Source organism: Thamnophis elegans, chromosome 10, assembly GCF_009769535.1.
Source record: "Thamnophis elegans isolate rThaEle1 chromosome 10, rThaEle1.pri, whole genome shotgun sequence".
NCBI lineage: Eukaryota > Metazoa > Chordata > Lepidosauria > Squamata > Colubridae > Thamnophis > Thamnophis elegans.
In genome coordinates this window covers 1888984-2033162 of record NC_045550.1, presented here as the reverse complement: position 1 = coordinate 2033162, position 144179 = coordinate 1888984, and the positions used below count along the sequence as shown (strand labels likewise).

Genomic DNA, 144179 nt, shown 5'->3' with positions numbered 1-144179 from the left:
TATCCAAGGACCAGTGGTGGGTTTCAAAAAATTTTGGAACCTCTTCTGTAGGTGTGGCCTGCTTTCCGGGTCCACTGGTGGAACCTCTTCTAACCGGTTTGGTAGATTTGACGAACTGGTTCTACCGAATAGGTACGAACTGGTAGGAACCCACCTCTGGTGCAGATATAAAGGGGTTTATATATATCAGGAGCCATATTGGTGCTGTGGTCAGAGTGCACCAGGCTAATACTGCTGCCTGCCTACAGTTTGGCAGTTGAAATCTCATCAGGCTCAAGGTTGACTTGGCCTTCCATCCAAGTGGATAAAATGAGAGCCTAAAGTGTTGGGAGCAATATGCAATAATATGCTGACTGCAAACAGCTTAGAGAAGTCTGGAAAGCAATGTAAAGTGGTATATAAGTGTAAGTGCTATCGCTATTATTTGAGGAAAAATCAATAAGTATTCTGAAGTTTCGGAATATATGTAGAATTCATTCGAGAAAAGATGATGTAAGATAAAACATTTCTCTTCTGATCAAACGTTGTTAGGCTAAGAACAAAATCTAAAACGTTGGCATCTGATCCACTAAGCCAGTCTCTTAGTAAAGATTCATTCTCTAATATCCTCAAATTTTGAAATAAATGATATACAAGCTATCAAAATAATTATGCTTTTAAAGTATTAAAAAACTGATCCCTTGCAGCTTCATCAACTTTTTGCAGTAATGTTTAACTATTGGGTGTGTACTGGTGAACAGGTGAGATTTGATCTTTTCAGATTTTCTCGTATGCTAATTTAATAAATATTTCATAGGGCACCATTGAGTTACATTAAAATAGAAGCATGTTTCACAGAGAGCATGTTCACAGACACGTCATAAATTAATGTGAGCTAGACTACTGCAAAAAAAGTAACCAATTGTGCTGCAAAACTGTTGTCATATAACTCCTTGTGTAGGTGTGGCGGTCACCCATGGCCCAGTGCATAACAGGGCATGCGCAGCCACACAGAAACACACAGGAAAAAACAAACTCCTAAAAGACATAACATCCTGATAGTTCACTCTAGATGTGCCTTATCCAACGACGCCCAGGATTTGATCATATATAGACAGAACTTCCCTGAGCAGTAGATTAGCAATTGTAGTTTGACAGGCTGTCTTAAATCACATGCTGATTGCTCCTCCTGCCTTTGTCCTATCTCAATAAAAGGGGCTCCCAGGCCCCAATCTGGGTCGCCTCATCCCGAGAAAGCTCGTGTCCGTGTCTTTTCTCAACATTGGCCTCATGGGCGAACCATGGGTACATTACACAAAACAATAATAGCAGAGCAATCTGATTAATACATAAGAAGCCTGTTAAAATATTAAAAATGTTTTTACTTTATGTCTGAAGTTGAAGCTGTACTGACTTCTCAAGATCTTGGGATTAAAACTGACTACAGATCTAAACCAGGAGAGGATTTTTAATAGATTTCGAAGAAGTATAGACTATATACAAGATGAGGTGCTTGGACTGTAATTTGAAATGGAAAACCAGCATGGACAAGATAATTCATATTGCTCCCAAATGGTGACAGATGGAATGGATTTTATTCTTTTTTCCATTGGGAAACTGGCATAAGCAGAAAGGATTTAAAGGATCATCTCTCCCTTTGAATGTCTTTAGCTTCATCCACCTAAGTGGCTATTCTGTATTTTTAAAAGTCCTCTCAAAGAATTATAGATATGCAGTTTGGCTTCACACCTCTTACAGACTTATAGGTCACATGAAATACCATGGATCATGTTTAGAAGTAAACTGGCAGGCGATGCAACTGAACAAGAATAGGTGCAATACGATTCCTTTGCCTTGATCTATCCAGGAGGTGGATAGGCACATTTTTTTTTAAGCTATATTGTACTGGAAAACTTTGAAGACTTGGCCTTTTTACAGTGCTGTCAACATACAAGTGTTTCTTGTCAATATTACACAATGCGAACAGTGCTTTGAAAATGCTTCTTAGAAAAGGCTGAAGTTTATAATGGAGATTCCACGTTGCCTACAAAATACTTAGATTACTAAGAAATACTCTGGCATTCTGAAAAGCTGTTCTGTTTAGTATTAAAAAATGATGTGAAAAACCCTCCAACTGATAATATAGAACATGTTTATGACTGTTGTGCTATCCTGTTTCACATGATCATCATTTGAAGCCTTCCCAGCTGGCAAGTAAAGTCAGTGGGGGAAGCCAGATTCGCCTAATGACCATATGATTCACTTAATAACTTAGTGATTCACTGGACAACTGTGGCAAAACTAATTTAACAGCTGCCTTGCTTAGCAATGGTAATTTTGGGCTCAGTTGTAGAAGACTCCCCATAAAGAAGGCATGGTGAGTTTGTTGTTTTAGTACGAAAAGTTCGGAATCAACAAAGTCACTCTTTCCCTTCCAGTTGTCTGTAGACAAACATTGTTTTACTGTTTCCACTATTGTTTCCTCTGTTCCAGTCAAAGCTGAAATGAACAAATTTTATTCTGTGGAAGCTGTTTAAGGATTTGGGGGTCATAAAATGTTATCAGTCTGCAATCAACAAGTTTTCTGGAGTTTGCCCTTTGCAAAAGCATTCCAACTAATGGCATTGTGCTAATAGTGATTCTTTGTATCCCAAACCACAGACTGATAGGCAGCTTCGATAGCTGAAATTCCTCAAAACTATAACGAGGTTGCAAAATTTCATGGCCATGAATCCATAAGCGATGACATATGATCTTTATGCAAGGAGGAAAATTCCAAAATGTTTTTATGATGTTACAGTAAGAATCCACTATGACAGACCCTCAAGTTTCTTCCACAATTGGCCTGAGGTGCCTTTTTATATTGTCAGCAATAGCAATAGCAATAGCAGTAGACTTATATACCGCTTCATAGGGCTTTCAGCCCTCTCTAAGCGGTTTACAGAGAGTCAGCATATTGCCCCCAACAATCTGGGTCCTCATTTTACCCACCTCGGAAGGATGGAAGGCTGAGTCAACCCTGAACCGGTGAGATTTGAACCGCTGAACTGCTGATCTAGCAGTAGCCTGCAGTGCTGCATTTAACCACTGCGCCACCTTGGCTCTTGGCCAGTGACCCAAGGGTTAAGTTGACCTCAGCCCTCTGCTCACACAAAAGAATTGAAGTTTAGTTACTGAAGCACTTAGACTTCTCTTCAGGGCTACTTCAGCCACTTATAGTATCTTAGTAGTTATACTGCTCCAGCTGTGATCTTCCAAGATCTTGGATGGCAAAATGTACCAGTCACATTCTCTTATAAATAAGACTTTCCTGTCTTCCTGGCAATTTGTCAACTACAAAATGTTATCAATGCCACCAAAAAATGAAGATTGCATTTTTCCCCACTTTTCTCTGATGTAGAATGGTAAGAGGTTAGCTTTTGTGAGGAGTGATGGCAACAGGAACTATAAACTGAATTTCAGATGCCACAGCATATGCCATACATGGCATCAGTACTCTTCATTACTTTTCTCATGAGGGAATCATTATTATCCACCCTGGTGGCATCTTAGTCTGGGCAAATCAAGATTTTCTGTTTTTCATCTGAATTCATAGCTGAGCAGAAATGGAAATTCTAATCCTCCTTCCAATTGTTAGACTCTACAGGACTCTCAGGCTCGGTTACAGTGTGGAAAGCGAGCCAGTTTTAAACTATTTCAAAATTTGAGTTTTATAGAAAAAGTTGGAGAGGCATGTAAGACTTTACTGTTGTATATACATCTTTTTCCTCTAAGATTATTTCTTTCTTTCTTTATAAAAATTATTGGCCATCCGTCTTAAATATGGTAACTCTGTTAGTCCAACAATAAATAGATAGATAGATAGATAGATAGATAGATAGATAGATAGATAGATAGATAGATAGATAGAAAGATAGATATGTATGTATATCTCTATATAGATGGATGGATAGATAGATGTGTGTGTATTCGTTTATATGTGTGTGTGTGTGTGTGTATGTATGTATGTATGTACATACATACGTACATATGTATGTATGCATGTCTTTGGTTATTCGGGTTACATACATACTAACACCCACGAAAACCTCAGAAAACAAACAAATATATATAATGGCTGATAAGGAGTCGAGCTCTGTATCTCAATGGTTAACACATCTGCCTAAGAGGCAATAGAGCACAGGTTTGATTCCCAGTAAGGGTATGGCTAGCTGATGAGAGCTAAATAGCTTGAAATAGATCTATACTAGTCTCCCTTTATTTATTTATCAGCACAAATACAACATATATATATATGTTATATTTGTTTATATATATATATATATATATATATATATATATATATATATATATATATATATATATATATATATATATATATATCCATAACATCTATGAACAGTTTGCACGCTAATCCTAGAAATTCTTTGAATGAATGCTGAATGATGAATTAGAATTTGTACCATATTTTTTTTCTAACGTTTTACAGCATTCTACACAGTTGAGTGGATTGTAATTTAAATTTGGGGTTTCTAATTCTGTATTTTCAGAAAGTCTGGAAAACTAAACTAGCAGAAACGTATTTGTTACACAATGCATTGCTGCTCCTATTTTTTAAATACTCCTACCTAATAAAACACAATCCCAATGTCCAATGGAGCAGGCAGTGGAAGAAACCTGCTCCAGATTCCACCAACCAAACTGAAAAGGGTAATTCATAAACCACATAGATTTATGAATAACAGTTTCTTGACTGTCTCAATAGATTTTTAGAGCTCAGATTGTAAAGTCTTCTAAAACTCCAGAATTTGCCTTTGTTGTCCCTAAGGAGATACGCTTCAGATGGTGTCCCTGTGGCAGGTAGGTAAGACTCTGGCATTTGACAGCTGGGAGCAAATTCACCAGAGACCTGCATTTTCTTGTGCCTTACAGAGATACAGCAAGTTGTGTATTAGGGCCCAAGCAGTCCACAGATTTCTTTGGCTTTAATGGAAGCCAAGCATCAATGTTGTTCATTAAAGCAGCCTAACGTTTCTCAAGCTTCCCTGGAAGTCTGGAAATAAAGTCCTCCTTCTTTAACAATTGGATTAGCTTTAGTAGCTAGATTCCTTAAGGCAGCAACATCTTTTTTTTTCAGATTCAAGCAAGCCTGGGAAAAACCTCAGACTACTTAATGAACAACATTGGACAGTGGAGAAGAGCTACATGTATACTTGTGTGTCTTTAAAAGCTGTTTCCTTTGTTTTCTAAAAACAAACATACTATTTTTGGATTTCAGCAATGCCACCAAAATCTGCAATGGTTTATTTCATATAACACCCAACAAACTATCTGAACTATAATATTTGGGATAAAGAAATACCCTAAATAGAAGTAGAGAGTTTGGGCACAATGTAATGTACGAATTTTCAGGAAAAAGAATATATGAAAAATTCCCCGCGATCTGATCCTAAGAGCAATTGTTCCCAAAGGTGCTGCCATGCTATTTTTGTTAAGAACTCAACACTACTAAACCTCTGATTAATAACAGTGGAGGAATCATATCGTTGTTTGTTCCTACCCATCCCTAGCCACTTTTGAGATGATGGAGGAGTTTTTCTGAGAAAGTTTCCACCTCTGTAAACGTTCTTCCTGAACTGATGGTTTATGCCAGGGGTGTCAAACTCGCATTGTCACAGCAGCATCACATGACGCATCTTTACTTTTTCTCCTTCGCTAAACCGGGTGTGGGCAGGGTCAGTGTGTCACGCATCTGGCCTGCAGGCTGCGAGTTTGACACCCCTCATTTATTCAGATATGAAATATGTATATACACACACACATACATACATACATACGATAGACATTCATGTGATATATATGTGTTTATGTATATTTATACCAAAAATATAAATTAATACCAGCAAATGCTACGATCCAATTACCAATGGGAAAGACCAGAACAAGGACAGAGAGGGGTGGTGGTGAAATCTTTTGTTAATTGTTCAACCATCTCCGCTGTGATGCTCCCCGCTGGGGCCCCAAACTAACTGGCAGAGCCAGGTCTTTAAGCTCTTAAAAAACCCCAGGAGGATTAAGGCCAACCTCACACCGGAGGGGCAAGATGTAAAGGTACTCTACTTGCAAATATATGTCCTTACCAAAAGTTTGTTACGTTAGATTAATTATTTATTGTCTTGATTGCATACTGCCCTTTATATATAGGAGCTCAAAGCCATGTGCCTAGCACAGTGTTTCTCAACCTTGGCAACTTGAAGATGTCCGGACTTCAACTCCCAGAATTCCCCAGCCAGCATTCGCTGGCTGGGGAATTCTGGGAGTTAAAGTCCGGACATCTTCAAGTTGCCAAGGTTGAGAAACACTGGCCTAGCACTTCCTCTTCCAATTTATCTCACAACAACAACCTGTGAGCTCCATCTCCCGTCCCATTCATACTGGCTTACCAGCCCTTTAATGAATTTCTGAAACATAAGAATGTTGGCTTTGCTTTCTGTAGAAACTAATATTTAAAATAATGAAAGTGATTATTAGATGTGAAAGGGTTCTATTTATGTAGAATGAATTCTTCATATGTGTGAAATCGTAAGCATTGCAGCATACGTAGATCTATTACACATGTTTCAATATAGTTGTAAAGCTGGGGGTATTTTTCACATAGTATATATAGGCCCTGGAGGAATAATCAAAAACTGGTATAGACGGCATCTAATTTGCTGGTACAAGCTTTTTCTTTTTGTTTCTTTTATGTCTTATAAAGAGTACATAGATTATAATGAAGATGACATATATGAGTTGCATAAATTGAATATTATTAGACAAGTAGATTATTATTATAAAGTAAAAGATTCATACTTTGTCATGTCTTTATCACAAAAGAAAATATTTTAGTAAGAATGTAATGCTCAGGCTACATAAAAGATAAATAGCAGATAGCTAGCTAGCTAGGTAGATAGATAGGTAGGTAGGTAGGTAGGTAGGTAGGTAGGTAGGTAGGTAGATAGATAGATAGATAGATAGATAGATGATAGATAGATAGATAGATAGATAGATAGATAGATAGATAGATGATAGATAGATAGATGATAGATAGATAGATAGATAGATAGATAGATAGATAGATAGATTGATAGATTGATTCCATAGCATTTCTGATGCAGTGATTAAACACCTAATTTTATTAAATTTTAAATGAGAAAATGCTGAATAAGAATAATTATTCTTTATCTTCAGAAAATAGTTTTAGATTATTATAGTAGAATTTAAGCATGGAAGCACCAATCCTTAGTCAATCTTTTTTGTCAAGCCTGAATATGATCGGGTTGTGGGGTTGGTTGATCTCAAAATCTTGATAGGAAAAGCACCTGGTAATACCATAGCTGTAGATTAGGCTATGAAATTGAAAAATTAGACTAGGAAGTTGAAAAAAAATCCCAGATGAAGAGAATTTCAGACCACTTCTGTAACACTGCCACGAAAATTGTATGAATACAGTCAATGGGGTTCAGGTATAAATACAGACAACTAGGATATCTTTATCTGTTTTTAACAAGCTTTGTAAAACTGCTATCTACTGGTTAGACGTTTAAGCCGGGTTAGAGAAAACTTCTTAAAATATCCGCGTAACTTTTAAATAGTCACTTTTAAAGTCTTATAAGGCTTTATAAACTTATATATAAACTTATATATAAACTTATATATATATAAACTTATTAGTAAAATAAGATGCTGTCGTGAAACACCCAAGCGAGCTAGAAATAAATAAGAACCAAATGTGCAATTGGCAACCAACGTCATAGCTTTCGTTTGTTTAATGATGTCTGATAATATCATGTTTGTTTTTTCATTCCCTTTCTTTGCGGACTAGAATCATGTGGGGCTATTTTTAAACTAAAATCTGAGACTTAAGGAATGCTACATCTTCAATTCTAAAATCCCAGCAGTTGTTATTCACTTATAGATGACCTGCAGCGATGACAGAGTGTACCATAAATATTAAGGGTAGGAAATAAAATAGCTGCTAGGTTTCTGGAGATTTTAAGGACATGGGTATCCCAATATTCTCTAGTTGTCAGGTATGCTTCTGTTCATCCGTGAGTACTCATCTAATTATAAAGGCAGCGGTGATCTAACCACAAAACAATTTAAGCTAGAGCAGAGCTGTAATTTTTATTTGGTTCCCTTTCAGTTTCTGCAGAGATCTTGATTATAAATACAAGACATTTTACTGACCATAAGAATGTAGGATAGCAGAAATAATCTTTACACACACACATACACACAAACTGGATTTTTTTTTAAAAAAAGGACAGATCAACACAAGTACACATTTATTGAAAGATTTTTCAGTGGCACAGTGTTTGTTCAACTTAATATATATTCTAAAATCGAAATACCCTGCGTCAGATTTCACAAATGTGGGGAAAAAGTTGCCTGTTCTTGGGATAATAAACCCATTCTACCTTGTAGGATGAAGGCTCTCCGTCCTGTAGTTGAAGCCCACTGATTATCCTTGGGGGTGGGGGGGAATGCATGGGGATTTTCTATTATAAATAAAACCTGTGACTTATTTTAAGAAGATAGTTCAAACTTCTGGCAGATACCCAGCTCTCATTTGAATGCATAAAGGAAGAGGATTTATAACTGAGTGAAGGATTGTGTTTGTGTGGTGCGTATGGAAAGTATAGCCAAGGGAAAGTTTCCTTAATGCTGAGGCCCTAAAGTTCCTTCCTTGATATATTTTAAATAATTTGAACATGATAACAAGGCATCCCCCCCTTTATCCCTATTTCTTGGTTCCAAATTTATGATGCTACTAGTTGTGTAATTCAGGGACAAGTTGTAATTCTGGTATAAAACATTATGTAATGTGCAGCCTATAAAATTTGTTAAGATACTTTAGGCTTCATACAAATAAACTGAAATATAATATATATCTTGAAAATGTAAAAGAAGGAAAAAAGAAAAAGAACACAAACACCACTCTATCTGCACAACAACCAGGCCTATCACATGAAGCAGAGAAAGGGCAGCCTTATCTGCAATAGGCTTATGTTTACGAGTCCTCTCTACTCCTGGAAGCTTCTCTGGGGAAATAGCTGAAGTCTCCCCAGAACATAAGCTTAGATCCTGCAATTATCTTGTTTGTGCTGAAAGCACTGTCTTGTTCATGCAGGATTTTGATAAATATTATTAGCACAGACTTCTAACTACCCTACTGTTGCTTCGGATTTTAATAAGAAGAAAAGGATTGAGAAATGGCTACTATATATAATTGCTTTTTTTTAACTTTCATTTTTAATCCATTTTTAATTTATGTACAGACAGCTTTGCTTTGATGCTTGAAAACGGGGAACACTGCTACTTGCCTCAACATTCTCTCGTTGACTATTAGAAGGCTCACTATTTTGCATTTAAGGTTGGGATTCAAGATCAGATCTGGCTAGATTGGACTTTTCCTGTCTAAGTAGAGACTGAGACAGTGGTGGGTTTCAAAAATTGTTGGAACCTACTCTGTGGGTGTGGCCGCCTTTGTGGGAGTGGCTTGCCACCCATGTGACCGGATGGGAGTGGCTTGCCGCCCATGTGACCGGATATGAAATTATGAATTAGTACTTAGGTCGGTCCAAGTAGCTATTCAGAAACTCTGGCATTGAAGCATGCAAGTCTTAAAGCTGTCAGGTTACAAGATCCTTGCCAGTGGTGGGTTTCAAAAATTTCTTCTGTAGGTGTGGCCTGCTTTCCGGGTCCACTGGTGGGATCTCTTCTAACCGGTTCGGTAGATTTGACCAACCGGTTCTACCGAATAGGTGCGAACTGGTAGGAACCCACCTCTGGACTGAGACTATTACTCCTGGTCATATTGACTTGAAATCCCAACAGATATGGACTACTGCAATGCGCTTTACAACGGACTGCACTCAGGAGGCACAGAATGCAGTGGCATTGGCAATTACACGTGCTCCCTGATCAGGGCATTTTCTGCTCCATGACTTCCATTGGTTTCCAGTGTCCTATGCTTAATTCAAGTTACTGGTAGTGACCTGTAAAACCTTTCCATGGCATGGACCTCTGTTATTTCAGGGATCGCCATTCCCTCAGTCTACCCATCCCATTAGGTCTGAGAGGAGAGGCATGATCTAGATCAGTGTTTCTCAACCTTGGCGACTTTAAGTCCTATGGAATTCTGGGAGTTGAAGTCCACAGGACTTAAAGTCGCCAAGGTTGAGAAACACTGATCTAGATTCTATGCATTAGGGAAGGCCTATTTCATGGGGCACAGAAAGAGAATCATTCCTGTTGTGATTCCTACCTTTTGAAACATCATATCCCAAGGGATATGATGTTGGCTTGATCTTGCTGACCTTTCATAATGCCTTAAAGACATGCATTTGTCAATAAGCTAGGGAAGCCATAAGCTAAGGAGCCGAGGTGGCATAGTGGTTAGGGTGCAGTACTGCAGGCCACTTTAGCTGACTGTTATCTGCAGTTCAGCAGTTCTAATCTCACCGGCTCAAGGTTGACTCAGCCTTCCATCCTTCCGAGGTGGGTGAAATGAGGACCCGGATTGTTGGGGGCGATATGCTGACTCTGTAAACTGCTTAGAGAGGGCTGAAAGCCCTATGAAGCGGTATATAAGTCTAACTGCTATTGCTATTGCTAAGCCAGATATGCAATGTGGCCAGATATGCCAGCTCATGCAAGCGCGATGTTGTTGGGTTCTTGGCTGATCTGTTTAACTTTGGTTGATGACATTTGTTTTTATTGTTATACGTTTCATGGTGTTTTTACCTGCCTAGAGATAGGAAATTGAGATAGGGGGCGTATCAATTGAAATAATGAATGCATAAATAAATAGATAAATAAATGGGAGGATAAAATGAGTTAAAATCTAACATGAAGGTTGTTTTTATACTGGGCAACTTGGATGCTGGTCTAATTATGCAGTAGATCGCATTTAGATCCTATACAATCAATAAAGTGGGACCATTCATATTTTGTACCCCACATTTTGGAAGTGCTGAGACAATATATTTTCAGTTCCAAGACTGGATTTTGTTAGATATTTTTTTAAAGTGACATTCAATGGTTTTACCTACATAGTTCTTTCTCTTAATCAAATCTGAAATGTGCCATAGTGAGTTTGTGTCTAAGATTCCTAATCTTGCATATTTCAAAAGTTGCAAGGTATAAACCGTACATGGAATGGTCAGATTTCTCTATGTTCTCCTTTTAAAAGAGGCTTTACTTCCAGAATGATATGTAATCTTGGGAAACTTTGAGAGGAATAAGAGGGATTGTAAACAAACTTATTCACCCATTATTTTGTTCTATGACTGCTCTTGTTTTAATTCAGGGTTAGAGACTAATGCAGCAGGTCTGAATGCTGAGATGAAGGCAAGAGAAAGTAGAATTGCCCAAGATTAATAGGCATTACTGATCATGTTGTTTATAGCCCTATTGTTCTCAGGGCTCAATGGTTATAGTTGGGTCAAAACATGTTTAAATTGTTTAAAGTTAGCTCAGCAAGAAGAAGCTAAGTTCAATGTAGAGATGTTATTAATTTCTTTATTTCTTTTTTCTCAATAGATTTTAGACTGTGTTTGTTAAAAATCCATACCGTGTACGGGTTCTGGGAAGTCGGGGGGGAGGGGGGGAGGGAGGGAAGGGCATACATTAGGCTAGACACGATGTGTTAGTTCTCAATGCAATGTGACAAAAAAGTAAATTTAAAAAGCAAAAAAAGCAAAAAATAAAAGAAAAAAAACATGTTTGAGAAGAGATGGGCATAAGTCAGTTCAAGGATTTGGATAAATGAAGATATCCATAAAGGGGCCCAGTTACAAAAAACAGGACAAATTCATACAGCCTCCTTGCCTAGTATGAGGATAACTCACTGTTTCCTGAATGTATGTCTTGTATCTCAGGGTCCCACAGATGAAACAACCCGAGCATAGGCTTAAATTACTATGCTATAAAGTGATATTTCTCCTAATTATCTCCCTTAGAATGCTATATTCTGAGAATTGAGGGCGTGCTGATGTGCATCCGGAAGGTAGCTTCAAAATACACGCTCCATGCTGATAATTCTGTGGCTCCAAATGGTTTTGTGGGAACATACACTTTGAAACCCTGGTGTCTTTCTGCCTTAAATCCTTTTTTCGCTACAAGAGAGATTGGAATCCCAACTTCTGCAGACTCTTCGCCCCTCTTTTTTATGGGTTAGTCAGCCCATTAAAGTAAGAAGCCGTGAAGTTGCCTGGCTTCAATTATGTAATCGAAATTAGAATTGAAAGGACTGGTTCTTCTACTTTGCCTGGCAAGGAATTCCCTTCCAAAAGGCTGCTGCTTCTAGGAGCTCTGGTTCCTCCCTTCTTCTTCTGATGATGAAATGTTTTGGGGTAGTTTATATCTCCTACAATAATCAATCCCAAGAGTGAAATCCATTTCCCAAACTCTACTTTCTTCAGCAGCAGTAATCTGTTAGTGACATGTTAGCTGCTCAAATCCAGATGACCACCAGGGGGTGCCAAGAAAACATAATATCCCGTGATTCTTTGCTGCTCAAGCTCAATTGGTCAACAGTACAATGGGAAAGGGAGGAAGCGCCAACGTCGCGACGATACGGATGTGCGGTCTCAATGCTCCGAGACCGCAGCCGATACTTTTGCCACTGGGTGGTCCAATCGGACCTAAACCATTCTGAAGTGATGGTGAACAGGAAGAATACGTCTTGCTGACCTCAGGGACATCACAAAGTCCCTGATCGATGCAAGAGAAGTTCTTCAAGCTGGTGTCAAAAAATCCAGCCAAGGCTGACAAAGTCGGGGCGGCTCCAAAACAGAAGGATATGGAAAGAGAAAGTGTTTCCAGCTGGTGAGGAACTTTTACTGTTTTAAAAAGAGACTGCCTATAAAAAAACTTAAAATTAATTTAAATCGGAGAACATAAGAATCAAGCGGCAGAATTAAATTTGGAATGGTTTTGGACAGTGGTTATCTTACTTTTTAAATGCTATCTTCATGGATGGAATGTATGCAATCCTTTTAAAACAAATGGATTAAGTTTTCTTCTTCTATTTTTTCTTTTATTATTCTTTGAAACCTATGGTCTAAAATTTTCCTCTTTCACTACTGTGGGTGTTCTTCTAAACCATTTAAAAATCGGGCTCTTTTTTCTAACTTGAAATACAAAAAAAGTACAAAAAGTAATAAGGAAATTTGTAACAATAACACTGCTACTCGGAGACTGGAAGGTTTGTGTATTGGAAATGGAACACTTTTTTTCTTCTTCGCTGATTGTTTTGGCTTGGCACTACAAGGTCTCACTGCTTGGTTACAGAGAGTGATAAGAGGGAAGCATACAGATGTCCTTTTGAAGTATATCTCTAACCAGAGAAAAGTGAAAACAAAACGTTTTTGTGACTCTATGTTTAATTTTATTAACCTTCCAAGCTAAAGCAGCTGGGTTTGTTAACTGGTGATAATGGCACAATTTCAAAAGCAAACAGAAATTTTAAGCTTGCAAAAGATATTTTCAGAAATACAGAAATTATCAAGTACATATGAGAGTATAGAGAAGAATCTGGAAGACTTTGAGCATATAACAGCAAAATATGATGAAGAAGTTGAAGATGTTTATCAAATGGAAAACGTGGTGGTTAAAATCCAAAAAATCGAAGTGGAAAATGAATATAAAGAGATTAAATTTGCTGATATTTATGGTGATTGATTTGTCTCTGAAAATGGAAAGAGTGGAATACTGAAAGAGGAATTAAATGGAGGGGAAATTTATCCCAGAGGGCAAGATACAGAAGAAGGAAAAAACCAAAGAATCTATGGATTTAAATAGAGAAATTTTATTAGCAATAACATTGATAACACAATCAGAGATAAGCTGATTAAGGAAACAGAAGAAGGGCATCAAGATTACATGAGAGATCTTATAAGTAAGGAGTTGCTAAGAGGAGTCCATACAAAGTTGATCAAGGAGATGATTAGAGGACTGGCACCACAAATGGAAGATATGAGACTGTTTGGCTATTGGAAAGATACAGGTTGATAGATGGAAGAATATAATTTAAAACTAGTTAAACTTAGTGAAATTTATTGACAATAGATATAGTTTAAATAATTAATTAATAATGTTACTAATGTATACAATGTGTAGTGTTATGATGAGTATAATTGGATATGAATATTGAATGGTACCCATGTAAGGAAGATTAGAAATCCCTTTGGATTATATATAAAGGTTAATAAAAAAAGAACCAAGTTAGATACAGTTTTGATTATTAGAGGGAAAATGTTATGATACAGGATATAGTCAAATAAAGAAGGGATAAGAATAACTATATATATATATATATATATATATATATATATATATGTATGTATGTATGTATGTATGTATGTATGTATGTATGTATGTATGTATGTTATATTTGTGCTGATAAATAAATAAAGGGAGACTAGTATAGATCTATTTCAAGCTATTTAGCTCTCATCAGCTAGCCATACCCTTGCTGGGAATCGAACCTGTGCTCTATAGCCTCTTAGGCAGATGTGTTAAGTAGCTCAATGGTTAACACATCTGCCTAAGAGGCAATAGAGCACAGGTTTGATTCCCAGCAAGGGTATGGCTAGCTGATGAGAGCTAAATAGCTTGAAATAGATCTATACTAGTCTCCCTTTATTTATTTATCAGCACAAATATAACAATGTAACAAAAAGGCAACAGTAAAAAATTTTGGGTTTCTGTCTGGATGGTCTCTTGTGATGAGCCGAAGAACAGAGAATGGAAGTGTGATCTTCCTCCCATATTTGGGCATACCAGGGGTTGTGACTTTAAATATATATATATATATATATATATATATATATATATTTATGTATGTATGTATGTATGTATGTATGTATGTATGTATGTGTAGAGAGAGAGAGAGAGAGAGAGAGAGAGAGATAGATATAGATATAGATATAACATAAGGAAACTGGATATAAATCTTAAACAGTGATTTGGAAAGGAGGATTAGAAAACTTTGTTATTAAATATTATGGATGTTTAGCTAGAATAGGACATAAGGATTTAGTGTTAGTGGAGGAGTTTAGAAATAGTAATTGAAATGCCAGTATGTGGTTATGTATTAAATTTTGGTATATTTTATGATGAAGGACGCTTAAACAATTATAGTCAAATGAAAATGAAGATATGATGATGGTGACTTGTATAAATATTTGAGTTAAAATGCTTGAGTTAATATGAATTATGTTTGTTGACTGTGGAAGAGATGAACGAAAGTCTTTTTGGTAACCAACTGATACACTTTCTACAGCATGTAAAGAAGGATGTCGTGTTTGTTTTAAATTAAAAATACAATGGGAAAGAAAGAAAGAGAAAGAAAGAAAGAAAGAAAGAAAGAAAGAAAGAAAGAAGTGCATGGAGTAATTAGAGCGTTATTTGGCAGTCTTGTGCTAGATGATGTGGGGTAGGACTGAAATGTCAACTGAAGGAGCCATTCATCAGGTTTTTATAATATTGTGCTTTGAAATTGCAATGAATAGAAACACAGCACAGATTTGTGTCATCTTTGCTCCAGCAGCCTCCATTTTGCCTCTATTCTCTTAGACTCCAAGGAGCCACAGATCCCAACAGTTTATTTCCTGATGTGTTCTATTTGGGGAAACTGATTATCTCAAGCAATTCCCCCACAACTGGATGGGAAGAAAAAGATACCTATCCATTACTGTAGGCAGAGGCCTCAACTGGATTGCCAGTTTCATCTATGAATGAGATTTATTTCCATTCACAAAAAAGACTGGGCTGAATCCAGTTCAATGCCATCACATGTACACACCACTTCTCATGTCTTTAAATTATAGATTCAGAAATTGCAATATATCAGATGTGGGATTTGTAAGAGGGCAGTAGAACGTCTTATTGTCAACATTATTTTTAGCAACTTAAGAGTTTGCATTGAAATAATATGTTGTAGTGTTTAAACAGAATTCAATAGCATTCAAATTTCATCTATCATGAACAATGTAATTCTCAAATTAAACTCTTTTAAAATAACATTCCATATAAATAGGATTTTAAAACATGGAACTTGTGGAAAATTCATTCACTTTCACTTCCGTCTATAAGGTGGTTTATGAATGACATTCCTATTGAAGAAAAAATATTGCTTGTGAGCATCTTAAATGGCTGGGATCTGGGTGTTTAGACTGATTATTTGATTTCCAGGCCGAAAACTTTATTTGTCCTGGTTTTACATCATTACTTTCTTTTGAGTAGTAAATATGAACTGGCATTGCCTAAAATATTAATGAGTTCTGATTGGTTATTTGCATTTGTAGATAAGATTTAAAGTACTCAGTTAAATGCAAAGCACATGATGTATTTAAAATATCTGAAGGAATTAATCTGTTCTAAAGTAGATGACTTGATGGACTATAGCAGTGTTTCTCAACCTTAGCAACTTGAAGATGTCTGGACTTCAACTCCAAGGATTCTGGGAGTTGAAGTCCGGACATCTTCAAGTTGCCAAGGTTGAGAAACACTGGACTATAGTGAGGGAAGCCTCCATTGAAAATACACTATGAGCTAAAATGCAGCCAATCCACTGTATTTTGTGAGCACAAATGAAGAGCTGAGTAACATCTACTCTCTTTTACCAATATTACACATGTATAATGATGAGTCTTTTTATTGATCTTGTTGTCTTGTTATACAAGATGTTTTTGCAGAGATTTACCATAATAATGCTCTCTAATGAAGCTGATTATGTCTCCCATAAGGCACATTAATATATGAATAAATTGTTCTTAAGGTAGGTCTATTTATCACAAGAACAGCAATAAGCATAATACAGTGTTCCATAGAGCATAGTATACCCTCTAATATATGTATGCATCTAATATTTATATATTTTTCTTAGACTCATTTCAAGAACAATGAGCAGCTGAAACTCTCGGTATTAAAAGAAACAGACAGTGAGAAAGGAAAATGTTAAGACATTCCATGTAAAAATGCCCATCACTTAAACGGATTGATAGTGGTCAGATTAAAAGCCTGAACTATTTTTTTTAAACAGAAAAAAACATTAATAGTGGTATGACTGTGCATAATGCAATTGGAGATGGTTGACACTGAGTAAGGTACTGTCAGCATTAAAGAACCATATGTCCCATCAATTTAAAGAAAAATAAGAACGCACCACCACTGTAATCACGCTTAAATACCGGTAGTTCTTCTTCACTACTGCAATGCGCCCTACATGGGGCAGCCCTTGAAGAGTATTCGGAGACTTCAACTCGTCCAGAATGCAGCCGCGCGAGCGATTGTGGGTGCACCTCGGTACACCCACGTTACACCTATCCTCCGCGAGCTGCACTGTTACCGATCGGTCTCCGGATACACTTCAAAGTGCTAGTCGTAACTTATAAAGCCCTTCATGGTATTGGATCTGGGTACTTGAGAGACCGCCTGCTGCCAATTACCTCCCACAGACCCATTAGATCTCACAGGGTCGGCCTCCTCCGGGTTCCATCTACCAGCCAATGCCATCTGGCTATTACCCGGGGGAGGGCCTTCTCTGTGGCAGCTCCAGCCCTCTGGAATGAACTCCCGCAGGAATTTGGACCCTCACCTCTCTCCAGGCCTTCCGAAAAGCCGTCAAAACCTGGCTTTGCCGGCAGGCCTGGGGGTGATGAGTTCCCTCCCCTCTCGACATGTATGGTTGTGCGACTGTTGCCTATTTTTATTATTTGTATTTCGTTTTTATGTTCCCCTTTTCCCCCGTTTGAATTGTTCGCTGCCCTGAGTCCTCCCGGAGAAGGGCGGCATACAAATAATAAAATTCTATTCTATTCTATTCTATTCTATTCTATTCTATTCTGAACAATCTCTAATTCAGTCACAGTAACAGGATGCCTAGCTGTTGAGCTTGAAATGCAAACACTTCCTTGGGTGTCATACCAACATTCAAATCTTGTCCAGGATTCTAATTCTCACTTTGACCAATAAGGTGCATTTGAGAAAGGCTACAATTAGAACATGAGAGCAATTTGAGAATTAGTTCCCAAATTCTGTATTAGCCCTCTCTAGGCAGGCTGGCTATTTAGTCTAAAGATTGAAATAACAAAGTTCCCTTGTCCCAAGTCCTTAAGTGATATAAGATTATTGTTGATTATTTAGATATGATGATTTGGGATATAGGTGGGAAATAGGCTAACACAATCTTGGATTTTGCTCACCCCCCCCCCCCTTAAATACATGTGGAGCTGGCAGGCTGCAAGGCGAACTAGTAAACTCCAACATAATCTATTATTTCTTTTCTTTTTTACAAGATCTTTCTGTTCTCCCCATAGGTGCTACAGGATTCTGAGATATTAATAGTAGATGGCTGTAGCCAAGTGCTTTGTTTCAAAAAGTGACCAGTGATTCAGTAAGAAGACAATTTCAGACAGATTGGTAAAGTACATCCTGTGGAGTTCATGAGAACCACATCTTCAAATTTGTTTTTTGGAAATTAAGTGCTTTGTGAACTTGCTAAACTACTATCACAACAAATTTTCAGAGTGTAGTCAAACCCTCTATAGCAATCATTTTATGAGAATGTCTACAAAATGGTTTCAAAATACCAAGTTTGGCCTTGCCCCCATCTATACATACAATAGGATGTATACCATGCAAAACCAAGGTCCTTCATCTTAAACAAATGTAGGATAATCTACTAGGAAGACAACAGGTGAGAGCATAAATTACATCTCGTGAATCTACTAGTAGTTCATTTCAAATTTTTGTATGGCTTCCAATAGATTTCAGATTCCCAAATGTGTAATAATATAAACAATAAAATATACCTCCCCTGCATTAAATTATAGTGATGAGATAAAAGATATATATAGTCATATGCAAGGAGAGAAGCAACTTAGAACTGAGGAGAAATTTCCTGACAGTTAGAACAATGAACCAGTGGAACAGAAGTTGCCTCCAGAATTTGTGAATGTTCCAACACTGGAAGTTTTAAAGAAGAGATTGGATAACCATTTGTCTGAAATGGTGTAGGGTTTTCTGCCTAAGCAAGGGGTTGGACTAGAAGACCTCCAAGGTCCCTTCCAACTCTGTTATTCTACTCTATATATGGAGATCATTCTTTAAATGATAAAAAGGAGCCCTCCTCAGTTCTGATACTCAAAAGAAAACTTCTTAAGGTGGCTTAATCTTGAAGGCTGAATTCTTCCCCTTCCTAAGTTAGCGACTTGGCATAAAGAAATGCGATCTTGTAAGTTATATTTCATTATTTCTTGCAACTTTAGAACATAGAATAATAGGGTTATAATAATAGTGTTGGAAGGAATTATGGCAAAACAATATCTAAATGAATATCCCACTGAACCTAGTTTGATCTTTTATTGGGAAAAACAAGGCAGAGTATGTCGGTAAGATTGTTGATTTAAAAATGTGCATTTCCCTAACAATAGCAATGCAGTTTTGTTTTTTTGAAAATGCAAAAAGCTAAGCTATAAGAAAATAGAGATTTTCAGTTGGACGGCAGAGTTCGCTTAGTTTTTTGTGATATCTTGCTTGCCCCTAATAAATGTTTACTCTGCTGATTTTCATCCAATTGAATTCATTTACTTTTCATTGTTGATTTGCTTTTGATAAGTTGTTTAGAAATTTTGTTGGCAAAATTTTGTTGGCATAAGACAACTTTCCCAAATCTAGTATCCTAGTTGTGCGGGACTTCATTTCTTAAAAGTGTGTCTTTTTTTTTTTTTTTTTAATATATATTTTATTATGTTTTCATTCTATACAATCACATATTCACTGTGCTTAATCAGGGCATATAACATTGAATAATAAACACGGCCCTCACTTATATAGAAAATGCCCTCTACAATACAAACCCAGTATACCACCTTAGCCTGCCATACACCCTCTTTCAACCCCCTCCAACTTTCATTCTTCCTTCTCACACACCCCTCTACGCCTACTTCCCCTCCCCTTCTTTCTAACCTTAACCCTATCACTCCCTCTCCATTCCCTCCCTCCCTTCTCCTCCTCCTCTCTCTCACCCTCTCCACCCTCCTTCTTCTTTCACTCGACTCTTTCCTTCGGTATCTATTACCTTCCAGTATATTCGGTTTGTTCTATTTTCGCACTAACATTGAAAAGCCACAGTATACAAATACAATCATGGAATTTAACACATATTGTATTTCCCCCCTCCCCCCTCCCCCTAAATCCCCACCTCCCTTCCCTCCCCCCAACTTCCCAAAGACCATACGTGGTATAATTTTTGAACAATCACAGTCTAAAATATCTCTACATTGAACTCAGCTTCTTACTGTTACCCAAATTTTAAACAATTTAAATTATTACTGATACTAAGCATAAGCTATCTGGAGTTTCTTAGTCCCATATTTACTTTTTATGTAATCAATCCACTTTTTCCAGTCTCGTTTATATCTCTCGTTTGAATGTTCTTTGAGATATGCTGAGATTTTGGCCATTTCGGCTAAGTTCATAACTTTCAAAGTCCATTCTTGAATTGTAGGTAAATCTTTCTTCTTCCAATACTGCGCCACCAAGAGTCTTGCTGCCGTTATTAAATACAGAATCAAATTAGTCTCTGCTACTGTAAAATCAATACATATACCCAGTAAAAACAACTGGGGGGTAAATTTTATCCTTCTTTTAAAGATGTTTTGCAGGATCCACCATATTTTTATCCAAAATGCCTTGACATTACGACATGTCCACCATATATGAAAATATGTAGCATCACAGAAACCACATCTCCAACATTTAGGTTGAACATTTGGATACATAGAGGCAAGCTTTTTAGGATCTAGGTGCCATCTATAAAACATCTTATAAAAATTTTCTCTCAAGTTTTGTGCTTGTGTAAATTTCACATTTCTTACCCAGATTCTTTCCCATGTTTCAAGCATTATTGGTTCCTCGATATTCTGAGCCCATTTTATCATACAATCCTTAATCAGTTCCGTTTCAGAATCCATCTGTACTAATACATTATATATCCTCTTTATATGCATTGAGCTTTGATCTCTTATTTGTTTAAACAAATTATCCTCAACTTTTACAAAGCCAATTTTTTGATCTGTTTTCCACCTAGCCTGTAGTTGACCATACTGAAACCACGTTTGAACTACCTTCTCTTCTTTAAGTACCTCTAAAGGTTTTAGTTCAATCACCCCTCTTTCTGAGATAAGAAGTTGTCTATAGGTGGTTCTATCGTGTTTTTGTTCTACATTCATATTTTCAATTGCATGTCTAGGAATTGCCCACATGGGCACTTTATCATTTAGTTTATGTTGATATTTTTTCCAAACCCGCAATAAAGCATTTCTTAAGATGTGATTTTTAAATTTCTTATCCGTTTTTTTGTTAAATAACAGGTAAGCATGCCAACCATATAACAAGTCATATCCCTCGATATTTAAAATTCTGTCATTAGTTAGATGAATCCAATCACTAATTGCAGATAATGCCACTGCATCATAGTATAATTTTAAGTTAGGTAATTTCAATCCTCCTCTTTCACGTGCATCTTGCATTATTTTCATCTTTACCCTCGGCTTCTTTCCTGCCCTTAAAAGTGTGTCTTGAAGCAGCTATGCTGGCTGATAACTTGATTGCTTGGTTTAAGTCTTGAGATGCTAGGTTGCATAAAGCAGCATAATGAAAACTAATAACCAGTGCAGAAAAGATTGACTACTGTCACATTGCCATGATATCATATGGATTTTAACCTCCTTATGTTATAAAGGATTGGAATATTTAATCTTACGTTGATCTCTTTGCTCATTGTGATTTGCTCCTCAGCAGTCTGAATTGTTCATGCCTTTTTACCCATCTGTTATTTGACCTTTCATCTTTGCAGTTTATTTTTCAATATTTTAAAGAGAGAATTAATGTGAAATAATTTTTCTGGGCAGGCACCTGGCATCTCGATCATTCTTGGTAATAAATATTTGATTTAAATGGAACTTACTTAATTTTTTTTTAAAGTTTAGGATGTAGATTGGGTTACTTTATATCATTGCAAACTAGAGACAGTTGTTTTTTTTTCCTTATTATAAATTTTTATTTTAAACACATAAGCACATCAACAGAAACAAACACATGACTTAAAAACAACGTAGGAACAATACGTTCCATCGTATATCATACAGCAGTTCCGAATCGGTTTCTTTGCGGTTAGTGTTTTCCCTTCTATACATTTCTATGTTGCGTTCATAATCTCCTTATTCGTTATCCATTTTTATGTACATTTCTTTATTTATTTATACTTAGCTACTTATGACCAAATATTATTTACCTATATTATGCTTTATGTTTTTACTGTCATTTATTCTCTTACATACGGTTACAGGTATACATTCACATAGTTATTCTTTTTCTTTGCCATTCTTATATTATTATTATTATTCCATTTGAAAGGTTATAAGGTATAATTTGGAATGTATTGTTTACCATCCTTCACACCTGCTATGACACCACCTTATTTCTTCTTTCTTTTCTTTTCTCCCTCCCTTCCTTCTCTACTTCCTTCCTTCCTCTTCTCCTTCACCTTCTTCCTTCCCTTACCTTTCCCCTACTCCTACCCTCTTTCTTCTCCTTCTTACCTCTCTCCTACTCTTTCTCTCTCTTCCACCCACCTCTCCTTACCTCTTTCTTCTTCCCTTACCTCTCCTCCATACTTCTTCTTTCTCTCCTACTATCTCTCCTTCTCTTTCTCTCTCTTCCACCCTCCGCTCCTTTCCATTCCTTCATCCCCCCATTCTCTACTTCCTTCCTCCCCTCCTTTCCTTCCTTCTTCCCTTCCTTTCTTTTTCAATTGTTATAGGTGTCTCTTTCAAATCCCCAAAACTAGAGACAGTTGTATATAATGGGAAGCGTGGAGGACTATATATAATCCAACAACAATAGTCAAATCGTTTTAAAAGCTGAAAAAAAGGCTCTGTTTACTCCTCAGACTTAAATTCGTGTAATTCACAGTGTTTGTTTGTTTTTTTTAACTGCATGAATAATGTGTAATCTGCATGTATGATTGGGAATACCTTTTTCATCTGAGTGCACTCCATTTTGATTTGTTTATCTCTTGGGGTGCTTAACAATGAAGATGCCAGTTGTGTGGAGAGGAAGAGATTTGCTGAATCACAAAGAGCAGACTTTATCAGAAAAATCTAACAATGTGCCCTGCTTTGCTAAAGTGAGCTTAAAGTGTGGCCAGCTGGAACTCTGAAATTTAACTGTAAGCCACTGGGACTGTTAAATCATAACCCAACTTATCTTTAATGAAGTTTTCTGAAATGGCACCCGACTACATAATCATCACAGTATAACTCTTTTTAGCTGTAGTGTAAGGAGAAAGCGCAGTAAAGCTTTTGAAAAAAAAAACTGGGATATACATCTGAATCAGAGGTGGGTTCCTACCAGTTCGCACCTATTCGGTAGAACCCGTTCGTCAAATCTACCGAACTGGTTAGAAGAGGTTCCACCAGTGGACCCGGAAAGCAGGCCACACCTACAGAAGAGGTCCCAAAATTTTTTGAAACCCACCACTGATCTGAATATTTGAAATTCAGAACTGGTGGATACAAATGTCTCTCAAAGACAAATGAAGAAGTGAGATAAGCTGCCTATGACACGGTGCTACCTTCAACCACCCACTCTATCTCCTGTAAGAGCCGAGGTGGCGCAGTGGTTAAATGCAGCACTGCAGGCTACTTCAGCTGTTCGGCTGTTCAAATCTCACCGGCTCAGGGTTGACTCAGCCTTCCATCCTTCCGAGGTAGGTAAAATGAGGACCCGGATTGTTGTTGGGGGCAATATGCTGACTCTCTAAACCGCTTAGAGAGGGCTGAAAGCCCTATGAAGCGGTATATAAGTCTAACTGCTATTGCTAACTGCTATTGCTATCACTGACTGGTGCTAAACTCTTGAAGAGCATTCAGAAGATACAACTGGTGCACGGGCAGTTTTGGGCCTCCCAAGAATGGTCCCTGTGACACTACTGTTTTGTGAACTGCATGTATAACGGTCCGGGTGTAATTCAAGGTATTGTTGATCATCTTTAAAGCCCTTCATGGCATGGCTCCGAGTTACTTGAGGGTCCATCTCATCCCACTGGATCCAGTGGTGGGTTTCAAAAATTGTTCGAACCTACTCTGTGGGTGTGGCCTCCTTTGTGGGAGTGGCTTGCTGCCCATGTGACCGGATGGGAGTGGCTTGCTGCCCATGTGACCGGATGGGAGTGGCTTGCCGCCCATATGACCGGATATGAAGATGACGACAACACTTGTCAGAACCACCTTAAATTACCTCACACACAGCACTGGCATGCACAAGAATATGATGTAAATTTGTTTTTTAAAAGGCATCTTTGGTTTGCGTTAAAACAACTTCAACACACGCAATGTTCTGATTGCACCACAAACGCAGTAGTCATCCTTACCTTTCACAGAGGCACTGAGTTTTATAAATAGGAGCATGATAGTGTAGAATAATCATATCCAAGGACCAGTGGTGGGTTTCAAAAAAATTTGGAAGCTCTTCTGTAGGTGTGGCCTGCTTTCCGGGTCCACTGGTGGAACCTCTTCTAACCGGTTCAGTAGATTTGACGAACCGGTTCTACCGAATAGGTGCGAACTGGTAGGAACCCACCTCTGCTATACATACATACATACATACATACATACATACATACATACATACATACATACATACATACATATTATCTTTTGCAATGTTTCCAAAGGCCTTTCAAGACTTAATTTAGTCTGCATATCATATTATAACATACGTATAACATATTATGTACACAATTTCAATTTCAAAATTTTCATTATGCTTAAATCTAAACAGTCCACCATCTCTCTCCATCTGAAAGGGCTTTAAAAAAAGAGTTACCAAGTTCCTTGTAATCCAATTGGGAAACAGCGTAATAGAATAAAATTGCTAGAGGTAGTCATGCATTTACTTTTACATTCATACTTGAGGGTTAAAGGTTGGGGATTTTTTTTTTTTTTTTTAGCCAACAACAACTACGCACCAATCTAAGTCTGCTTAAAATTTGGAATAGCTCCTCAACTGTTTAGAAAACTTGTCCCTGGAGTGTTCAGCCACCATTAAGGCAGCTTTTACTGATGTTTGCACCTTCATTTCAAGAGAATGAAATGGCAGCCTGTCTATCACATGATGAGTGAAAGCAGCAGTAAACATTGAAACAGAAGTACAATACACCAGGGAAGAACCTTCATGGGTTTAATGTATTCCCACCAGAAATAACAAAATTCTTTCGGAATCTTATGTATTTATTGTTAAAGATCTACACTGTTTATGCGGGCAAAGGCATCTGTGTACTTTATATTTTGTTGTTACAGAGAGAGGCATGTCATAAGCATTTGCATTGCAAGGAAGGGCTCCTAGCAACTTGCAAACATTGACAGAAATGTAAATGCAGTTGGAGAATGACTTTGGCATATTCTTAATTATGTTGGCACACTTTTGTATTGATTTTTGCTCTGTTAATTACTAAAGTATCAATATGTTGTAAAATAACATGCATTCATTATCTTTGCTTGCAGTCCATTTAAATAATTACCAAAAAAAAAAAATCCCCCACCAAAACATCTACTCACACAACACTTGAACATATACACAAACTTACGTTCTCAGTCAGCAATTCCATCAAACCAGAAATTAACTTTCTATTTTTATTGTTACTGTGCAGACTTAATTAAATAAAGCATCGGTCATGTAATGTCCATGCCCTCTCACCAATAATAAGCATGCTGAACGTTCCTCTGTTTGTTGAGCCTTTGTAAATGACACAGACTCAATGGGAACATCTCTGCATTTTTCTTTGAATGCAACTGGAGATGGTTGTGATTTGAAATCTGTTGGGATTTTCTGTGATTTCTGGAAAGGTTTACCTAATTTACATTTTTGGGTTCTTTTTCACAGCTTAACATAGGAGCTAGCAACCTAACAGGGGCATCTTCTGGCTCTGGTCTAATTACCAAAGTTCCTGTACCAAATTGTCAACCTATTCTTTATGTGTCTCTGTTAGTAAGAGTATGAGAGGGAAAGAGACAAAAAAGATCAGGAGGAAAACAGTTCAATGACTATGCTGATTTTTAGCTACAACTCTGGTTCCAATCAACTAGTTGCTTATAATGACTCCCTTGAAAATGTTGTTCTCAAAAGACAACAGTAGAAAATCTTCATGCAATGGCCAAGAATTATAATTTTTAAGAAAATGTCTTGACAGAAAAAAAAAGTGCAAAGTGGACATTTGTATAGAATAATTGAAGCATCTAAAATGTTAAAACGTATATGCAGTGGTGGGTTTCAAAAATTGTTCAAACCTACTCTGTGGGTGTGGCCTCCTTTGTGGCAGTGGCTTGCCGTCCATGTGACCGGATGGGAGTGGCTTGCCGCTCATGTGACCGGATATGAAGATGCCAACGACACTTGTCAGAACCACCTTAAATTATCTCTCACACAGCACTGGCATGCATAAGAATAGGATGTAAACTTGTTTTTTAAAAGGCATCTTTGGTTTGCGTTAAAACAACACACGCAATGTTCTGAACGCACCACAAACGCAGTAGTCATCCTTACCTTTCACAGAGGCACTTATGAGTTTTATAAATAGGAGCATGATAGTGTAGAATAATAACATCCAAGGACCAGGGGTGGGTTTCAAAAAAGTTTGGAACCTCTTCTGTAGGTGTGGCCTCCTTTCCGGGTCCACTGGTGGAAACTCTTCTAACCGGTTCGGTAGATTTGAGGAACCGGTTCTACCGAATAGGTGCGAACTGGTAGGAACCCACCTCTGCATATATGAGAATAAGATAAACAGAAGATGTGAGTTTCTTATAAAGAGTTTTGCAATAGTTTTATCTTCAAGAAAATTAGTCTAAATTGATTTCTCTTCCAAAGACGCTTTTCGTTGTTGTTTTTACAGGAAAAATCAAGGCTCAGTCTGTGGTCAGGCCAAGCTGGGCTATTTCCTTCAGCAAATCTGTGGTCTGCGGTACAGTCTATGTTCCTTTGTGACTGTGAAAAACTGGAGGAAAAAGGGAAGGCAGCTTGTCTGCTATTACTTGTCTTCTTGTCAAAGATAATCTCCTGGATTTACTAAGAACAGAGTTTAAAATCTGGCGAAGCATATCCTTCTCACCAGATGCAATTCGTGCTATGACCTTACATTACTTGGTATAGCAGCTGTGCATGTAGAAACGCGTTCCTGTAAACAGATTGCATTTTAGGGGCAAGGTATTTAGGCACCCAAAGGGCTGAATATAGGAATTTGATAATAGGTAGAGAGAGAGAGAGAGGGAGGGAGGGAGGGAGGGAGGAGGAATGAGAGAGAGAGGGGACCTGGTATCAGCCAAACAAATCAATTTGTGTGTGTGTGTGTGTGTGTATGTGTGTCTGTCTGTCTGTCTTGTCTGTCTGTCTATGAGATGATGATCATTGTTTTTAAACTTAGTAGTGCAATTGGTTCTGCCCATTTAATAGTTATGTAGCATTAATCTTTGCCTACTGAATGTAAAAATAAATACCAGCGTAAACGTACAATATGTATTATATAGATCATTGCTCTTCAACTGCCCATTTATCTGTAAAATTGCCATATGTTAACATCACAGCAGGACAGTTTTACAGAGTCTAGCAAGGGCCTCTTTTTATCAGACGTTGGCCAACACAAATTCTCTGTACTTGGTGCACCTTCATCCCACAATCAAATATAGAAGTAGAAGTATACAACCTTCAATTCCAGAACCAATATACGGCTTTCAAAATTCTAATTCTAAGTTCGTAAGTGAGAAAAGAGGCATCCTATATTTAATTAATCAATTAATTAAACACTGATAAAATCAAATTGAGTTTTAGGCTGGCCTTTCCGATATTTGGTAAGGCTTTCAGATAGATAGATAGATAGATAGATAGATAGATAGATAGATAGATAGATAGATAGATAGATAGATAGATAGATAGATAGATAGACAGACAGACAGACAGACAGACAGACAGACAGATACAGATACAGATACAGATACAGATACATAGATATAGATAGATAGATAGATATAGATAGATAGATAGATAGATAGATAGATATAGATAGATAGAGATAGATAGATAGATAGATATAGATAGATAGATAGATAGATAGATAGATATAGATAGATAGATAGATAGATAGATAGATAGAGATAGATAGATAGATAGATAGATAGATAGATAGATAGATAGATATAGATAGATAGATAGATACAGATACAGATACAGATACATAGATATAGATAGATATAGATAGATATATAGATATAGATAGATATATAGATATAGATAGATATAGATAGATAGATAGATAGATAGATAGATAGATAGAGATAGATAGATAGATAGATAGATAGATAGATAGATAGATAGATAGATATAGATATAGATATAGATATAGATATAGGTATAGTTTGGCTTGGTAGTCAGATGTGTTCATCACCACTGTGCGGAGCTGAAGCTACACTCACCAAAATCAACCCAGATGAAGCCAATAGACTTGCAGTCACTAATGTCCTTTGCTCCAGTAATCCACCCAGAAGCAACTTACAACAACAAGAAGAAAAAGCACTCACCAACCTGAGGAAAGACAACAACATAATCATTCTCCCAGCAGACAAAGGTAACGCCACAGTGGTGATGAACACGTCTGACTACCAAGCCAAACTCTCCAACCTACTCCAAGACCCCGCTTACAAACCTCTAAACACAGACCCCACCACCTACCTGGAAAAAACCACCAAATCCAAAATAAAAGCCTCTCCCATCAGTGAAGAGATCCGGCAAAGAATCATCTCCAGAGAGAAATCATCCAGATGCCCCAAACTCTTATGGCCTCCCCAAGATACACAGAGAAGGAACACCACTCAGGCCCATAGTCAGCTCCATAGGCTCATCTCTACAGAATCTTGCCAAATTCCTCGCCAAACAACTCCAACCCTACGCAGAATCCATCACCTCACACATACAAAACTCACTCCACTTCATAGAAACAATAAAGAAACTAAACCTACAACCCAGCGACCTACTTGTGAGCTTCGATGTCATATCCCTCTTCACCCAAGTGCCTATAAAAGAAGCCTTAGCTATCCAGAACAAACACAACCCCCCTAAACACATCCTGGACCTGACCAACCACTGCCTAACCAACACATACTTCATCCATAATGGACAAAGATACAAACAGATAGAAGGAGCAGCCATGGGATCACCCTTCTCATCCGTCATCGCAAACGTATACATGGAACATTTTGAAACTAACACCTTAGATAAATCTGAACACAAACCCAAACTCTGGCTTATCTCTGGCTTAGATATGTTGATGAGACTTTCGTGATTTGGCCACACAGGAAAGAAAAACTGGACAACTTCCTCACACATCTCAACAGCCTACACCCCAAAATACAATTCACTATGGAAATAGAAGCAAACAACCAACTCCCCTTTCTGGACGTCCTAATCTACAAAAAAACCAATGGCTCCCTAGGACATACCATCTACCAGAAAAACACACACACCAACCTTAAACACACAATCCCATCACCACCCTGCACAGATCAACTCTGTAGCCAAGACCCTCATCTCCAGAACCAACGCCTAGCTGACAAAGACCACCTGAAAACTGAATTACACACTCTCACAAATGTATTAACGGATTCCAAAGAAAAACAATTACCAACCTAATCCAAAGGGAAACTTCCCCCAAATACTGAGACACAGAACAGGACAACAGCATCGCCCTCCTTCTTTACATCAAAGGCACCACAGAAAAAATCAGCAAAATTCTCCACAAACACAATATCAAGACAGCCTTCAACACTGACCAAAAAATAGGCAACATCTTAAGAAACCCCAAAGACAAAATCTAGCTAGAAAACCAAGGAGTCTATGAAATACCATGCAAAATCTGCCCTGCAACATACATAGGACAAACGAACAGGAGAATAAATGCATGCATCGCAGAACACAAGAACGCAGTAAGAAAAAAAGAAAAAAACTTCCTTCCTTTTCCAGCACCTTAAAGTACAGGACATGAAATTAATTTTGAAGGAACCAGGTTAATCTCCAAAACCAAAACCACTTCAACAAGAGAATAATTATGGAAGCCATTGAAATAGAAAAACACCACCACAACATGAATAAACGTGACAATACCTCCCGCCTACCAGACATCTGGAAACCAGTCCTAATCAACAAACGAGCCCCACCCACCACCCAGGTCATTACAACACGAAACAACAATGGACACACAGCCAGAACCAATCAGCACCAATCTACCAATCATGATACAACCACACGATCAATCATTCCACTTACTGAAACAAAGTCAGCACTCCACACACCCCACCAAGATTTATAGAAAGACGGCAGCTCCGACCACACTTTAAGCCCAAAACCCAGCCTGAAGATATATATATGATATATATATATATGTGATAGATTGATTGATAGATAGATAGATAGATAGATAGATAGATAGATAGATAGATAGATAGATAGATAGCAATAGCAATAGCAATAGCAATAGCAATAGCAGTTAGACTTATATACCGCTTCATAGGGCTTTCAGCCCCCTCTAAGCGGTTTACAGAGTCAGCATATCGCCCCCAACAATCCAATAGATAGATAGATAGATAGATAGATAGATAGATAGATAGATAGATAGATAGATAGATAGATAGATAGCAATAGCAATAGCAATAGCAGTAGTGATAGCAGTTAGGCTTATATACCGCTTCATAGGGCTTCCAGCCCTCTCTAAGCGGTTTACAGAGTCAGCATATTGCCCCCAACAACAATCCGGGTCCTCATTTTACCCACCTCGGAAGGATGGAAGGCTGAGTCAACCCTGAGCCGGTGAGATTTGAACAGCCGAACTGCTGAACTGCAGTCAGCTGAAGTAGCCCGCAGTGCTGCATTTAACCACTGTGCCACCTCGGCTCAGATAGATAGATAGATAGATAGATGTAGATGTAGATGTAGATGTAGATGTAGATAGATAAACAAACCATTGAAAATTTGAGAAAAAAGCCCCATAAAAATTTCATTCCATAAGCATAGTGACTATTGTTCTATGAAAAATACCCAGAGTTGTACAAAAGCTGGAGTATGCTGTCAAGTGGTAGCATGTTTCTTTTCTACTTTATACTGTTTGACATTATGTGCTAGATCACATCAGTTCAGGAAACAAACTTGTTGAATGAGATTTCACATTTGGGGGCAGAAAGCAGTCACAGAAGGAGCTACAGCCCCTTAACAAGAAAACCCATGCATAACATTTTTGGGGAAAAGGAACATTTTATTGACATATTGACATAAAGAAAAATACAAGACTGCAGAACCAACCAGTGTGGTAATATGATCTTCTAAGGTTGTGCAACACACACACACACACACACACACACACACACACACACACACACACAGAGAGACAGAGAGAGACAGAGAGAGAGGGAAAGAAAAAGAGAGAGAAAGAGACAGACAGACAGACTGAGTTTTGGATAATATGTAAATCAAAATCTTTGTGGGAAAGACCAGTTTTTGAACCAGTCTGGAAGTATCTCCCATGCTCTCTTTTACTTCTGCTTGACATTGTGCATCTTTTGTCATTTAAGCTGCAGGACCAACTCCTATGAGTGTCAAGTGGAAAGGAAGGGAAGGAGTGGAAGGGAAGGGAAGCCAAGACTGGGCAAGTAGAGAACAGAGGTGGGTTCCTACCAGTTTGCACCTATTCGGTAGAACCGGTTCGTCAAATCTACCGAACCGGTTAGAAGAGGTTCCACCAGTGGACCCGGAAAGCAGGCCACACCTACAGAAGAGGTTCTGAAATTTTTTGAAACCCACCACTGGTCCTTGGATATGATTATTCTATACTATCATGCTCCTATTTATAAAACTCAGTGCCTCTGTGAAAGGTCATCACATCCTTCATGACTTCATGACTGACTCAAAAACTGTTGAAAATTTTATAAAAGGAACCTGCTCCTTTCAGGTATGCCTTAAGCATTTCTAAGGGATTTAAGACTGGACATATTGAAATTGGTCGTTTTCACCAGGAAGGTGAAGGAATTCATTTGGAAGGTTTGCACAATTCATTAAACCATAAGTTACTAAATGTGCAGAATTTGCATAATATGTTAAATGACTACTGCGTTTGTGGTGCAATCAGAACATTGCGTGTGTTGAAGTTGTTTTAACGCAAACCAAAGATGCCTTTTAAAAAACAAGTTGACATCATGTTCTTATGCATGCCAGTGCTGTGTGTGGGGTAATTTAAGGTGGTTCTGACAAGTGTCGTCGGCATCTTCATATCCGGTCACATGGGCGGCAAGCCACTCCCATCTGGTCACATGGGTGGCAAGCCACTCCCACAAAGGAGGCCACACCCACAGAGTAGGTTCGAACAATTTTTGAAACCCACCACTGGTAGAGAAGTAACATTTGGGCAGAAAGAAGTGGTGAACGTTATTAGAAAAATTATGTAGTACTTCTAGAAGCATGGTAATTAGTTGGAGAGTGTACATACCTTATTAATGAAGCTGCATTTTGCCCATTATTGCGATAAGAAAAAAAATGTTTGGGGTAGATAACCCAATAGCTTCTCCGTGCCATTTTTAGCCACAATGATTATAGACATTTGCTTCTTGCAAGTGGAAGATGACTCACATCATGGTGTAGTCATCCTTCATGACTGACTCAAAAACCGTTGAAAATTTTATAAAAGGAACCTGCTCCTTTCAGGTATGCCTTAAGTATTTCTAAGGGATTTAAGACTGGACATATTGAAATTGGTCATTTTCACCAGGAAGGTGAAGGAATTCATTTGGAAGGTTTGCACAATTCATTAAACCATAAGTTACTAAATGTGCTGAATTTGCATAATATGTTAAATCACAGGAAGACTAACTAAGCACTAACTTCATTTAGCAGGTTGTACAAACAAATGTAATTGCTAGAACTGGGCTAAATGTGTTATAAAGGCTCGGGCACATAGTTTTCTTTCTATACGATCGCAAACAGAAGAGATCAGCAGAAGTGTCATTTTTATTCTTCCTTCTCCATAACTAGTAGAACAATTGGGGAAGGTTAATTAAGCAATAAACACTCATTATAATCATTGTATAATCAACACTAATATGCAATACCTCTTTCTCATTTCCTTTCCCATACTAGATCTCAGATCTGCTATCATCTTCTGTCTGCCAGTAGGCAGGCTGTTTTCAGTTTTTATCTTGCCAACTTCACTTTCTAGGGCCCTGAACAGAATCTTGTAGAGAGAGAGAGAGAGAGAGAGAGAGAGAGAGTGTGTGTGTGTGTGTGTGTGTGTGTGTTTTTGTTTAAAAAGCTACTATAGTTTATGGCAGCAATGGGGCATTTGCTGCACTTCAAGCCCCCACTTCAAATGTTGTATGTGAAATTATTGTATGTGTATTGTGAAATTATTAGGGATGTTGGAGGTTGTAGCTGAACAGCTGAAAACCTCCTCTGGATTATACAAGTCTTCACCAGAAAGCCTCAGGGACTTTAAACGATACACTTGACTTTAAACTGGACTGATCATCTTAGCCCAATATCAAGGCCCAATGCCAGGCTGAAAGAGTGCAGATATTTTTTTTCTATGCGCTGTACCACTATTTAAACAACGTTTCCCAAACATAGAAGTTTGGAAACTGGCAGATAGTTTTCTAGGAGTCTAGGTCAAGACATGGCTTCTTCAGAAGGAGATACATCTCTGCCTTCTTCATGGCTGCTGCTCTCAAGTAGGGAGACATGAAAAATCTAGGTAATCGTTACTGCCCACACTCTTTGCAACTGTCAATGTTACAATGGTCCAAACTGCATGTGGCAAAAGACAATCTGGATAGAACCTATCTAGGATTCCCTCACACCAAGTTTTACTTCTCCCTCTCCCTCTCTAGGCTGACCTCCCTCTCCCCTTGGAAGGCTCCAGTTGAGATTTCCTTGCAGCATCCTTGAAATCTAGTGAGAACCTCTTTAGCTCCTTCTGTGATCTCTTTACTGTTCCCCTTATTTACTTATACATTCTCTTTCCTCTGTTCTGCCTTCAGTTAATTACAAACTCTTAATTTATAGCACCGCTTTATTCCTTTGCTTCTTATGGCAAACTCCTACCAGTTTGCACCAGTTTTGCTAATTTCCCCAACTTTACTGCAAACCCCTGGGTTGCAATAACAAAGGAAGTTGTGTTTTAAGAACTTAGTGAAGAATTAATGTATAAAATTACTTCCTATATCTCGACACTGTATTTTAATACCTTGCTCACATATCCTTTTATTCTTTTTTTACCTGCAGCTACATCTTCCTAGTAATTCTGTTCTCGTTGACATTTCATGTTAGGCTTATTTCTGTTTAATCCACTGCCAAACCAGTTCAAAAGTTCTTAACATGCAACATATAGTTATGGCTGCTGGTGCTGGCTAATTAGTACTTTATTTACCTCCTACTGTGTTGTAGCAAGGCCATGCTGTTTAGGAACATCGAGAGTTGAAATCCAACACATCTGGAGGCACCAGATTGAAAAAGGCTGAGTGAATGTTTGAGAAATAATTGGCAATCTTTTTTACGTATTTCAACGAGACAGAAAGAAAACGCAGTGAGTTATCTGAAATCTGGAAGATTCTTGGAGGTCCATGCACTCGGTGTTTTGCAGGTTTCCTAAACTGTTTAATGTACCTAACACATATTTTGAGGGGTTCCTCATGTAGCCAGTATTTTCTTATCCCACAGACACAAGACTTAACTTGCATTCTCCTTGAAAGCCCCCATTCAGTTTAGGATAGTGGAACAATGTGTCTTTGATTATAACGCAAAGTTCATTCAAACCAATCATAAAATTCCTAGGATAATTTTATGATCGTCCGTGGGCTCATTCACATCAGTTTTCATTCCAAATCTTTACTGTAATGTTAATAAGAGAACCTGCTTTTCTCTGAGTTTTCATTATGCGTTAAATACTAGCACATTATGTCTTGGGCATTGCAGATTGGGTTTCTGATAGCTCACGAGTCTACTGAATGATTTCGTGAGAGGGTACGATAGGCAGCACTCTCCAATCTGTGCATCGTTGTAATGACTGCATATATTAATGGCATAATTCAGTGTTCAATATAGTCCAATAATAATTCAGCTTGAATCCAATTCATCCAAAGGCTAACTATGTGCAGGATGTGGCTTTGACTTTAGCTTCTCTAGCAGATGTTCATCCCATATGTAGAGTTGGAAACTAAACAGGTCAGTGCCAAAATGTAAGACCCCTTCCCAGAACACTGCTGTCATCCTGCTTTTTGTGCTTAAAGGGTCCATTCTGCTATTGAGCCAAGGTGGCGCAGTAGTTAAATGCAGCACTGCAGGCTACTTCAGCTGACTGCTAGTTCTGCAGTTCGGCGGTTCAAATCTCACCGGCTCAGGGTTGACTCAGCCTTCCATCCTTCCGAGGTGGGTAAAATGAGGACCCGGATTGTTGTTGGGGGCAATATGCTGACTCTGTAAACCGCTTAGAGAGGGCTGAAAGCCCTATGAAGCAGTATATAAGTCTAACTGCTATTGCTATTGCTATTGAGAAAGTAGCTGATCTTGCTGATAATACTATTTGCTTGGGAGTGAGTCCCTCATTCTTAATTACAGGACAGGGTCAGCTTGACCAAACCAGCTGAGTGGGGAAGTGCCTAGCTGAACTTTTCAGAAGATGCTGTGTTATCAAACTACCTGCTTGGCATCTTGAAGACATTTTACGCAATTTCTGTTATCCCCATTTAGAAAGAAATGAAAATGAATAGGTAGCAATTGATTGAACAACTTTCACCGAGACCGCCTCCTGCCACATACCTCCCAGCGTCCGATAAGATCTCACAGGGTGGGCCTTCTCCGGGTGCCGTCGACTACACAATGTCATCTGGCGGCTCTTCGGGGGAGAGCTTTCTCTGTAGCTGCCCCGGCCCTAAGGAACGATCTACCCCCTGAGATCCGGACCCTCCCCACTCTCTCGGCCTTCCGTAGGTCTGTTAAGACCTGGCTGTTCCGGCAGGCCTGGGGCTGTTGACCTCTTGATTGAGTTCCAGCCCCACTAAGATTGAGTGCATGTTGTGTTCTTTTAACTTGCTTTGTCTTTGTATTTTAAATTTTTTTTAGTATTTTTAAAACCGTTTTTATGTAAGCCGCCTGGAGTCCTTCGGGTTTGGGCGGCATACAAATTCATTAAATCTTGAATCTTGAATCTAGAACCCTAGACTAGGGTCCTCAACCTCTGGGCCACGGCTCACTAGGGGGCCATGACCTATTTGCAACCAGGCCACCTGAACAGTGGGCCAGCACACATGTGCATGCAGCACGGCTAGCGCAACGGTAGAATGGCATGTATGCACATGTGTGCACAGCTCAACACACGCTGTGTGTGCAGGCATGTGAATGCCAGGTCGCCACTCGTGCAAGTTGAACTGCATCTGCACGCGGGCGTGTTGAGACGCCACTCACACAGCCTGGTCCCCCTCCCCTGCTCCATCCCGGCCACCAAGCCACAAGGCATTGTGCAGCAGGCGGGGACTGCTGACTTAGACAGCTACTTATGGATGGAATGCGCACTATTGGGCGATATGGAAATTTGGTTTGCTTTCATTTCAGGCAGTTTCCCGGGCTCCATAGAAGGCTGCTGAATATATTAAAACTATTCAGTGAATAAAATACTATCCACATCATGCGCCTAATGCTTAATACACTGCTTGTCTTGAGATTGCAACTGGGAACCCCAGATTTATTTTATATGTGGGTCATCTTTAAATATTTGCCTTTTTATAAAGGGCATGTCAGCAGAGAGGATAGGATCAAGCTGAAGAAAGCTAGCTCTGTAGGATGATTGTTAAACAGGCTTCATTTGCTCTGACTAAATCAGATGATCTCTTATGCATCTGTTTCCCCTTGTTTCCACCGCCTGAGCGACACTTGCTTTACACTAGCATTAACTGTCAAAATATTATTTAGCTAGTGGATACCTTCCAGAACAACTTTTATTAATAAGAGATCAAAACTTGTTGTGATAATTGAATGTCTCTATAATCCCTCTATCACTGAATGGAAGATGCCGCTGTTTGGGCCACAGTGAAAAACTCACCTGGGTTTCTCCTCTGCCCCTAAGACCCTCTCCTCTCCCCTACATTATAATAAGATTTGATTTTCAGTACCACAGAGGAAGAGAAAATTTGCAATGGGTGCATACATTCACAGTAAGGCAATCGCATCTCTCTCTATTGCTGTCTTCTTTTAACCCCTGCAGGAATCATGTTAAATAAATATGCAGCATGCTGCATTGTCACAATAAGCTGGTGTACAATTATGAGGCCAAACCCCCCAAGGAAATCAACTTGAGACTTATTAATATCCAGACCTTACAGAAGACAACTGTCAGACAATTGGTCAACACAGTAGATAGTCTCTGTTAGATACTGACTAACCCATTACGATCTTTATGGAGTGTCCTTTTGGGGGTCTAGATCTTCAAATATGAATTGGAAGACCCTTTCCTTTTATTAGTTGCTAAGCTCTTTATACTTTTACCATATTGCAGCTACGTTAGAAGTCTGGGCTTTATTGTCTTATGTTATTGAAAATCCAGATTCCCTCAGCCTTCTCCCTCAGGTCAAGATTTGTCTGCGAATACATTCTCATTTCTCCATGTACGAAAGGCTGTCTGGAGAGGGGCTGAAAAAGATTATGACTGTAATATACTTAAATCCAATTTATTTGCCTGACTAGAAACTTCCACACTTCACAATTGCTTCCTACAGAAGATTTTGTACTTAATTCTTTCTTGGCAGTAAAGAGCAAGCTCGATTCAGCTCATCTGACAGGTATATACACAGCACACACATCGGAGCCCCATCGTGGAAGGCGCTGAAAGAGACAGGCTGAAAAGAATGAATTTGCACATTTGCCATTATGTGTTCACACTTTATTTTAATTTAGACATGATTAATTTGCTTCATAGAACCAGCTCTTTAAAGCTCATGTGAAAAGATAGAGAGAGGAATGTGGCTTTAAAAAAAATAAAACAAAAAAACAACAACAATTAGATGACCAGCAAGTAAAGGAATTTTGGAGAGATGTAACAATTGTTTGCATTTCACCTGAATTCAACCTCTTTTTACTCTATTTTATAATGCAATACTCAAGTTATTGCTGAATTTTCACTATGCCTCAAAGGAGTGCATCTATATCATCAGCATTGCAGTTGAGAAATAGGGGGAAAGAATATTTTGAAAAGGATTAACCTGTCAAGAGCACTAGAACTCAAACTGGGCCTGTAGATCTTTCTGGAAGCAGTGGTCGGAACTTTACTTAATCTGGGTCTGCAGAGTTACTTGGATATAAGCCACAAATCCCAGTGAAATCTGTATCCTACTGGATGGAAATTCCTCTTCTGAATATGACAGCTGAGAACCACTCGACGTAATAGTTTTTTTGCTTCTTGTGATGCCTACTAAGCTCTTTGTTTAGTTCCAACCTACATTCTTGTACTATTCTTCTACTTTGCTTTCTTCTGCCAGAGCCTGTGGCCCTGATTTAGATGCATAAGTGTTACAGATCAAGTGTTAGCAGAGGCCTTGTATCAAAGGGAATTTTCTGCAAGCTGTATTCTATTGTATTTGAACTTTGAATTAACTTTAGCTATCCTTATTTTGCAGAAATAAATTTTATGAAAACTATAGTATGGCATAGTGGTTAAGGTGTTTGAGTCAGATCTAAGAGACAAAGATTCAACGTTACCTACAGCTATGAGAAGCTTCATCTGTCACTCAACCCAACCTATAGCTGCCTTATCACTTTGCCTAACCCACACAGGGAATGGCTGGAAAAGACTGTTTATTTAGCACACGGTATATCGTACATGGATTAGCAATATATACTAACAGTTCTTTTTCAGATTAGTAAAACACAATAAAATATAAATGTTAAAAAGATCATTGTTCAAATACCAAAGTCTAAGTCATCTAACCATTGAAGCAGGAAAAGGTAGTATTACATGTTTACTTGAGCTTCTGGGGGGAAAAAAGAGATATAAATCTAATAAATAAATAATAAATAACTTTCCTTACTTAGGAATAATATATCTGGATTGCAAACTCTTTGTTCCTGTCTCATGTATTGTATGCTACCTCTCTACTTCCAGGTTATATTAGTTTCCATACCTTTGTGGTTTGTTAGAAACTAAATTAGTACCAAGAGATGTAGAAAAATTACATGACCATTTAATGGCAGATGACAGGTATCCAGACTTTTGCAACCAGATCTGACAGCTCTGTTTATTTAAAACTACATTGCAGCTAGTATTTCCTACCACAAGAAAAGAATTTAAACTCTCCAATTGTGTTTATTTAAAAAAATATCTTTATACACAAGACTCCGGAATATTAATTGACCTAAATTCTTGAAGTAAAGTTTACTTGGAGGATCTGAGGTCTGAAGAATCGTACACTGATTCATTTCCCATTTGGCATGCTGGTTAAAAATAATATTATACTTACCTGAATTGCTTCAGATAGCTTTCTTTCAAGCTGCTGGTTCCAGAGCTAATAGAGATGACCAGGTGAAATCAGTGTCATCATGTCTTGTCTTAGCCGAGGTGGCGCAGTGGTTAGGGTGCAGTACTGCAGGCCACTTCAGCTGATTGTTATCTGCAGTTCAGCGGTTCTAATCTCACCGGCTCAGGGTTGACTCAGCCTTCCATCCTTCCGAGGTGGGTGAAATGAGGACCCAGATTGTTATTGGGGGCGATATGCTGACTCTGTAAACCGCTTAGAGAGGGCTGAAAGCCCTATGAAGCGGTATATAAGTCTAACTGCTATTGCTATTACTATTTTTGTTATAGTGGTGTAGATCCTTGTTTTGCAATCAATACAGAAGAACCATAATTCAGTGTGGTGTACATCTAATCTGCATGCGAAATGTTCTCGCATCGCCCAGATAGAACTAGGAAAGATTCCAATCTCTGACTCTATGAAGCTCTGTTACTTAATTTGAACAATATGAGCAAGATAGATTACTCAATATAAGTAAGTTTTTTAAATACTTAAAAGAAAAACCCTCACCTCTTCTCGTGCAATTTGCAGCAAAAGGGTTTATGTCTGCTTTTTTTCACTTTCGCAATGTAAGACAGGAAAAAAAAAGCCCTGTTTAATTAAAAAAAAAGATTTTCATTATTTTTTTTTAATACTATTAGCAACCTATGGTATTCATAAAGCCCCCTCTTGTGGTGACTGCATTATGTGACTCATGTAAAAACTAATGTTGGATGCTTAAAAGTTGCACGATTACTTTCCCTCCCCAAAGTCCTTTAACAAATATTTCCAATCTTCTTTGTATAAGTAATCTTATAAATCTTCTCAAGGGATTCTCAAGATCCTCCAAATCTTCTTAACGGGGCTGAAAATATCAGCTGATTTACAATATTCTATTAGGCCAAAAGAAACTTACTCCTGGATATATTCAGTAATAAATACCTAAGCCACAATACCAATTCGAAACGAGGAATGTTTAAATAATGCTGAAATATTCAAAATGACTGAAATCAGCATGGCTTTGAAAAGTGACCTATTTATCTTATCCCAGAAGAGAAAGAGTTGTGGCTCCTCCACCTTTTTGAACTATAAGGATCAGTGCATTTCAAAAGGAGATTATTGCTTCGAGTCCACGCTTGGCGTAAACGGGATCCAGAGAATGATCAAAGTACCGAGATGGGGATTATAGCAACTCCTTGTGTTTAGCCAACGTTTCAGAATGTATGGACATCGGCCACATTTGCTAGGACTGTTGGAAATTGGGCCAAGACATTAGGCAGGAACTAGTTGCTTCCCTTTGGTTTAAAGATACTGGATACATTATTACATGAATGAGATTTCAAGCTTTTACAATGCTATTCCAAACAATCTGGAAAAAATTGCTTGGAGTAAAAAGAGTGGATAAATGGGATTTTAAGCACACAAACACCTCTGATATGAATGCGTGGATTATGTGCACAGCATAAAATGATTCAATTGGACCCAACTCTAAGCTACAAATTAATAAATCATTAAGAAGCCTTAAGCAGCGCCAAACTATACATGTCAGTGATAACTGAATGATTTCAGTGAGTTCTACTCTTACACAAGCAAATCACAAATTCTTCAATGACACATATGCCAATATTGAATCTATTTCGTCAATAGACGGTAATTGAAAATTCTTTTACATATCAAAGGATGAGTCCCTATATGGTAGCATACAATGCAAGAGAGAGGGAAACGGTCTGTTAGGATGGCTGCTTTTAAGCTCAGTAAAAACTTGAAAGCAAATCACACATATTTTAAGAAACATTTCTCAAACAAGTCATTGTTTCATTGCATTTCTATCCCACTGCAGTGAAAACAACTGTTGGTGAATGTGTGCATTTGTGTAGGCATGCAGAGAGAGAAAAAGGATGTGCCATCAATATAGGTCAACTCTTAGTCTTTCAACAAGTGAATAGATAGATAGATAGATAGATAGATAGATAGATAGATAGATAGATAGATAGATAGATACATAGATAGATAGATAGATAGATAGATAGATAGAGATAGATAGATAGATAGATAGATAGATGATAGATAGATAGATAGATAGATAGATAGATAGATAGATAGATAGATAGATAGAGATAGATAGATAGATAATCTAAATGAATATTAATTTACATATTGTTAACTCAAGTCAAAAACTTTTGCCATTTGCCATTTGTCTTCAAAATTAAAATAACAATAGAATAAAACTATTGTTAGAAATTTATTACACTGTTCTTATGTACAGTTCTTACAAAAATAATCTAAAAAGCATAGATTAGAATATCAATCAATACAGTAGACTCCTAGTATGCATTGCTCATCATTTGTAAAAACAAGACGGAATACTGTATAATGTAATGAATAGCCCTGGGCTTAAGAACTGCCAGTACCAACACTTCTCAAATCTGTTACTTCAACTGATGAGCTCTAAGGGGAACATTCCTGGAAGGAGAAGCATTGATTTGGTTATACAATAAATGGAAATGTTGAACTGCTTTCTGTTTTTGCAATGCACAATGGCAATGAAATGGTTAGCATTTAATAGGAACCACAATAATATTGGTTGACTAGATAGGGCAGTGTTTCTCAACCTTGGCTACTTGAAGATGTCTGGACTTCAACTCCCGGAATTCCCCAGCCAGCGAATGCTGGCTGGGGAATTCTGGGAGTTGAAGTCCAGACATCTTCAAGTTGCCAAGGTTGAGAAACACTGAGATAGGGAGATGGCATTCTCTTTTTTATATATACATTGATATAACTGCAACTCATTTACCTGCATGATCATGACTACTGGAATTAATTTTATATAGCACATTTGCATAAGTTTTATTTGGGGGACTGTAATAGTAGGTAGTGATCCTTTCTGAGTGTAAGTTATCAAGTACAGAGATGCCTAATTAACCAAGAGGGTGCAAGCTGTAACATGTTGCGGTATATTATGAGTTGTAGGATCCAAGCAATCTGTATGTACAGCTTGAAGGATAGACCCCTGGGTGGTCTCTCCCTATCTGCTGATCCCATACCACTTCTTGGTTTTCTCAGGGGTTCCATGAAATGAAGCAGTAAAGAGAACCCTGGAATGGAACTGGTGGAAAACATGAAGTGACTGTGACCGGACCAAAATAGGAGCCCATTTTCAAGTCTGCTTTTGGCATATAGGAAGCAAAATGTAATTACCTCTCTACCATTGCATTTGCAGAATGTTGACTAGTTACACTACTTAAAATGTTGCACATTTTGGGGAGAAATAGCAATAGCAATAGCAGTTGGACTTATATACCGCTTCATAGGGCTTTCAGCCCTCTCTAAGCGGTTTACAGAGTCAGCATATCGCCCCCACAGTCTGGGTCCTCATTTCACCCACCTCGGAAGGATGGAAGGCTGAGTCAACCTTGAGCCGGTGAGATTAGAACCGCCGAACTGCAGATAACAGTCAGCTGAAGTGGCCTGCAGTACTGCACCCTAACCCCTTTTAGCTTTATATTGTTAGTCACTGATTTAAGATTTTCTTTTCCAGTTATGCGATCTGCTTTTAATATTTAAACTCTGTAAATTGCCTGGAGTCCTTTCTGGTTTCTGGAAGTCAGATAAACTTCATAAATAAATAAGATGAAGTAGTAACTGTCTATGAAGACTAAGTCTCTCTCTCCCCCCACCCCTCTTTCATATCCAGAAAGGAAGAAAAGAAGGCATTGTCCTTAGGAAAGGGACAGAAAATGCTTTAGTTTGTCCATTTGAACATGTTGCCATGGGTTCATCCAAGCCATCTGGATTTTATTTTTATTTCTGGTTTTGTAAATTGATTTTATTGTACTACTATATTAGCTTAATTTGTTTAGATTTTCCCTCTTTTTCTTCCATCTTTCTTTAAGATTTGCTTTCAGATATTCCATGCATACTGCTTCTTTAACTGGAGACAATAGGGTGGCCTACAGTTCTGACCTTTTCTCAATGAAGTTCTGTCAAGCATACTTATCCACATACTACACAACACTATACAACATAACATAATATAATGTAACATATAGCAATAGCAGTTAGACTTATATACCGCTTCATAGGGCTTTCAGCCCTCTCTAAGCGGTTTACAGTCAGCATATTGCCCCCAACAACAATCTGGGTCCTCATTTTTTACCCACCTCGGAAGGATGGAAGGCTGAGTCAACCCTGAGCCGGTGAGATTTGAACAGCCGAACTGCAGAACTGCAGTCAGCTGAAGTAGCCTGCAGTGCTGCATTTAACCACTGCGCCACCTTGGGAAAAATATATCATATTTTTCGGTGTGTAAGACGTACTTCTCCCCCCCCCAAAAAGTGGGTAGAAATGTCTGTGTGTCTTATACAGCGAATGTTGCCGAAGACCCACCCACCCGCCGGTCCCCACCCTTTGGCCTCTGCCTCCCAGCAATTTGCCTCCTTGCAGCAAACAGCAAACAACCTGGTCAGCTTTAGCACAGCCTGATTTAGCAAAAGCAGCTGATTGGCGATTGGATCTGCTTCCCGCCTATCAGCTGTTCCAGGCTGTGGGGATTGCCACCATATAACACCAGTGCCGCCTATCGCCGCCTCCATGCGCCCAAATTTCAGTCCCCATGCATCCCATTTTTGGCCTGTTGCATGCAGCAGGGATCCCCGCCGCCTATCCCCACCGCCAAAAATGGGACACATGGACCAAAAATGAGGTGTGCGGAAGCAGTGATAGGCGGCAGAAGCAATGACGGTGATGGTGGCAATGAGTGGTGGCGACCCCTGCAGCCTGGAACTGATAGGTGGTATTCTGGGAGGCAGATCCAACCTCCAATCAGCTGCTCATGCTAAATCAGGATGTGCTAAAGTTGGCCAGTCTGTTTGCTGTTTGCTTCTTGTTATCCTCCCCAAAAGCTAGGTGTGTCTTGTAGCCCAAAAAATAAGGTATATAAATTTTATATATAAAATGTTCCCTCACTTTATCCCCTTTATTTCCTTCTCATTTTTTCACGTTCATATACAGTATATATAAACACTAAGATAGGCCTAGAACTGACAGGTTTCTGGTTTCTAGCCTGGGGCCTTAACCATTACCCCAAAATGGCTCCCAAAACTATTCTTACAAACTTATTTTTAAGTGGACTTTATTTTTGAGCTAGCTCTTCCATTAATATTTCATATGAATTCCTATCACCTTCGTCGATGTTGCTGAAGGGTATGGCTAAAAATTGGAGCAACGTTTGAAGTTATAGTGGCATTTCTATTATTTCAACAAAGTCCATGTTTCATATGTGTGGCATTTTATATGTTAAACCTACTAAACTGTTAAGCTTCTGGTTGGGTTAATCAACCCATTTCTTTTGCACTCCTGTAAAAATATTGCAGGGAAAATATATGTAGAGGAAACACGACTACTGTAATTTTTAATATTTTTCATCAATGGGAAATATTACAAAATGGATTGGGCCACATCCAGGCACTAATCATACCTCACACAGAATACCATCAGAAGACATCTACTTTATTAATTATAGCAGGGGAGTTTTGGAAGCAAAATTATGCACATTTCTGTAGCTTCCTGTATCCTGTTTGAACTGTTCTGGTTGGCTGATATGGGACCATACTTGAACTTCATGCTGTTTGCACAATGTGCTAAATTTCCCATGGCATTATGTAGTATTAAGCTTTCTTCCCTCAGAAATACACTCATCTTTCCGTAGATGATGTATAATCTTAACTATTTGTGAAAGTATTAAGGGATCGTGCTTAAACTGGTACACTGGAACTTTTGGTATATTTTCAAACTATTTAGCTTAATTTTATTGATTTTTTTTTAAAACAAATGCTTCACTATAATTCTGTTATTTTAAGTCTGTTTGCTTGATTGGGTAAAACCTCATACAGAGGTTTGTATTTTGATCTGACTTCACAGGAGAAATTCAGTTTGGGAGGACACCACCTTGAGGTAAAACAAAAATCCCCTGTCTGTACCCCCTTCCCTGACTTGAATTGTGAGCCGCCCTGAGTCCCCTTTGGGGAAAAGGGCGGCATATAAATGTAATAAATCCAATCCAATCCAAAAGGATGACACTCTTAAATCACTGTTTACATCCTAATTCCTATCTAAGAAACACATGGGGACAAAAAATGACCTGGGGGGTTTCTGAAGTAGAGTCATTGGCACCCAAGCATCTTCATAAGGTATTTGTATCAGTGGGTGATTAAAGCAGCACGATTCCAAGAGAACGTTGAAAAAAAATCAATTCCGCCATCGTTGCTTTTTCAGATAGGTCAGTGTTGTGACTCAGCAGAAGTTTGCTGTGAGTTGAGTCGGGATGCAGGAATATTGCTCCAGCTGTTGCTCATTAGTGTCGTATTCTGGAGATAAAAGGACTGATGGTGCCACGCCCTGGTGGCAGAAGTCAACGTTCTTTCGTGGTTCGTCGTTCATCGGTCATGGTTTGTTTGTGAGAGGCACTTGGATAAGTGATTTGCTTTCTTTCTGTAAACCTAGTTTTGCTGTAATAGCTCTTTGTTTTTGCATTCTGCTGCGTAACCTTTTTGCCAGAGACTTTATTTATGTTTATTTTGGGCTCTCAGCCAGCATGAGCTAGGACTGATAAAGTTATTTCCTTTCAAGTCTGTCTGACGGTTGTCTGAAAACGAGCGAAGAAGGGGGGGTCAGAACAGGTCAGGAAGATATTTTCCAGCTCTTGGTATGTCAGAACTCCTTGAAAATCCTGACTCTTCATAGTCACATCCAGGGCTACGATATATGCCTGCTTCCGCAGCTCTTATTATTAGAAGGGAGTCAGATTGATTATGTGGCTGCCTCTGCGACCTACCGCTAGCAGGGTGGATCTGAAATTTGCTATTGGATTAACGTTAAGGATAAGCACAATCCAACCAAAGTTAAAGTGCTCTCAACATAGCTCCAGTAATTGTCTTTTATATAGCTTGTTTCGATGGTGGGGGTGGGAAGATGTTGCCCAAACAGCCTACTGCCAATAGCATTTTAAGAATATATTTAACTGAATAATGTAATGCCATGTTTTGTGAGCTGCCCTGACTCTCAGTGGAATTCTGTGTACAATTTAAAGCACTGCTGATTACCAATAAAGACTTGCATTGCACAAGGCTAGTTTATTTGCACACCTCCCCAGCTGGGTAGCCTTAAAAGTCCTGGCTTGTACCCCAGACAGTGAGAGTAGGCTGTTAATGGAACTTAATATGTATATATTAAGAGCCGAGGTGGCGCAGTGGGTAGAGTGCAGTACTGCAGGCTACTTCAGCTGACTGTTATCTGCAGTTCGGCGGTTCAAATCTCACCGGCTCAAGGTTGACTCAGCCTTCCATCCTTCCGAGGTGGGTAAAATGAGGACCCAGACTGTGGGGGACGATATGCTGACTCTGTAAACCGCTTAGAGGGCTGAAAGCCCTATGAAGCGGTATATAAGTCTAACTGCTATTGCTATTGCTATATTTTTGATTGGGAGATGCCTTTTAGGGTCTTGAGTACTTTTTGGTACTTTTATGATGCTCTTTTTATATACCTATACATTTTTGTATTGTGAGTTTCCTAAAGATATAAGGTAAAGACGTGTGGCTATATACCTTCAACAAACAAACAACCAGATAAATCAATAAATGTCCATTATTTTGGATTATCCCCAATGTTTTCCCCATATTCTTTTTATAATTCTCTAGTTTTAAAGATACGGGAGTTCATCTACATTATTTTCAGGAAATTCATTTTTAAAACTATATTAATTTTTCTTTAAAAAGCCTAAATAGAATATATTGGAATGCTAATAGAAGCATAAAATGTTATAACCCACTAATTTGATCATGTGGCCACGGAGATATTGCAAGTGTGAAACATGGTCATAAGTCACTTTTTTCAGTATCGTTGTAATTTTGAATGGATGGTTGTAAATTGAGGACTACTTGTATATTCTGGCAGATTCTAGGCTACTCTTAATCTCTGTACCCTCCCCTTTAGTCTGGCACTGCACAGTTTCTTAATTTGGACTTCTGTCTAAAAGTACTACTTCCTTCCTGGGAAAGCTCCGTGCTGCCAAATCCCCTTGGGCTGCTTCTTCAGGTGTACATTCTATCACACCTGTCCAATACAGTATAAGCGACGGACATCTTGCCATCATAATAGCAATAGCAGTTAGACTTATATACCGCTTCATAGGGATTTCAGCCCTCTCTAAGCGGTTTACAGAGTCGGCATATCACCCCCACAGTCTGGGTCCTCATTTCACCCACCTCGGAAGGATGGAAGGCTGAGTCAACCTTGAGCCGGTGAGATTTGAACCGCTGAACTGCAGATAACAGTCAGCTGAAGTGGCCTGCAGTGCTGCACCCTAACCACTGCGCCACCTCGGCTCTTATAAGATCATCATCCAATGGGTGAGAATTATGTAATTTATGCCAGCTGTTCTGTGTCATCAGAATAGAAACAAAACATAGTGCATTATTTATGGAACAATGTCACAAATGTGTGGCATCATATATGATCTTCAACTCCCTGCTGTAGATGGTCATGGCTCAGGGTAAAGAACCAGAACTTGAGCTACTTACTATGTAGCGCAGAACCATTCTGAGTAGCATTTACCAGTGGATCCCAAACAATATTTGTAGTTGTATTTTCAAGATATTTTAATATCAGTCCTCGCAATATACATGCGGCTGAACAACATGGCTTGGAATATAATGACATTGCTAAAGGAATCAAATCACACTCCCTGCACAAGAAAATCACTTGTGAGATTTTGGTTCTTTGGCTCTGTGAAATGCGGAATGCAAATTCTGTAGTCTCATTCTTAATCCCTACTTTGCTATCTTATCCTTGGAGCCCAATGCGCAGAAGGAGAGTTTGCAAAGCACATTTTCTTAGTAAATCTAATATGACTTTTTAAAAAAAATTTATGGTGACACCGATCATTCCTTCATACTTTTAAAGTTCTTATTCTATTTTAGCTGAAGGAGGCAGAATTGAAACTGCATAGCAAAGGCGGTATAAGCTTAATCAAATTGCATTATTATCTTTCTCCAGGAAATTCTTTTTACTAGACGTGTACATAATGTTTTATGACATACACCTGGTCCTTCCTCTTACGGCACAGGGAAATATCTCACTGATACCTATTCTCATGCTGTTTATCCCTCACAGTTACTTTGTGTTTACATCTGAGTGGAGGTGCCTCCAGCTTCATAAATCTGTATGCAGGAGTAGGGGCTCTCTTGCAGCCATTCATTTTAATTATGTGTGACATAAAAGGACCACCTACTGATGAGACAATACAGCTGTAAGATTTTCAAGGTTGCTACAGGGAATACTTCATAACTGAAGTATGTTCTCCCTAAGGAGTTATACTACCATTTGATTTAATTTTTAATTTTTACATTTTAATCAAAAATAGATCAAATGGTAGTGGTACCCCCTGGGAAGCATACTTCAGATATGAAGCTGTTCATGTTTCCTTTAAATATGTAAAGCTGCCATTTATGTATAACTCATGAATGACATCCTGTGTTGCAAGCAAATATCCATGCAGTAGTAGCTATACTACTCTAGTAACAATGGTAGAAGTGCATACATGTATAGCCAGATTCAGAAAGGGAAGTAACATTACTAAAACATTCCAAGACATAATTCTATTCGGTATGAGGTTAGCCCTAATTAAATACTGTATGCTTAGAGAAATCTTGGAGTCATATTTCTAGTCTTTGTATAAATGTTATACAAAAGTTATACATAACATTTTCCTTTAAACGTGAAAGAATGTTATATTTTTATTAATAAGTACCTAAATGCCTCTACATGCCTATAAGTATTAAGTGCCTATAAATAAGGGGATTATAGGAGACTAGTCCAAATTCTTTTAATATTGCTTTGGATAGAAGGAAGGAATGAGGTAGTAAAGGAAAGAAGAAAGGGAAGGAGGGGAAGGGAAGGAAGAATGTTGGCATCACAAATATGTTATAGAACCAGATAATCCTCTGACCTTTGAAATAAATTGAACCCATGTATGAAAGGGAAGTATAAGTTAATGATAAATGAAAGATATTGTATTTATCATAAACTCATGTTAGAAGGAGTGAATTAGTGTCATCTAGATTGCTATGGGCACTTCACATAATAAACTGATAATAACAACTGGATAATATATAAATATGGTACTCATAATTCATAGGTTGGAATAATATGAAATTATTTTGTTACAAAATGCCACTTATGTTTGTGGAGTCATGCTAAAGTAAAGATGCTTGCTTGGAATGATGAAGTGAAAGGTATTATGGAAGAGAAAATGCATGACAGTCGTGTCACAAACTTAAGTTGAGGAAAATGCATTGTGTGATTGGTATATAGAGAAAATGAACAGTTGTAAAGAATTTGTTCAAGGAGAGCAAGAAATAGTTAAGTTTGAATAGGGCGCAGAAAATTCAGAGTGATCCAATGGAAATAAAAATAGAGTAGATTTGGAGTAGATAAAAAAAGTGAAGAAATCTTAAGACAAAGTTAAGTGGCAGTAAGGATAATAATGGAGAAATGAGAGGTGAAATGTTAATATAAATAAATGCTGCAAATGTTAGTCATCAAAGAAAAATGTGGTGAGGCAGCAACTTCTGATGATATCACTGCAGGGCTATTAACCTCGTTCCAACCCAAGACTTAAGAGATGGAACAGAAATTGTTCTATTATTGAAACCTTTGCCCAGGTTCTTATCAGTCTACAGATGGGATGGAGTAATACTGGTATTTTGATTATATATGATGCCAGCTTCCTCATTTGACTTATTACTTTGGTAACTGAAACTTTCAGACTACTCTACATTTATCTGAAATATCCAACCTTACTTATTGGGACCAAGCAATGTTTCCTAAATCAAAGGTAATGGGCCAAGGAAGGCAGTGTGGTTATCATATTTTTTGGACTTGTAAGATGCACCTTAGGTTTTGGGGACGAAAATAAGAAAAAAATATATTCTGCCTCTGCCTACCAGCATCCATGGTATTCATATGGCTAGCGTCCTGTCAGTGTGTGAGAGAGTTGAGGGCTGTTTGCAAACAAACAGTATTTGCTGAGTGAGCAACAAGGAAGGAGACCTTGGGCATAGTTTGTTCTGTACTAAAGCTGCATGCTGTGCTGATATCTGAAACTAAAACTGAAAGTGAAACTTCTCTCCTCTGCTGAACTACCATGTTGGAAAACCTGCTTTTGGTATTGTATATTTATTTAATGTGTTATATTATATATAAAGAGAAGTTATTGAATCCTGCTGAATCAGTTACTTGTGTATGCGATTGCTGCTGCAAACTCTTAATACATCCTTGCAGCAAATAGCGAACAGCAAGGTCAGCTTCAGCACATTATTGCAGCCTGATTCAGCACGAGCCACTGATTGGCAGTGGATCAGCCTCCCGGAATACCCCCAATCAGCTGCCAGGATTGCCACAGACCATTGCCTCCTCCGTGCCTCGCGGTTTTGGATACATTCAGTGTATAAGACGCACCCAAACTTTCACCCTCTTTTGTGGGGAAAGTGCGTCTTATACTCTGGAAAATACAGTATATATTTCACTCAAAAATAAATCCTGCTCTAGTTCAGTTAAATAGGCTCCCAGGTAGGTACATATAGGATCGGAGCCTTAAATTCTCCATGTTATAGTAGAATAGAATAGTTTGGTATCTGTAATCAATGGAAAAGTTAATTATGGAAAATTATGGTAGGGGGGTGAGTTATTTATATATGGAAAAGTACCAGGTGGAAGCTCTGTACAGAAGTGGGACTGTACAGGGTCCTCCCTGGGCTCTCTAAACTGCTTTTTCTTGATGGTTTTAATCTGCAAGAATTTTTTTGGGGGTGGGAGGGGAATTGCCAGATAAAAATGGAAGGATCTCATTTTGGTTAACCTTTTTTTTTTAGGGCTGGAAGGGAGGACATCAGGCTAAGAAAGTCAAGGCCTTTTCCTTGAATGTGATTCTGGCTCTTCTGCCTGACCTGGAAGAATAAACCAGTGAAATGGCTTCCCTCCAGAAGTTGTGTGCACTTCATCACTGGAGGCTTTTAAAAAGAGATTGGACGACCATTTATCTGAAATGGTAATGGGTCTTCTGCTTGAGCAGGGAGTTGGACTAGAAGATCTCCAATGTCACTTCCAACTCTGTTGTTTTGTTATTTTGTTTTGCTATTATTATATAATCCGCTGTTGTGGCCCGGCAGGAGCCATTGGAGCTGCCACAAGACTCCGACAGTGAGGGGCCCTGGAGGATGTGGAGGACCCTGGACAGGGTTCCGACTCCGAGCAGGGCGCAGAGAGACTGGTTGGCCACCAGGTGGTGCCTGAGCCTTGGATCAGTGGGGGGAGACAAGAGAGAGTGATCCAGAAACCACCTGTGAGTTGTTCCAGGATGCACGCTGTCGAAGGGCTACTCGGCGTCAAGTAATTATGCTCAGCTGATGGTCATTAAGCTCCTCTCCCAGACTATAAGAGAGACTGCTTGTGCCACGCCCTTCTTGCAGAAGTCAACATTTGGGACTAAAGAGAAACGAACTTGGCAGGCTGGATTGCTGCCAGAGTTTGTTTGCATTGCTGCCAAGGTTTCTCGGACTTGCTGGCAAAGTCCTTATCTGTTTGTTTATTTGGCTTTCAGCCACCGAGAGTCTGGACTTGCTAATTAAAGGACATTCCATTTTACGCTTGTCTCGGCTTTTGTTACTGAGCGGAGGAGGGGGTCAGAACAATCCGCTATAGTACAATACTTGAGATATTTGCTACCACATCTCCCACATTCTACTGTGCTTATTTAAGTAATAGAGTCCTTGTTGATGTTTATCTATAAAAAGTAATCAGGCCTCATTTGAAACTAAAGTGAAAGTTACATCTTCCTGATTCATTTTTGTTGGGTATCTAATGTAGAATGTGTGATACTGTATGTTATAAAGTGCAACTATTTAATATTTGGGTATGATAAATAGGAGCTAAGGCACACCTGGTCACAAATGTGAGGTAGGGATACTACTTCAAAAGAGGAAAAAGACCACCAAGTTTGACCAAGCAAATTCAGACTATAGTAATGTAATGAATACTAAAAAGACAAAGTCTTAAATTCTGGGGGAAAAGAGCTTTGAGGTCAAACCACGAACTCCAGGGATTCTTCTATAGGTCAATTGCTAAAGAAATAGGTTGTGGAATGCAGATTGAGAAAGTCTAGCAAGAAATTAAGAAAGGAAAACAAACTTGGAGAAGTCTTGAGAATCAAGCGGCCTGTAATGAAACTTGAGCTTTGAGTTTTGAACAGACCTCTTTGCAAGTAAGTTAGATTCAGAAATCTGCCTTTTTTTAAAACATTTCCCTGAAATGTTTGTTTTCTTTTTGAATAAATGCAAGTTGATGAATATATAATATCTATGTCTCTATTTTTCACATAGATGAATGAGTATATGCCAGGGGAGGAATGTTTACTCATTTTGGGGGGATCTTTCGTCCTATTGAGCCTTCCTGAGTGAATCCTCTCACGGTTTATATTTCACCAGAGTTCAAGAAGAAGCAGTTGGGGAATATGCAGACATCCTTGTTACACTTTAAAAGCTCCCATCCTTAATTTGGCATATGCTTTTGTGGATTACAACCCACAATGGATGCATGAAATGTTATCTCCCTATTAATGTGTGTATAGTCATCTCAAATGGGTGGGGAATGAAGGATGGAACAAGTAACATGACATCATGGTTCACCGACAAATGCGCGCTCGACAAGAGCGTGCCGACGAAACCGCGGGGAGAAAACCGTGAGTTCGAAATCACGCCGACGAATGAGTGCAGAAGCGCGCCGACAACAGCGCGCCGACAGAAACGCGCTCTAAACCTAACCCTAACCCTTACCTTAACCCTAATAGCGCTTCTGTCGGCACTCTTTTGTCGGCGCGCCTTTGTGGGCACGCTGTCGACGTCGCGTTTTTATCACCGCGGTTTTGTCGGCGCGTGACATCACATTGAACATAGTTTCCTTTACTTGTGCCTGACATCATGGCACCAGTACAAAAGGCCAGGGTTTACATCAAGAGGTTTCACCTTACATCACTGCAATCTGTAGCAGATACTCATGCTGTAGGAGAAAGTGTCCGTGACCCGTCAAAAGCGCGGAGGACAAAATCGCGCTCGACGAAAGCGCGCATGTGACATCATCACAGCGCGACGAAAAAAATAAAAAATTGAAATAAAATTAAAATTAAAGCAAGCCCATTCACATAAAGGTTATGGTTAGGGTTAGGGTTAGGTTAAGGTTAGGTTTAGAGCGTTAGGGTTACGTTTAGCATTAGGTTAAGGGTTAGCGTTAGGTTTAGCGTTACGTTAACGGTTAGGTTTAGGGTTACATTTAGGATTAGGTTAAGGGTTAGGTTTAGGGTTAGGTGTAGGGTTAGGTTTGGGGGGGTTAGGGTAAGGTTTTCGCTTTTTAAAAACATTTTTCGATCACAGCGCGATGTTTTCGTCGCGCTGTGATGACGTCAAATGCGCGCTTTCGTCGAGCGCGATTTTGTCCTCCGCGGTATTGTGGTGGAACCAAAGTGTCAAACTGGATTGCAGAATATACTATCTATGAGAATTACATCAGATCATAAATACATGAAAACATTTAAGGAACTGTGGTCTTTGTTCAAAATAAAACTAATGGATAACAGAAACATTTCGATATTAGAAATTTAAGCAACATGTGTAGTAGAACAGGAAGCCATCATCATGGGACAAACGTATGATAGCTTATATTTGAAATTTCATGTAAGAATTTCTCTATTAAGTCACTGTTTAATGATGAGCACTTTTCAAATGTGAAGAACGCCTAGCTCCCAATGACACAGCAAACTGGTCTACTAAATTCTATTTTATTTATTTCTGAGAGAATAAATGGAGGGCATGAAATACAATTTTCATGGGGAGGCTTGCAAGATAAATTTTAGAAAGGTAAAATCAATTTTTATTACGCATTAACAGATCTTTTAAAAACATAATTGTCAGCCTTAACAGCAAATATGCTATTTAATACTCCAGATTAAAAATATATATATAATTTACCAAATACAAAGTTTTAAGGTTATGCAACAAAATGTAAATTGCTCTGTCAATTCCTTTGTTTTACATTCAGGAAAGTAGCATTCTTAGATTTTTGTCTACAAAAATATTACAATGTATCTATTTTTTAAATCTATTATAAAATGAAAAAGTGGTTAACATTTCTCAAAACAATTCCGTGGTTATGATATTTTTGTCCAATTTGATTTGGAGACAAAACGTATACTTAGTTTGAGGGCAAAAAACCCCAAATGTTTATTCAATGTAAGCTTTTAAAAGGTCTGATGTTCAATATAAAATTGTATTTCCCCACTGAATGCTTGCCAATATAAATATTCTAGGATCTCTTATTTTAATAAAGTCTAAGAGTCCTTGAGTTACAAATGTAATGGAACCTGCCAATTAAATTCGTAACCCAAGGATTCGTTGGAGTGAATCACATAAAACTAACTTGATCACTCTCTGCTTTCGCAGGGAGTGCACACGACGTATCTCAGGGCAGGGAAGGCCATGGGGGGCCATGGGGGGTTAGCTGTTTCAGACCACCAAAGGTCTCCCCTGACCCACTGAGATATCTCATCTTCCCTCCCCTGGGCCCCCCCAATTGGTCCCCTTCCATCAGTGGTGGGTTTCAAAAAAATGTTGGAACCTCTTCTGTAGGTGTGGCCTGCTTTCCGGGTCCACTGGTGGAACCTCTTCTAACCGGTTCTGTAGATTTGACGAACCGGTTCTACCGAACTGCTGTGAACTGGTAGGAACCCACCTCTGCCCTCCATCCTACCATGCCAGGTCACTCACCTTGTGAAGATCTAGCAAACTATCTCTTTAGCCTATCTACTGCAGTTTCTTTGCTCTCTTGCAGTCTCAGTGCGAAAATAATTTGCAAGCCAACGGGAAGCTTGAAGCAATGCGATTTTGCTGCCCCAAAGTCTCATCGGCTTGTAAACAGTCTTCGTCTGAATCTGGTGCAGGCCTTGGTTTGCCTAGAACAGAAGACTAAGATACTGTAGCAATAGCAATAGCAGTTAGACTTATATACCGCTTCATAGGGCTTTCAGCCCTCTCTAAGCGGTTTACAGAGTCAGCATATTGCCCCCACAGTCTGGGTCCTCATTTCACCCACCTCGGAAGGATGGAAGGATGAGTCCACCTTGAGCCGGTGAGATTTGAACCGCTGAACTGCAGATAACAGTCAGCTGAAGTGGCCTGCAGTACTGCACCCTAACCACTGCGCCACCTTGGCTCTGTAGCGTGAGATCATACAAGATTCGTAGGGTGAGATCTTATGCTATTGGTCTCACATGACCTCACACTACTTTAGGCCTCCGTGAACGCACCAAAGCAGGCAAAAGAACCAATGGCTCCCTAGATCATCTCAAGGTAAGTCAGTCTCCACAGGCCCAGTGTCTGTGGAGCTCCAGCTGGCGGGGAAGAATAGGCAGAGCGAATGTTGTAATGGGTCTGGTCATTTGTGTGAATGACTGCTGTGGTGCTGCAGCATTTGTAACTTCAGGGCTGTGTCATATGTACTGGGGGGGGGGAGGTTTAATGTTGCAACTTTGAATGTTGCCAAGTGAACTCTTTGGAACGAACTCCCCGCAGAGATTCGGACCCTCACCTCCCTCCAGGCCTTCCGAAAAGCCGTTAAAACCTGGCTGTGTCGGCAGGCCTGGGGTTGATGAGTTCCCTTCCCCTCTCGATTGTGTGTCTGTTGGCTCTTTTAAAGGCTTGTATTTGTAGTTTTTGTGTTTCCCCTCCCTTCTTGGGTTTGTGAGCCGCCCTGAGTCCCGTTGGGAATAGGGCGGCATATAAATAAAACAAAACCTGAAACCTGTACTGTCGTAACTTGAGGATTACCTGTAGTTTATTAGCATTCTTAAGAACAATCTGTTGTTTTCCAGGATGTAATTAAGAGACTTCAAAACTCTATGTATTTTGCTTATGCTCATGCTCATATGCCATGTTGAAATTAAATTTTGAGTGTTTGAATTCTATGTTTTATATTCTATGTAGCCAAATGGACAAGAAGCCCTGGCATTCATTCTCCAAATGAATCAAGGAGACTGTGATGAGGATCCTATGAAGAACGTTGGGAATTCTTAAAATCAGGTAGAGATGTTTTCTGTCGACCTCAAGGATCTTGACTTTGGATAGCAGCTAAAATGCATCTATACCTAATTCGTTATTTCCAAATATGCCATTTTAGCATTAATACTGGTATTTGAATTAGGTAAAATTAAAGCTCAATTCCCCTCCCCCAAATATGGATGTTGGTTTGTTATTGTGTTGATGTAGCAGTAGCAATAGCAGTTAGACTTATATACCGCTTCATAGGGCTTTCAGCCCTCTCTAAGCGGTTTACAGAGTCAGCATATCGCCCCCCACAGTCTGGGTCCTCATTTTACCCACCTCGGAAGGATGGAAGGCTGAGTCAACCTTGAGCCGGTGAGATTTGAACTGCTGAACTGCAGATAACAGTCAGCTGAAGTGGCCTGCAGTGCTGCACCCTAACCACTGTGCCACCTCGGCTCTTATGTTTATGTTTTACAGCTAGTCTGCAACTTAGGTTCACAATTGAGCTGAAAATTTCTATTGCTAAGCAAGAGAGTGGTTAAATTTTGCCCCATTTTATAATCTTTCTTGCCACATTCATTAAGTGAATTACTGCGGCTCTTAAGTTAGCAATACGATTCTTAAGTGATTCTGGCTTCCCCATTGAATTTGCTTGTCAGAAGGTTGCAGCAGATGATCACATGACCACAGAACACTGCAACCACCACAAATAGATACCAGTACCACTTGCCAAGTATTCAAAATTTGATCATGTGACCACGGGAATGCTGCAATGGTCGTAAGAGTGAAAAACAGGCATCAGTGACTTTTTCCAATGCCATTGTAATTTCAGTTACTTTGGTTATAACGAATGGAGGACGACCTGCATGTGTTTAAAACCTGTTTCTACAGAGCAAAATCAACCAAGGGTTATACTAAAAAGTATACGATAAAACATACATAAATTGATAAAAGTCTAGGAAATCTTCCAATATACATACAAACAATAACTTCAGATTTGTGCATTGTACTTCTACATTTATTTTCCAGTAAGCTATGCTGGCTGGGGGATTCTGGGAGTTGAAGTCCACAGGACTTAAAGTCGCCAAAGTTGAGAAACACTGTCCTAATGTTTTCATATAAAGTGCTTCCGTAAACTTTGTTATTAGAAGCAGATCTATGACTTCTCGTTGTAATGCTGAATTACAAATAAATCCATGAAAATGTACTAGATGCATACTTTAAAAAAATTATTTTAAAAATAATTGATTTAATCTTGCATTTTAAAATAATTTGAACAACCTCAAGGGCATTTTATGACATAGTCAGCAAATATGCAGATTAAAATAAGGTTTACTTGCAGCAACCAAAGAACTGTAAGCAATTCATTCGACTCATTTTTTATTTCATGTAAAAAAGAACTGATTCTTATCTTAACCTTTCGGTTTTTTGTCACTCAGATAGGATTCATTCAGCCAAGAAGAATCTCTCCCAATTTATTGCTCTCCAGATGAGTTAATTCTAAAGTTCCCCACTCTCCCTTTCATAGAATTTGTGAGATTGTATTAGAAGGTAGTTTTACTAAATGGTGGAAATGCATGAAATATTGCTAATCAGCAAAATTGAATTCCTTTGATATTATTTTAAGATTGGGAGAACAGATCTTTGTTTGAAACAGATGTTTACTGCTGACCATTTCTGTCAATGTGTGTTTAGAAATAACAGACATTTTGAGTGTTAAATGCAAGATGTACCAGTGAAAATAATGCAATTAAGAACTTTAGTAGTAAACAATAAGTATCAGAGGTGGGTTCCTACTAGTTTGCACCTATTCGGTAGAACCGGTTCGTCAAATCTACCGAACCGGTTAGAAGAGGTTCCACCAGTGGACCCGGAAAGCAGGCCACACCTACAGAAGAGGTTCCAAAATTTTTTGAAACCCATCACTGATATGTATGCATTAGAAGTGGAGAAGGTGTTTTTTCCTAAACAATAGATAATATAGAATATTAAAATACAAAACAAACTGGGATTCTACTGAAAATACTTTTTTAAAACGTTACTTATTTACTTCTTTTTTACACCTATAAGAATTTTTAAGAAAAGTAGAGAGCATATTAATAGCTCAAGCTTATCATACGTAAGTTTGATAAGCTTGAGCTTATCATGTGTACCAATGTCCTTTGATCTTCTATAAGCCCATCATGTGACCCAAGTGTCCCTGTAATGGAAAAATAAATTGTATTAATTGAAAGCAAGGTTTGTTATTCAGATAAAGTTTTCTAGCACAATAAAGATGCAGAAGAAATGTACTGCAGTAAGATTTGAAGTTTTGTCAAAGTTGGAAGGTATAAATACTATGCTAAAAAAAAACATATTACTGACAGCCAGATATTAACTAAAATTCAAATAAAGGCTGAACTTACATCCAGCATGAATTGCTGAATCAACCAACCTGGTTGGATTAATTTATCACATTGATACACAAAGCAAGTTTACAGCCTGCAACGGATGGTTGGTTCCATATAATTCACTATTAAAACCAAAGAGGTCATATTAATAGCAATAGCAATAGCAGTTACACTTATATACCGCTTCATAGGGCTTTCAGCCCTCTCTAAGCGGTTTACAGAGTCAGCATATTGCCCCCAACAACAATCCGGGTCTTCATTTCACCCACCTTGGAAGGATGGAAGGCTGAGTCAACCCTGAGCCGGTGAGATTTGAACAGCCGAACTGCAGAACTGCAGTCAGCTGAAGTAGCCTGCAGTGCTGCATTTAACCACTGCGCCACCTCGGCTCTTTAAATCTTATTAATCTTTATATTTAATTAATTAATTAAATATTAAATCTTAGCACAATGTGGGAACTCCAATGCAATCTCCAAAAATAGTATGTTTTCCAGTGGAAGAGTGGGAGGGGTTACGCATGGGGTATTCTCAAAGCCTGATTGGTCCGAAGACTGAGAGAAACTTCTTAAATACTCCTTCCTTCCCATTATCTCCCAGTTTCCTCTCAGTCTTCTGGCCCAAGCACTGTTGAGTAATTGCTAGGTAGGAATTCCTTTTATTCAATTGGATAGTGTAATTCAATCAATTTGAGACTCTAAATTTCTGCTGCGGCCCAAGGGACAGTCTTTTCTTCCTCGCGCGGTCGGGGAGAGCCCCGTGGGGCATTGCCGTCCCTCTCCGCGGGCCTGGAGCTCTTCTTCATATCCCCGGGCCAGCGGGGGTGACGAGCTTCGAAGCGCAGCTTCGGGAGCTTACAAATTTAAGAACTTTGACTTGCCGGCGCTTGCAGGAAGCGCACGAAGAGTCCGCGGAGCCGCCGCCTTAAAATCGGACAGCTGCCGACCGCTGCGCTACCCCAGACATCAAGGGGATCACGAAGCTAATTGTAAAGCAGGCAGGCCGCGCTGCGGGGTTTCCAGAACCGCAGGAGTTCGTCCCAGACAAGAGGCGACTGGCCGCGGCGTTTGAAAGCCAGTCGCGGCTGCCATTAACCCCTGCCAGACGTTCATAGTTCCATCGGCCATTTTGGAGGCGCCACGTGCAGAAGGCCTTTAACAGCCATGTGATTGCTCGAAAGGCCACAGGCCGGAGAGGTCAATTTGAGACCACAGACTGTCAAAACTCCCAAAGGCACCGGTGGGGCCTACAGAGGCCTTTTCTCTTTGGACATGTGATTGGGGCGAGATCAGAGTATTTACGCAAAGAGATACCACTTCAGCTTCTCAATGTTTCATAAGTTTATGACTAATAAACATTAGAAACACAATGCAGTCAACCCATCCTAAGATAAAAGACGTATAAACTTTTAATTAAAAAGCTGTGCCTTCTTTTTCAAGAAATCACTGTTGATTCTATGAAGGAGAACCTACTTCAAATACTATATAGAAACAAAATAAAACATTTACTAATACTTAATTTTCCCATTTATCAAATTTGTTCATAAATAACTGTTTTCACTGGCTTTCATAGTATTGGAATATGAAAGGAGATTTCAACTCTGCTAGTGTAGCTTCAGGAAAACAAGTTAAAAATCATACCCTTATTTACTTTGTTTTAATTGTTTATTTCCTTGTGTTTGCTGTGACCAATTGTATTCAGTCTTTTTTTTTTAATGCACAACTGGGAATGGGACTAAGCGCCTCACTAAAATATTTGGAAATTTGCACTAAGAATTTTGGCTTGGAGGAATATCATCTTCCTTGGGTTGAGAGCAACTTTGCTTAGAATTCTAGTTGAATTAAGTTATGTCTTAGATTGAATATATCAAAAAATAATATGCAATTCTCCTCTCTCCAGTGTTATAGAAATACTTCTAAAATCTCTTTGTAAATCTCAAATGTTTCTAAACAGGAATAGAGTAATACATGCCTTAACTTGCATTGAGATTAATTTAGGTGACTGAATTCTGCTTTCTAGAGTGTGTTTGAAAAACGAGCCTAATGCAGGAAACATATTAGTTTGCACTCTGCTAGCATACCAAGAAAAAGCTAAATCAATCGGCTGCCTTTATTTACATGCTTTATCCCTGAGAAATGTAATTGCTGTTTTTTTTATTAACCTTGTTTTATGGTTCTAATATTTAAGAACAAGCCAATCTTATGTCACAGGAAGAGGGTTAATATACTTACAGATTCGCCCGCAATACATCTTGGACACGGCTGGGCGGTAGCTTTGGCTTCATTATCCGTAAATATCTGATTAATAAGCACATATATATACAGAATTTTCAAAACAACATAAAATCACTATTTGACCTCTTTGTTATAAAACGGTGTACCTAATAGCATAGATCCCAGCTTATAAAACATACCATATAACTTTGTTTCTCCTTCATAATTTGAGGACTGAACAATTCAGTGAGATCACTCTCCTTCAAATTCCACTTCACAGCCCAGTAATCTGTAAAACAGTTGCTTAATGGATGGCAGGGATTGATTGCCTGTTGAACAGTCTCCAAATTTTTGCAAACTCGTTTCTGTGAAAAGAAAAATAAATTAAGTCTAAGGGCTTTTCCCATATGCTTGTTATACATGCATATTGGCCAAAGAGGCTTGTTCTTGAGAATTCACAATTATATCTCTATTGCAACCACAAGGTATTGAATGACCACGAGCAATCGATGGCCATTGTTCTTACTTGAGAAATGACGCATCTCACCATTACAAGAAGACTGCAAAATATTTCTGTATTACGATACAAAAAATAGACATCATATTGATGACAGATCACATTAATTTTCAATTAAACTGATTTATTGCTCATATCTATGCACAGAAATCTAGTCAACTAGCAGCACTATTTTGAAGCTGGATAAGGGTTAAGAGTATTTAAGAAGGGTTGGACTTGACTGCTTGTGGGAATGTAGAACTTCTAAGCTAATTCCTCTTTTGACTCAGCTCCCTCCCCCAGGCTCTGCCAGTCCTTCTCTTACACATATTACCTAACAAGGAAGCAAGATTTTTCAATTACCTATGATTTTGAAGAAGGGTAAGATTAAGAGTAAGATCATAAGATTAAAAGATGCTGTGAAAGTGAGAGGTATAGATGGCCAAAATTTAGAAGTGTTTGCAGATAAACAGTTGCCAGAATTCCAACCCTTTTGGTAATATCCAACAACTTTCCCCTTTTCTTCTGTGTGAATATCTCCACCCTTCTTAACATTTGTTCTTCTCCTTCTTTCTCTATCCTTCCCTTCTGCATTCTGAGCCTATTAGAAGGGAAAGGAATGTATATATGTAAACTTGTGCAATTTTGAGTTTGGGAGTGATGCTTTGGTAGGGCTAAAAAATAAAACAAAAAAAATATTTCCAGTGGTAAACACATGTCCTTGAACAATGAGATAAACATTATGGCTGAATTGGTGACTAGATATTGGATCTGACCACTGAAATGTCTCCTGAGAAAGGAGAGATTGAGATCACCCATATGTATTTTGCACACTTGCTATTTGTAAATGGATGGCAGGAACTGATATTCCTGTGGTTGATTGTGTGTCAAAAAGCTGGGAGTTGAGCGATTTGATCAAGCTCAGAAGTATAATGTAGCCTCTACGGATTTTACCTTGAATGGATCCTCATTTCTTAATAACCATTGGAAAATATTTTTTATTGTTTTTTTTTAAATATTGAAATATTGGAACATAAGGTTTTACATATTTACTGGGCGAATCTCCTTCAATTCATAGTGAAAGGACTTGTAATTTACGAATTCAAAGGCTTAGGGGAAAATATTTTTGGAATAAACAGAAAAGGAGTGATTAGAATGTTGATCTTGGAAAGTTTTAAATTTCCTAAAGATCCAGACAGATGTGAAATAAGATTTAAAACTAATTATTTTACTACTTCCTTTAGGAATACTGTTTTTAAACTGTAAAAATAAAAACATAAGATGGGTCTTGATGTTTTGGACACTAGAGAGAACCAGAAAGAACTAAGGATTGTGTCTGAAGGAAAAACAGTTTACTTGTCAATAATACAACACAAGATTTTAACATTAGATGTATTTTAGGACATATGAGAATAATAGAAATAATTTTAAAAATATTTATTATAGATAAATGGATTGTAAATGTTGTAGAAGAGAAATCAGGTTTTTTTTCATGACTGAAAGTATTTTAAATGTGGATTTGGAATTGAGAAGTTATAAGAATGATATGATATGTAAGGAGATGATAAACTAAATATAAAATAAACATGGATAAGGCCTCCACAATTAAAATGGACATAATAATAAACCACGAGGGATATCCGATAATGGATGTATAAAAGAGATCTGTTAAAAAGTAAAATTTCTGCAACAAGGACAAAAATGAAAAGAAATTAAATTCTAAGAAAAAGATCAGTTAAAATTTTCAAGGATTTCTTTTTGGAAAAGAAAGACAGAAAGAGGAAAAGAAAAGAAGAAGGAAGGAAAGAAGGTAGTTATTTGTGGGGAATAAAGACTAAAATTTCAGGGAATGACAGGAAGGAATATAAAGTTGGTTTATTTGATCAAGGGTAAAGTAGATGGGTTGCCATCTCTTATAACCACTTTTGGCTGATCAGGATTGAACAAAAAGGTTTTAAGTGTCTGTTCTCAAATAAGAGATATTAAAATATTTTGTATTTTAAATCTATTTGATTAACAATCCAGTTATTTTTTATGATAAACTCTGATGGAGTTTGATTAATTATGATTAAATGATGAGGTTTTGGTGATTTCTTTGCAGGTAAGGGATGAGATATAGAAAAAAAAAGCAAGGATGATAAAGTTGATTTTTTATTAAGTTTAAAGTAATATTTTGTTACTTCTGGTAACCCTTAATGGACTTTTGCTGATTAAAACTGAATGTTGAGTTTCTAAAGTTGTTTATAAATAAGGAGATGAGATATGGAATGAAGAGATACTTTTTTGTTATTAAAGAGAATGTGATAAGTTGTTTTAAAAACACTATATTTGTAACAAGTGGAAAGTTACTTCTTCAGTTCTTCTCTTTTTTCTATTCTCTGTTATACTTTTCTTTTTCTCTTGGCTTTTATCTATATAACTGTAATTGCTAATTAAATTAATATAAAAGAGTGATCAGTGTATGATTTGTTTTATAAACAGGCTTCCTTCATATATGCAGTTAATTTTAGTCAGTAGATATTAATTCAATACATGGACAGATTTCTAATCTTGCTTATTTTTAGACTGTAATTATCTCAGATATATTTGCCCACACATATATGTATATACACATATACAAATAATAAAACATACATCTGTCTGAGTGATATTCAGAAAGATTTCATGTGTGGCTTCCAGTCTAAGGCTGGATGGAGAAATTGGGATTTTCAGAACATTATTGTTTGATTGTTGTCACCTTTCTTTTGTTTATCGAAGGAATTATCTAAGATTCGGAGGTATTTTCCTTTTTGAATAACTATGTTGCAGGTAGCAGGTATTTAGAGAGGAATAGAAAGAGAAACATTACATTGTATAATGGATTTTGGTATCTAAATGATATATTCTAATTTCTGCAGGATTTTTTTTTATAATAGGATGGAGACAGAGGATGCAGTAGGAACACGTTGGCATGAATCACGAAATCCATGAAGTTCCCTCCACAGTAACATCTGAACTGAAGCTATATAATAAATAGTTTTGAGTAGAAAGCAAGAGAAAAAAGTTCTCTCTCTTCCTCTCTACTTTCATCGAGTCTTCCTGTATCTTCTGAAAATGGCTTCAATGTTCCTGTCTCAGGTTGACTGGACAGTGGAACAGAAATACTTTACTTTCCAAAGGATATACCTTTATAGAATCAAGTTAAAAAAAAATCTGAATATAAACAAAAATGAAATGAAATAGAATCCTGTTAGGTTAAAATAAAGTGGATGAGCACAAGAATATCCAAGGGAGAAAGGCTGAAGCATGACTACTGTTGAAAATGAATCAGCATACATCTAGAGGAAGTGAATCAGAAACAAAATATGTATTATAGTAAGAGTGTACAAAATGTAATAATAAAAATCTGAGGAGACCCTCTGAAGACAGGCTGCTTTCCATTGGGAAAACATCCATCTCCTTTGTTCCTGGAGAATTTGTCCTTTATTAAAAGCTATAGCAGGCAAGTACAAGCGGCATAACTAGCAAGATGCATGAAAGGATGGATAAAAGAGAAAACTGATTTACTGCTATGCATTAGAAGAAATTTTCTCTTATCAAAAATAAAACCAGGCTATAGCTTTGGGTCCAAAGCACTTACGATCAGAGACAGGAATTTAGCATACAGAGTAGCTGGTTATGAATGCTACACTAATGCAAGCAGAACCTGTAGAGGTTTCTATAGAGACTCCCAAATTATTCTGATATTTGAAGGCATCAGAAACATCTCGAGGAACTGAAAAAACAGACCTGTGTAGAATTCTGATTGTGGAGACGGCATTAATAACTCATACCTGGCATGTCCGTGGCAAGGCCCAATGGGGTCAGAGAGCTATGGGGACCTTGACATTGAATTTCATAAAAATGATGCATAAATGTGGCAATCTCATTCTTCTGCAGTTGGAAAGCCCAAATATATTAGGAAGGATTATGCTTCCGATCAAAGTTTACGTTAAAGTGATTATAATAGCATCTCATATGATTATTAATAGTATGTGTGTTTCGTGTGTGCGCTCCCAGACACAGACTGTACACATTCTGAACAGGAAATGAATTTTTGCTTTATTTTATGTAATCAGTAGATGAGTAAAACTTTTAAATTACATGAGGATTCTTCATGAAGTTGCATGATATGTATACCATGGCCACAAGGAATAACAACTTATCATTTGGAGGCATATGCTTTAGGTAATATTAACTGCAGCTTTAAACAACAACAGAAAGGCCAATTTAATATTATTATCCCTGTTGCCTGTAATATTCTGCTTACAGCCTCTCATGTTCTGTTCAATATGAACAAAATTTAGGATAATTATTGTAGTTTTGCTGCTGAGCAAGGTCACATTCTTCCCTTTGTGATTGTACTTGAACTTCTATCACCATCAGCTACACGCAGTGGTTCCCAAACTTGGCAACTTTAAGACTTGTGGACTTCAACTCCCAGAATTCTCCAGCTAGCTCTTCTGGCTGGAGAACTCTGGGAGTTGAAGTCCACAAGTCTTAAAGTTGCCAAGTTTGGGAACCACTGAGCTACAGCAAGCAAACTCACTATTTTCAGACAATGAGTTCTATTATCCAACAATGACTCGTCTTTTCACAGTCCTCCTATAGGAGAGTGTGCAATTCTCCTTTTCAATGCAAAACCTGCTTTTTTTCCCATAATCAATGCATGGAAGTATGACATAGCATTCTAGGAGTTGAAGTCCGGACATCTTCAAGTTGCCAAGGTTGAGAAACACTGCACTAAAAGATGATCTGGTATTGATGCTCTTCTTAGTTAAATTTCAGCTCTGCAAGGGTGCCGAGATTCAATAACAGCTATCTTAGAATAATCTCAGTCATGTATCCTTTAAACTCCAGGAAATGTTCTGTGTTGCTGCATGCAATGAAGCATATGCTGAAGTTCAATAGTTATTGATAACTGCTGACATACTCTCTCTGTTCGTATTTGTGGAAGCCTTGAAAAAACCAACCCTATTTTCTTCGACCTTAACGTGATATCTTTGGCAATACGGTTTGAATCAAGAGAAGGCTGGGCTCGGTAACTTATGCTTGTCGATTGGTACGGCTGCATGTTCATTTGGCTGGGAGCACTTCCTTAGCTAAGTATATTAGTGGGATAAGAATTAAAGGAGACGCCAATTACCATCTCTGATCTCAAAAGCTGCAGATAAGACCAATCACCCCTTAAGGGTGATATTAAAACTCACTCTACTGAATATAAAAGCATTAACGTAGATGGCCTTTAGACAGACAAGGGAAATGAGGATGGCATTAGCTTGTATTATTCTGATCAACTGCGCCAACAAATCCAATCCTCCGTAGAAATGCTATTAGTGTTCTCCCCTTCTCCCCCCCCCCCAAAAAAAAGGGACAGGAGGGGAAAGGCTTTGTGTAAAGTCCCCGAAGGAAAAGAAGCAACTAATGTCATTAATGTGTTAACAGCCTCTGGTCACTTAACAGAGTAGTTTTAATAGGCTCTGGAGGGGAAACATGTCCAGCCCTTTTCAGCCAAAGGGTAGGTTAGAGCTGCGTGTGGGTTTTGAAGATAGTGGGTTAAGTTCCTGGGGGATTCGCCTGCCTTGTTATATATTTGCAAATGTACTTTTAATAACGCAAATGATGGCTAACTACAATTAAGTACCAAAGGTGGCTCTTTTAACAAGCACATGCCATTGCACTGATAGCTTTAATTACATTATAAAGCTCGCTGGAAAACACTTCAGGAGAAAGATATAGGGGGCACCACCGTTCTTCGCAACATTAGCATATAACAAGTCACTGGTGATTTCACATTCCTGTCATAACTTTGCATTTGAGTTCTGAATTAAATTTCAAGTCTCTTAAAAATAGATTTTTCCCGGAACCCTCCCCCGCCCCTCCGTTACAAATCTCTTTACAAGAGCTTCCCCCCCCCTTCCTATAATAAATGTACTATGAAATCGCCAAAGATCCGGGCCCAGCACTGTTTAATTATTAACACTAGAGGGCTAAAAGGAAAGGTAATATCAAACAATTGAATTCTTCGAAATAGGAAGTCAAGTTTTATTTTAAAAAAAGAAAATGATGTTTTCTGGTAGATGTTTTGCTTACAAAAAAAATAAAATAACCTCCATGATGGCCAAGTGTGGTTGACTTTTAAGGGGTGGCATTTAGGAGAGTCCTCATTGTACTGTAGGTTTCTCCTTAGCTTAGTGCTGTATTGCAGGCCACTTCAGCTGACTGTTATCTGCAGTTCGGCTGTTCAAATCTCACCGGCTCAGGGTTGACTCAGCCTTCCATCCTTCCGAGGTGGGTAAAATGAGGAACCGGATTGTTGTTGGGGGCAATATGCTGACTCTGTAAACCGCTTAGAGAGGGCTGGAAGCCCTATGAAGCGGTAGATAAGTCTAACTGCTATTGCTAACTGCTATTGCTATTAATGAGGAAAAATTTAACATTATTACAAAATGTGACTATGCTAAAAACAGACATTAACCAAGAATATGTAGAAAGCCAGATGAAACAAAACCACGGGGCCTTCTGACTGATATGACACAAAGAATAGCATCATGAGAACATTTATTTTCAAAGTCATGGCAGACTTCACTGGACCCTTAGGCATGGCACTAATAAAACGTACATAAACTTGCAGTACTTAGTGTGAAAACTCATCCTGGCCTCAAACAGGTGCCTACTTATCTCCTACTATATCTATCTCTTGTCCCTTGTTGTTTGTCATATTAGAACATTTGAATGGAAACAGAAGAGGACATTTTGTATCAATATGAGCCGAGGTGGCGCAGTGGTTCGGCGGTTCTAATCTCACCGGCTTAAGGTTGACTCAGCCTTCCATCCTTCCGAGGTGGGTGAAATGAGGACCCGGATTGTTGTTGGGGGCAATATGCTGACTCTGTAAACCGCTTAGAGAGGGCTGAAAGCCCTATGAAGAGGTATATAAGTCTCATTGCTATTGCTATTAGATAAACACATTGGCATGAGACAGAATGCGATGAATATTATTACCAACGAGTGTATTATTACTCCAGCACCCCAGGGTTCTAAATACTTTTATAGATTGTGCTGCCTGTCTCCTCCTCCTGTAAGAGTGTGTAGGCATGGCCTTGGGAGATAGAAGGAAGATCCACAGACAAGGATACGGCCTGGTGAAAGGCGGTTCAGTCTGCAGGGAGGCAATAAACACGAGGAGCGTTTACGAAGGGTCTTTTGCCTAGTTTCTTGGGAACTAAAAACAGGAGGGGAGAAATACTTTTCAGTCTTGTAGAATTGATGGCAGCTCTGTCAGGTACTCCAGGCAAGAATAACAGAGAGTAACGGGGGGGGGGGGGGGAGAAATACTTTCTCAGCCTTGCCAGACTGAAAGTAATTCTCTCTTTTTAGTATACAGAAATCCAGGAAGGGTCCTTCTGAAATGGACCCTTCCTGGAATGGACTTTGTAGGTCTTCTAGTCCAGTGTTTCTCAACCTTGGCAACTTGAAGATGTCCAGACTTCAACTCCCAGAATTCCCCAGCCAGCGAATGAAGTCCGGACATCTTCAAGTTGCCAAGGTTGAGAAACACTGTTCTAGTCTGCTGAAGCAGAAAACCACCTACCACTTCAGACAAATGGCTGGCCAGTCTCTTTTAAAAGTCTCCATTTGAGACTTTTGGACGGCCATTTGTCCAGTGTTGGAGAGCACCCACAACTTCTGGAAGCAAGCTGTTCCACTGATTAATTATTCCAACTATCAGGGAATTTCTCCATAGTTTTAGGTTGTTCCTCTCCTTGATTAGTTTCCACCCATTGCTTCTTGTTCTGCCCTCAGGTGCTTTGGAGAATAGCTTGACTCCCTCTTCTTTGTGGCAACCCCTGAGATATTGGAAGACTGCTATCATGTCTCCCTTAGTCCTTCTTTCTCTTAAACTAAACATAGCCAGTTCCTGCAACTGTTCTTCATATGTTTTAGTCTCCAGTCCCCTAATCATCTTTGTTGCTCTTCTCTGCACTCTTTCTAGAGTCTCCACATCCTTTTTATATTGTGGCAACTAAAACTGGATGCAGTATTCCAAGTGCGGCCTTACCCAGGCATTCTGAAGTTTTACTAACACTTCATGTGATCTTGATTCTATCCTTCTGTTAATGCAGCCTAGGACTGCATTAGCACCGCTGGCTCATATTTAACTGATTATCCACTAGGACTTCACGATCTTTTCACAGCTACTAGTATAGAGCAGAACCTTGCCAGACTGAAAGTAATTCTCCCTTTCTCTCTTTTTAGTATACAGAAATCCAGGAAGGGTCCTTCTGAAATGCTTCTCATGCGTTTCCCCCTCCCACCATCTGTGTACAGGTACTCCTCAACTTACGACCACTCTGAACCCACCTCGTTTGCTAAGTGAGTCATTTGTTAAGTGAATTTTTGCCCCATTTTCGGACCTTTCTTGCCACACTTATTAAATGAATCGTTGCCATTCTTAAGTTAGTAATACAGTTGTTAAGTGAATCCTCAATGACTTTGCTGGTCAGGAGGTCACAAAAGGGGATCACATGCTCCTGGAACACTGCGAGCATCATAAATACGAGACAGTTGCCAAGCATCAGAATATTGACCACATGATCATGGGGATGCTGCAATAAGTATGAAAAATGGTCATGAGTCGCTTTTTTCAGTGCCATTGTAACTTCGGTCACTAAATGAACTGTTGTAATTGTAATTTAATAAATTTATATGCCGCCCAATCCCGGGCGACTTACAAATACCAGAATAAAATAAAAAACTAAAATATAGGGAAAAGAGAAAAACAGATTTAAAAACAACACACCATGCACTCAAACCTAGATGGGGCTGGACCTCATTCATGGGGTCAACAGCCCCAGGCCTGCCGGAACAGCCAGGTTTTAGTGGCTTTTCGGAAGGCTGAGAGAGTGGGAAGGGTCCGGATCTCTGCGGGTAGCAATAGCAAAAGCAATAGCAGTTAGACTTATATACCACTTCATAGGGCTTTCAGCCCTCTCTAAGCGGTTTACAGAGTCAGCATATCGCCCCCACAGTCTGGGTCTTCATTTCACCCACCTCGGAAGGATGGAAGGCTGAGTCAACCTTGAGCCAGTGAGATTAGAACCGCTGAACTGCAGATAACAGTCAGCTAAAGTGGCCTGCAGTACTGCACCCTAACCACTGCGCCACCTCAGCTCTCAGGGTAGATCGTTCCACAGGGCCGGAGCAGCTACAGAGAAGGCCCTCCCCCGGGGGGTCGCCAGCCGGCATTGCCCGGTCAACGGTACCCGGAGGAGGCCCAGCCTATAAGATCTTATTGGCCGTTGGGAGGTATGTGGCAGGAGGCGGTCTCGCAGATAGCCAGGTCCTAGGCCATGTAGGGCTTTAAAAGTAATAACCAGCACCTTGAAGCGTGTCCGGAGACCAATAGGAAGCCAGTGCAGCTCGCGGAGGATAGGTGTAACATGGGTGTATCTAGGTACACCCGATATCGCTCGCGCGGCTGGACCAACTGTAGTGTCCGAAGACTCTTCAGGGGCAGCCCCATGTAGAGCGCTGTAAGTTGAGAACTACTTGTACTGACCTGCCTCTTATCAGAATATTGGCTAACTTGTGGGTCCTCCTGTTTCCCCAAGGTTATTCCCACACACCATTATATTTCTCCACTATGCTGTTCGCAGGATAAGAGAGGAAGGTGATTTTATAGTTTAATGTTTCAAATTGCAAACAAAAATCTTAAGATGCCAGCTACCTGGATATTTTTTCCAGCCCCAGGCAATATTTTTAAGTGCACACAATGTATCCTTCCTCTCCCCCATCCTTTTAGCTTCCTACCTGATTCTAGTACTTCTGAACCAGCAAAGAGTTATGCCAGTAGCATCTGTGGTGTAAATTTATAACTGAGTGATGGTTTCTGACATTTATGTATATACAAGCTGCTACATCTTTCTCCATTCTCCCTGACAGCTCATGAAATTTCCTTGTCAGAGCCTGCTATTTCCTTGCAAGAGTGGCACAGCCTGATGGATGAGAGGACCCTCCAGGAAAGGAAGGTGATATAGAATCGTTTGAAGATTTTGAAGAAGCACTAAAACTATCTGTCAGAGATACTTTAGATTTACAAATACTGGGACTGGTCCGTGAGGCTGAAGTTTATGGCCCAGACCCTGAGTTTTAAAATAATTGCTTTGGAATTCACAAAGGTCAGAAGAAAAAGCTTGGAGCACGACTTAGAATACACTCTTACCGATCTTTGATTTGCAAACAGCTATTATTAGCTTTCATGATAAAAGTCTAAGAAATGTCTTTTTCAATTTGCAATTTTAGCTCTCTTCACTCCCTCCTCCCCCCTCCCTCTCTCTCTTTAGGAAAAATATGGAATATCGGGAGAATTTTCCCTATGTAGTATAGTCCAGATATCGTGGGCTACAATGCCCAATGTTCTTTATCAGTTGGCTTGGGATTCTAGGAGCTGCACTCCAACGAATCTAGAAAGTATGAAGATCAGGGAGAGAAAGCAGTACTATATTAAGAGTTTTAATTAAAGTCTGCATTTGTCTTACTGGTTGTGAAACCAGTGGGGGGGGGGGTAATTCTGGCTCCCCTGGCTAGCAATCGCCACGATTTTGTCAGCCCGGATCTGGCAGCCTCACTCAAAATGCAAAACAAAATTAGTTTCAGGAACTAGTTTCACTAACTGAAATCTCATGTATCTCTCTTTCTGTGTTGCACACCCTTCAGTACAGAGGTGGGTTCCTACCAGTTCGCACCGGTTCGGTAGAACCGGTTCGTCAAATTTACCGAACCGGTTAGAAGAGGTTCCACCAGTGGACCCGGAAAGCAGGCCACACCTACAGAAGAGGTCCCAAAAGTTTTTGAAACCCACCACTGACACACACACACACAGACTCACACAGAGAGAGAAAGAGAAAGAAGGGAAGAAAGAAAAAAAGAAAAAAGAAAGAAAAAGTGAGAGAGAGATGAACGAAAAAAAGGAAAAAGGGACAGAGAGACAAAAGGAAGGAGAGGGAGAGAGAGGGAGAGAGAGAGAGAGAAAACATATAGCCGGCAAGCCACTCCCACAAAGGAGGCCACACCCACAGAGTAGGTTCAAAAAAATTTTGAATCCCACCACTGAGCACTAGCTACAGCCAGGAAATGTGAGTAGCCCAAAATGATTTGCTTTCTTTTCAATCAACAGGAAACCCAAAGCTGTTCTGACCCCCCTTCCAGCAAAATAATGTATTGTTACTTCCTGGTTTGCATGAGGCTATCAAAGTTCTCCATCTAAGCTCATTCTCTAGTGTCCGAGGCTCAAAATGGGGATCAGAAGACCTCTGAGGAAATTCATTGCCACATTCTGGTACACTTGGGGCAGGGGTGGGCTCCTACCAGTTCACACCAGTTCGGTAGAACCAGTTCGTCAAATCTACCGGAAAGCAGGCCACACCTACAGAAGAGGTTCCCAAATTTTTTTGAAACCCACCACTGACAGACAGAGAGAGAGAGAGAGAGAGAGAGAGAGAGAGAGAGAGACAGGAGAGAGATACAGAATGAGAGAGAGACAGAAAGAGAGAGACTCACACAGAGAGAAAGAGAAACAAAGGAAGAAAGAAATAAAGAAAAAAGAAAAAAAGAAAGAAAAAGTGAGAGAGATGAAAAAAGGAAAAAGGGACAGAGAGACAAAAGGATGGAGAGAGAGAGAGAGAGAGAGAGAGAGACTCACACAGAGAGAAAGAGAAACAAAGGAAGAAAGAAATAAAGAAAAAAGAAAGAAAAAGTGAGAGAGATGAAAAAAGGAAAAAGGGACAGAGAGACAAAAGGATGGAGAGATAGAGAAAGAGAGAGAGAGAGAGACTCACACAGAGAAAGAGAAACAAAGGAAAAAAGAAAAAAGAAAGAAAAAGTGAGAGAGATGAAAAAAAGGAAAAAGGGACAGAGAGACAAAAGGATGGAGAGATAGATAGATAGAGAGAGAACACATGGCCGGCAAGCCACTCCCACAAAGGAGGCCACACCCACAGAGTAGGTTTGAAAAGTTTTTGAATTCCACCACTGATTTGGAACAAGGGAGACAAGAAAGCAACTACAACACTTTTTGGGCACTGTGGCCCCTAAACTCTTCTCAACTTCCCTTCTTCTCCTTAACCTCTTCAGAGGTCTCAATCGAAGGACAAGATCGTGTTTAAAATAGAGGAAAAGAACCATGTTAAAATTACCCCAAGGAACATCGACTCGGCCCACAGGAGCCAGTTATGAAACAACGGAGAAATTGAGGAGGGGGGTGGAGAAAGGGCTGAAATATTCCAGCTGGTCAGATCTGCAAGCCAGAGACGCTGTTTCTTTGGATTAAGACCAACTCAAGATACAACGCGATGGTAAAAGCATTTTGGATAAAATTATGGTGGATTATGCAAAATGTTCTTAAAAAAGGATAAAGTTTACCCCTCAGTTATTTTTGTTAGGTATAACTACTGATTGTACTGTTATAGAGACTGACTTGATTTTGCATTTAATAACGGCAGCAAGACTGTTGGTGGCGCAATACTGGAAGAAGGAAGATTTGCCTACTATTCAAGAATGGACATTGAAAGTCACAAACCTAGCAGAGATGGCTAAAATATCAGCATATCTCAAGGACCACTCAAACGAGAGATATAATCTGGAGTGGAGAAGATGGATTGACTATACTCAAAATAAATACGGGACTAAGAAATTCCAGATAGTTTATGACTGAAGAAACAAGGAATGACATAACAGCAATAGCAATAGCAGTAGACTTGTATACTGCTTCATAGGGCTTTCAGCCCTCTCTAAGTGGTTTACAGAGTCAGCATATTGCCCCCAACGACAATCCGGGTCCTCATTTTACCCACCTCGGAAGGATGGAAGGCTGAGTCAACCCTGAGCCGGTGCGCTGAACTCCAGATATCAGTCAATAGCAATAGCAGTTAGACTTATATACCGCTTCATAGGGCTTTCAGCCCTCTCTAAGTGGTTTACAGAGTCAGCATATCGCCCCCAACAACAATCCGGGTCCTAAACAGACATAATCTGTTTAGAGCTAGCCTAACAAAAGAGGAGTTAAAGCTCAAATGAAAGAGGATACTAACTTTTTTTAAAGTTTATTTTAGAACACCTTTGTTCTAAACCCCTGTATTGGTTCTGGGAAGTGGAGGGGGAAAGGTGGGGGGGAGGGCAGGGGAGGGAGGTAAACATTTGTAAAAGTTTTTTTTCAATTAAAAAAAAAGAGAGGACGCGGTGCATTGCCACTTTAAAAAGACGTGCATGATAAAGAGGAGGAGGAGGAGGAAGAGAAGTTGACGTGCAAAGAACTTCTTGCCCCCCTCCTGAAGTCCCAGCGCAGCTGCGGTGAAGGTCTGGGTTAAGGCGGAAGCGGAGGCCCCCTCCCCCCCCCGTGGGTGTTATTTCCTTCTTCCCATCATCTTCCTCCTCCTCCCCCCCCCCCGGCGGTTCTTTCCTCTCCGTCTCCCGGGGGAAGCGGGGGGCCTTTGGGCAAACTCGGGAGGGCGAAACCCTTCAACGTGCTGGCTTTCAGCACCACCGGCTCTCCAGCGCTTGCCAAAGAGCCGAGGCAGCGGGGCAAAGCGGCTGGAAGGACGGGGCGTAGCTGCAGCAGGCTCAGCGCCGCTGCCCACCCGATCTTTCCCGGCAGGCCGCCGGCCCTCCTGGCAGCCAGGCTGCCCTGCGCGGTCCTACAACGCGGAGCGGCTCGGACTTACGCGCTCGGGCTGAAGGGCGCCGAGGTCCTCCGGCCGGCCTCGCCGCCGCCGCTCCGCCGGCAAGTTCATGGAGGCCCCGGCAGGCGGTCCGGCTCTGTCCGCGCTGGAGCTGGCTGGGCCGCTACTCGCCCTCCCGGCACTCCGCCCTCTCTTCTCCGCAGCCAATCCTCTGGGTTGAGCCGCGGAAGGCGAAGGCTCCGTGGCCCGCGCTGCCTTTGCTCACTCGGCGGGTAGACCGGGAGCTCTCCCGGGCAGAAGGGGATCCCTTGCCTCGGTCAGTTCGCTGCGGCCAACTCGCGATGGCCAATTCATCCCAAGGCCACTCGCCACACGACAAGTCAACCATTCAGTTTCATTCTTTTTTTAATAGAATTTTTTATTTTATTTTCCATTTTCATAGCATATAATCACATGTATACTATTACATGGGACTAAGAAATTCATGTTGTATTATTAAGTACTTACATCAATTCATCTTACCATTAACTACCAAAGAAAGGGGGGAAAAACAGTTATTGGCTCTTCCACTCTCCATACACCATATTTATGCCTTATTACTTATACCACACTTTCTTCCCCTCTCTCCTCCCCCTTTCTACATCCTTTCTTCCCGCCATCATCCTTTTCTACTCTACTTCCCCTTCCTTTCTCCTTCTCCTCTCTTCCCTTACCCTCTCTCCTGTCCCTCTCTTCCTGTCTTTCTTCTCTCCTCTGCTTCCCACTCTTCCTCTCATTCACTTGGTGTGTTTCAGCTTCTGAGCAAACTCCCTTTTGTGTTGATGGTATTTATAATTCCATTTCAATATACATAAAAGAGAAAAAAATAGCCGTATACATGTACACTCGTGATAATCATTCAATTTAATTATTGAAAACAATTAAAACATTTTGTCGTTCAGGTGTCATTTTCTTGAATGACCCCATCCCACCACTTCTCCCATAGAGAGTTGTAACTTTTGTCTCACACCCAGTTGTTCTAGGGTAAGTTGGCTGGTGTGAGTTGACCACTGCAAATTGGCTGCAGTGAATTGACCTAGACTCAACTTGGGGTTTCAAGGACTGAAGAGCCACGTTCTGGGTATCTCTGGAGCTGTCGCCAATTATTAAGGAAAATTCTGGTTCATGCAGCCCGCTAAAGCGTGATTTGTGTAACTGGCTTTTTGAATGGGCTCCCCTCGGCTGGCTTCACATCACAGCAATAGCAATAGCAGTTAGACTTATATACCGCTTCATAGGGCTTTCAGCCCTCTCTAAGCGGTTTACAGAGTCAGCATATCGCCCCCAACAACAATCCGGGTCCTCATTTTACCCACCTTGGAAGGATGGAAGGCTGAGTCAACCCTGAGCCTAGTGGGATTTGAACAGCCGAACTGCAGAACTAGCAGTCAGCTGAAGTGGCCTGCAGTGCTGCATTTAACCACTGCACCACCTCGGCTCTCATGCAAAACGTAGTTTGTATTCTATGTTTTAATGTCTGGTGTCTGGCTGGGGATGAGCGGAAACGTTATTTTCTGCAGCCTGGGACAGACCAGAAGGCTTTGGCCATCCACAGTACAGGTCGTTCTTGACTTACGGCCAGAGTTGAGCCCAAAATTTCTGTTGCTGAGCAAGACAAGTTGTTAAGGGAGTTTTGCCCCATTTTATAAACCTTTCTTGCTAAGTGAATCACTGCAGTTCTTAAGTTAGTAACACAGTTGTTAAATGAATTTGGCTTCTCTTGACTTTGCTTGTCAGAAGGTTGTAAAAGGTGATAACATTGCAACTGTCACATATACCTGCTAAGTGTCTGACTTGATTATATGATTGGGGATGCTACAATAGTCATGTGTGAAAAATGGTCACACGCACACACATACACGCACAGAGAGAGTAACATTTAATACAAACTAAACTTTAAAAAATAGTCAGAAGGAAAAAGTGGAACAAAAAGAGGAAAGAAAAGAAATATATAAAGAAATAATGTCCAAGTATAAACCAGTTTAGTGGCTCTTCGCCTTTTCTAAGTGACTTTTTATCTCTTCATCCCTATCTCATCCTCTTATCAATAAACAAATCCATAAAATATCATCTTTTCAGTCCTGTCAGCAGAAAGTCCATAAATTAGCCTGCAATACTGCATTCTACTTACTGCACCACCATGGCTCCGGAGCACAGAAAAACCATTCATGAATATTAAGAATTGCTAAACAAGAAATTACATCTGGACATCCCTTCACTTTTGTAGATGTTAAATATTATGCTATTACCTGTAATTCCACATCTGTTTGTGCTGCATATACATACCTGCTACTGTCATGCAGCATTCTGCTAAAACAATATTCAGCACTGGCTATAGGCCTCAACTGTAATCAGTAACATTTAAATAACTTCTCTTGTAGTTTTCAGCTTTTCTGCACAAACTGGAATTTAAGATAGGGCTGATATTTCAAGGGTTGTCATTTTAAACTTATTCCCATGCTCCTATCTCTATCCCACCCTTTCTGTCTTCCTTCCTTCCTTCCTTCCTTCCTTCCTTCCTTCCTTCCTTCCTTGCTCTCTCTCTTGCTCTTTCTTCCCTATCACAAAGGAGAAGAAAACTATGATTTTCAGGAATAGTAATTTAGAATTCTGGTTCAGGAGAGGGGAGACTTCATGATATAAAAATGATTTGAGGATGTGTATATAAAACTTAAGGGACTGCACTGGAATAAACATTTTGAGAACTAAAGCAATTGCCACCTGCGTTTTACAAAAATCCATCATTGTTCAAATTATTATACATACGGCTAAATGCATGGAATCCAAAAATATTAGATTCTGACCTTCGCTTCCAGGCAAAAATATTAAGATTAGTTTGTTAGTTAAGAGGACTTAAGAGCCACGTATGGAGAAGGGGACTGCTCTAACTCAGTTAACGTTATATTAACGTATCTATTTTAATATATAGACATTGACTCTTGGCAACATGTAGATTTTCTCCATGCCAATCTATCTCTGTTTTTTAAGTCTTCCAATGGTATACTGATAGCCACCGCAACTAAACCCATCCATTCTCCCGGTGGTCATATTTTTCTTCTCTTTCCTTCCACCTTTCTCAGCATTAAAACCTTCTCTTGAGAATTAGGTCTTTACATATTATACTTGAAGTAAAATGGGCATTTATGTCCTAAGTGTGTATTCTTGGTTGATTTCTTCAATGGTCTATTACAGTGTTGGTGAACCTTTTGAGCATCGAGTGCCGAAACAGGAGCATCGGAAACCGGAAGACCATCTCCCTTGTGCACATGCGCGGGAGCGCCAGAAACTGGAAGAGCAGTTCCCTGGCGCGCATGCACACACTGGGAAGCTGAGCTTCCAGTTTCCGGCATGCGCATGTGCACCGGTCACCTGGTCTTCTGGATTCTGGCACACATGTGCATGCAAAGATTAGCTGGCATGTGTATGCATGTGCACGCCAGAACCCAGAAGATCAATGGGCAATGCCTGGCATGCGTGCCATAGGTTCGCCATCATTAGTTTGTTTTCTTGGCTGATTATGATATTCTCAGAAGTCTTCTCCAACGTCAAAATTCAAAGCCAGCAACATTTTTCCTATCCTACTTCTATTAAGTCCAACTTTCATTTCCATAGCATGTCATAGAGCATATTATGGCCTTGCCCGATTCTGATCTTTGTAGTTATGAACTCATCCCTGATTTGATAGTTTATCCTAACAGGAAGCAATAGCAATAGCAGTTAGACTTATATACCGCTTCATAGGGCTTTCAGCCCTCTCTAAGCGGTTTACAGAGTCAGCATATCGCCCCCAACAATCCGAGTCCTCATTTCACCCACCTGGGAAGGATGGAAGGCTGAGTCAACCTTGAGCCGGTGAGATTAGAACCGCTGAACTGCAGATAGCAGTCAGCTGAAGTGGCCTGCAGTACTGCACCCTAACCACTGCGCCACCTAGGCTCTCTCTCTTCCCATTGTCTTTATCCTGTTGACCCAGTGTCCCCAACCCCTGGGCCGCGGCCTGTTCAGAATTGGGCCACAGAAGCGGTGGGTGAGTGCAGACATGCTTGTGCAGCTCGGCTCCTAATGAAAGCAGCTAACTATCATTTTGATACTTCATTCTCAATTTTCACTAGTTGACTAAAGTAAATGCCTACAGTTAGCAGGAGACTAGGAACATGTGTCTCAAAAACTTACATTGGCTTTGCTTTTCTCAATAAAAGTTTCTTGTCTCTGTGAACGAGTTTGTTTTGTAAAGAAAAGAAAAGCTTTGTGTGGATAGAGGAGACCCAAATGACCTTATATGATTCATGCAAAATGAATTTATTTGATAATAAAACTGCGAGGCTTGGTTCAATTTCTAGATTTTTTCTTTCTTTCTACAATTCTTATCTGCTCTTCTGGATTAGAGGCCTGGCTCATCTAGTCCATTAGTCTCTTCTCACAATGGCCCACCAACAGCGTAAGAAAGTCTATTAGTTATATTTCCTAAAGGAAGGCAAGAATGCACCAAAAGGAAGACTATAGATAAATTATATTAGGAAATTTATTAATGTCTTTCACTTGCTGTTCTCAGGATGTAGTTTTAAGAAATTGTGGCTCCAGGTAAGCCACACTCATCCAGCTATTATCTTTGGCAACTGTTAATGTATACAAGCAAGATGAGAAATAAATTTTAGTTAAGATGCTCTATTATTATTATTTGTAAAACATTATTGTAATAAGGTGCTTTATTTTTTTTATTAATTAGACTTATATACCGCTTCATAGGGCTTTCAGCCCTCTCTAAGCGGTTTACAGAGTCAGCATATCGCCCCCACAGTCTGGGTCCTCATTTCACCCACCTCGGAAGGATGGAAGGCTGAGTCAACCTGGAGCCGGTGAGATTTGAACCGCTGAACTGCAGATAACAGTCAGCTGAAGTGGCCTGCAGTACTGCACCCTAACCACTGCGCCATCTCGGCTCTTACCTAGAAGTGCATTCTAAATTACCCTGTTTCCCCAAAAATAAGACTTTCTCGGATAATTAGCCCAATGGTGCTTTTGAGTGCATGTGCTAAAACAAGCCCTCCTCTGAAAATAAGCCCCCCCAAAATATTGCAACACAGCAGCAGCCATGAGGTGATCATGCTCTCCGCCTCCTGCACCTAAAAAATAATAAGACCACCCCAAAAATAAGACCAAGTGCTTATTTCGGGGGTCAAAATAAAATAAGACCCTGTCTTATTTTGGGGGAAACAGGGTAGTTCTCTCATTCTTCTACAGCATAACCGTATTCTGCATTAAATATTGTATTATCTGCAGAATAGGTTGTCATGGAGATTTTTATGTAGTATATTTAAAAACACACGTTTGATGAATGAACACACTATAAGGTTTAGAGAAACCTGTCTTTTAATAATGTAATGATATTGTTCTTTTATTGTCAATTACCTTTGATTATATGTAGCACCAGTAAATCAAAGTGTATGACATAGTCACTCAATGACAGATATTTTGATTTGATTATTAAGCTCTGGACTCCAGATGCATAGTTTTTCAGACTGGCATTTATTTCAAGACTTAGCCTTAGGGCTTATTCCAATACTGCCTGCTTAATTTTGTTGTGTTACTCCAATAAAATGTTTGGGTTGGGGGGGGCAATATTCTTCTGCACAAAGTGTTTTTGATTTAGCTCAAAATAATAAGTTTTTTCTCTCATTTTGATAATTAAAACTTCAACGTGCTTAATTCTTACACTGCAAAATTGAGATTCACTGATCATAATGTAGCAATTGTGTCAGAAGCAGAAAAACACATTCCACATGTGAAAGTTCTAATTTACTGATTTATTGCTAAATCCTACTCACAAGAATCTTCTCAGACGAACGGTCTGCAATCTGGACAAAATTAGATAAAGCACAACTGGCATTCGAGGGTCCGGGTGGTTTGAAATTCATTATTTTGTGGCTACCTAGTGATTCTAAACTAATGTCTCATTTAACTCCTCCCCCCATTTCTGCCATTTTCTCTCCTATACATTGAGATTGATGTACTGATTTAGATTGATGATGGGGTACTTCCGTATGAAGCCAGTGAGTCGGCCCATATTAATCAAGCTCCGTTCTTTGCCAATATAGAATATTGCATAGCACATCCATAAAAAAAAGTGGGGGAATCTGACTTTTTTAGAATTATAAAATAAATAGAGCTGGAAAGAACATTTGGGCCATGAACTCCAACTACATTATAAAAATAAAACTGAGTCTCCTGGAAAAAAAAAACCTCTGCATTTAACAATGTATTTTCCCATGAATGAAGGCAAATGCACGTGTCCCAGGAAAATCAGAAGACTAAATTTCTGGTGATGTTGACCTACCTAGACTGGATCCTGCAATGTATTTTCCATTTCAAATCTGAACTATGGATTCAGCTAGCACTGAGATTTCTTACTATAGTACAGTCTTCATTGTCCTTGACCAAAATAAATACAACAAAATTGGTTTTAGCCTCCTCACTGGTGCAATCCATGATAACAAATACCAACAACATAAATAGTATAAGGAATAATCCCAATGCAAGTAATTTAGTTGAAAAGTAAAAAGAAAGAAAAAAGAGATGCTGACAATCCAAACAGTTCTACATATTTTCAAAATGCATTTGGTTTTTTTCCCAAATACACTGGGACATTTGGCCATATTTCTAAAAATACTTAGGCCCTATTTCACTAACACCCTCCTCCCCGCTTCAATAGCTTATAATATGTGAAAGCTTTAAAAGAGAATTGCTCATCTTTAGAGACTGTTAATGCCATCTACAGACAAAGAACTATCTTTACAACGCTGATTTGCAGCAAGAGTCGTTTCTATGTTAAGAGCTTAATTATCTCTGTGAGTTTAAAAGCAAAACATGAAATTGTTAGATTGCCTCTTTCTTTAGTAAGATTAAAAAGGATTTAGGAGTAGTAGGTATGAGCATTTGGGCTATTTGCTATCTAAATAAGCTTATTTCTGAAGTTTAATAGAGTTCCGCCTTTTGTTCTTGGTAGCTTCTTGGTATCTAACATATGTATTTGTACGTCCAGAAAAGAATCATGACATGCACAAAATGGAATGGAAAATGGTCCTTCTGGCCTTGTCAACTTTCCGCAATCTTATTTGACTCTTATATGTTAAAATAAAGTATGGAAATCTCTGTTGGGTTATTTTGTACTAGAGAAGCATATGCGTTTACCAAGTAAAATTCATCACATTTGCAGACATAATAGAAATTGCTTATGACAGTTTCAAGCACGTGGATTTATTTCTGAAGAATATAAAACTAAGGAGAAATCAAATATTTCCTTAATGGACCCCAGGGGATATTTTATGGAGTGCCCTCTGTGGAGAAACTCACCTGGCACTTATCGTACAGTTCTCTTGGTCCCTGTGTGATTTCGGAAACATTTAAAAATAATTTCCAAGGGGGTCCCAAAGGTGCTTTTTCAAGAGGCAACTAGACTATCGGTTTTTATTTGAAGACATTTCACTTCTCATCCAAGAAGTTTCTTCAGATCTTCTTGAACAAGAAGCGAAACATCTTCAAAGAAAAGCCAGAAAGTCCAGTTGCCTCTTGATGAAGAATCTTTGGGAGAACTAGGACCTGGATAACGGAGAATATCCATAGACAATTTCCAAGGGTGTTTTTTATGTGCTGTAATGTTATTGACACCTGTGACTACACTAGTTGCTGTTTTACTTTGACTTTTAAATTGAGAGACCGCCTACTGCCAATTACCTCCCACAGACCCATTAGATCACACAGGGTTGGCCTCCTCCGGGTTCCGTCTATTAGCCAATGCCACCTGGCTACTACCCGGGGGAGGACCTTCTCTGTGGCAGCTCCGGCCCTCTGGAACGAACTCCCCGCAGGGATTCGGACCCTCAGCTCTCCCCAGGCCTTCCGGAAAGCCGTCAAAACCTGGCTTTGCCGGCAGGCCTGGGGGTGATGAGTTCCCCTCCCCTCTCGACTTGTATGGTTGTATGATTCTTGTTTATTTTAATTATCTGTATGTCATTTTATGTTCCCCTTTTCCCTTTTTGAATTGTTCGCTGCCCTGAGTCCTCCCGGAGAAGGTTGGCATACAAATAATAAAATTCAATTCAATTCAATTCAATTAAGTTACTTTTCAAGAAAATAGTGCATGGTACTATACTGTATAGAGTAGAAATATAGTGTTCGACCATTCATTTAGCAAACATTTGAAATTACAATGGCATTGAAAAAAGTGATTTATGACCAGTCCTCGCACTTACCCGTGGTCACATGATCAAAGTTTGGATGCTTGGTAACTGGCAGATGTTTACAATGGTTGTAGCGTCTTGACGTGACTTTTTCCAGCCAGGTTATGACAAGCAAAGTCAATCGGGGAAGCAGGAGTCACTTAACAACTCAATTTCAATTTATTTCAATTTATTGAAATTTGTATGCCTGCCCACTCCCTTGGGACTCTGGGAGGCTTACAGGCATAATAAAAGAAACATTTAAAATAAAAATAAAATATTAAAATTCCACAACAATCATTCTGTCAAGAGTGGGGCTGGATATCGATCAACAGCCCCAGGCCTGCCGGAACAGCCAGGTCTTAGTGGCTTTACGGAAGGCCGAGAGAGTGGTAAGGGTCCGGATCTCTACGGGTAGATCGTTCCACAGGGCCGGTGCAGCTACAGAGAAGGCCCTCCCCCGAGGAGCCGCCAGCCGGCATTGTCCGGTCGACGGCACCCGGAGGAGGCCCAACCTGTGCGATCTTGTTGGTCGTTGGGAGGTAAGTGGCAGGAGGCGGTCTCTCAGGTAGCCAGGTCCTAAACCATGTAGGGCTTTAAAAGTAACGACTAGCACCTTGAAGCACGTCCAGAGACCAATGGGGAGCCAGTGCAGCTCGCGGAGGATAGGTGTCACATGGGTGTATCTAGGTACACCCAATATCGCTCGCGCGGCTGCATTCTGGACCAATTGCAGTCTTCGAACACTCTTCAGGGGCAGCCCCATGTAGAGCGTGTTACAGTAATCCAGTGTATATGATTTGATGCAGCACAGTGATTTGCTTGATAACTATGGCAAAAAGATTGTAAAATCAGGTTCAGTGCACTGAACTGTTTGCTTAGCAACAGAAATTCTGCTTCAAATTGTGGTCATAAGTTAGGACTATTTTTATATAACGAACAAATCAAGCAAGCAAGCAAAAGCATAACTCTGCTTGATCTAAACATGAATTTTGTAAGAGGAGGTGTTTGGGCATTCAAAACTCCCGTTTTATCAACAAATGAAAAAGTGGCATTCTGATGTTAAATATAAGTATGCCATTAGCGTCTTTTAAATTTCCACTCAAATAAGGGAAATAATGACTGCAAATATTACGTGGCTTTGCCCAGTGTTATATATTCATCACAATGCAGTTTTCCTTGTAAAAATACGATGCAAACCAAGGAGCGATGAAGTAGGTTAAACTATAACAACTTAGGTAAATAAAACATGATATTTAGAATTCTTTCATACTATTAACAGTTCACTGCCTTTCAAGACACAATCTCAAAAACAGATACAGCATGAGCAAGTTTGGGGTAAAATATGAGATAATTTCTTTCTACCCAATTATCCTCTCTGGTGTTTGGGAAAATCCCACACACATTCCTTCAAAAGGTTTTATGTATGTATGTATGTATGCATACGTACACACACACACACACACACACACAGATATACCTAATGCAATCAATATAAAATGGTATTTATGCTCCCAACAGTACTACAATTTCCCAGATCTAGAAGGGTGATATGTTAATAGAAAAAGGTAGGTGGTGAGCAGAAGATATTTGTTTTTTAAGATATTTGTTATATATATTTGGTTATGTGTTTATGTGTTTTATTATATAGCCATGGAGAAGTAAAATTAATGTAAAGAATTTAATCTCACATCTGCTGTGTTGTTTTAATTTTAATTCTATTAAGTGTTTTGTCTGGACTTCAAACATTTCCTAAGATTTTAAAAAAAGTTGAGTGCTTTGTCCACTGTGATGACTTTCATTTTGTATGAGCGAAGTGGTTTTAAGAGTCCAAAGAGCTTAAAAGAAGTAAATCCTATTTTCCACCTTCAGATAAAAATTGTGGTTTCAGAGGGAATAGTGAATTCTGTTTAGCAGTTAATTTTTAATGGGTGAATTTCTCCTGTGAATACAGCAAAAATAAAAACTGAGGTTGTCAGAGATATCTTTCATCCAGCTTCATTCTCCCCCTTTCTGGGTTTCCATAATATGGAATCTCTATAAATAATTTGCGGTTCTTACACGTCTTGAGCTATTACAGATGAAATAAATTCGGATGATGCACTCGACTGTAAGCCTAAGAACGGTTAAGAGTGACTCATCCTAGGGGCTCCACTTCCTATTCTCTTTTGATTACAGAAGAAGGCTGCGTGTGATCGGGACCATGTGGTCTGCGAGGCATTGCACGCTTCTTAACGTGGATTCTGTTATCAAATTTCTTTAACTTTAAGTGCACCTGCACATCTGGAAGCACTGCTTTGTGTACCGCTGCCCCATCCGTTTCCTTGGGACTTGTATTGGCTGAGTAGTTGGAGGATTATACTGTCTGGGAGACCTGCCAGATTAATTTGGCCAGCTGCCTGTTGTTCAATCTGGAGCCACCGAAGCCCTCGGTTTCTCTGGGACTTTGCTGCCAGATATTCCATATGGGATGCCCAGAAATATAGCCTAACATTAGGGAGATTTAGTTCTTCCATATCTCCATGGGCCCATACATTTTTAATGACAATTCTTGTTTTTTTTTGCCTACCAAATGAACCTTGAAAAGGTCTTGTGGAGCTTATTAAAGTATGAGGTTTTAAATTCTCAAAACAGTTGTAGTTGATACAAGAGACTAAGGGTGGCATTTATTTTAGGAAGCTGTATTCTTTCCATAATTGGTGCAGAGACATTCGTCTACCTATCCAGATGATCAACACTTGATGGCATCAGGTTTGTGTCCTTGATGGTCAAATGGCCTCGTTAGCATCTTAAAAGGACATGTAGCCCAAAAGCTTAAATGGTTTGATCAGGGATGTTGCATACTGAAGCACGAAAGCATGGCTGCAAGGCATCAAAGTTCCATCTTTGTTGCTTTAATATAAATCCTGTTGTTTTTCAGGGCAGCCAGCAGTGTGTTGCAGAATCACCCATACAATCAGTGATCAGTTATAAATTCAGTAGTCAGATCTCATCATTTCCAGAACACAGCAGCTCCCATTCCTCCTCCAGTTAAGACTGGCATCTCATCCCAAGTTGCTTTGCATAAAATGATGGGGTGGGAATGATCAGTTGGAATTTGTGTTGGAATCTCTGGTTTCCTGTTGCTAACAGCTGCTCCCTCTTGTTTTTTAATGCAGCAATTTCATTCCAGTATTTATTTATTTTTTGCATGCAAAGCATGTTTGAATATTAAACATTACTGGCCACAATTTTGGGGTTTTTGTTTGTCTGGCTTGCTGAATGAAGTCAGCTAATGTGATTTTGTAAGCCATGGTTTGTAGCTTAGGATGTGTGAGCCAGTTGTGGCTTATTTAGGAAGCCATAACTTAAGTGCAACGTGAGAATCAAATGCAACGTAAGGTTTTAAAAAGTAGTTTATTTACACAAGAGTAGACCAATTATGCATGCAGCATTTTTTAAAAATACATTTGGTGATTTCGCTTAAATTGGTCTTTTGTTAAGCTTCCATTGATTTAATAAAAAACTAAATCAATGGAAGCTTGCTTGGCAAAAAAGCTAAGCATATTACTTTTTTAGTCATAAAAAGTAACATATAGAAACAACACATTAATTAATTTCATTGCTATGTTGAAATGGTTGATCCCCTGGATTAATTACTAGAGTTAATGGTTCCTAATTTAAATTTTGTGGCCAGCATAAAAGTGAAAGGTGCATATGTAAAATTGTGCATGTATAATTGTAATCTGTTTACCAGATAGTAATGGGCTGGCCCCAGACTTAAGCATAACTTAAACTGGAGTCTTTGAAATTAATAGAGTTTATATTACTCCTGACTTACCTGAGTGCTATGATCTTAAATAATCATTGATATATTTTTGTTATTGCTGTGAACTACACAAAGTTTTGGTGAAAACGGGTGGCCATGTAAGTTTGTTAAATAAATAATTGTAAGTTCCATTGCTTTCAAGAAACCAATCCAAAGTATGCTTAAATATATTCTACATTTATACAGGCAGAATCAGAACATTTTACACAATAACAACAGTCAATAGCCAATGTTTGGCAACTGATAAATTAATTGTATGGTCTTCTTGCAAAGGCTTTAATTGAAGGAAAGGAAATATACTGTATTTCTCTGAACAAATGTGTCCCTTGTAGTTTTCATGGGACTATGCTGCTTTACTATCGCATGGCTACTAGGAAGAAAATTCCTCTGTATTCCATGGGTAGATAATTGCATACGTAGTGGTTTTTACATTATACTTTTTAGTTTAAGTTATTTCTTAATAAACCTAGAATTAAACTATATTTTACAGCAAATATAGTAGAAAAATATAGCGACTTTTAAGTCTTGTGGAGGAAAGTCAAGATTCTTAGGTATAATCCAGAAAATATTAATTCCTTGAGAAAAACATGGAAAGTTGAACTATTTGAAATCTGATTAATAGCAAAATGAAACTTATATGCTGCTTGACTCTCAGGGTCTCTGGGGGCTTTACAATAGCAAAGATTGAATGTTTAATTCCTAACAATGACTAGGACTACAAAAACAGAACAGAATAACAGCGTGTGGAAGGGATCTTGGAGGTCTTCTAGTACCACAAGCAGGCGAATCATCCTATACCAGACAAGTGGATGTCCAGTCTCTTCAAAATCTTGCAGTGATGGAACGTAGGAAATGCTTGTGCATAACAATTATAATTAGTATTCTGGAATATATTTATGTCTGTATTTTCTTAAGGAGCTTAAGATGATATACGAGGGGATGTCGCCACTTAGTTTCTTAACCTGAATACTTGTTCCACGTCATTCAGGGAACAGAGATCACCACACACTCAGGAAAATGACCGACCGACCTACCCAACCTATCTACCTACCCAATCTATCTACCTACCCAACCTACCTACTTAACCTACCTACCCAACCTATCTACCTACCCAACCTATCTACCTACCCAATCTACCTACCTAACCAACCTACCTACCCAACCTATCTACCTACCCAACCTATCTACCTACCCAATCTACCTACCTAACCAACCTACCTACCCAACCTACCTACCTACCTAACCTACCTACCCAACCAACCTACCTACCCAACCTACCTACCTATCCAACCTACCTACCTACCCAACCTACCTAACCAACCAACCTACCCAACCAACCTACCTAACCAACCTACCTACCTAACCAACCTACCTACCCAACCTACCTACCTAACCTACCTACCAACCCAACCTACCTACCCAACCTACCTACCTAACCAACCTACCTACCCAACCAACCTACCTACCCAACCTACCTACCCAACCAACCTACCTACCCAACCTACCTAACTACCCAACCTACCTACCTATCCAACCTACCTACCTACCCAACCTACCTAACCAACCTACCTACCCAACCAACCTACCTAACCAACCTACCTACCCAACCTACCTACCTAACCATCCTACCTACCCAACCTACCTACCTACCCAACCTACCTACCAACCCAACCTACCTACCAACTCAACCTACCTACCCAACCTACCAACCCAACCTACCAACCCAATCTACCTACTTACCCAACCTACCTAACTACCCAACCTACCTACCTACCCAACCTACCTACCTACCCAACCAACCTACCCAACCTACCTACCCAACCTACCAACCCAATCTACCTACTTACCCAACCTACCTAACTACCCAACCTACCTACCAACCCAACCTACCTACCAACTCAACCTACCTACCCAACCTACCAACCCAATCTACCTACTTACCCAACCTACCTAACTACCCAACCTACCTACCAACCCAACCTACCTACCTACCCAACCAACCTACCCAACCTACCTACCCAACCTACCAACCCAATCTACCTACTTACCCAACCTACCTACCCAACTTACATACCTACCCAATCTACCTACCTACCTAGCCTATGTCCCTGTCTATTTGTCTGTCCGTCTATCGTCTATGTCCCTCCCTGTCCACCCATCGCCGAGAGCTGGAAGCGTCCTTTCAAGCGGCTCAAAGCCCTCACCGCTCTTGGCTCCACTCGCCGCGCGGAGTTCGAGTCCGCCCCTGGCAACGCCTCCCTCACGGGAAAACCGCCGCTCGAGCCTCGCGCCGCCGACGAGAGACGGCGAGACTCCCGGCCCGCATGCGCGGGATTTCGGCTGCCATTCGGCTTGCAGGGGGGCGGGGGTGGGGCAGCTTCGGAGGGTCGGCGCATGCGTGACAGAGGAACGTCACGGAGAGGGATAGGCTGGGAGCTAAGACACGCCCCCTCCCTCGCCCCTCCCCTTCTGAGATCGGCACCGGCGATGGCGGCGGCTGAGGGAGCGGCGGAGGCCCTGCTGGAAGCCATCTCCTCGGCCCACTTCCAGGATCTGCTGCAGCGGCCCGACAGGTGGGTTTACCCAGGCGCCGCTTCGCCGTTGGGGGGTTGACGGGAAGGGAAAGGAAGCCGCTGCCGAGTACCGGCTGCCGCTTGGCTGGTTCTCCCTGCGCTCCGCTGGCGATTCAAAGGCGGAATTCTCTCCAATTTCAGCTTTCATTGTGGGGTTCCTTTTTCCTTACCCCCAGCCAGCCTTTGATTAAAGCTTTTCCTGGCTAAGGAGTCGTCATCGTCGTCATCATCATCATCATCTATAGCAATGGTCTCCAACCTTGGCAACTTTAAGACCTGTGGACTTCAACTCCCAGAGTTCCTCAGCCAGCTTTGCTGGCTGAGGAACTCTGGGAGTTGAAGTCCACAAGTCTTAAAGTGGCCATGGTTGGAGACCACAGATCTATAGCACTGTCTATGGCAGAGGACTTCAAAGTTGGCACCTTTAAGACTTGTGGACTTCAACTCCCAGAATGCTCCAGCCAGCTGGAGCTTTGCTGGCTGAGGAACTCTGGGAGTTGAAGTCCACAAGTCTTAAAGTTGTCACGGTTGGAGACCACTAATGTATAGCACTGTCTATGGCAGAGGATTTCAAAGTTGGCACCTTTAAGACTTCTCGGAGTTGAAGTCCACAAGTCTTAAAGTTGCCAAGGTTGGAGACCACTGATCTATAGCACTGTCTATGGCAGAGGAAATCAAAGTTGGCACCTTTAAGACTTGTGGACTTCAACTCCCAGAATTCTCCAGCCAGCTGGAGCTTTGCTGGCTGAGGAACTCTGGGAGTTGAAGTCCACAAGTCTTAAAGTTGCCAAGGTTGGAGACCACGGATCTATAGCACTGTCTATGGCAGAGGACTTCAAAGTTGGCACCTTTAAGACTTGTGGACTTCAACTCCCAGAAGTCTCCAGCCAGCTGGAGCTTTGCTGGCTGAGGAACTCTGGAGTTGAAGTCCACAAGTCTTAAAGTTGCCAAGGTTGGAGACCACGGATCTATAGCACTGTCTATGGCAGAGGACTTCAAAGTTGGCACCTTTAAGACTTGTGGACTTCAACTCCCAGAAGTCTCCAGCCAGCTGGAGCTTTGCTGGCTGAGGAACTCTGGGAGTTGAAGTCCACAAGTCTTAAAGTTGCCAAGGTTGGAGACCACGGATCTATAGCACTGTCTATGGCAGAGGACTTCAAAGTTGGCACCTTTAAGACTTGTGGACTTCAACTCCCAGAAGTCTCCAGCCAGCTGGAGCTTTGCTGGCTGAGGAACTCTGGGAGTGAAGTCCACAAGTCTTAAAGTGGCCAAGGTTGGAGACCACAGATCTATAGCACTGTCTATGGCAGAGGACTTCAAAGTTGGCACCTTTAAGACTTGTGGACTTCAACTCCCAGAATTCTCCAGCCAGCTGGAGCTTTGCTGGCTGAGGAACTCTGGGAGTTGAAGTCCACAAGTCTTAAAGGTGCCACGGTTGAGACCACTAATGCAGTGTTTCTCAACCTTGTCCACTTGAAGATGTCTGGACTTCAACTCCCAGAATTCCTCAGCCAGCATTCGCTGGCTGGGGAATTCTTGGAGTTGAAGTCCAGACATCTTCAAGTGGACAAGGTTGAGAAACACTGCACTAATGTATAGCACTGTCTATGGCAAAGGACTTCAAAGTTGGCACCTTTAAGACTTCTCGGAGTTGAAGTCCACAAGTCTTAAAGTGGCCAAGGTTGGAGACCACTGATCTATAGCACTGTCTATGGCAGAGGAAATCAAAGTTGGCACTTTTAAGACTTGTGGACTTCAACTCCCAGAATTCTCCAGCCAGCTGGCTGAGGAACTCTGGGAGTTGAAGTCCACAAGTCTTAAAGTGGCCAAGGTTGGAGACCACTGATCTATAGCACTGTCTATGGCAGAGGACTTCAAAGTTGGCACCTTTAAGACTTGTGGACTTCAACTCCCAGAATTCTCCAGCCAGCTGGCTGAGGAACTCTGGGAGTTGAAGTCCACAGGTCTTAAAGTTGCCAAGGTTGGAGACCACTGATCTATAGCACTGTCTATGGCAGAGGACTTCAAAGTTGGCACCTTTAAGACTTGTGGACTTCAACTCCCAGAATTCTCCAGCCAGCTGGCTGAGGAACTCTGGGAGTTGAAGTCCACAAGTCTTAAAGTGGCCAAGGTTGGAGACCACTGATCTATAGCACTGTCTATGGCAGAGGAAATCAAAGTTGGCACCTTTAAGACTTGTGGACTTCAACTACCAAAATTCTCCAGCCAGCTGGAGAATTCTGGGAGTTGAAGTCCACAAGTCTTAAAGTTGCTAACTTTGAAGTCCTCTGGTCTATGGAGATTCTTGTGTCTATGCCCCAAAGGTGCTTTTTCAACTAAACTTTCTTCTTTTTCTTTGAAGAGGTTTGGCTGAAGAACCTTCTTGGATGGGAAGCCAAACCTGTTTAAAGAAAAAACAAGGAAGTCTACTTGCCTCTTGAAAAAGCACCTTTGGGACAACTATCACCTGCACGTCTGAGAATCTCTAGACTTCTGTCTATTATAGCACTGTTAGTTAAACTAGTGATTATTAAATTATTAGTGTGATTTAGTTCGTTGATCCACAGTGTGAAAGTCCATGAATAACCTGATGTTGCTAGAGAGTTTGGGGACCCCTGGTCTAGGGCTGTCTGGTTGAATTGGAAAACCTTTCCTAAGAGCAAGACAGTAAGTTTAATTTATTTACAGAAGAAGTCAGCCTCTGTCTTCTGACATAAAGGGTACTGCTGAACTTGTCTTGATGCATGGATGCCAATGGATACACACACCTTTACACCCTTACGCGGTCTTATCCGTTTGACCTCATACCAGAAGATTTCCCATGCTTTTCTCATCTCCCTGCAAATGGTCATGGTTTTGTCAAACTTAATTGCAGTTTGTCTCCTCAGTCTGCAGGTCTCATTTTAATCCCATTCAGCATCTTTTTTTGTAAACACTTGTGACAAAAAGAAAAATGTTTCTGTATAGCGGTCATTTTACTATATGGCCGCCATTTATCTGCCCATCACGTCAATCAGCCATAAGACCTGGCACTCTTTAAATACTATTCATCCCCCACTCTCTCTGTTCATGTTACAATGAATGGGTTCCTTGGAGGGAAGATCGCATCTGATAATGATGAGACAGAAGTAAAAGGATTTATAAGTACTCTGGGTGGGCATGTGAACAATGTAGGTCAATCCATCTGGGAATATTGAATCTGAATGGAAAAGAGATTTGTGACAAATATACTCATACGTCAAATCCTACAGATTTCAGTAAAATCATGTCTGGATTACATCTATTAAAAACACAGTGTGTCAACAGGTTTCCTCCTCTCTGTTCTTTAACTGAAGAACCTTTCTGATAAAACTCTAGTTCTTCAGTTTGCCAGGTAGGTTGAAATTAAAGCTAAAGATGCAGGTGCGCTAAGGAAGTGTACCTGCATCCTCCAAAGGAGAAGATTATTCAGTAATTAAATGTAGCATCTCATCCTTAAATCCTTTTTGATGCTGCTTGCCATTAATAAATAGGTGAATCCTATGTTAGGGATGCAGGTTCACCGACAAATGCGCGCTCGACAAAAGCGCACCGACAAAACCGTGGGGAGAAAAGCGCGAGTTTGAAATCGCGCCGAAGAATGAGCACAGAAGCGCGCCGACAGAAGTGCGCTCTAAACCTAACCCTAAAGGTAACCCTGAACCTAAACCTAACCCTGAACCTAACCCTAACCCTGAACCTAACCCTAAACCTAACCCTGAACCTAACCCTTACCTTCACTGTAATGGCGCATCTGTCGGCGCTCTTTTGTGGGCGCGCATTTGTGGGCGCACTATTGATGTCACGGTTTTATCGCCACTCTGTTGTCGGGCGCGCTTTTGTCGGGTCACGAGGGATGCATACAGGTTGTCCTTGACTTATGAGAGAAATGGGACTGGAATTTCTGTTCTTAAGCAAAACAATGAGTTGTGCCTGATTTTATGACCTTTTTTTTGCCATGGTTGTTAAGCAAATCAGTGAAATTAAGTGAATTACATGGTCATTAAGCAAATCCAGCTTCAGCCATTGATTTTGCTAGTCAGAAGCCGGCTGGGAAGATTGTGAATGGCAATTACATGACCTGGGATCCCTGCAGACATAATAAAATACATGCCACTTGCCAAACACCTGGATTTTGATCACCTGACTGGGGAGGCTGTAATTGTTGTAAGTTTGAGTATCAGTTGTGAGTAACTTTTTTCAATGCCATTGTAACTTTGAAAAGTCACAAAGCAAATATTTTTAAGTCAAGGACTGTAGTTCCCTAGTTTCTTACATGTATTCTTTAATTTTTTTCATTGAAAATCAAATAATTTAGGCAGAAATTTGGTTTGCTACTGCAGTTTCATCTTGTTTCGTACTATTTTGACAACTGAATTGAACTAGAGAGGGAATGCACGGACTGTGTGTATTATTTCTGTAGAAGTAGTTTTTGTGCTGAGCAAGGTAGTATTAAAATAAAACTCTGATCTTGCTGAATGTAGAGTTTGGTCCCAAGGAGTCTTGCAGCCTATGGATATGTATGAGTACAGAGGTGGGAGGAGGGCATTATCTCCTTCACAAACGAGAATGAGAGCACAAAACTGTGTTTATGTGGGAAAGGAGGAGTTTTGCCGGTGACTCAGCAGGACAAAGCTTTAGTCCAAGCTGTATTAATTGTTTTTTCTTACATACTGCGGTGCAGTTTTAGGAAATAGGTCCAAATCCACTTTAGATAGAATTATTCTAGGTGAAAGTATAAATAATATAGTGCATTGAAATGAAATAAAAATATGTGGGAAAGATTTAAGAATTCTTTCTTCTATAAGAATTCGGACGCAATTCAAGGTGCTGGTCATTACCTTTAAAGCCCTACATGGACCAGGATATCTGCGAGACCGCCTACTGCCACATACCTCCCAGCGGCCGGTGAGATCCCACAGGGTGGGCCTCCTTCAGATGCCGTCAGCCAGACAATGTCGGCTGGCGGCTCCCCGGAAGAGGGCCTTCTCTGTGGCGGCTCCGACCCTTTGGAATGAACTACCCCCAGAGATCCGGACCTTGCCCACTCTCACGGCCTTCCGAAAAGCTGGCTGTTCCGGCAGGCCTGGGGCTGTTGACCTCATTGTTGAGGTCCAGCCCCCATCAGATTGAGAGCATGTGTGATGTTTTAAAATGCTTTCTTTTATTTTTTATTAATTACTCTTCTTTTCGCTTTGTAAGATGCCCGGAGTTCTCCGGGATTGGGCGGCCTGTAAATCTAACTTACTTACTTACTTACTTACTTAATAAATAATAAATAAATAAATAAATAAATAATAAACAAACAAACGAACAAATAAATACCTCACTGAAGTATCTTTCCAAAGCTGGAATGTGTGCATATCCCAAATGTAAAGTTAAAAAAAAGTAAAATATGAAGAAATAACTCCAGTATCCCAATAAGAATAAACAATATTAGTAATTTATTCCCTTAAAATGTAAAAAGTGATCTTTCTTCCATATCCCATCTCATATCTACAAACAAATTCACAAAACCTTTGTCATTACCGTTCTGATGTCAGCAAAAGTTTATTCAGTGTTAGCAGAGATAACAATGTATATTTTAACCTTGATTTTAAAAAATCCTATATTCCCTCTTTTTACTTCTAGCAACCTGGATTTTTTTTTTTGCTCCTTCACATAATGTTCTAGAATTTGATTCTTTTTCATTCTTTTCTTTGTCCCTTCTCACAAAATTCTTCATGTCGGTCTGCAAAGCTGAAAATGTTCGTGAACACTGTCCTATAGTAAAAGTTGTTCCTCTTCCATAATATCTTTTAAACACAGCTTATCAATAGTAGTAGGGACTTTTAAAGTTAACTTCTGGGTCCATTGTTTAAAAATACCCTTTAGTGTGTCCAATGTTAAAATATTTTGCTCCATTTTTATATTAGTGAGTCAAAATTAACTCTGTCTTTTTAAAAAATTTCTTTCAATATTTAGTTCTAGTTCCTTTTAGTTACTTCTATATGCCAATCTATCCTTTTTTTAATCCCTTAGTCTGTTTATATTTTCCCAGCAATAAAGTTCTAGTCATTCTTTTGCTATTTATACCAAACATTTAAAAAAACCCTTTAAACTTGTATTTAAAATGTCTTCTGCTAAGATTGAAGTTTTAGGCTTGACAATCCAAAAGTTCCTTTTAGTGGAAAAGCAGTGAAAGTGATTTGAAAAAGAAGCATGTGAATCCAATGTTTGAAGGCACTGACTATGGTTTGAGCACGATTCAACTCAATTCAATTCAATTATTAGATTTATAGGCCGCCCAATCCTGGAGGACTCCGGGCGGCTTACAAAGAACGAGAAAAGAAAAACAAAATAAAATAAAAAAACAATTTTAAAATTCTCCAACACGCATACGTTCTGATCGGGGCTGGAGCCTACATAATAAGGTCAACAGCCCCAGGCCTGCCAGAACAGCCAGGTTTTAACAGCTTTTATGAAGGCCATGAGGGTGGGTGAGGTCCGGACATCTGGGGGTAGCTGATTCCACAGGATCGGAGCAGCCACAGAGAAGGGCCTCCTCTGAGGGCCCGCCAGCCGACACTGTCCGGCTGATGGCATCTGAAGGAGGCCCAATCTGTGGGATCTTACTGGCCGCTGGGAGGTATGTGGCAGTAGGCGGTCTCGAAGGTACGCTGGCCCTAAGCCATGTAGGGCTTTAAAGGTAATAACCAACACCTTGAATTGCGTCCGGAGACCAATTGGTAGCCAGTGCAGCTCACGGAGGGACAGGTGTAACGTGGGTGTACAGAGCCAAGGTGGGCGCAGTGGTTAAATGCAGCACTGCAGGCTACTTCAGCTGACTGCAGTTCTGCAGTTCGGCTGTTCAAATCTCACCGGTTCAGGGTTGACTCAGCCTTCCATCCTTCCGAGGTGGGTAAAATGAGGACCCGGATTGTTGTTGGGGACAATATGCTGACTCTGTAAACTGCTTAGAGAGGGCTGAAAGCCTGTGAAGCGGTATATAAGTCTAACTGCTATTGCTATTGCTACCTCGGTGCACCCAATATCGATCGCGCGGCCGCATTCTGAACTAGCTGCAGTCTCCGAACACTTTTCAGGGTAGCCCCTGTGGGTGAGCTCGGATCCTCTCCTTATCTGGAGTGGAATTATGAAGAGCTGATCAACTTTCTGGCTCTTCATTCTACTTGCTTTTAAAGGAACGGTCTTCATTTGTCCCTGGAAGATCAAAACGTGGGGAAAAAAAAGTTTCCTTTTCATAGCTTTCTATGCAGAATGTTTTAACTACAACTGAGCAAGTAGGGATTGTGTACCAAGAATTACCTGAGAAGGTACTTTCAACTTTTGTAACCCTCGTGGTTATGCAGAGAATGGTTGGACTGGAAGTCTTTGATATTCAGTTTCCCTGCTGAGGAGCAGCTGTCAGGACCTATTCTTTGGCAGCAGTAAACAGGATGTGAAGGGAGAGCAATGAATGTGTGCTGAATTTGGATCAGCCTGAGTAGAATCAGTAGGTCTGCTGCAGGGAATATAGGGACTGGTAAATATATCATGTCAAATTCTTGGTCCATTGCACTGTCTATTTTGACTGACAAGTGGTTCTCTTTAGGCAAAAAACCGTGGTTTCTTTTTTCCCCCAGTGCCAAATTCTTACACTGCGCCTCTGGTTTGTTTTTTACATTGCTCTGGTCTGCAAAAATATCTGACTCCTGTGTGTTTCTTTTTTTCTTTTTTGCAGGTCTTTGATGGTGGTTCATTTTTGGGCCCGTGGGCCCCTCAGTGCGTTCAGATGAATAACGTCATGACTGAGCTAGCAAAAGAGCATCCGCAGGTATGTTCGTGAAAGTAAGTCAACGTATGTGTGATTGCCGACTTTGAACCAAAAAGGTGGAGTTATCCCAAATTTAACTTTAAAATGTGAATTGGGGCAAGTGATTTTTGTTCAACACCCCCCAATTATTTTCCATTTCCATTGGTGGCGTATCAAATGCTTCTTTAGTAAAAGGTGAATATTTCTATACTCTTGCTTTTAAACCAGGACATACTGTTAAAATATGGATATAAAAGTGGGGGTAATAGCAATAGCAATAGCAGTTAGACTTATATACCGCTTCATAGGGCTTTCAGCCCTCTCTAAGTGGGTTACAGAGTCAGCATATTGCCCCCAACAACAATCGGGGTCCTCATTTTACCCCCTCGGAAGGATTGGAGGGCTGAGTCAACCTTGAGCCGGTGAGATTTGAACAGCCGAACTGCAGATAGCAGTCAGCTGAAGTGGCCTGCAGTACTGCACCCTAACCACTGCGCCACCTCGGCTCTTGACCATAATAATCGACCATCCAGAAAATGATGTAGGACAGACTTCACTCTGTACTAAACATCAGGATTTTGGATTGTGTCAATAGTGACAGAAAAATGGCTGGGTTCTAAACGTTGTTGCCATGTTTTATTTTTAATAAATCCTATATAGAGGCTTTTGAGATTGATAGCATACAATAAGACCTTGATTAATTGGGGAAAGGATCACCTTAGAGATGAATGTCAAATAAAAGGCAAATCGAGTATTACATGTATATAAGATGTGCAGAATATGTTTAAATGTACATAATGTGAACTGGTTTGCTTAGGATAAAATCTATTGTCTGAAATGCAGCTTTTATCTGTTACATCCAAAATTGGATAAATCGAGGTCTGTAAAAGAATTTATTCTAGTAAGAATTATTTGATTTGTTATATGCTGCTGATTCAGCAGATCTCTCTCACTTTTCAATGCAGTTCAGGTGACCAAAACTTCTGCCTCTTTAAATTCTTTATATTAACATACCGTATCATGTACTATTATCCTGGGTATATTTACAATTTCTAGTAAGATTTTCAAATAATCAAGGAAAAATAAGTCTATAATACGTATGTCTCTGTGTTATAATAGGTATACTTCATGGAATTCGTATAGAAAAATACAAAATTGGTAAAAAATTTTGAAGTGACAAGAAATTATTCATTTTAAAAAGAAAAGTTGGTGTAACTGGAAATATAGTAACACGAGTTTTTTTCAAAAAACATTGGTATTTTTTTAAAAAACATTGATTTTTTAAAGAAAAACCCTATCTAAATTAATTTCCCTTAATACTTTATGAAAGTATGTTTTTATAACCTGGTTTGTTTGGTATATCAGATTGCAAAACCATATATTAATGTTAAATGCATTTAACCTTTGAATTTGTTAAAATTTAATTCAAAATAAATAAGGCTTTCCTGCATTTGTTTTATAAAAGAAAGTTGAAGTCCAAAACTGAAGAAATTACCAACATTATAACAAAATTAAATGTTCCGCTTTATTTCTTGCTGCACTGCTAAGGGAAGGATTAAGGCTTAGAATACACATTTTGCCACATGAAGTTTAGTCTAAACCAGTCTCAGTTGAGGATATTAAAAGTACCGTTATTACCAACAGTTTATTACTTCTGAATCTTTTGATATGCAAAACTTCCTCCTAGAGGAATAGAATGTAAAATGTAGCATCCCTCCTGAAATTTGAAATAAAATGCGAAAAATAAGGAAGCTTAAAATTCAGTCTGTTATTCATATGAAATATGTGGTAATATAGTGTTACAGATTGTCCTTGTTAATGACCCAATTGTGACTGGCGGTTCTACTGCTAATTTATCCTATAGATCCCCATATAAGGCATTTTCCTACTTGACACCATCTTGATATGCAGACTTCAGCTCCCAGATATCTTGGCTAGGACTGTGATAGCCAGATAGGTGCTGAAGTCCTCAGATTCGGAGGAGAGCAGTTTGAAAGAAGCCTAAACTGTTATGTATCTAGTTCCCAACCTTTTTTGGCCATGCTCACCTAAGCATCTTTAAAATCCCGATGCGCTCCCTGTGACATATAATGCTTACTTTATTCAAAAGCTAACTGTACTCACGCGGAGGAAGCCTAAAAGGACATTAACTTGGTTTAAACAGTGAAATTGCCCCCCTGTGAGGCGTGGGCTCACATTGGAGACCACTGACCTAAAGTTATATATTAATTAATTTTTTCCATAATTAATAGTTTTTAAAATATTTTAAGCATAACTTTGATTGCTCACATGAATATTTATGGTTGTTACAGTGAATGAAAGCTAGCAGCATTTCTTCTATTTATTAACATGTACCTTCACCCCAATGTTTGTGTCTTAAATATATAGTTTTAGGACTGTTTTATTATTCAAGTAATTCATTCAGTTGTGTAGTTTGACCTATATACTATGTTTATATTATGCAAAGAAATGTTTATTTGCTATTTCCAGAAAAATATTTGAATTCTTTCAAATTGTTCATTTCAAAACATCTGGATGTAATAGGAATCTTTCTATGGTCAAATAATCATATTTGAACTGTTTATATTTTAATCCTAAAAGTCACCAACTCTTACTCCCATTAAATACAATTTATATTACACTTAAAAGACACAATATGATTACTAAAGCATTATGCTTTATTATAATATATATTATAATTAAAGCATAAATTTCTGTTACACTTGCTCATTTTCCATCTCCAAATTGTTCGGGCCATTAATAGTTTCCAAGTATGCCAAAATTAGATCAGGAGTTCTGTAGTGTGCATGGAAGCCTCATTCCAAATTGCTTCTTGCAGTTTGAATATTGGATTGTCAATTTCTCTTGTCAACTTAGTCGTGCGCTAATACCTAGCGGTCTTTCACGAGTTAAAAGCTAAAATGTACCAGGCATCAATAGTTTATTGAAGGAATACTCCTTTTTTTTTGGCTCCATAATTTGCAGAAGGCTGGGAATGTCAGTCATGATGTACTGCCTCTTGAAATTAGTCAATACAGCAAACAGCAAGAATCGCTGTGGGCTGAAATAACCACTGTAATCATGACATAACTGAGGTCAGTGATTTATGGATTTCAATATAGTAGTAGCTGCATATGATTGAAAATTTACTAGGTCACTAGTGCCACCACGGATTTTATTCACAGCCTCTAGGCATCTTTTGAAATGTGCAACAAAATAAAAACCTCTGAACCTGTTTGACAGGGCAGGCTCAGTGGATGACAAGGCTGCCCTGTGAGTTTCATTTAAATGCAAATGTGTCACAAAACTTTTGCGCTGAAATCCTTTTTAACATTTAACATGGCTAAAAGAACAGTGTAGACAAGATCAGCGAGTGCAATCTAAACTATAAATAAGCTTTGGAAACGAAATCATATTTTCCTTCTTTTTTGTAAAAAAAAAAATGCTGAAGCTGAAGCCGTGCCTGAAGTATCGGAAAAACATGAAATTTCTTCTGTCCCGACGTTTCTTGTTTTTTAAGGTAAACTTATTTTATCTTTCTTGAATTAATGCTTTGGAGGAGAATACATATTCTAGGTAAATGTTTATTATATTCAATGTATATAAAAAGGTTCGGAATTTCATAATTAAGCTATGTAGAATTCCTGTTTTTTTTAAAATACGGCCCCAGAAGCTATTTACAGAAACTACGTTTCAGTTATTACCGTATTAAAATTAATTTGATACCTAAGCTGATAGTGTTGACTTAGTTATCAGATATTTTAGAAGCTCTGCTTTAATCATTTTGATTCTCAAGCCCACTGATGGGTTTACTAACTTATCTGTGCTCTGTTTCATTACTTCTCGTGAAATGAATTTACGCCAGCTGCTATATTTTGAATTTTTCTTGGTGGCTTGAATATGGCGATATGATTTTCCTCTCTATCGTATGGCGATAGTTTTTAGAATTGTGTTGTTGTAGCCTTTGAAAATTGATCAAAGTGGCTACTGTCTGTTGACAGAATTCCCAGAAAATTGATCGATGGATGGCGCTCATGCGCCAGAGCTGACGAAAAAAGTCCAGCGACATGCATCTAGTTGACGCTTTCATCTGCTTCGGCTGGTAATGAAAAAGAGGACCTTAATTCACGGCTGAAGAAACTGGTCAATGCCGCACCCTGCATGTTGTTTATGAAGGGAACACCTCAGGAAGCTCGCTGCGGTAAGAATTATTTAAATGTTTGTGTGGTGCAACAATTATTATCTATGATTTTGTGTTATAGGTTTTCTAAAAAAAAAAATCTGATCTCTGAATGTTCAGGACTGATCAAACATTCTTTTTAGCAAGTCTACTACTAGTTTACTCCTTTAGCCTGGGCGCTAAATGACGGAGGACACAGTTGCCTTGGTACAGCTTGGTGAGCCGAGGTGGCGCAGTGGTAGAGTGCAGCACTGGAGGCTACTTCAGCTGACTGCAGTTCTGCAGTTCAGCGGTTCAAATCTCACCGGCTCAAGGTTGACTCAGCCTTCCATCAGTTTCAGTTTCAGTTTTCAGTTTCCGGTTTATTTGTATGCCGCCCTTCTCCAGGAGGGACTCAGGGCGGCGAACAACTCAAAGGGGAAAGGGAACATAAACAACAGTACACATAATTAAAATACACGGAAAATCACACAGCCATACCAGTCGAGAGGGGAGGGGAACTCATCAACTCCAGGCCTGCCGGCACAGCCAGGTTTTGATGGATTGTCCATTTTACCCACCATCCTTCCGAGGTGGGTAAAATGAGGGACCCGGATTGTTGTTGGGGGCGATATGCTGAATCTGTAACCGCTTAGAGAGGGCTGAAAGCCCTATGAAGCGGTATATAAGTCTAACTGCTATTGCTATTGCTATTCCTTTCAAGGTTCTCTTGAAAGGCTTTCAACTGCAGTCATACAATGCCTAGGTCTTGTTTCTGGCTTCAGGAGATTTACAAGTTGTTGTTAGGTTAGGAATACTTGTATAGCTAGTCCTCAACTATGACCACAGTTGAGCCCAATATTTATCTTGCTAAGAGAGAAATTTGTTAAGTGAGTTTTGCCCCATATTATAACTTTTCTTGCCACATTTGTTAAGTGCAATCACTGCAACATGGTTATTAAGTGAATCTGGCTTCCTCATTGACTTTGCTTATCAGAAGGTCGCAAAAGGGGAATAACATGACCTGGGACAATTGCAACTGTCATAAATGTGAGTCAGTTGTTGAGCATCCGAATGTGAATCACATGACCATGGGGGTGCTGGCAGTGGTCATAAGTGTGAGAATGGCCATGCCGCTTTTTAAAGTGCCATTGTAACTTTGAATGGTCCCTGTTGTGACTCAGCAGCAGTCCTTTTGTGAGCCACGCCCTGGTTGCAGGAGTCAACGTTCCTTCGTTCATTCATGCATTCAGTGATCATCGGTCTATTTGAGATACACTTGGAGAAGTGATTGCTTTCTGTAACCTGATTCAAGGAGGCACTTGGAGAAGTGCTTGCTTTGTAAGAGTTGTTTGTTTGTATTCTGTATCTGGTCAGAGACGTTATTTATGTTTATTTTGGGCTCGCAGCCAGTCTGAGCCGAGGACTGATAAAGAGAGTTCCTTTAATTTTGTTGGCCTGTCGTCTGTTACCGAGCGGAGAAGGGGGACAGAACGGTCACTAAGCGAACTGTTGTAAGTCAAGGATTACCCGTAGATCATTTTGGATAGAGAGGGGAATAGGGAAAGAGATAAGAGGTGAAGTCCTATATGAACTGCCAGTATGGAGAAGAGGTGTGCACAAATCCTTGCTTACAGAGATACTACTCTTGTTGACTGAACTATTCCAACATTGGCAGCGAGAGGTGATCAGAGTATAATTATTCCATTCTCTCTCAAACCACAACAAAAGAAACCTTAAAACTTAAAAGTATGATAATATTTTAAGTGTGGAAGGTGAGGCAAAGGGTTGGGAGTGATTTCTTTTGCATTTATAACATGGATCGTTGAGCTATCCGTGGGTTTCTGGGGAGAAGAAAGTTTCTTCCAATTCAAGGTAATAATAATGCCTGTATCCTTTAGGTCAGCACTGTAACTGTTGTTCTGTCTTTGGAAGGAGCTTGGGAGGGTGGAAAACACCTGAATATGTGAGAATCATTCAGCTATATGTCAGATCTGCAGCGGTTCTTTTAAGAATCTTTGGCCTGCCACACTCTTAGCAAGGGGTAGAATGTGTTGTTTTCAAAAAAGAAATTCCTTTCTAGGAGCTCAAGGTCATCTTTTGTCTCCCAACCCCTTTGCACCTGATCGGAAGCAGTTGGGCATAGGTAGGCTAGCGTGGAAGAAGGAGATTGGACCATGTGATGGATTGTGGGTGTGGGGGCAAGATCATGAACTTTTAACTGGGTGGGATTCTGATGTAACTTCAGAGTCGGAATCCCACAGCACGATGCCAACGTGCCTGCTTTATTAAGATTGGGAACTTTAAGCATAGTTTTGCCTTCGACTCTGATTTAATTTTACATGGATTTGGAACGCTTACACTATATTTATTCTAAGAGTATATAAAAGATTCCAAGTTTGTTCATGAACCTCTATATAGCGCCTGTATCATTTGAGCAACATCTGTTAGTAACAAAAAAATTGATCTCTTGTAATAATATATAATGGATCCATCTTTAAGGACATTGTTTTGACGAATGAAACCAAATTTTGCCCCTACTTATTATCCTTACTCTCCTCTTTCACATCATTATCAACATTTTCTTCATTATCTTTTGTCAAAAAAAAATTTCTGTCTCTTAATTAATTTGCTGTGTATTGGTTTGCTGTAAGCCCTGTACTGTATAAACCATTCTTCACAGTAGTGCAGCTAATCCTTGCCTTACAAACCATCCATTTAACAACTGTTCAAAGTTGCAATGGCCCTGAAGACAAAAATTACGACCGTTCTTTGCACTTATAACCATCACAGCATCCCCACTATCACGTAATCCAAATTCAGGTGCTTGGCAATCAGCGTGTTTTTACAATGGTTGCAGGGCCCCCGGGGGGTCTCATGTTTGCCGTCCGCAACCTTCCCAGCTGGTTTCTGACATGCAAGGTCGACGGGGGAAAGCTGGGTTCATTTAATATCATATGATTCACTTAGCAACTGCAGCTGATTCACTTAGTAACAGTTGGCAAGAAAGGTCAGAAAATTGGATGTGATTCACTTAATGCCCTTGCTTAGCAACGGAAGTTCTTACTTACATTCACTGGGTTCAGTTATTGAGTTTAGTGTAATACTTATTGTTACAGCTATGCATGCCTACTCATTCCAGCACAGCAATATAACCGGAATATAAATGAATGTGTGGAAGGGATGGGCGTTAGCTGTACTGTGCTATTCCTTAGCTGCTGTTGTATCTGTCTACACCATGCCCATTGACAACAACAGATTATCTGTATTTCGGCTCTTATTTCATCAGGAAATTACAAAAATAGTTATAAATGTACCATATTTTTCAGAGTATAAGACCCCCCCAAGTGGTGGAAATGTCTGTGTGTCTTATAGAGCAAATATTGTGGCAGGGAGAGGGGGGTTGGTGCAGCACCAATCAGATGTTCTAGAATGGGTCGGTGGACACACGGGCTGCACCAATCAGGTGGCGGCAAACAGGCCATGCCAAATGGGCTGCAGTGACCAATGGGGGGGGGGAATGGGTAATAGCAATAGCAGTTAGACTTATATACCGCTTCATAGGGCTTTCAGCCCTCTCTAAGCGGTTTACAGAGTCAGCATATCGCCCCCACAACAATCCGGGTCCTCATTTTACCCACCTCGGAAGGATGGAAGGCTGAGTCAACCTTGAGCTGGTGAGATTTGAACCGCTGAACTGCAGTACTGCAGTCAGCTGAAGTAGCCTGCAGTGCTGCATTTAACCACTGTGCCACCTCGGCTCCTACCGGATGGATACTGGGAGGCAAGGCAGATTTTTGTTGTTGTTGTTGTTTTCCTCCCCAAAGCTAGGTGTATCTTATAGTCCAGAGCATCTTATAGTCCGAAAATACAAGTATATTATAAAATCTCTAGATTGCCTATAGTACCGTATACTGTTTTCAGAACAGGATATCAACTACACAAAGTTACCGGTTCTAAAGTTCCTAACAGATTGTGCCCAGACTAATTGACCTAAGAAAGACAATGGTTTCCCATTTAATAATTGGAACCAACAATCCTTATTATGGCTGGCATTTCATCACTGCCTATGTGAATCTATTTACAACCAATGTTATATTTCCTCTGTGCCCCAGCTCCCTGCTTATAGGTGTTTCTGCTTGCTGATATCATTAGTATTACATGTAGTTTTCCATCTCTTTTAGTATACGTTCTCATTATGCAGCTTGGTCCGCATTTCTTAAATGTAACACTTCAGACATGCTTTCATTAGCTTTTGCATTGCTCAGATTGCATTGTTTTTTTAAAAAAAAAGTCAAATATTTTGTTGTGGGAATAAAGTATGATGTTGTCACTTTATCCTTAAGCATAATAACATTTTCAGCCTGCTACTTTAACCCTTAAAAATGACGTCCCATCAATCATCTTTTTGTCTGTTTATAAGTTGCCTACAGCTAAAATAAAGTGTTCGTGTTCCTTTCTTTAGAAGCCTCTTACTGTAGAAATGAATTAATGTATTGGTAGCAAAATAACCATCAGCAATCACCCCGTAGCTGTTTACTAATGAACTCCCAGATGAATGGGGAAAGAAGGGAGATCAGGATCCTTGTTTCACTTCAGGCAGTACAAGAACTTAATGCTTCAGTTCTACCAAGAAGAGCAACTTATACATCATATAAATAAATACTGTTTGCTCTTGGCTCAAAATGCAGATTATGAAGACCTCAAGCTACAGAACAAAACAAAAGTAATGGGGAAATTTGCCAGATAGAAATCTTGAATAGGTTCCTTAGAACATGCACTTATTTTAAAACTGTCATAATATATCTGGCGTCTTGGAACTTTTGTAAATTGGGCAATATTTTTCAGATACCATGCAAAGCTGTAAATATATAGCAACAACATGTAGATGCATAAGGAAAGGTTTCTATTTGTAAGGAGAAAATTTGAATGTAGTAGATGAGATTATATACACATGTACATATATAGTATATATTTGTTTCATTACTCTTGTTTAAATGGAGTTAACAGTAAAATAACATGTTTGATACTAAAATATAAATATGAAATATCATATTAAGGAGATGGATAAGTGATACTATTCATTGGGCCCTTCTATGTTCTCCACTTCTTGACTGCTGCTCCGTTTATACCTTGAATTATTAAAATGTTTGTTAACTAACATTAAGCAAAAATTCTGGTTGAGTCAGCCAGAACTTTTCATTAATGTACATATATTCAACAGTGGCCACAGTTGGGGAGGAAGAAAAACATGTTATCAGGGGTTGATAATGATCCTGGAATAAAATTATGAGTGTTATATACATACAACTCAAATGAGAAGGAGGAAGGACTCCCTGGGGAAGAGCCTCATGCTGGGAAAGATTGAGGGCAAAAGAAGAAGGGACGACAGAAGAATGTGGTGGCTGGATGGAGTCACCGAAGTTGTAGGCATGAGCTTAAATGGGCTCTGGGGGATGGTAGAGGACAGGAAGGCCTGGAGGAATGTTGTCCATGGGGTCGCAATGGGTCAGACATGACTTTGCAACTAACAGCAAAACATATTTTGTGTAGGAACCACATAGAATATAGAATAACAAGGCTGCAAGGGACCTTGGAGGTGTTCTAGTCTAACTCTGCTCAAACAAGAGATTCAATTCTGGACAGATGATTGTCTAATCTCTTCTTGAAAACCTCCAGTGACAAAACACCCTCAACTTCTGGAGGCAAGCTATGCCACTGATTAATTGTTCTCACTGTAGGAAATTTTCCTTAGTTCTAGGTTGGGTTTCTCTTCAATGAACTTCCACCCATTGTCTTGTCCTCCCTTCAGTTGCTTTGGAGAGTAGGCTGGTCCTCTCTCTTCTGTGACAGCCTCTCAAGTACTGGAAGACTGCTATCATGTCACCCCTAGTCCAGTGGTAGTCAACCTGGTCCCCTACCGCCCACTTGTGGGCGTTCCAGCTTTCATGGTGGGCGGTAGGGGTTTTGTCTGATACTGAAGCACCTTCCTTTTTTTAATTTAATTGACTTCGCTACTTTATAAATCACCATTACTGTGGAACTGGTGAGCGGTTAGAAATTTTACTACTAACAGAGATACAAAAGTGGGCGGTAGGTATAAAAAGATTGACTACCCCTGCCATAGTCCTTCTCTTTGTAAATCTAAACATACCCCTTTATTTTACCATAATGTACTGTATATACTCAAGTATAAGCCTAGTTTTTCAGCCCACTTTTTGGGCTGAAAAAAGCCGCCTCGGCTTATACTCGAGTCAGTGAAAAATTTGCCCGAAATGGAGGAGAAAAAGGGGTGGGGCCATGCCGCTGGGTGACACTCGTGAATGGCCCAGTGCCCCTGTGAGTTTCCCCTCCCTCTGTGTCAGTTTGCCGCTCAGCGCGCACCGCACCATCCCCCCTCCTCACGTTCTAATGTAATGCAGGGCTGTCTTACGATTCCCCTTCCTCCCCCTCCTGCCGCTCTGCAACAATGTCCCACCTCCTCCTTGTTATGGCAAGCAGCCACATAGCGATGTCCCACCTCCTCTGGTACAGTGATCCAATGATAGGAATCACTGTGCCGTGTGTCATAGGAGGCGGGACATCGCCCGCGGCTGCACGGGACATCATCATCACAGCGGGACATCAGCATCATGAGGTGAGTGAAGTATTTCATTGAATACACCGCTAGTTTACTGTTTTTCTTTGAAATAAATATTCAAAACATTATTGGTATCTATTTTTATTTTTGAAATTTACCGGTAGCTGCTGCATTTCCCACCCTAGGCTTATACTCGAGTCAATAACTTTTCCAGTTTTTTGTGGTAAATTAGGTGCCTCGGCTTATATTCGGGTCGGCCTATACTCGAGTATATACGGTAATTTTGTGGGAGACTTCTATTAGTTGAAGATAGATACAGCTTCATTAAAAATTGTGTTTTTTTCCTCTTTTTGTTTCTTGTCTCTCCCCACCCCTCTTCCAGGTTTCAGCAGACAAATCATAGAAATTCTTAACAAACATAATGTGGTGTTTAGCAGCTTCGATATCTTTTCTGATGAAGAAGTGCGCCAAGGTCTAAAAACATACTCCAATTGGCCTACATATCCACAGTTATATGTAAACGGAGAGCTTATAGGCGGACTGGACATTGTTAAGGTTAGAAAGTAAAGTCATCTGTTTTCTTTCTTCTTTTTTTAAAAAATCTAATTAAATATTTTACAACTACAACATTTTTTATTATAGGAGCTTGAGGCTTCAGGCGAATTGGATACCGTCTGCCCCAAGGCACACAAATTAGAAGATAGGTATGGTGAATTTTCTGTTTATCATAAAGAAGGAAATGGGTATATTCCATGACTGAATTTAATTGCTGCCCACTTTTTAGTTTGGCTAGTTTTATTTTTCGTGCTACAAAAGAAAAGCTGTACAACAATGTGTGTAATACGTGCATCTTCTTTTTTTTTCCTTTTAGTGTTTTTCAGCTTGATTTCTTTTTTTAAAATACCTACTTAAGCATAAGAATACCCATTGCCGTTCTATAAAATGACGATTGCCAAACCAGCTTAGTCCCAACTAGCTTGGTCAGCCACCAAGGATGGAAGACTTTTTGTCTGCATTCTTTGGAAAACCCATCGGTTCTTATTTCTATACTAATGGCTTAAGGAGAATTTATCTTCAGTTCTTTCAAGTACAAACACTATAATTTTCTAAAATGCATTGTTCTTCCAGTTCCTCAAGAGAACATTACTTACATAAAAAAAAAATAGTTATGCAAAATATTTCTAGATCAAAACGGTTTATCCAGAATGTTCCATTCTGAGATTTTGAAGGGCCTTTGGCCCTATTTGGAATGACATCTTCCGGTTTTCTTTAGGAAAAGGGGATTTTGAAGTGGGAACATTTCCAATAAGTTTGCAGTCATTATAATACTTCTTGTAAGACTGAAACTGATAACTCTGGTATAGGAATGTTCTTCATCTCATCTATGGAGGTTAGCAATAGCAATAGCAGTTAGACTTATATACCGCTTCATAGGGCTTTCAGCCCTCTCTAAGCGGTTTACAGAGTCAGCATATCGCCCCCACAGTCTGAGTCCTCATTTCACCCACCTCGGAAGGATGGAAGGCTGAGTCAACCTTGAGCCGGTGAGATTAGAACCGCTGAACTGCAGATAGCAGTCAGCTGAAGTGGCCTGCAGTACTGCACCCTAACCACTGCGCCACCTCGGCTCTCTCTCTTCCATTGTCTTTATCCTGTTGACCCAGTGTCCCCAACCCCCGGGCCGCGGCCTGTTCAGAATCGGGCCACAGAAGTGGTGGGTGAGTGCAGACATGCTTGTGCAGCTCCATTTGCGTGTGGAGCAGACGGGTGAGTGTGTGTACATACATTTCTCTGTGCAAACAGCGGGTGCATGTATCTGCTGCTTGTGCAATTGGAGGTGCACATGTGCGCTGGCCATCGTTTGCACGGAACCATCCCCTCTGGTCCCCCGTCCCGTCCCCGGGTCTGCAGAAAGGTTGGAGACTGCTGATGTGTTACACATATTCATAGGCATAGATTTGCTGAGATTTTACTGTTATTCATTATTCTTGTATATTAGCAATTCTCATTGTTAAAATGCCATCACAGAGCCTGTTAATTAAAACAGCTTTACTGCAGGATGCTAACAAGGCAGAGTTCAGAAGAAAAAAACATGTTGCATTATTTATGAAATATATTGAATAATCGTGATTATATTAGAAACTGAAGGAAGTTGACAAAAGTGGTTTCAAGACACTAAGTCATCACTGCTGTTCTTTGGATTATTTTGAAGTAATTCCTACTATGTTCAGTAGAGATTAAGGGTTGTGATTCTGGCTGGACTTCTAAGAAAAAAAGGTAATGCTTGAGAATCCATTGCTAGCCACTTTTTAGAAATTTGTATCCTTGTTATTGTTATTGATGTAGTTGCTTTATGGGATTAGCCACTTCTGTTGTTATATTAAACTTTGTTTGCCATTTTTGGAAATAAATGTTACATTTTCTTTTGGTTAAACTTATAAATTCATGAAATAGTTGGAAGTCGCTACTTCTGTGTATGTTACATTGATTTATTTGCAAAAATATACTAAATATTAGTCTTTATTGCATTTCTAATATAAATCAGTAGATGTAAACAGCCAATTTTAGAGATTCTTTAAATGTATACATGGAAATGCATTGTTAGAAAATAATTTTAAAATCCATATCTTGTTATGAGACAAAAATAAGTAAACATAAAATTGTTGAAAAAACAGTGATATGTTTCAGGGAAATTCTGTTTTTGATCTATATTCTCTTACATGTTAATGCCAAGATTTTATCAATCTTTTCCTTCTTTAGGCTGAAAGATTTGATAAACAAGGCCCCTGTGATGCTGTTCATGAAAGGGAATAAGCAGGTAAGATTTGTAAGAATCGCCTTTGTTTGATGAACATTGCAGCTTATGACAATAATGCATTAGCTGTTCCCAACCTTATGATTCTATATACAACAGAACTACAATGTCAGAATTCCCACCCATAAGAATTCTAAGAACTACAATCCCAGATTATGAGGAAATGTCATCTGGAAAATGTGGTTGAAAGGTTGGAGCATACATATTCTTGGAACTAAAAAGTATAACTCCATGGTGTTTTTTTTGGCTAGAAAACTAACTAAATACAAATACGAACAGCCATTCGTCACGAGAAAGGATTTCCTGAAATACAGTTTTTGAAAAATTGTTTGTAACATTTGAGGCCAACACTACCTTTATCTCTCACAGTTGTGACAGTGATAAAAACATAACTTTGCGACTTTAAATCTTTGCATTTAGAACAGTGTTTCTCAACCATGGCGACTTTAAGTCCTGTGGACTTCAATTCCCAGAATGCCCCAGCCGGCTGGGGCATTCTGGGAGTTGAAGTCCACAGGACTTAAAGTCGCCAAGGTTGAGAAGCACTGATTTAGAACCTTTGCGTGTAGGTCTTTAACGGAAAACTGAAGACATGATAATTAAAGTTGTAGTTTCACTTACCAACCAATTTAATGATTTAGTTGCCAGTTCCAATTGTGGTTACTAAAGAAGGACTACCTGCAACCATGCTTTCATGCATAGTTAGGTAGATAGACATGTATAAAGGTCACAGTAGACTCTACTGCATATCTGATAAACTGGTATAAATATCGTTCTGAGGCGAAGACGGGAAAAATTGTTCACATTAATTTTAGAATGTCTTATTTTTGGTTCCTTATCTATGAGTTGTTCCAACCTGTTGCCTTCTAAATATTTTGGCAATTAAAATAATGCTTGATTAGTAATTTGAGGAGTTCAGGTTGGAGAATGTAAACATCCAAAGACTATCTTAATTTTTTTAAAATTGGTTTGCCACAGCTTTTAAATTAATATAATATATATATAGTTAACCTAGTAGAAAATAATGATTTGTTCTTTTTCTTATTTTTAGATGGCAAAGTGGGATTCAGCAGCAGATTATAGAAATTCAAATATACTGGGTATGTAACTAATGTATTATCTTAAATTTTGTTAAAATAAGACAGCTTATATTTTCTTGCATTATACATGTTATAAACTAAAAGCTTTATAAAGATTAAAAACATCTTTAGTATGTTAATTCTTAGCCTTTTAATCTTTATAGTACTTTCACCTTTTCAATAACCATGAATTCTCTGATGAATCTTTCGTTGTCCCTTCTACATTTCGTGTTCTTCTCTATATACTGGAATGCTCTTTGCATCTGGTTGCCTACTGTTATCATACTTATAATTAAATTGAAGAAAGACATTTTACCAGATTTGGCAACTAATCCTAACCCTAACCCCTCATTTCCATTCTGTTCTGTGGTTCTCCCAGTGGCAACCTGCTGAACAATCCGTAAAACATGGACTCTAATGGACTCATCTCAGTAGTCGGTTTAGGACTGCAGTGTTAACCTGGTTAACTACATAATCAGAATTAGATCTCATGCTCAAGATCTTTGTTCAGGTTGCCATCTCTCAGAGTTCAGTTTAAATCCCCTTGATCAAGTTCAGTATGCTTTGATTATAAGAGCCATCGAGGCACAGTGGTTAGAATGCAATACTGCAGGCTAACTCACGGCTCACTCCAGGAGTTCGATCCTGACTGGCTCTCTCAGCCTTTTATCCTTCTGAGGTGGGTAAAGTGAGGACCCAGATTGTTGGGGGCAATATGCTGACTCTGTAAACTGCTTAGAGCTGTAAAGCACTACGAAAGCAGTATATAAGTCTTACTGCCTTTGCTATCCTAACCATCTTTCTTGGTAAGTGTCAGGATTCTTTTAAAAATTGTCTTCAGTCGGACTGACTGACTCAAAAGAGCCCACAAAAGCAGTGAACTCTGGGCAGGTAATTCTTCCCCCCAAAAAAATCCCACCATAAGGGTTCAAGGGTGTTTAATTTGAAAATAAAAACAAGGTATACATTATGAAACTTACTAGTTTATATGTGTTGTATATAAGCCTCGTCCTATTACTATATCCTATCCTATACTATCCTAAATTACTATATAAATTACGATGACAATAGTACTATCTACTTCATGGAAGTACATTATATAGCAATGTTTTCTTCTTTAAAAATATTGTTCTGGCTCAATGTCTCTCTCTGGAATTTCTTCTGGATTTTTCTTCGGTTTCGACCAGGATAGAGTACTTGCAAATTTCCATGTTGTGCGTCTATACTTGCACTTTTCCTTACTTTGCCTCTCTACCATTTTTCCCCTGGACTATTCACTTAGTTTGAAGGGAAAACACCTGCATTATTCTGTTTGCTAGGTGTGTATGTTCCAGCATAACTCTGGAACGCCTCAAGCAATTTCATCCAAACTTGGTACACTCTCTGGAAACAAACACTGTGGGGGTAAGACACCCCTAACACTCCTCGGAGTGTGTGTTCTGTTAAGATACAGCCTTTGTGCCTTAAAATGGCTTCTACTGTACTGCTGTAAAATGAGTTCTACTGTATAGAACAGTGAAGTTGCCATGATAACAGCTTCACAGTGGGCTCCCTCTGGTATGTGGGAAAACCCAACATTAGAAATTACATTTGGTCCAGACATTTCCCCCCTATAAATAAATACCCGGGCAATGCCAGGTTATCAACTATTAGGGGAATAAAATAGGGAAAAAGGCAACACGGATACTGACAATTTTCCTAAGCAGTTACTCTTTGAGAGTAGGCTACTTTTCAAAACTGTTAACTATTTATTTCAAGCTGAAATAATAAGTCACAATCTTTTTATTTAGTGTGGATTACGAGACTTTTGACATACTGGAGAATGAAGAGGTACGTTGTTCAAATGCAACTCTCTTATTTCTGAGCTTAGAAATCTATAACGTGAGAGACATTAATCAAGTCTACATTAGGTAAGGCAAGGATTAAAGAATACTCAACTGGCCAACCTACCCGCAGTTGTATGTGAAAGGCGAACTCGTGGAGGCCTAGATATTGTTAAGGTGAGAAAAGAATTGTTGAGAAGTTTGTAACCATTTCATTAAAAAAAAAAAGATCTTGCGTTATCCATTTTGATACTTGATGTTCAGATTTATGATTTTTTTTTGTTGCTTATTCTTCAATTGTTGTTTTAATGTCCTAAAAATTTGGGTCGAGGATTAAAGTTAAATAAATGGAAATAGCTTTATTACATTTTATCAGGGCCATATTAGTGAAATTGAGAGTTTATTTATTTGATTGAGAGTTTATTTATATGCCGCCCTTTTCCCTGGGGGGACTCAGGGCGGCTTACAACTCGAAGGGGGGGGGGGAAACAAACATTTAACACGTAAAACAGTACATAATTAAAAAGCACAACATTCATACCATTGGGTGGGTTACAGTCTTTAGCCCCAGGCCTGTCGGAACAGCCAGATTCTGAGGGCTGTGCGGAAGGTCTGGAGGGTGGTGAGGGTACGAATCTCCACGGGGAGTTCGTTCCAGAGGGTGGAGGTGCCACCGAGAAGGCTCCTCCGCGTAGTCGCCAGTCGGCATTGACCGGCTGATGGACTCGGAGGAGGCCTAATCTGGGATCTAATTGGTCGTGTGGAGGTAATTGGCAGCAGGCGGTCTCTCAAGTACCCAGATCCAATACCATGAAGGGCTTTATAAGTGACGACTAGCGCCTTGAAGCGTATCCGGAGATCGACAGCCAGTGCAGCTCGCGGAGGATAGGTGTTATGGGGTGAAGCGAGGTACACCCACAATCGAAATGAGGAGTCCTTGGTGCTCTCGGAGTTTGCTTGTTTTCTTGCAGGAATTTTGTTACTCAACTAGGAAACATCTCAAGTAATGAAACATCTGCAAGAAAACGAACAAGCTCAGGGAACACCAAGGAGCCCTCAATCATTAATTTGCACAAGTTTGTTTCTGGTGCTTTTGGCATTTGAAATATAATGTCTTAAAGTTTTTTTTATAACCTATCATCAGGCTGATATATTGTTGTAAAAATACACCTTAAATCGTCATTGAATGGTTATACTACTGCTATTACTACTAATAATAATGAAAAGTTGTTTCTTGACATCAATCAGTTATTTGTTCTAAGAGCTATCTCTTCTTACTCCCATGGGTGCACTTAAAGATATTATTTGGTTTTAGCTTTAGTCTTCAACATTGTTTTTTCCCGGAAACAATATGTTTTGCAAAAAAAAAAAAAGTGTCATATTTCTGAAAAAGAAGGTAAGATTTTATTGTATACTTTTAAACAGTGGCCCTGAAGGAAAAAAAATAGATCTATATTTCTTGCTCCATCTTCTTATAATTGTCTGTGTGCACACAATGTACAAGCGTTGACTTCAAAACCTAAATACTCCGGGGTCTATTCTTGTCTTCAGTTTTATAGTCAATATTAAAGTCATTGGATCTCCTGGGAAGGAAGAATCAATAAGTCTCATTAGTTTTGTTTTAAAATAGCTTTATTATTTAGCTCCTGTAATTATTTTAAACAAACGTTCAGCGGTATACTGCATTCAAAGATTATACCCTGTACGGTTTTAAAGAATATAAGACATTTTACTTTTGTTACATGTAGGTTCTATTAAATTTCCTTACATGACACACTTTATGTTTTGAGGCCCTAGGAATTGAGATGAATCAAATGATACAGTTCACATTTTAATCATTTTGAAAATCTACTGGGAAGTATTTTCATTGACAGTAACATTTTTCTACATAGTTCTATTTATCAATGTTCAATAAAAATTCCATTTCTGCAGGCCGGATCCTTGATTTATTTTTGGGTTAATTTAAAAAAAACATATCCAATAATTGAATTTATTAAAACTATAATTAGAGCTTTAAAAATTCCAAAAACAGTTGTTCTACTTATTTCCTTTCTATTTTCCAGCGTGGAACATTTTAACAGGCTTGTTTAGTTTCATTAGCATAGAAATTTCTCAGGATGTTGCAAACTAATTGTAGGCTTTGGCCTATAATTTTTGTTAAGTATGTAATTTTTTTTGTGAAGTCATTGTCTTTTTTTGAAGCCAGTGTCTTTGCTCTGAATTGTTCCTGCAAATAGCCAAATATATAATGAAATATGATTAACAATACCAAAAAAAAAAAAAAAAATCATGCTTATAACATTTACCTTTTCCTATTTGTGTAATGCTGTCCCTGCTGTTTCTAAGGAAACATGAACAGGAAGAAGACAAGTGTAGAATGTGTATTCCAGATATAAAGAAAATTCAAGGTTCATTTGAGGGCTTATAGTAAGTAGTGATAATACTTTCTAATGCTTAAGTCCCAGAGAACTTTTGCTGTTAGGAATTATAATACTTGGTTTAGATCCTGAATGTCCAGCCTTTTGACTTGCCAAGGCTGGATTGAGTGAGGAGGAATTGTCTTGGGCTGCATATAAAACATATAATAAAGATAATGTATATAAATCATACAATAACATATATGATCTTATGGGCTGCATTCTAACTGTCAAGGGCCATATGAAACCCATGGAGCATGGGTTGGAGACATCTGGTTTAGATGACAAATCTTACTTGGTCTAAGATAAAATTCATGGTTCCACCACAAACCGCGGACGACAAAATCGCGGTCGACGAAAGCACATATGTGATGTCATCACAGCGCGACGAAAAGGATCGAAAAATGTAAAAATAAAGCGAAAACCTTACCCTAACCCCCCCAAACCTAACCCTAAACCTAACCCTTAACCTAACCCTAAACCTAAACCTAACCCTTAACCTAACGAAAAACCTAACGCTAACCCTTAACCTAATGCTAAACGTAACGCTAACGCTCTAAACCTAACCCTAACCCTTAACCTAACCCTAACCCTTAACCTAACGCTTACCTTTATGTGAATCGGCTTGCTGTAATTTAATTTTTATTTCAATTTTTCGATCTTTTTCGTCGCGCTGTGATGACGTCACATACGCGATTTCGTCGACCGCGCTTTTGTGGAACGCAGTTTTGACGGGTCACGAAAATTCATATCTGAGGCTAGAAAGACCCCCATGAAGGTGTGCCAGCTAAGGTTTTATAGTTGCAATAAAGCAAGTTCATGTGACAGATTTCTAGAACACATTGGTAGATACCCAGTCAATGAATAAAACAGCAAGAGGCACTGGACTTCATGCATCAAATTTGCCTTTTGTTAGAGCTTTTGCAATCATATCAGTCCCTGAATGTTTTCTCCCTTTCTTTTTCCAGGAACTAAATGAATCTGGTGAGTTATCCTCTATCCTGAAAGGAGAAAATTGATGCAAATGGAAATACATTGATCAAGACAACGGAAACGCAACATCATTATTGACATTTGCACTGGGAACAGGTTACGACAGAAAAAAACCAACGAACCAGAACACTGGTTTCTGACTTCCTTTTCATATCAGACCATCCTAGAGAAGTATGTAAAATGTAGACCTTCATGCAAACTGTAAACTTGTGAACATCTTCAGAATGAATTAAAAGTGAAGTGCAAGCATTTTTGAGTACTTTAATTTTTCATTCCATTCACACAGGCATCTAACTGAAATAGCCCTTGTTTAACTGGTAGTTCTGCTCACCATCTTATAGCCATGAACTTTCTAATGTTGTAGTCAGGTTCAAGAATGAGGACTCCATCCTATCAGAATTAATGAGACATATTTTTTAAGCTATTTTAAGTAATATGGCTAAAAGAGGCATAGCATAACACGGTTAGGGTATTTCCCTTACCTTACGATCTACCCCAGAGATCCGGACCCTCCCCACTCTCGCGGCCTTCAAAAAGTCTATTAAGACCTGGCTTTTCCGGCAGGCCTGGGGCTGTTGACCTCTTGAATGAGGTCCAGCCCCATTACGGTTGAGTGTGTGTTGTGTTTTAACTTGCTTGTTGTCTTCTTTTTTAAACTTTTACTACTTAAATTATCGTTTTTTGTAAGCCGCCCGGAGTCCTTCGGGATTGGGCGGCATATATTTTATTAAACTAAACTAAACTAAACTATTAAACTATTCATTGATTGGAGATTTAATCTGAATTATATATATCTCTTACTAAATTTGTAGTCATTTCCAAGCCTTTTGGCCGCAATTTTTATAATTTAGATTAAAATGCACGAAGACCATCTTCTCCATGCCACTGAAACAACTTTGAATAAAGTAGCAATAGAAAATAGAATCGACTCTTAATAGCAAATTATGTGCTGAGCGTTAAGAGGAATATCAGCATGATTTAATGTAATGCTAAATTCTAGATAAATTCTAAATTACTGAGCCACACGAAAGGATTAAAAAACAAGTCCATGTACTCAAAGGCAACGGTGGCAGGGAAGCAAGAAACAACAGTTTCTGCAGCAGAATATTTTGTCAGCATATTCCATATGCTGACCTTCAAGATAATGGTCAAACACCGCTAAACTGCAGAAAAAGCCTAGAATTATTAATTTGTTATATTTATAACCACCCATTTCACAATCAAGTTGGTGGAAGCGTAGAAATGCCAATTATCCCATCCCTCTCTCCCTCCCCCCTTCCTCCCTCCATCATATATATGGTTGCAAAAGAAAATGGGGAGCCAGGGAAGTATACAGTAGGAGGACTTGGCTCGGACTGCACTTCTTGTATTCATATGGGAGATTTGCAGAATATAACTTAGCATTTTCCAACACTATACTGTCTGCTAGCTATATTATAGACATTGGATCTGAATTGGGTCCCCACAAACATTTGGGTCAAAGGGACCTGTGGTAGTATTACCGTCTATGGCCTGGATAGGATAGGCAAACTACTTATAGCAATAGCAGTTAGACTTATATACCGCTCCATAGGGCTTTCAGCCCTCTCTAAGCGGTTTACAGAGTCAGCATATGCCCCCACAGTCTGGGTTCTCATTTCACCCACCTCGGAAGGATGGAAGGCTGAGTCAACCTGAGCCGGTAAGATTTGAACAGCGAACTGCAGAACTGCAGTCAGCTGAAGTAGCCTGCAGTACTGCACCCTAACCACTGCCACCTCGGCTCTAAGCAATAATCTTATAGGAGATTATCCTGAAAGCATCCTAGGCCCAACCCCCGTAAGGCTTTACGGCAGTAACTATAATATATGTGTTAAACTGTTGAATTGATTCTCATCTCTGAACCTGCGAGATGCCACTTTCTGTACCTATTTCAGTTTTCTGAGTGAAGGTCAGCCCTGGTAAGAGTGCATTATCGTCATCCAATCCTGAAATAATATAGACCACTGTCAGGTCCTCCAGATGGAACCTCATGGCTTGTGAACAGCAAATGCAACAGTGTCTCAAGAACTTTAAAGCTGTAAATATCATTGTATTGAGATAATGTAATGTATGAAGACTTCTAACAATACAATAAAAGGAAAAACAAAATTGCGTTTTGCTCTGATTCATGTGTTCCGTCTCATCTAGTCACTGCTTCCAGACATCGAGTAAGGATCTCTCCTGCACCTCTTTTCTTGGTTCTGTGAGGGAGAAATACGTCTCGATATATTGATGACAACTCTCCCCGAGCCCACAGATAACTTCACCCAGTGTTTCCTATAGATGTTAACATGAGGAGAGACCAACCCTGAGGCATCTCATGTTGGAGTGATCATGAGTTCAAATGCTTCTTCATCTTTAGATTGGAACCAGTAACTCAGGAAAGAGTGGAACCATTATACCAGAGTTGTTCCAACTCCCAGCCGTAGGTAATCCAGAAGGCGATCAGTATTAAATACTATTGAGAAAGCTAATAAGACAAGAAAGTTGTGCTCCCTCTATCCATGCCTTGATTAATGTAATCTGTTGTGGCCTGGCAGGAGCCGTTGGAGCTGCCGCCAGACTCCGACAGAGGGGTCTTATGAGTCGGCCCTGGAGGAGGTGGAGGACCCTGGACAGGGTGCCGACTCCGAGCAGGGCGAGGAGAGACTGGTTGGCCACTAGGTGGCGGCAGAGCCTTGGAGGGAGTGTTCAGGAAAACACTTGTGAGTTGTTTCAGGATGCACCGGTCGAAGAGCTACTCGGCGGAAGGAACAACTGCGTAATTGTAGGAGATGATTGTGTTTAGCTGATGCTGATTAAGATCCTCTCCTGATTATAAAAGAGACTGTGCCACGCCCTTTTGCAGGAGTCAACGTTACGATTAAAGAGAAATCAACTTGGCAAGTTGGATTGCTGCCAGAGTTTGTTTGCATTTGCTGCCTAGGTTCGTAGGACTTGCTGCCAGAGTGCTTATCTCTTTGTTTATTTTGGGCTTGCAGCCAACGAGAGTCTGGACTGAGTAAAAGTATTCTTTACGTTTGCTTTGGCTTTCGTTCCTGGACGGCGATGGGTAGTGGTGGTCAGAATAGTAATCCATGAGCAGGGATGTCAAAAATGGTCCCGCCAGATGCGTCACACGTGGCCATGTGCACCCCTGGTTTAGCGAAGGGTGAAAAAGTCATGTCATGTGAGGACAATATGGGGTCGAGTTTGACACCCGTGCAGAAGAGCAATTAATTTGATTTCACTCCAAGAGCTTGGGTTCTCAATCTCATTGGGAAAAAAATCCATGTGATCCTCTTTATCCAGCATCCTTGATAGCTACAGTTTCATCACATCCTCTCCAATCTGCTAAAAAAGTGAAAGATCTAAAGATGTTGGGTTTTAAGATGGCATCTTCAGTCAGGTGTGCAATGACGTTTAAGGTTGACGGTACTTTTCCTTTTAGTAATGAATGACTGAATCAAACCCTTCCCCTCATTGGCTGCCCAAAATAATCAAGAGAATCTAGGATCCAGCTCACGGGTGGATAACTCATGCAAAAAATCCATTCCACTTCTGAGATCAAAGAATCCCAGGTCATCTCACAAGTAATCCCCATTTACTTCATTTTGTCCTGTTTATGTAATACTGCCAAATATGAGCCATTTTATCCACAATATACTAGCAAATCCTTCAGACAATTGGTACATCCTAATATGGATTAAGTAAAACAGCTGTCAGGCCGGCATTTATATTCCTTTTAGAATTTTGGCCTGCCACATTTCTCTAATTTCATTATGCTGTTTCTTTAAGTATAGTCAATGGGAGGGGGAATAGAAGGAGTAGGATTTGGAATGTATTGTTTTTCATTCTTTACTAGAAGCCAAGGTCATCCTTTTGTCTCCACACCAGTACACCTGACCGGAAGAAGCTGGGCATGGACGCCAGAGTGGAAGAAGGAGATTGGACCATGTGATGGACTGTGTGGGTGTGGGGACAAGATCATGAACTTTTAACTGGGTGGGATTCTGATGTAACTTCCAGAGTTGGAATTCCCCACAACTATGTGCCAACATTCCTGCTTTATTAATTGGAACTTTAATCATAGTTTTGCCTTCGACTCTGATTTAATTCTACATGGTATTTGAAACGCTGACAACAGCATTGCTGGAAGATATTCTGTCAGTGCAATAGGGCAGAACAATACTTGTTTCTGTGCTTATTATCATAGTCTCAGCTCCAACCTGAGCTCACAGGGCTAAATACGGTCTTTGTCTTATACTGGTTGTCCAACTATTTTTCTGCTATCTATCTGTTCTTATTTATTGGTAAACTTCAAAGCCTCACCAGGCTTTGATGGCGTGATGAGGCTCTAAGAGGACAATCCATTTTAATGCTTTTCTGGCTGAAAGCCAAAAACTTGTGGCACATCTGCCAGCCATTAAGAAAATTGCCAAGTATTTATATCCGGAACACTGAGCAAATCCCTGTAGTATATGCAGCAGAGGTGGGTTCCTACCAGTTTTAATGGTGTGAGCAAAAAATGGAATGCAGCCAGAGGTGGGTTCCTACCAGTTCGCACCTGTTCGGTAGAACGGTTCTTCAAATCTACCGAACCGGTTAGAAGAGGTTCCACCAGTGGATCCGGAAAGCCGGCCACACCTACAGAAGAGGTTCCAAATTTTTTTGAAACCCACCACTGGTGCTTGGATATGATTATTCTACAACATGCTCCTATTTATAAAACTCAGGCCTCTGTGAAAGGTAAGGATGACTACTGTTTGTGGTGCAATCAGAACATTGCTGTGTTGAAGTTGTTTTAATGCAAACCAAAGATGCCTTTGAAAAAACAAGTTTACATCCTATTCTTATGCATGCCAGGCTGTGTGTGAGGTAATTTAAGGTGGTTCTGACAAGTGTCGTCGGCATCTTCATATCTGGTCACATGGGCGGCAAGCCACTCCCATCCGCTCATGGGCGGCAAGCCACTCCCACAAAGGAGGCCACACCCACAGAGTAGGTTCGAACAATTTTTGAAACCCACCACTGATATACAGGTAGTTCTTGACTTATGACCACAATTGAGCTTAACATTTCTGTTGTTAAGAGAAACATTTGTTAAGTGAGTTTTGCCCCATTTTACAGCCTTTCTTGTCACAGTTGTTAATCGAATCACTGCAGTTGATAAATTAGTAACCAGTTGTTAAGTGAATCTGGCTTCCCCATTGACTTTGCTTGTCAGAAGGTTGCAAAATGGGATCACATGACCTTGGAGACAAAGCATCGGTCATAAATATGAACCAGTTGCCAAGGAACTGAATTTTGACCACATGATCATGGGATGCTGCAAAAACCATCTGTGAAATCATATCTGTCGTAAGTCACTTTTTTCACTGCTGATGTAACTTTGAATGGTCACTAACAACTGTTGTAAGTCAAGGATTATGTGTAGAATGGACCATCTCATCCAACCCTTCACTCTTAGGACCCAAAGATAAATACACTAATTACCATCTCAGACTGATGGAAAGTGATGTGAAACTGGAAGATTTCTCATCTGTCATGGTCTGCCTCTGATCTCTCTTTCAGCACCCAGATACCAAAGCCTCCTAAGATAATCAGGAAAAATCCAGATAATAACATCCTGATAAATAAAATCCAGATAATAACATCCTGATGTTATCTAGGACCTCAGAAAAAGATGCTATTTGACAACTGGCAAATTCACAGCAGAATCCATAGTTTGCCCCTTCAACAGAAGTTCAGTTGAAGACATGTTTGGTTATCTGAGTAGCAGGGTCCCTGATCATATCAAGTGGTTTATTACCACTTCCTTCCTGTCAGTTGCTCAGTTACACCGAGCCAAGGTGGCGCAGTGGTTAGGTGCTGTACTGCAGGCCACTTCAGCTGACTGCTATCTGCAGTTCGGCGGTTCAAATCTCACCGGCTCAGGACTCAGCCTTCCATCCTTCCGAGGTGGGTGAAATGAGGACCCAGACTGTGGGGGCGATATGCTGACTCTGTAAACCGCTTAGAGAGGGCTGAAAGCCCATGAAGCGGTATATAAGTCTAACTGCTATGCTAGTTGCTCAAGCTACTTTCATTTTTGGTTGGACTTAGGATAAAATCCTGTAACTCACTGAATCATCCTGGTCCTTAACATGTGCTGAAATAACTTTTTGGGGGAGTTAAACTCTACTTAAGACTCTTATAATTTGAGTGAATTTAACTAAATTCGTAACTTGGCCAAGAGCATTTGTCAGCATGTATTTCTCTACCCTTTGAACTAGAAATTCATTTTCATATTTTAGACTAGTCTGCTCATTACTTTCATGAGAGTGGACATGTCTAATATTCTGTATTTTTCCAGTTTATATGGAATTTGTGTTTGTTTATTTATGTTCCCAATTTTCAACAGTATTTTGGTTGCTGTGTTCCATGCACTTAATGCATTATGTATCTTCTCTCTGCAAGAAAATTCCCATATTAAAGGGTAGCAAATATTAACTCATTCCCCCCCCCCCCAAAAGGTAACAATAATATCTCTTGAAATTTTTAGGAGCTGATGACATGCACTCCATGGGATTTTTAAACTTTGACCTTCTTTGTGGCAGAAGTCTTTAGCCTTAGGAAATGTGGCTTATTTTAAAAGCAAAGCTAATGTTTCATTCTGCCTTGTACTGTCAAATCAGACTTTTTGTTGTTGTTACTTGCAAAGCTGTGTCCGACCCATCATGACCCCATGTATGATGTTGCTCCAGGCCTTCCTGTTGTCTACCATCCTCTGGAGTCCATTTAAACTCATGCCTACTGTTTTGGTGACGCCAACCAGCCACCACATTCTCTGTCGTCCCCTTCTTTTTGCCCTCAATCTTTCCCAGCATTAGGCTCTCTCCAGTGAATCCTTCCTTCTCATTAGGTGGCCAAATATTTAAGTTTCAGGATCTGGCTTCAAAGAGCAGTCAGGGTTGATCTCCTCTAGACTGACTGATTTGATTGCCTTGCAGTCCAAGGGACTCAATGCAGGAGTCTTCTCCAGCACCATAGTCAAAGGCCTCCATTCTTTGGCGCTCAGCCTTCTTATGGTCCAACTTTCACAACCATACATTGCAAATGGAAAAAAAAACATAGCCTTGACTATATGCCCTTTTGTTGGCTTTAATCTTAAACTCCAATTTAATACAATTATATTGTGATAAGACTCCTGCATTCATAAAAATTAATCTATTCTTTATGTACCCCACCCATTCCACTATAGTTTGATGTTTGAAACGCTATGGCCAGCTAGTTCCTCTACTAACATTTTTTAAAATCTATTTTTACTTAGTCTCCCTGTTTAATTGAAGAGCAAAGCTGGCCGATTCCTTAACAAGAAGTGTCACCAGCGCCTGGTTAATCATATGTTTTGTTGAATCATTTCATCTAATTTAATTTTCCTTAGATTGTAAAATAGCTACGCCGAGTTTAATAATGATAGAATGTGTTGTATCAGGAGATGCTGAAATTCATTTTTTAAAAAACCGGTAGGAAATAGGGCAGAACTGAATTTAGATTAAATGACAAGGAAACTCCAGTTCTGTAAATTAAAGCTGCTGTCTTGATAGCTACTTGGTTTCTTTGAACTCCTCTGAACTTTAATTAAATTTTAATATGTGGAAAAATGGGAGGGTGAAATCCTCTCTGAGCTCTGTTATGGCTTGCAGGAAATTATTTCCCTGAATAGTAATAAATGCAAACATCTTGAATAAAGGGAAATCTGAACAGTCTCACCTGTTTTGCATCATCAGTTCTTATCATCCTCCAAAGTATAAAATGTTACTAATATAAAAATGATTGTTTTCTTGCATTGCAAAACAATTATGAGGATGGTGGAAGATATGGATTATTTTGACCATAACTGAAGGGACATGCCACTTCACTTATGGTCAAAATAATCCATATCTTCTATATCTGAATTCAAAGATTCAACTTGCTACAATTAACACCTCTCTTCTATGGTAATTTTTGGGAATCCCACAAGTCTTGTTCTTTTGCTTCAGCAGAGATCTCATTTATTACATTTTAGCCCATGTTACAGATAAATTATACTCTCTCACCTCAACCTACTTTTAAAGATTATAATTGTGTGGGACACTGGATGAGGGACAGGGGTGAAATTCAGCAGGTTCCGACAGGTTCTGGAGAACCGGTAGCAGAATTTTGAGTGGTTTTGGAGAACTGGCAAATACCACCTCTGGCTGGCCCCAGAGTGGGGAGGGAATGGAGATTTTGCAGTATCCTTCCCCTGCAGTGGGGAGGGAATGGGGATTTTGCAGTATCCTTCCCCTGCAGTGGGGAGGGAATGGGGATTTTGCAGTATTCTTTCCCTCCCACACCCACCAAGCCACGCCCACAGAACCGGTAGTAAAAACAATTGCATTTCACCACTGACGGGGGGAGTTGTACAAACGTCAACTGGGAAAGTGGGGTGTCAAGTCCCTTCCCCCATTTTTTTATATGATGTATTTGTGAAAACAAAGGAACATAATAAACAATTACATAAAAAGTAGATACATAGTAATTAAGAATAAGACACCCGTAAAAATGGCAGGAAGCTTTTACAACGCCTTTGTTGAGCTTCACACAAGGATGGATTTCAGTTGCTGATTAAGGTTATTTTTGTTTTTAAATTGTTGGAAGAAATGTCCCTTCTGGGTTCAGTTCCAAGTGGGGAGAAAGACATTGGAAACATGGAAGAGCCGAGGTGGCGCAGTGGTTAGGGTGCAGTACTGCAGGCCACTTCAGCTGACTGCTATCTGCAGTTCAGCGGTTCAAATCTCACCGGCTCAAGGTTGACTCAGCCTTCCATCCTTCCGAGGTGGGTGAAATGAGGACCCAGACTGTGGGGGCGATATGCTGACTTTGTAAACCGCTTAGAGAGGGCTGAAAGCCCTATGAAGCGGTATACAAGTCTAACTGCTATTGCTATTGCTAGCTGCTTGGAAAGAGGGTTAATGGTGGACAGGACCGCATGGCTTGACGTCCTGGGCAAAATGAGTACGGGTGAGAGAGGGAGAGAGATGTATACCCTCTGTTGGACCCTGAACTTGAGCTTGTATTCTGATTGGTTGTCAGACTCCCATGGGGCCATACAGCAGGGTAACTTTGTGGGTTATCTTGAGTCCCAAGCTTAGTTGAATTTTGTGGGGGTGATGTAATCTTCTCAGGTGACATTTGGTGATCTGGGTAGAGGGCTAAATCTACCTTGTTGGATCTTGGGTGAGGGTATTTGCTTATGAATAGACCTAGCCATCTCTTTATTTCTTAAATAAATAAATAAATAAATGCCAACATCTGCTGTGGAGGGTGGGGGCTCTTTTTTCCTCACCCAGGGAGGTATAATATTCTGCTTATTAATATTTTCCTAGAATATTTTATTCTTCTAGGAGGGGTAGGTGCTAACTTTAATTATTGCTTTATAGGGTTTTGTATTGGTTCTAAATTTGTTTTTATTGAATTGCTTTTAACTGTTGCGAACATAGAGTCACTTGGGTGAGGTGGGCAGCAGTTAAAATTGAATTAAAAAAAAAGAGTTTACTATTCACATATTTAATATTTATTATTTCATTCATTACTTTAAATGTCTGTAAGGTCATTCTGTTGTCTTACAAATAAATATAAATGTCTATAAAGCTGTAAGCATATTAATAGTGATATATTTATCACTGTCCCGGAGACACACACTCATAACGATTTTAAAAGGAACAATTTGGGAATTCATAATTTTAAATTCCCTCCTATTCCCAATTGGTGATTTACATTATCACATTTTTAAACAATTAGGTTAGAATGCTGACAAACAAACGAAATATCAGAAAAATTGAGCCTGGCCTTTTTTAATTGGAAGACAATTGAGTTTAGGTTTATCCTCACCTACAGTGCCTTAGTATTATTTCTCCATTATTATAAACAATTAGATTGTTTCTAGTTAATACTATTTCTGTTATTTCTACTTTTTAAATTCTGTATAGCCTGCATGTTTTTGGTACAAACCAGAAACCTATTTTAGCCGTTTACAACAGAAATATGCATCTGGTGTCTCTACAGAAGTTACAGAACTACAAATCCCAAAAGCCTTTGCAGCATTAAATGGAATGAGTTGCAATTCCAGGAACATCTAGCAGCATCTCTCTGAATGACAAATATTCTTTTTAAAGTCAGTAAGACGCCATGCTCTTTTGCCACAAGAGGGTGCAGCACACCGTCGTTACAAAAACAGAATGAAAATAGCTATATGGCTGCCTTAATAATTTTTACCACGGGTTGTCAGCCTAAGACAATTCATGCATAAAGCATATTTTGTGTGCGGAAGGCAGAGGAATTTTTTCTGCTTTAAGGCTTCAGATCTTCCCTTGCTCTGACTGTCGTGGCGCATCACGAAGAAGGAAAAAAAGCAATGCGGAGCTAGATGCTTGCTGGGATTGACTGCACATTAGTTCTTTGCTCCAGGATAGAAACCTTTCTCGATCCAGGTTTCCCAATCGCATTGGAGGATTTCTTACCTCTCCCCAAACTTCCTTTTGTAAAGTTCTACTTTGCCCTGCTTTTCCCCCTCTGATTTTTCTTCGATTGCATGATTACATTTATAATATCAAAGCTGAACCATTATAAAATGATTGTCAGTAGCCATCTCTAACACGCTCTAAAGGTATTAATGAATCGCCAACATTAATAAGTAGCCTGGTGAAGCTGTTGGGATCTCTGTGGCATTTTCCCTTCAATGCTTTTTCCTTCATCCTTTCTCGAAAAAACAAACAAAAAACAGCATGAATCCTGGTACAAAATGTGGTGTGATAACCACATGTCGATAGACCAGGAGTTGGTTGCTCCTAGCATTACTGCTGGTTCGGTGCATCCAAAAATAGGTCTGTCCATGCGCAAAAAGTTAAAAAAATTGAAAAAAAAAGATTTGTGCAATTACAATTGTTCTGCGCATGTGCAGGACTGAAAACCAAGATGGCAGCCCCGTAGGAGAACTGGTTTCGGGGGCGTGGCCAGCCTGGGTCGTTGCCACTTCCAGCGACCCAGGCCGCCAAACCACTACTGGAGCCGAGGTGGCGCAGTGGTTAGAGTGCAGTACTGCAGGCCACTTCAGCTGACTGTTATCTGCAGTTCAGTGGTTCAAATCTCACCGGCTCAAGGTTGACTCAGCCTTCCATCCTTCCGAGGTGGGTGAAATGAGGACCCGGATTGTTGTTGGGGGCGATATGCTGACTCTGTAAACCGCTTAGAGAGGGCTGAAAGCCCTATGAAGCGGTATATAAGTCTAACTGCTATTGCTATTGCTATTGCAGTGAAGATTAAATAGTGCTTCGTAAGTATACGAAGTGGAAATACACTGAAAAATGTGCTTGCGGGTAAGGATCTTCAAAAGATCTCAGCCATCCTAAAGAAAGTTATAGGAAAGGGCCATAATCCTCACTTGGTGAAAACCACACACACACACACACACACACACACACACACACACACAAATGAAAAATGGGTGCAGCCAATTAAACTGCCTATTGTCTCTCCATGGATGGTGCAAGTTAAAATTCCATAGCAAAGGTCCAGCAGAATGAGTTGAAAAACTTCCCCTAAAGGGCAGACCTAATTTATTGCTTTGGAATATATGACATACATGATTCTCTAAGCAGCAGTCAATAAATAAAATCAGAGTCTAAAATTGCTTAATTGCACCATAGGCCCATCGCTATTTTGTTAAGCATAGAAACAGAACTCTTGCAATGCAAGACGGAACTCTTTATTGGTTGGTTGAGTTTATCAAACTCAGATGTCATGGATCTCACAGAGTGTCTCCGGGTGGTGTCCGATTAAAATGCAAAAACCCTATGAAACACAACCTCTCAAAAAGAGTCAGATAAAAGAAGAATAAAATATGTTAAAAGGTGAAGGGAATGTCTTCATGTCACCTCAGTGAGGCCCACGGCAGAACCAGATCTCCAAACTCCGATGAAATGCCAAGGGGAAAAGTATTATAGAGAATGAGAGCCATAGCAGAGAAGGCCATCATCTTGGACCTCTTACTCCCTATCAACAATGATTGGGACAAGGCTTGGAGGAAGGAGGCGAACCAGCCCAAAAACTATATCCCCTCACTCCCACCCTTAAGCTGTTCCAAAAGGATACCATGACCAATGGTATTGAAAGAAGTTAACCACAATTCAGTTCATGTGTAGTTTCTGAGATCAAAATAGCTTAAATTGTAGGCATAAGGTTATATCAGGTAACTTCATAATTACTGTTGTAGCAAAGACATTAATAGTCTCATTCTGTGCAGAATGAGAAATATCCAGGGTGGGTGTCAAAAATTTCAGCAATGGCTTCTCTGTCCAGTTGCTGGGTGGGTGTGGCCATGATAGGCATGGCCTAGTTGATCTCCTACACCATAGCGGCGGGGGGGGGGAGCGAGCCGATGACACATTTTCACCTTTCCCAGGCCCTGGAGGCTTTCCTTGAGCCTCCCCCGCATTCTAGAGGCCCTCCAGAGGCTGGAAATAGACCCATTTCTGGAACTTCGAGAACTTCTAGGAGGTCCATTTCCCCCCCTCCCTGAGCCTCCACATGCGCCCTGCCCTTACCTCCCATCCAAAATGGGCTGCATGGAGACTCCTGGGAGGGGAGGACTGCGGTGGGATGGGCGGGGCCAGCCAGAGTTTGGATTTGGAAGTTCTCTAAACCAGCCATAACTTTAGCTATGGGTTCTCCCAGACCCGAGCGAACCCATAGCAGCCCAGCCCTGGCTATATCACAGATCTTCAAGTTGTAGGTTAGATAGTTGAGTTGAATGGAAGAGTCTGGCAGATGCGGTCTGAAGCATACGTCAAAGAATTTGTGAGGTTTGAGTAACCTTAAAACTGCTTAAGCAGGGATGATGCTTACACTATTCTCATTTGTAAAACAAGAATAAAAATGAGCTTGACATGAGAACTGTTTATGGATATCCTCTTCTTCCTTGTTCTTGATGAACTGTTGATGAACTGTTGATGAACTGTTGATGAACTGTTTATGGATATCCTCTTCTTCCTTGTTCTTGATGAAATAAACACTGGGAGAGTGTTTATTCTGCTTAGGCAGAAAGCCTATTGGATGATTTTGGGCTGGCCAAACTCTCTCAGCCCTAGAAAAGCAGGCAATGGCAAACCACTTCCAAAAAAAAATGTTTAGGGACTATTCAGGAGTCAAATACTGGCTGAAAAGCATAAAATAAATAAAGAAAAATATTACATCAAATATTCTTTCTTCATGAAAAGACAACTCGTAGCACCAAGCAATATCGCTCTCTTGTAACTTAGTTTCACAAGATTTAGCAGTATTTCCTGGGAGCAACATGGAAGTGTACTAAATTCTAGCTGTCAGAACAGATCCTGCAAGAAATGGTTAGCTAAAAACATTTTGAAAATTAACCCATTCTCATTCATTATTAAAAGCTAAAAGGTCAGTACTAAGTAAACTGTACTAAGTACTAAACTATATACATCTCTAAGAATTTATAATATGCTAAAGAAAGAGAGATTAATGCCCCAGAAAAGATATTATCTGGATAACATCTGCCTTCATGATAGATCCATTTATTTATTGGGTTTGTCAACTTGATAGTAATCTTTCCTATGTACTTTCCCTTTAAAAATAAATTCTTTTATGAGCTGCGGTGATGCAGTGGTTAGAAAGCAGTACTGCAGGCTACTTCTGTGCCTGCTGCCTGCAATTTGACAGTTCAAATCCCACCAGGCTCAAGGTTGACTCATCCTTCTGAGGTCAGTTAAATGAGGACCCAGATTGTTGGGGCAAGATAATGACTCTGTAAGCAGCTTAGAAAGGGCTGTAAAACACTGTGAAGCAGTATTTAAGTCCAAGTGCTGTTGCTTTTAGCATAATAATTCTATCCCTTAGAAATGCAAGCAGCATAATGCTGCAAGGAAGGGAAAAAATGGGCAAAACTTGGGATGCAATGGAAGAATAACTGGTATTAAATGGAAAAGGCCACCACTTAATAATTTCACACTTATGGAAGATGGTTGAAAGGTGTTCCAGAATCAGTTCCTGACCTCTCTAATTAGTATTCTTTTCCGAGAACCTAGGAGTTCCTACCGATTGATCTGTGGGGTTGACTGCCTCATGTTAGCTATGATGCTGGTACCATAAATCCACTTTGTCAATCAGCATGACTATTAATGAGGAAGCTTGGAGATAGTCTCTGAAAGTGACTCCTTCTATGTTGCAAATTATTAGGCATGCATAAGATGCGAAGGGTATTCACTGCACAGTGTTGTTTAAACAGATCGTTACTAATTTTAATGATTTATACCAATGCTCGCTCATTAATTTGGTGGGGAGCTTCAAGAACTGACTACACAAAATTCCTTTCGTACTGAAATGTTTTCTTGAAATGGATTTTTTTTTAGCTTGGAGAATATGAATGATCACATTTCCCTCTTTAGAAGCTACTGTGAGGCTGCAGCAAAGTGGACAGCCACGGTTTCTTAATTTTACAGGTTTGAAGCCCTTTCAAGTCATCCTGCCAAGGGGCCTATCCTGAGGAGTTGGTGATGAGCCATTTACAAACTATCATCTGTTGGAAGTTAAAACCCACCCCTTTCCTAGAAAAATGAAATATTTTAGGATATACTGAAATATTTCCCTAAAGAGAGAGAAACTAGAGAAACTGTTTTTAGGCAGGAAACAAACTCACTCTTAATAGCCCCCCCACCTTTGTCAATGGGCCATTAAGGCCTGAGCCAGCTCATCTGCAACATAAAGGCATAATAGGACCCATTCTAGCAACGGAAATGCACCACCTGACACCTGGGAAGGACCAATGCTCAACCAAAGTTGGACTCAAAACACAGCCTGCAAAATTGCCTCTGCATGGCTCCATGGGAGTCTGACAACCAATCAGAATATAAGCTCAAGTTCAAGGCCCAACAGAAGGCATAAAACCAGGGACTTCCAGCATCTCTGCTTTTTTCTTCTTCTTCATCCAACATCTCGAAGCACTGATTCCCCTTTTCTGTTCAGGACTTCAAAGCATGTGTTCCTGTCCACCATTAAAGCCGTCTTTCCAATCAGCCTCCATGTTTTCAGTGTCTTTTCCCCGTTCTTTGAACTGAACGCAGAAGGACATTTCTTCCAGCACATCCCAGTGGATGAAAGGCCTCAAAACACTGCAGTTGGAAATGTTGCTAGGCAGGATTTTCAATCCTTTCCAAATCACTGCATTTATTTCCATCCCCAATAATCATAATTCTTTTACTATTTTGCATGCAGAGTTCTCAACGAAGAGTCTCGATTCTTCCTTGTGAGCCAGGCCATGCTTTCCTTTATATGTATATATATATATTTTCTTTTACGAGTCCAAGTTTGCTGACTCCTCTCTTTGTGAATGCTGATGTGCTGTTGTTTGCCCACATATGCATCAGCACTCACATTCATATGAGAGGCAATGATTTGTGCCCTATTCAGCATTAGTGGTTTGCTTCCAACCAGCATATTATAATTTTTGAGTTTCTATTCTTTTGTATGAAGTGAAAACAACAATAACAAAAAAGTCATTTATCTAAAGGGATTGATTAGATTTGGCAACTCAATGACGTTGTGCCAAGTGTTCGGTTGGTCCTAATTTAAGATTAACTGGTGGCAATAAACTGTGTTAATGGGTTGGGCATGGTTATCCATTTCTAATATATTATCACCCTTTAATTGCTTTTGATGCAAGCATTACTATTCATAAGGAGGTATTGCCTCTCAGCTGTCATATGACATTGGATGGCAAAAATGCCCAGTTGCCTTTCTGACATTAAAAATGGATGGCATTTATAGCAATTATTCTAAAGTTGCTCACTCAGCTTACAATGAATTCAGAATAAATATGAGCAAGGCTCGGTGGAGTTTTCTATCCTTTAGTCTCAGTTGTCATAGTGAATACACACAGACGGACATTTGGGAAAGGATAGCTGGCATTAGGAATTACTGGCCATATCTTGCCACAAATAAATAAATAACAGAGAAGGAAGACCATAAAATTCCAGTGTGTAGGCACAGTATAATTGAAAAAAAATTAAGATGGGGGCTGTGATTAAAAAAACAAAACAGGGGAGCTTTGATAACATGATTGTGGTCAACATCTTAATTTTTGTTACTAGCCCTGATTGAGAGCTACCTTATACCTAAATGATTTTTTATTTTAAAGTATCCAACTATATATTAATAGTGATAATTTGTGCAGTACAACCCTTTGCTCTTCATAAAACCAACATGTAGGATGCTATAACTCTTATTTCATGCCGAAGGATTTTGGGGGAATGGGAGAATGTATTGGTTTCAGTTTCTTATGCTTTTTCACTTTTCCATGAATTAATTCAGTTATTTCATCGTTCTTACCATTTGAGATGTGCTTTAGGAACATGTAATCAATTCTGAGTAACTTTAAGTGTGCATATGCATTTTCTTCTCTGATGTGCATTTTTGCAGTAATATGTTTCTATTTTCTCCATCTTTTTGTCTCTGTTTTTAAAATATGAACTGGAGATTTTTTTAAAAAATAATTTGAACTGGATTAGAAACTTTAGAAAAATCTAACTAACAAATTGTAGAATTATGTTTGGTTTGTGGATTGATTCTATTCATAAATCCAAAATCGGAAAAGGCTACATTTGGATGTGAAGTAAATGAATTTCTCTTCTCTCCTTATCTTGTATTTGTAGTTCCAATATTGCTTAAGGAGAGAGCAGGATGGAAAGATTGTGCTAATAATTAATGCTGTCTAATTTTAGGCTGCCAACATTCTTTCCATGACTGTCAGCCCTCTAGCACAGTGTTTCTCAAACTTGGCAACTTTTAAGACGTGTGGACTTCAACATAATGACTGGGGAATCTTGGAGATTGAAGCAACACACATTTTACAATTGCCAAGGTTGAGAAACACTGATCTGGATCTTTGTAGTAAATTGAAGACATCTTTTTTTAGAAAAAAAAATGACAGGGGTGGGAATGAGCAGGGAACCCACTGCTATCATCCTAATCTGCCCTGACATAAGTAGTTGTAGTAGAAAAGAGTTGTTACTCTATGATGCCTCTAGCTACTGTGTGAGTACCTAGAAATAGCTCACCGTGAAAGATAGAGTTAAGTTGGCTCATTTGTCATTGCTGTCTTTCAGGGTGTTTTTCAACTTTTGAATCTAGCCTTGGCTTTTCGAATGTGTATCTCACATCCATGATTAATCCTGCCGACATTTGGTCGGCTTCCAAGGCTAGAAGCTATTGAAACATCTGCATGTTTTGAAGGGGCTTTGAGTGATGAGCTTCTGCTCTTTTTAGCAATAGCAATAGCAGTTAGACTTATATACCGCTTCATAGGGCTTTCAGCCCTCTCTAAGCGGTTTACAGAGTCAGCATACCCCACAGTCTGGGTCCTCATTTCACCCACCTCGGAAGGATGGAAGGCTGAGTCAACCTTGAGCTGGTGAGATTTGAACCACCGAACTGCAGATAGCAGTCAGCTGAAGTGGCCTGCAGTACTGCACTCTACCCACTGCGCCACCTCGGCATCCATTTCTTCTTCTTTCTGTAGTTTGGTTGTTTCTAGAAGCTCACGAGTGAAATGGGAAGGGTTCAGCCATTTCGCAAATTCACTGATAAAAAGGTGAAGGGAAGGAGTGCTCTTCTCCCCCCATCCCGCAGGTGACATCTAAGAAGCTGGAGTTCAAGAAGGGATTGAAATCTAGATAGCAAGTTTGTTTATTTGTATTTATATAGGACTTAGGTTCTTAAGGCAGCTTCATTTTTATCTAGCTTGTGCCCGGGGAATATAGCAACTTGAGGTTATGATGTAGAAAAAAGCCTGCGCCTACAGGTTTTTAAATCAAATGTCCCGGTAAAATGACATTCTCTTCAGAGGCTCAATTTTCTTTCTATAAAGAAAAAGAAAATTAAAAAGCAGAATGAGGATGAAAAAATGACAGTTGTGTTCAGATGACTGGCAAAGACTTTAACCAAAGTCCATTGCATGGCAGAGCCTGAACTCCAGGCTGTTGGCACGTAGAATTAAGTATATGGATGGAATGAGGGCATGGCTCACTATATGTGTCATGAGAACATCTCACAATGGTTTTGGGTCACTGCAGTGTTTCACCTTAAAAACTCCCTGAGTAAAGTAGGCCTAAAACAGCAAAAGCAATAACAGAAAAGAAAAAAATGACTTTCTCTCTTTATTTCAAGTAAAGGGATTTTTAATTGTTTCTGAACTTAATTAATTACTATTATTTACTAATAATTGTTGCTGGAAATGGCACGGTGGCCTAGAGGTGAAGACACTCGCCTCCCACTTGGAAGGTTGAGAGTTCAATCCCAGGCAGTGGCAGATGTAGATAAACTACTGCAAATTCCTTATAGGCATCTGGTGAGTAAATGCTCAACTCCATTCAGCCGTGATTTCACCCCGAATAAAGGATTAAAAGGTCAGAAAAAATATTAATAATAGTTATCATCATTCCTGCATACTTTCCCCTTTTCGAAACTTAAAATGTCACCTTTGCATTTAAGGAGTCCCTCATAGTTTTTTTTAAAAAAATCTTATATAAAATATAGAAAAATGAAAACAAATACTAATATTTCATAAATACATTTCCAGCTTGCCCGCTCTATTAGGTTTTCCTAATACAGTATTTTGAAGCATAGGGGGAATGCTTCAGTGAATGTTTAAGTTGACATTACCTCAATATGCTGATCGGAATCTGTCAGAAACGGTAATAATATTCTAACCAGCTGATGCAGCAATCAGTCAAGGATTGTTAACAAGGCCAATGGGCTAATCTCTTGGGCTGTTTAAGCATTCAGAAAACTCTCTAGTATAAAGTGCTGAAGCAATGAATCCCTTTCAGGCTTACACTTTAATTTCTGTGGGAGGTGGAGGGGACAATCCGATCATTTACCATTCCAAAAGGATCCCACAGAAGGAATTCTTTCAAAGCTGGAGAGAATTCTAAGGACTGATCTTTTATCTTTCTATACGCACCCTTGTCATTATTTTCAATAGGCTAATGAAAGGATATAATATCTGACGTAGAGCCAGCTTTTGAACATGAATATTTTCAAACCATCTGCTTATTTAATTTTTTAAAAAAATTAAGGCACATATATTTCCAGATATGATCTTGATCATTAATTTAGGTTTAGATTTTCATGGGTTAGTCTGTTTTATACCATCAGAAATGACAGAGTAGCATCGGGGTGGGTTTTAGCTTCTGCTACTGCTGGTTCGTGCAGGGACTTCCTTTGGGTGCATACATGCTTGATGCCTTGAGTGCATGTGCAGTAGTAAAAATGCTTCTGTGCATGCGCAGAAGCAAAAAACAAGATGGCGGCACCTATACCAGTTCGGGATGGTGGCAGGCCGAGTTACTCTCTACTTGGCCGAACCAGTCCGAATTGGTAGGAACCCATTTCTGAGTAGCATCCCCCAAAACAGGAATAGAGAGTTGATTCCCATCTCTTCTTTAAATCCTTCTCTCTTTCCACTTTCTCCAATACAACAATGTTATCATGATATTAATGGAAGGTTTTCGGCAAGTTGATTGGAGACAATTAAAAGGAGTTTTCAGCCCTACCTAAGAAAACCAGGAACTGAACGTGAAACATTTAATTTGCAAAACAATGTTCTTGTAGAGATGTATAGTTCCTCTGAGGGAATGACATGTAGACCCTGGAAAGTTTCTTGTGACCAAATGAAGTGAGTTAAGGCAAGAAATATTCTACACCAGTGACGTCCACTGATTGGTAGCATTTTTCCAGAATTTGAGGACTTCCTTAACAATTTCAAAGTTTAACGTTCTTTGTTTTTATCACTAACCTCCTGAGTAATGTCTTGTTATAAACAGATTAGACTGCTACTACTAATCTGAATGTGATTTTTCACTGAGTTAATAGTCATTTCCCAACCAATGGCTAATGAAGACAAATGATTCTATATAATAATATCTTTTTCAGGATCACCTTTTTTGGGGAGAGGAAATAGGAAGAAGAAGGAAGAAGGAACATTATGTACAGTATGTTCACTACCTTGAGTTACTTATAAAGTAATAAGGACAAGATACACATATAAGAAATAAATACACAGGAGGAAGGGATGGTAAATAAAGCAACCCAAACTGTATATTATAACTGCAGTAACAGTCAGCTGAAGTGGCTGCAGTACTGCACCCTAACCACTGCGCCACAGGCTGAAAAGTCCAGAAAGTCAAGTTGTCTCTTGAAAAAGCTCCTTTGGGACAACTGTGACCTGGATGACCAAGAATTTCCATAGATCTATTAAAAATGTCTTTTTGATTTAACGCTGATAGAAGAAAGTATATATTTAAATATCCTATTAAGTAGCTTACCAGAAAAAGAAAAAGATTAAGTTGTTTAGATGTGGCAACATCTAAGATAGGTTAGGGAGCACTTTTCTTTTTAACATTTTGTTCGGTGGAGCCAACCAGATTACTGTTAACTTCAGAGGAACGACAAGAACCGCATTCCTGAATCACAGCCCATCTTTCATTCTACGTCTGTCCTTGAACTTCAGCTCTGCCGAAGGTTTATGGCTTTATTTTGTTCTAGTGATAGAGCTTAATGGAAGGGAGAGCGATGAAACTATACCTGAATTTGCAAGAGTGAATTGCCCAGACAAGAGAGGAATGCCCCAGACAAAAACTGTCTGAATATCTAGCGTGAACTTGAAACCTTTGGCACCGCAGAGATTTCAACTTAGTAAATGAGGTCTTTTTCAAAGCCTCTGGCGGCAACTCCTTTTTCTACACTTTTGCAAAGAGGTTACTCCTGCCATATCTAGGTTATGCTAAAATAACTAAAACCTGGCGGTGGTACAGTGTCTTTGAAAACGATGACACTAATGCTATGCACAGTATATTTTCAAAAGCTTTTAAATGAAGGGAATGAAGACAGTCACTAAAGCGATTGTAAGAGCCAAGGTGTGGTGCAGTGGTTAAATGCAGCACTGCAGGCTACTGCTAGATCAGCAGGTCAGCGGTTCAAATCTCACCGGCTCAGGGTTGACTCAGCCTTCCATCCTTACGAGGTGGGTAAAATGAGGACCGGATTGTTGTTGGGGGCAATATGCTGACTCTGTAAACCGCTTAGAGAGGCCTGAAAGGCTATGAAGCGGTATATAAGTCTACTGCTATTGCTATTGCTAATAAATCTCCAGTCAGGATCTCCAAATTCAGAATTCTCTTTTTTTATACTTTTGCTTCTTTCCCTCAACATGGAAACCTAAGACCTAGAACAGTGTTTCTCAACCTTGGCAACTTGAAGATGTCCGGACTTCAACTCCCAGAATTCCCCAGCCAGCATTCGCGAATGACAATTTCTGACAATTAAACATGTCTACAAGTAAAAAAATGGAATGAATTTCAATCAAGCTACCTTCTGGCCATCTATCATAGAAGTATGAGATATAACTTTATCCCTTCCCTTATGGGGAATAAACCAATGTCATTCTCATAATTATTTAGTATTAAACACGATAAATGCTATTAAAAAAAAGAAAAAAAATAGAAATATAAAAGTCCTGAAAATTTACAATTTGAAAAATTTACAAAAGCGAATGCAGTGTTCTAGCAAGACTGTAAGAAATTTCTGGTCTGATACAAATGAATGTTCAGTCCATGAGATGCTGCAATTTAATATATAAGTCACCAGACAAATATAAATAAATTATATCTTCCTGCTATCTTCAATCTGAAAAAATGGGTAAAGTTTGAAATGCATAGAATGCATAGTTTGCATGGAGGAATAGTTAGACTTGACACAATTGACTAAAAAAAACCTTTCTAATGTAAATTCTGACTAGAATATAATGTCTTTCTACTATAGAGCTTTTCTCCTTAAGTAAAGACCACTTGCTTCTTTTATCTGGAATTCTCTTTTTGCTGGTAAGGTGGCAGGCTGAACCAAGGTAGGCCTCAAGCCTGAACCAGACTAGGGTTTCATGATATTAAGCTTTAACTGTTCATATAGAAATTGCAAGATTTCCTTTTAGGACATAGTCCGGTTAGGCACGGGTTAGAAGGAAATCTGTACATGAAATATGCTGAGGCAAAACATCTATTTTAGCCTATTTGCTGGCTTGGCTGTAAATCTGTTTGGTAGACACATATTGTTAGTTCCTCAAAATACATGCTATGTCCGTCCGTTGGCTGACCTATGTATTATGATATCCTGTAGACATACTTCCTGTAACTCAAGGGCAAATCTTGAGGGGTGTTTCCAAAACTAACAGATGGCTTTAGCTGAAAGCGATGAACTATTAAGGAATTTCCTGACTTTCACTCATTGTTCAGGCCATTCTTTCTGAACCTGCGCAATAAACATTTCCTTCTCTGAAGAGCTGGCTTGCGTGTCCCGTCTTTTCTACAACACTGGAAATTAAAACTTTAAACTAATGTTTAAGGGGAAAAATGTTACTCATATCTTTTTTTTCAGCTTTGGTCCAGCAACTGGGTCGATCTCACTGGGGAAGAGAACTTCAGTTCTCATCTGCAGTGCTATTCCCAAATATAGAATTGCTACAAGGTTTTTTTCCCCTATGCTACAGGGTAAGGAACTTCAATATCTATCAGTGTTTGTGACAGAGAATCTGTCGCTCACGAAGATGTGGATTTCATGTTTGAGAAGTAGTCCAAAATCTTGTGTGAAATAGAGAATTTTTTCTTTTTCAAAGGCAGCAATTATTTAGAACAATCTAAATGGAATCAAACTAAGAACTGGCCACATTTCAAAGGAAAGTACCAGGGAAAGATGATTGTTGAAATTTTATTTTATTTATTTATTTGTATTCATGCCTTTATCATTTGTATAAATAACTCAATGTGGCAAACATATCTAACATGCCATTCTCTTCCAATTTAGCAATAGCAATAGCAGTTAGACTTATATACCGTTTCATAGGGCTTTCAGCCCTCTCTCAGCAGTTTACAGAGTCAGCATATCGCCCCCACAGTCTGGGTCCTCATTTCACCCACCTCGGAAGGATGGAAGGCTGAGTCAACCTTGAGCCGGTGAGATTAGAACCGCTGAACTGCAGATAGCAGTCACCTGGAGTGGCTGCAGTACAGCACTCTAACCACTGCGCCACCTTGGCTTTTCATGCAATAACACCCCGTGAAGTGAGAATGACTTCTTTAAGTTTACCATGGTTGGTTTTCATGGTTAAAGCAGAACTAGAATTCACGGCCTCTTGCTTTTTAGCCTGATGCTTTAAGGACTTAACCAAAACTGACTCTTTCGTTTGAAATCCTAAAAGAGATTGTAGGAAAGTTGTCTTTTCATGCTAGCTCAAAGGAAATATAGGAATGTGCCGCATATCCCATTTGTCAGCGTCATAGGTATTACATATTATTTTGCCTTATTACAACACTAACAATATTTGTTACCATTCAAAAGGTTTCCTAATTTTCAGGATTTTGAATGCATTTTTCTCTATAATTAATAGATGCGGGGAGGGAGGGTTGTCACCTCCCAAAAAAGATTGTTTCTTTGATATCTCTTTCCAGATTGTAGTCTCAATTTTTGTTTTGTTAATGTATGAAATGATGAAAGAAAGCTTGAATCCATTACTGCCTGCTTGGAGTCTGCTCCAAGATTGGTACCAGAGGTGGTATTCTGCAGGGCGGCCCTGCCCTCTACGGCATCCCATTTGGGCCTTTTTTTCACCAAAAGCACATGCGCAGAAGGCTGTGTGCATGCACAGAGGTGGCACGTGCGAGCAAACCATGCCCTCATGCTCACACTTGCAACTGGTAGGGAAGGTAAGTGAATTCCACCTCATATTGGTACTGGTTGAAATCTTGAGGGATTTCTTTCATATCCAACTGAGATTAGGTGACCTTATTCCTTTGCTACGGCTGCTTATTAAATTAAACTCCGGCTTACAGAAACTGCTCAGGGTACCCTAACAAGGAATATTATCAAAATACTTTGAAGAGGTTGAATCGATTATCTACCCATCTCTCTGCTATATTTTATTCATCTTTAATTCCAGCCTTTCAAAGAGCAACATAGTTTTGCATACTGTTGTTTAGAATAATACTGCTTTTGGAACGAGCGGATAGAAGAGGAGAAAAAAATCCCTCATCCAGATGGATTTTGTGCATTATTAAACAATAATGGATGTATACAGTTGAATATCAACAGTCACATATTGGCTGTAAGCTTCCAAACAACCACACAATCAGAGCCTTGTGGTGTCTTAAAGGTGAGAAACTAATGAGAGCATATGCTTGAGTGGTTTAGTTTGTGGCACAGAAATTCTCTCCCCACACCCCCATCCTGCTTTCAAGGTTATAATCACATGCCCTGCAGCTCTGTGTTTATTATTTCCTTAATGGCAACATTTTTTATACAGCTTCCATAAATAAAAATCATCTAGGCAGTTCGCAAATAAATGTTAAAACCAGGGGGGTTTATTCACACTTGGCAGGTGTGAGGATGTTGGAGAGTTTCATGCAAAATAATCACAAGCATTATTTTTTATCGTCCATTTTACTTCTTTTCCTTGATAAAATCTAAGTCCCTGGGGACCCAACCCCTCTCTCTTTAACTTTTCATCCTGTGTCATTTCCCCAATCAAACAAAAGAAAGTATTTTTCATATTTGCTTCGCATGGGACAAGTAGGAAATTCGACCAGAAATTGGTACAGTCTCTTTCCCACCTTCTCTTTTCTGACAGCTGGTATATACCCTTCCTTTCATTAACATCTCTTGAATAATATATAGTTTATTCCTTGGTAGAAAGGAGAGCAAAAGAGAGAGAGACAGATTTACTACTATAGTTTTCAGTCCATGGTCTCTGTCTCCAAATTGTCTAGTAGTGGTGAGGAGAAGGATAACTAAAAAATCAATCCTTTGTTTCCACATTAGCAATTTAGGTCGGAATGGCCATTCTGTGTTCACTAAATTTATGGAGATGTCAAGGAGCCAGCCCACTGCATTCTCATGTGTTCAATCTCTCTTCACCCGCCCATTAGTTTAGACCTCAGCTGTAGCAATTATTTTTCCCTCCCGATTGCAAAGGAAATAAGGCAGCTCTAGCCTGCTCAATGTACCGAACTACTAGCCCTCCAGAACTACTATGACTTGAATGAAAAGCTTTCTGTCTGCAAATTCAACAGATTTTGTCCCTTTCTGTTCTAGGTTCTTATATAGGTGACGTATATGAGCTGCAGTGGTGCAGTGGTTAGAGTGCAGTGCTGCAGGCTACTTCTGCTGATCACCGGCTGCCAGCAATTTGGCAGTTTGAATCCCACCAGGTTCAAGGTTGACCCATCCTTCCATCCTTCCAAGGTTGGTAATATAAGTACCCAGATTATTGGCAGTTTGAATCCCACCAGGTTCAAGGTTGACCCATCCTTCCATCCTTCCAAGGTTGGTAATATGAGTACCCAGATTATTGGCAGTTTGAATCCCACCAGGTTCAAGGTTGACCCATCCTTCCATCCTTCCAAGGTTGGTAATATGAGTACCCAGATTATTGGCAGTTTGAATCCCACCAGGTTCAAGGTTGACCCATCCTTCCATCCTTCCAAGGTTGGTAATATGAGTACCCAGATTATTGGCAGTTTGAATCTCACCAGGTTCAAGGTTGACCCATCCTTCCATCCTTCCAAGGTCAGTAAATGAGGGCCCAGGTTGTTGGGGGCAATATGCTGACTCTGTAAACTGCTTAGAGCGGGCTGTAAAACACTGTGAAGCAGTATATAAATCTAAGTGCTATTGCTGTTGCCTAATTATGTTATTGGTAATATACCCTCCCCTCCTTTGGAAAAAGTATCCTTTCAAACGTTGTTTCATGTCACTTATTTGTTAAACCAGGGGTGTCAAACTTGCATCGTCACATTGTCATCATGTGAGCTATCACAACCTTTTCCTCCTTCACTAAAACAGGCATGGGTGTGGCCAGTGCATGACACATCCAGCCCTTGGTCAGCCCACCTCTGTGTTAAACTGAGAATTTGCTGTTTGCTGAAGGCCATGGGGAACTTTAATTATTATCTCTTTCTTCCTTTCCCCCATCTCTGCATTTTTAGACAGCAAAAGTATCTCAATGCACTCAGATGATTGCAGGAAACTAGTGCTTCAGAAGCTCTATAGCAGATAAGCAACCAGTTGTGTCTTGAAATAGCATATTTGGGAATCTGCATTTTTTCTTAGAATACTTAGCAATGGTTGTGTTGTCAAGAGTAAATTTTCAGA

At 39.6% G+C, this 144179-nt stretch overlaps 2 protein-coding genes across 2 annotated transcripts; one reads left to right on the top strand and one right to left on the bottom strand.

Moving 5' to 3' along the window:
• Positions 1 to 58962: 58962 nt before the first annotated feature.
• On the bottom strand, positions 58963 to 75769 carry C10H10orf143 (chromosome 10 C10orf143 homolog). Its single transcript, XM_032224791.1, has 4 exons — positions 75633 to 75769; positions 61598 to 61762; positions 61416 to 61481; positions 58963 to 58997 (listed from the first exon to the last, which is right to left on the bottom strand). Exons 1-4 carry the CDS (start codon positions 75699 to 75701, stop codon positions 58968 to 58970), a joined length of 330 nt encoding a protein of 109 aa, XP_032080682.1. The 5' UTR covers positions 75702 to 75769; the 3' UTR covers positions 58963 to 58967.
• A 14325-nt stretch (positions 75770 to 90094) lies between these two features.
• GLRX3 (glutaredoxin 3) lies at positions 90095 to 118155 on the top strand. Its single transcript, XM_032225502.1, is given in 17 exon segments — positions 90095 to 90226; positions 97968 to 97990; positions 97993 to 98068; positions 100949 to 100962; positions 101491 to 101559; positions 102021 to 102059; positions 102062 to 102129; positions 102132 to 102240; positions 109161 to 109333; positions 109421 to 109482; positions 111539 to 111595; positions 112643 to 112693; positions 114463 to 114502; positions 114583 to 114599; positions 114601 to 114647; positions 114650 to 114672; positions 117881 to 118155. Coding segments are annotated over 17 exon segments (1005 nt in total). The 5' UTR covers positions 90095 to 90140; the 3' UTR covers positions 117932 to 118155.
• The last annotated feature ends 26024 nt before the right edge of the window (positions 118156 to 144179 follow it).

Excerpts from the sequence above, each read along its gene's own strand:
- C10H10orf143 (XM_032224791.1), bottom strand. The coding sequence starts at position 75,701 with ATGAACTTGCCGGCGGAGCGGCGGCGGCGAGGCCGGCCGGAGGACCTC. Across the intron at positions 61,763-75,632 it reads GCGCCCTTCAGCCCGAGCGC|AAACGAGTTTGCAAAAATTT; the intron begins GTAAGTCCGAGC and ends TTCTTTTCACAG. Across the intron at positions 61,482-61,597 it reads AGGAGAAACAAAGTTATATG|ATATTTACGGATAATGAAGC; the intron begins GTATGTTTTATA and ends CTTATTAATCAG.